At 43.5% G+C, this 130,392-nt stretch overlaps 3 protein-coding genes across 3 annotated transcripts in view; 1 reads left to right on the forward strand and 2 right to left on the reverse strand.

The window, feature by feature from the left end:
* Positions 1-11,156: 11,156 nt before the first annotated feature.
* On the reverse strand, positions 11,157-16,695 carry LOC311231580 (uncharacterized protein; the record flags this gene model as incomplete). Its single annotated transcript, XM_084318208.1, has 2 exons — positions 16,577-16,695; positions 11,157-13,742 (listed from the first exon to the last, which is right to left on the reverse strand). The coding sequence occupies exon 2, from the start codon at positions 13,659-13,661 to the stop codon at positions 11,157-11,159; it is 2,505 nt and encodes an 834-aa protein (XP_084174334.1). The 5' UTR covers positions 13,662-13,742; positions 16,577-16,695.
* Positions 16,696-30,381: 13,686 nt separating this feature from the next.
* On the forward strand, positions 30,382-73,164 carry slc44a1a (solute carrier family 44 member 1a). Its single transcript, XM_084319506.1, has 16 exons — positions 30,382-30,635; positions 31,364-31,450; positions 32,838-32,980; positions 36,652-36,788; positions 40,614-40,707; positions 44,791-44,960; positions 48,774-48,863; positions 49,609-49,751; positions 55,157-55,343; positions 59,342-59,510; positions 60,706-60,862; positions 61,369-61,452; positions 62,051-62,188; positions 71,279-71,515; positions 71,947-72,012; positions 72,143-73,164. Exons 1-16 carry the CDS (start codon positions 30,612-30,614, stop codon positions 72,164-72,166), a joined length of 1,950 nt encoding a protein of 649 aa, XP_084175632.1. The 5' UTR covers positions 30,382-30,611; the 3' UTR covers positions 72,167-73,164.
* A 25,530-nt stretch (positions 73,165-98,694) lies between these two features.
* spock3 (SPARC (osteonectin), cwcv and kazal like domains proteoglycan 3) overlaps positions 98,695-130,392 on the reverse strand; it is a 50,942-nt gene continuing 19,244 nt past the window's right edge. The window contains exons 3-11 of the mRNA XM_084319115.1: positions 123,339-123,378; positions 119,783-119,888; positions 116,955-117,063; positions 116,567-116,675; positions 113,029-113,142; positions 108,415-108,636; positions 106,715-106,777; positions 104,992-105,129; positions 98,695-101,164 (exon numbers count right to left, since the gene is read on the reverse strand). Coding sequence (XP_084175241.1) covers positions 101,001-101,164; positions 104,992-105,129; positions 106,715-106,777; positions 108,415-108,636; positions 113,029-113,142; positions 116,567-116,675; positions 116,955-117,063; positions 119,783-119,888; positions 123,339-123,378 — 1,065 coding nt within the window. The 3' untranslated portion in view covers positions 98,695-101,000. The remainder of the gene's footprint in view (positions 101,165-104,991; positions 105,130-106,714; positions 106,778-108,414; positions 108,637-113,028; positions 113,143-116,566; positions 116,676-116,954; positions 117,064-119,782; positions 119,889-123,338; positions 123,379-130,392) is intronic.

Here is a 130,392-nt window from a genome sequence, read left to right on the forward strand (position 1 = left end):
CCTTTTTTTTTTTTTTGAGTTAAAAGAAGCCAGGTCTCTTTTCTGTGCATCTGCGTGCGTTAGATCGATGGGGTTTGATTTTAGATTTTTGATTTGATTTGATTTGAAGTCTTTATTTCGAACATGCAATGAATACAACAAACAATAACAAAAAAGAAAAAAACTCAATCTGCATGTTCGAAAAGGAGTAGGAAGAAGTATACACTTATTTAATCCTACCCTTTTCCACTACTCAAATGAGTGTACTATTTTAAACATAAAAAAAAAAAAAATATATATATATATATATGCAAAACAAAAAACAAAAACTATATATGTATAAAATAAAATAGAAAACTAAATAAAAATGTAAACACCCTGGTTTAGCTCCTGACCAGATGGACTAGTCTCTTCCGAGTGTTATGTTGTGTTGTGCTGTGTATGTATTTATGTATGTATTGCTGGGAAAGGGGGGGTCAATGTTCCTATCGTATGTATATCCAGAGCTTCAACCACTCTGTGCCGAACACGAATACCACCAATAAAGATATCTTGTATCTTGTAAAATAAAAAAAGGACTATACCGGTGTACTACGTCACTGTCCACTGTCAACATCGGCCACGTAGTTTACATGAACCCCGGCCGTTTCCCCCAAAGATTGCTTTATTTTTTTAGACGTGTTTGTTTACGTTTCTGTCCATACTCAATAAACGCTACAGAATGTACATAAACGCTACAGAATGTACAGGGGAATGTGTGTTGATGTTATAGCTAAAACTCAATGAATCGGTAAAAGCTCAATTTGACACGCAATACTTTTCCCCAAATTGCTAAATTTGGCTCAACGGCTCTGTAACTGAGGGGTACAATTCCCTGACTGTATTACTAGATATGATACTTACTACCACTACCTTTGTACTTAATATTCGGCCACCCAGTACACGGCATAAATATATTATCATGAACACTCTCACGTAGATGAAACGGATCCAACACAAATGTACGAATTAGAAACAGGTCTTTATTTCCTACACAGCGATGGTGTGTAGAATAAGCACTTAATCACTTAATTACATTTATGAATTGAAATGTATGCACTTTTATGGCAAGGAGTATTCGTCGGTATATCAATAGATAATGTCCAATCTCTGAAGGCGCAGGTGGTAAATATACGACCTGGAATAGTTAAGGAATAACAGCAATGATACTTTAATGATTATAGGCTGGATACACTAGAGGGGGTTAATCCGGTCGCTTGTAAGCCGACAGGAGTAGGAGGGGGGGGGGGGTAGAATCCAGCTGCCTCGTCCGGCCAAGGGTATCCCAGGAGAACCCACTGTAGTGCCGTTCAATGCGCCGGCGATCCTTGGACCACAGATGAAAGCAGGTGGACTCTTTGTGGGCCGGCTCTCTCCGGTCCACGGGGGAGAGATGTGGGAGAGACCTCGTCTTGCAGAGCGTCTCCTCACCTTGAGTCCTCTCCAGGGGGGGGTTCCAACACACGGTAGTGTCGGGGGTCTTTATCCATAGAATAATCAAAGTATCCAAAGCATAATCCGTGCCTGGGAAGGCGGGCTGTCGTCGGTAGAATAATCAGGTATACAGGTCCACTCGCTCGTCGGCTCTGGGCTCCTCGGGTGCAGCTTCACATAGGGTCAACCACCCTGGGTAAGCAGCCAGTTCTCTGCCCGAAACGATGGGGTACTGACTACGGTAGTATTCTCACCGCACGAAGCACTATATATTAACAGACTATTATTAGCTTAATAGACTACGTCCAACTCGACGATATAGTGCCAAATATGACTATTCAAATATTAATATACACGATGTCTCAATACCGATGGTAGGCCGAACTTGGCCTTACTCCCACACGTGGCATCGCGGGGAGGCTTTACGTCTGTGACTCTATTGGAGGGTAAGAAACTGGACTGAAAGGAAAGTCCTACTTTAGTAGCGCAGTATATATACGCACTATGAACAAATAGTCCCATTAGTGGTGCGGTAGCCAAATTCCTACGCGGAACTAGGACTTGTTCGTACATGTCGAGCGGTACGTTTGAACTGGGTCTGAGGGGTATGGCAGCCTGGCACCAAGATCTCGACCAATAGTAGAATGGAGACTATTATGGGATGTTCAGTAGGCTAAAATGGATATTCAATGCATATTGTACAAGGAATATACAAGGGATATCAGGGAATATTAGAGAATATACAAATACAATTAAATATATATATATAAATAAATATATATATTCGGTTTAATCTGGCCCTTCACAACAGCCACCCCCTGAATAGGTCCCAGACCTAATCAGTTAAACGGAGACAGATTAATCGCGTTGTCTATTTACACATAAGGGTTTGCTGTAGGGGTCAGTCAACTTCACAAAGTCATAGGGTTGTAGGGTCATGGTCATCATCGATTGTGTCTGGGAGTCGAGGCAGTTCTATGAGCCTTGCCACGGGACGGGTGTAAGTGCGACCCTGGACGAGCACTTCAGCTGCTCGGACCTTGCCGTCGGCACCGGTGATCACTTTGCTTACGCGGCCGGCCGGCCACATAGCTCTGGGCAGTGATTGATCAAGAATCATGACGACTGTTCCTTCTGTCAAATTGTCTCTCTCCTTTACCCACTTCTGGCGGGTCTGTAGAGACGGTAGGTAGTGCAGTAGGAAACTGTTCCAAAACTTGTCGGCTAATACTTGGCTGTACCTCCACATTCGTCGGCCGTTCGCTTCTTCAGGCCGGTACATTGTCTGGGGTAATGTGGGATCTAGCCGCCCCATCAGGAGTGTGTTGGGGGTAACTGGGTCGATATCCGCCACATCACTGGAGACATATCCGAGGGGCTTCGAGTTAAGTACTCCCTCAATCTCCGTGAGGACTGTTTCTGCTCCTGCGTGATGTACATCCTCATCGTATTTCTTTATAATCAGCTCTGTGACCTTGTGTCGGCTGTTCAATACGATCGGGTATTTAATGTCATCCGGTAGATTGGGGGCTCTGCGTAGGCGACCACCCACTCTGATGAGGGTGTGAGCGTCGCTCTCGGGGGCCAGGTGAATTAATCTGCATATCAGCGGGGGACTTGCACTCCGGGTGGTACCGCAGGAATGTTCTTTGTTGTGCACTCTCTATGGACGTGCAATCGTTTATGTTAGGGTCGGTGGAGGCTACGGTGCTCAATCCACAGAACACAGACTTCTTAATTTCCACCTCCTCTGGACTTGCTTCCCTCGGGATAGGCATGGGCCACTGTCCTTCCGGGAGTCTTAGGAATGCGGGGCCGTCACTGTAGACATTGCGACGGGTGAGGTCATCCAGGGGCATCCCCCGGGTGATGACGTCAGCTGGGTTCTGTTTTGTATCAACGTAGCGCCACTCTGTTTCTCCGGTTAACTCTTCGGTTAAGTCTTGAATCTCGGTGACTCTGACTCCCACGAAGACTTTGTACTTGCATGAGTCCGATTTGATCCAGGCGAGTACCGTTGTGGAATCTGACCACAGGATTGTTCTAGACACCAGTATGGTGAGCTCACGTTGGATGAGCGTGGCTAGGTGCGCTCCGGCTAGGGCTGCGCAGAGCTCTAGACGTGGGATAGATTGTTGCTTGCGTGGGGCTATTCTCGAGCGGGCGAGGACAAATGCTGTGTAGATCTCTCCCCCTTGGTCTTGGGCCCGCAAGTAGGCTACTGATCCGTATGCGACCTCTGAGGCGTCACTGAAGACGTGTAAGTCCATTTTACATGTCTCTGGCCTCACCGTGGGTGGGAAGTAGCTTCGGCGCATATTAACGCCTGGGAGTGAGTGGAGCTCCATCTCCCACTCTCTCCAGGTGGATGCAAGGTGTGCGGGAATGGGGTCGTCCCAGCCCTGGTCCTTGTCCCACAATGCTCGTACAATCATTTTTGCCCTGGTGGTGTACGGTAGAATACATCCTAGCGGGTCATATTGTCGGGCGAGTGTTGTGTACACACTCCGTCTGGTGGTCGGCGCCGCCGCCGGCCTTCCCTGCTCCGTAGTCAGGGGCTTGTGTCTGTAGTGAAGCGAATCTGTTTTGAATCGCCACACCAATCCCAGGGTCATCTCCTGGGCTTCTCCCGGGATTGTAGCCATCCAGGTCTCGCTGCTGGCTGCCTTGTCCTCGGAGGAGAGGCTGCGCAGTACTTGCGGATCGCTGCTGGCCCACTGCCTGAGATCAAAGCCGCCTTTGATCAATGAGGCGCGGAGTTTAATCAGGAGAGCCTCGGCTTCTTCCTGGGTTGAAAGGCTTTGTAGACAGTTGTCTACGTAGAAGCTGTTCTTTACGCTGTGTCGGACCTCTTCGTCCGCTGCTGGGTCCTCTGCTACATGTTTCTGTAGTGCAAATGTCGCACAGCAAGGGCTGCACGTCGTTCCGAAGGGGAGGACTTCCCATTGGTAGATGGCTGGGTGCTCATCTCCTGGCTTCTCTCTCCATAGGAACCGTAACAGGGGCTTGTCCGCCTCTACTAATCTCACCTGCAGGAACATTCCTTTAATGTCCCCGCTGATGGCCACCTTTTCCTGGCGGAAGCGGAGTAGAACGCCGAGTAGGGAGGGGCCGAGTGTGGGACCGGGCAGTAACTCTTTATTCAGATTTTGGGATCCGATCTGGTAGCTGCAGTTAAATACTATGCGGTCTTTACCGTTGTGATGGACCTTGTGGTGGGGCACGTACCACGATTCAGTGGTCTGGTCAGCCTCTTTAATGTCCATCTTTGTGACGTGTCCCGCTGTGATGAGCTTCTCAATCTCAGCGCGGTATACACTCTCTTGGGCGGGGTTCTTGGCTAAGCGCCGCTCCGTGTTCAGCAGGTACCGTTCTATGGCGTCTGTCTTGGCGTGGAAAGTAGGCATTCCTTCTCGCCGCAGGAGTGGCGTGGCGTATCTCAACACGCCGTTGACCGGGACTCTCTTGGTCCCTGTCTCGAGGAGGTGAATGGCGTAAATGTCATCTTTAGAGCGAATGTCTTTCTTTCCATTCTTAAAGGGCATTTGTTCCAAGCTCCATAGCCGCTCTACGTGTTGCAGGAGTGCGGTTTCTCCCTCTGTGACTCGGGAGTGGAGACATCTAGTGGCTGTACTTCGGTTGAGAGATTTGGCGAGCGGGCCTTGGAGAGTCCATCCCAAACGGGTCTCGACTGCTGCAGGACAGCCTCGGGGTCCGGTATGAACCCGGTCTATCGGGACAATGAGGTCTGCATGGTCGGAGCCTATCAACAGGGTCGGCATAGCATTGTCTATGAGCGGGATCGGTAACTTGCGCAGATGTGCATATTTCTCCATCAGCTTGGCGACGGGGTATGTGTACCGCGACAGTCCTATTTCTTGGCTGGTGAAAGCGTCTGCAATCTGGTACCGTCGCTCAGGCTGGCCGCTTGCTGCGATAGAGAATGAGACATTCTCGCCCTTTATCGTCTTCAAATCTTGTCTTATTGTCCGAATTGTCATTTGGGTTTCGCTTCCCCGCAGCCCTAGCTGGGCCGCAGCGGAGGCGAGCAGCAGGGTCTTCTCTGACCCGTCATCGAGGACGGCGTAAGTGTCCAGGACTTTATTCTGGTAGCTTAGTGTCACACGCACTACTTTTAGGAGTACTCGGGCTCCATTGCTGCTGGCGGGATCGATGTACATGACGCTCGCTTTGCGGCTGGATGGTGCAGGTGAAGGGCGCCGTCTGTTACTGTCGTGAAGTATGTCCAGATGGGCTCCATCGCACTTGGTGCACCTTTTCTTTAAGCGGCATTCGGCTGCCATGTGTGAGCGCGCACAGCGAAAACAGCGCTTGTTGGACTTTATCCATTGACCTGCTTCCTCCGCGTTCAGCTTGGGGAAGGAGTCACATTGCGCTAGCCAGTGTTCTTTCTCACAGTAGGGGCACACTATCTTCCACTTCTCCGTTCTGGAGGGGGTACTGTGGCTCCTGCTGCTCGGTACTGACTCCGATTGGTGCATCACAGTCACCGATCTTCTTCCATCATTTAGTCGTCTGGTTCCTTCTCTGGAGCCAGGGGTGCTCCGTCCGAATGTATCCAGCCGTAGGCTGCTGACTTCTCTCGCCAGGAAGTCTGCTAGATCGAGGAGGTTCGGTTCGGGGCCATTCGGGTCTCTGTGGTCCCTCTGCCGCCTAAAGCGCTCCTGACGAGCGGGCGGCAGCTTCTCCAGGATCCTTTCCACATCTGAGTTGGCGCAAAGTTCATACTTCCCCTTCTCTCTTTGCGCTCCCAACATCCCCACCAGGGACTGCACTCCGATGGACAGGCCGTCCAGTGCTCGATTGTCTATCGCTGGGGGTAAGCGGTCGATGTGTCGGATCTCCTGGATCACGTAATCCCACATGTGCCCATACCTCTGGTCCAATGCTACCAGCGCTGCCGTGTATGGGGTGGTGGAAGTCGCGTAGGCGAGCGCTATATTATGTGCGCGGGGCACCTTTAAGTGCTGCAGTAGGATGGCGTATCTGTGGCGTTCATCCAATACATCCACCAACATGGTCTCCAGACACATGCGGAGTTCCGTATACTGGGCCCGGTTCTCCTGGGCGAAGTTGGGTACCATAGGCGTGCCAATGTATGACGCTGACTGTGGATACATCGGCGAGCGTTGGGGGAGAGGCCTCCTAGGCGAGTCCCCTCCCGCTCCTCGGTATGGGCCGGTACCGGCAGTGTACCATGGCCCGCTTGTCCAGGTGCTGTTCCTCGGTGCGGGTCGTGCGTCGTGCTCACCCGTGTATAGAGTCGGGGGTCTGTAGCGCAGCTCCGCGGGAGTATAGCCTGGGCTGTACCGGACCTCCTGGTCCGGTAGAGTACTGTGCTGTCTTCGGGCGCGGCTCTCCTCCTCTTCCTCTTCGTCTTCAGTTAGGTCATCTAGTGCTTGTAGTCTCTGGTTTAGCCTCTCCACAGGATATGCTGCTCCTTCCCGGTTGCTAGGTCTCGCTTGGACCGGTGGGGGGAGGTGGTCTGTGGGGGGTATAGACCTCGTCTGTTGGTCAAGTTCAGGGTTGTTTACTCGGCTAGGGGATGCCGCCCTGGAGGTGTGTCTAGACGAGTTCCTGGAGCCTCTGGCGGAGGGAGAGGGTGTTGTCCGTCTGATCAGCTGTTCTATTAGTTGCGCTTGCTGTCTGTCGCGCTCTGCGTCCCGTAGAGCACCAGCAGCTGCTCGCTGGCTGTCTGCTCGGTCTCGGGCCACATTCTCTTCCATCTGAATGCGTCTTATTTCCAGGCGTATGTGCTCTTCTTCGCTCCGTTGCTGTATCTGCAATCGATCGCGTTCACCCTGGAGTCTATCGCGTTCAGTAGAGGCTTTCAGGCTGACGAGGAATGCCTGCTGTAGGGTCCTCTCTGCCTCGCTGGGAGAAGGCGGTTGTATAGGGGAGCCTTCCCTCGGGGTACTCCTTGCGGAGCCTTGGAGCTCTATCTCCACGGTGCTCTCCCCGTCTTCTTCCGTGCCGAGTTCTCTCTCGGTAGCGTTGTATTCCTCCCGGGACTCATCGGGGACTACTTCTTCAGTACTGGCGGGGTGTGAAGTCATGTCTGGTTCCCACTGGTCCCCACCGTGAACTTGGTCAGTTACATTAGAGCCCGTAGGGGCCTCTATGGTCGGGGTAGTCTGGGCGTTGGGGTTAGACATACTTTTACTTTCTAGTTTTACCGCGTTTACTGTTAGTAGAAGACTAGGTTGTTGACTGACAGCGTAAGCCTCTAAGTACTGAGGGAGCCGTCGTTCGCGCTGCGGGCGTTGGTTAGGAGGATCGTTTCGTGGAGTGTTCATCATAGGCCATTTCAATATTAATAACACTATATCAATATTACACTAATTACCCTCCGGCTCGAAGGACCAATTGTAACTGAGGGGTACAATTCCCTGACTGTATTACTAGATATGATACTTACTACCACTACCTTTGTACTTAATATTCGGCCACCCAGTACACGGCATAAATATATTATCATGAACACTCTCACGTAGATGAAACGGATCCAACACAAATGTACGAATTAGAAACAGGTCTTTATTTCCTACACAGCGATGGTGTGTAGAATAAGCACTTAATCACTTAATTACATTTATGAATTGAAATAGTATGCACTTTTATGGCAAGGAGTATTCGTCGGTATATCAATAGATAATGTCCAATCTCTGAAGGCGCAGGTGGTAAATATACGACCTGGAATAGTTAAGGAATAACAGCAATGATACTTTAATGATTATAGGCTGGATACACTAGAGGGGGTTAATCCGGTCGCTTGTAAGCCGACAGGAGTAGGAGGGGGGGGGGGGGTAGAATCCAGCTGCCTCGTCCGGCCAAGGGTATCCCAGGAGAACCCACTGTAGTGCCGTTCAATGCGCCGGCAATCCTTGGACCACAGATGAAAGCAGGTGGACTCTTTGTGGGCCGGCTCTCTCCGGTCCACAGGGGAGAGATGTGGAGAGACCTCGTCTTGCAGAGCGTCTCCTCACCTTGAGTCCTCTCCAGGGGGGGGGGTTCCAACACACGGTAGTGTCGGGGGTCTTTATCCATAGAATAATCAAAGTATCCAAAGCATAATCCGTGCCTGGGAAGGCGGGCTGTCGTCGGTAGAATAATCCGGTATACAGGTCCACTCGCTCGTCGGCTCTGGGGCTCCTCGGGTGCAGCTTCACATAGGGTCAACCACCCTGGGTAAGCAGCCAGTTCTCTGCCCGAAACGATGGGGTACTGACTACGGTAGTATTCTCACCGCACGAAGCACTATATATTAACAGACTATTATTAGCTTAATAGACTACGTCCAACTCGACGATATAGTGCCAAATATGACTATTCAAATATTAATATACACGATGTCTCAATACCGATGGTAGGCCGAACTTGGCCTTACTCCCACACGTGGCATCGCGGGGAGGCTTTACGTCTGTGACTCTATTGGAGGGTAAGAAACTGGACTGAAAGGAAAGTCCTACTTTAGTAGCGCAGTATATATACGCACTATGAACAAATAGTCCCATTAGTGGTGCGGTAGCCAAATTCCTACGCGGAACTAGGACTTGTTCGTACATGTCGAGCGGTACGTTTGAACTGGGTCTGAGGGGTATGGCAGCCTGGCACCAAGATCTCGACCAATAGTAGAATGGAGACTATTATGGGATGTTCAGTAGGCTAGAATGGATATTCAATGCATATTGTACAAGGAATATACAAGGGATATCAGGGAATATTAGAGAATATACAAATACAATTAAATATATATATATAAATAAATATATATATTCGGTTTAATCTGGCCCTTCACAACAGGCTCCCTTGGTTCAGTTGAACAGGCTGCATTTGAGACTGTTGTGATTGATAGCTCGGAGGGTATAGAACACAACGTATTATGGAGGTCAAAGATTGTGAATTTGTAAACAGGAAGGGGAAGTTGGGACTTGCGCTCTGATACTGGAAAGAAGCTCTATGAAGGACAAAATATATGAATCACGCGTTTGCGTGGTTCAAGATTTAGTTATATACAAATCAGGAAAAAGAGAGCAAATACATTTTCACAAGCTTCCCAGTTCGCTCGGACCCCGTCGAGAACTCCCCACTCACAGGACTCTGTAAGTAGAGGTGATTTGATACTAATGCGCAACCTTGAATACAGTAATTTCAGATCAAATAAATGATGTGGTCATTTTCAAAAGTTATACCTATAGCTACTTTCAAGTCTCGTAGAGTGTATTTACACACCTAGCTTAGCACAAATGAATGGAAGCGGATACGGACCACAGGTTAGAAATGCGGGAGAGTTGTTTTTGGCCAACAGCTAGTTAGATGGTCCGTATATCCACTTCCATTAGTTTGTACTAAGCTAGACTAGCTTGCAGCCGGATAGCTTTCTACTGAACGCACAGAGAGGAAATTGGTATCCATCTTCTTGTCTGACTCTGGAGAAGACGGTAAGCACATTCCTCATGATGTCTGCGTCTTCCTTCACATCTTATGGGATCATGCGTCGTAACTTCGCTTTAGAGAACCACCACCAATAACACTAAATGGACGTCAAGGTGTGATTGGTGGTGAAGACGCCGTTGGAGAATTTCTCACTCAGCAACAACAGCAATCAACTAATCTTTATGGTCCACAGCGAGAGCACAATGCATCTGTTCATTACTCACGTCGTTGATATGAAACGGCACAGGGCTTTCAGCGTTAAGCGTCGTATAAGTGTTGCTTTTTTAACAGGTGGATTAACGTCTAAACGACCACAAAGTATTACAAGCACAACATTTGACTCTATATGGCGGTATTAGTTGGAAGTTGGCTTCTGTCCAAACATCACACCTAAAAACGCAATGGGTCCTGGCTTGTAAAGGCACAGGCTTTGTTATTGTCATTCCAAAGGGCTAACACTACAACTAATGATGAATAAACACTGTCATCTCGTTGGCCCTTGCTCTCGTACCAAGAGGCACACACACACCCCTAGTAACCACCCATCAATAGTGTCGGCTTTCTGGCACGCCGCCGTACCCAACGGGTAAGGCAAAGAAATGTGTAAATAGTGTTAGATAACGGGCTCGGCTAGCGGCTTCAACTTTTCACCTCATGGATGCTTTGGCCGTCAAGCACAGTGTCACTCTGTGCTGCGCTCTTTCAAACCCCAAGACGCATGCACACGCACACACACACACACACGCACGCACACGCACACACACACACACACACGCACACACGCACGCACACGCACACAATCCATGCCCTTATAGGACCTTGTTTTGCAACGAGAGGTTGGGAAAGAGTAAAACATTTTACAGATCCCCCCAGTCACAGATCTGTAAGCATGTGAGAGTGAAGTCATTGTTTTCCGAGAGGCGTGCCAGGGAGTGTGAAGAAAGTGATTTGTGGGGCATGTGGAGCCCAGTAACTGTCAGAAAACATATAACAAGGGGACAGCATTTGAAGTGTTGCAGTACCAAGACCGACAAACACAAATACAAACACGTAAACCAATCACAAGCGCAGCACTGCGCCCTCCCTCACCCACGTAACCAATCACGAGCACAGCACTGCGCCCTCCCTCACCCACGGGCTGCCATCACATACGGTGTGTATACAGTAGCCGACACATGCAGACACACATGCACCCACACAGGAACTGCAGCTGGTTGTTTAAACAATAAAGAAAATAACCCGTCTGTCTAATTCCATATTCTTACCTTCCTCAAGCGTACTTTCACAGCACTGTCCTCCTTTTGATCCACGGGTTCCCTCGTCCCTTCTGAACCTTGTTCCCTCGTCCCATCTGAACCTTGTTCCCTCGTCCCGTCTGAACCTTGTTCCCTCGTCCCGTCTGAACCTTCATCTCTCGTCCCATCTGAACCTTGTTCCCTCTTCCCGTCTGAAACTTCATCTCTCGTCCCGTCTGAAAATTCATCTCTCGTCCCTTCTGAACCTTGTTCCCTCGTCCCTTCTGAAACTTCATCTCTCATCCCGTCTGAAACTTCATCTCTCGTCCCGTCTGAAACTTCATCTCTCGTCCCGTCTGAAAATTCATCTCTCGTCCCGTCTGAACCTTGTTCCCTCGTCCCGTCTGAAACTTCATCTCTCGTCCCGTCTGAAACTTCATCTCTCGTCCCGTCTGAAACTTCATCTCTCGTCCCGTCTGAAACTTCATCTCTCGTCCCGTCTGAACCTTGTTCCCTCGTTCCCTCTGAACCTTGTTCCCTCGTCCCATCTGAACCTTGTTCCCTCGTTCCCTCTGAACCTTGATCGGCAAGGTGAGCGTTGCCGCGAGTAACCGTCTGTGATGTGTCCTCCGTGCCCTCCATTATGGAGTGTGTGGCTCCAGGCCTGTAGTGTTCTCTCTGACCATCTGCCACCTCATAACCAGGTGACTCACCTAAGTAACGACCACAGGCTTGGTTACCATGGAGTCCCTCTGGTGAGAGCTCGTCGTTGACCTCTCCAGAACACCGTGTTTGGTTTTCGGTGTGTAGATCAGCAGCACATGCGTTTTCCCGACTAGTTATTTCAGGATCCTGAACCGCTGGAGAGTTGGTAAGATTCAAGGAGTTGTTATTTTGCGTCGGCCTCGCGGAGTCGTCCTCTGCCTCGAGGATGGTGTTCAGTTTTGAACAGCCGTTCTCTAGCGCTCCCTGCTGGCAAGCCACGGTTTGGACCTCAGAAGAAGTCACGTCTTTGGACACTATGCTTACATTATTCATGCTTGGCTGACTCACAGAGCTCACTATTATCACGTACTCGTCCGCACCTCGAATGGCGTCAGTCGTTACCTGCAGGGCACGGTCTATTACTGCCTCTGTATCTATTTCCGAGTGTCCGTCGTCGACTTGTACAGGTGAAATATGACTGCCGATTTCCTCTGTGCAATGCTGAACTCTGACACACACATTGGCTGCTGAAGTTGCCCCATAACCCGATTCGGTTGCACCCTGGTTGTCCCCTCCTTGCGCCCTTTCTTCTCCCTGGCCCTGATCCATCGTTGCCATTTCAACATCTTGCTGTTCCAACACTGTCTGGTGCATGGCTTTTTCACAGTCTTGAGCCTCATCCATTAACTTAAAGCTATCGTGGTGATCTATCTCTACTGGACTACTTGGTCTGCAGGGATCTTGCGAATAGAGGTTTGATCCCCAATTTTCATTTAGTGTCTTTTGGTCATTTAATCCATTGCGGTCATCCGTGGCGTCTGCCTTCTTGTGTCCAGTCCCTCCTTTGTCGTGTTCTCCCTCCACGGCTACCGTTACAATCGGCTGCACAGCCTCGGTAGCGTTCGACAGTACGTCACTATTGTCCTTCGGGTTCAACAAGCGATCCAGTACACGTTCCGGCAAAGTTGCAATTGGGTCAACGTGGCCTTTGATGGAGATTTCGCCTTCTTCGACATCTGGGAGATAAGCCTGTGACTCCAGTTCGGCAGGGGACTGGGTTTGCGTGGCCTGAGAGGGCTCAGGAGATCTGCCCCGGCCATGTGTGTGGCTCTCCATTGTGTCCTGTGTCTTTGGACATGTGCCAGACTGCTCACCAGTGGAACCAGACAGTGGAGGCCCATTGTCCGGAGAGATAGAGATGCATTGTTGCTCCTCACCAGAGACGTATGGACCGCTCATCACGTTATCGTCATCATCGCAGATGTCGTGATTCTCGTTATCGCCCGTACCATCTTCACCTTTACTGTTGAGAGTTCTCTCGTCGCGACCGCCGCCGCCGTCGCCTGTACCGGTGATACTTGGGTGGGAAACCCCACTGTCTACATTACAGTGAGAGACCCCAGTGTCCCCCGTGTCTGTGCTTTGGGAATCCCTAGAGTCAGACGACCTCGGAGGGAGGTCAGCAGCACCCACAGTCTCATGAGAACCATCCAATGGCTCTTTCTGAAAAGCCGAGGGCACATTTCCACCGGTGTGTTCTGGTTCAATGTCATCAGTAACGGCAGCGGTAATGGCAGCGGTCGCGACCCCCGACGTCTGAAGCAGCTCGTTTGAAGGCGGCCGGTGGCAGCACTCGGGCATGGAGGCGCACCTCACCCGTCGGCCCTGTTTGGACCCCCCCGACGCCAGCGGGGGCCCGTCGCCGCCGACCCCGTGGCAGCAGACCAGGTCCAGGTCATCGTAGCTGTACTGTAATCCTGACCTGTGGGTCACGTGATCCTCCCAACTCCTTTTCCGTATGGCTACCGGCATGGCGGACGCCCACTGCTATCCCATAGAGCTCCGTTAAAAACCGGACAAAAAGGGGGAGAACCGTCGTCTGTGCTGTGCTTCCTGTAAGAGAACAGAGGAGAGAGAGAGAGAGAGAGAGAGAGAGAGAGAGAGAGAGAGAGAGAGAGAGAGAGAGAGAGAGAGAGAGAGAGAGAGAGAGAGAGAGAGAGAGAGAGAGAGAGGGGGGGGGGTGGCAAACGGTTACTGATGTTCTTCTCAAAGGATTCCTAGTTATGGGGTTAACTGACTCTGCAGATGATAATCTGGCGAGTAATGTTACAGTTGGAAAATAAACAGCTGGGGGAGAAGTGAGCAGAAGTTTGAGTTTTGGGCGTAATCATGTTCCATTAGTGATCCCCTGGAAAGTGTAAACTCAGCTGGCTCTGTATAATCCAACGTGATCCCCATCTGTACTCAACCTGACACTGAAAACCAGTGACATTTCCAGCTTTTCACATTAGAGAATTATTTGTTTCATTCGAGCTTGAATTATTATAAAAAAAATGTGGGGGGGGGGGGGGGGGGGGGTTTGTTTTTGGTTTAAAATCTTGGGAAAACCTCAAGAGAAAGACAAGGGGTTAGTGTTCTGAAACACAAGGATGATCAACTAAATCTAAATCACGAGTTCAAACCACAAAAATGCTGTAAGCACAAATTAATTTGGTGAATCAGACGCTGATGATGCAGCGGTCCTTAACCCTTTCACTGCCACACGACAGAAGGTTAACCCTTTACTATCACACAAACGGCTGTCGTGTGGCAGTGAAAGGGTTAACCTTCTGTGTATTGTCACAGTGAAAGGGTTAACCGGTTGGTAGTGCGGCAGTGAAAGGGTTAACTAACAGTCCACGAGAACCAATGAGACCCGGTGAGTTGGGTTGCACAAGGATGGTCCTCATTTATATTACTAAATACATTTAAATGGGTAGAAAAATCATTATATCTCAGGTTAGGAGAAGGTATGGGTTCGGTTCGGTTATAAACAGGGGTGTAAAGTACTTGAGTAATTGTACTTAGTTACAATACTTAAGTACTGTTTTTGGGGATTTGTACTATTAGGTTTGTATACTTGTACTTTTACTCAATTACATTTCAGAGAAAAAAAACATACTTTTTACTCCTTGCATTTAAAATGCAGACCTACAAAGTACAAATCTCGCATGTCAAACAATTTTAATTAGTATATTTGTTTCTAATATACTAATTATTAGTATATTTGCCAAACTAACGTTAACGTTATTAATCCTGCGGCCGCACTTTATTTAAAAACAGCCAATCAAATCCCCATCAATGGAAAATAAACCCGCCCATACCCATGCTGATTGGTCCTTGTGCAAGACTAGAAAGCGGGGATCTTTGATTAAACACCTGCTACTGTATCAGAAGAATAGACAGTCAGAGTGACACGCCACAGAAGATGGCCACAAACGATAGTACGAGTGATGAAGAGGACGATACGGAACACTTCATTGCCCCGGAATAAAAAAAAGTTTTTACTTTAACTTTTTAGTACTCAAGTACATTTAAAAGTAGAATTTATTTTACTTTTATGTGTTTAGCCAGATACTCTGACTTTTACTTGACTACGATTTTTTGAGACGGTACCCATACTTTCACTTAAGTATAATTTCTGTGTACTTTTTTACACCCCTGGTTAAAATAACCAATGTGAGTTATAACTAGTTCCAGCTTCGCAGCTTAGCCAACAAGTGACAACAAGCCACAAGGATGAGGTTATCAAAAGGAAAGAGTGCCAGACACATGACCATAACCAAGTTATAGTGGAACTGTCGGGCACTATCCAGCTCTTTAGCCATGCTTGGGAATGTCAGACAAGTGCTAGAAGAGGGACACAGAGACGTCCTATGATGAAGCAGACTGCAGACAGGCAGGCAGGCAATGCATGCATATATATATATATATATATATATATATATATATATATATATATATATATATATATATATATATATATATATATATATATATATATATATATATATATATATATATATATATATATATATATGCTTCTGCCAACAGGGCCTCTGTTATGGTTTAAACAGATCAGCATATAAAACACAAGCGGCCAATAAAATGGAGGGGGGAGGCATGCGTAAGGTCAGCGAGGGCGTGTAATAATGAAGGGATATGGGGGAGAGGAAACACTGTAATTCCTTTCTCATGAAGTATGATTAAGTGGTTGAAAGACGCGGAGGACCCCATCCCAGCGGCCTATTTCTTTTTTCTTTTTTTTTTTGGTTGAAACCATATCAGTTTTGGACTCGTAAAACATCCTACTTAGAAGACGTGGCTTATAGCGACCACTTCACATATGGGGCGCTGAAAGGTTCTGTGACAAACCAACTCCGACAGAACTGACGTTTGAGGTTTTGCGCCGCCGGGAGATGATGATGATCCGCGCTGAACATCTGCGCTGCGGGGAGACTACTCCCCCCCCCCCCCGTCCCCCCCGTCTCCCTTCATCCTTACAAACAACTGGAACATTAGATTAGCATGGTTATCGGGATCGTTCTTTCCATCAACTGCTGGCTACATTAGCAAGCGACCATTATCATGCCAAGAGGCTTATCGTCCGATCAAAAGAAGTGACCTCAGCAGGTCTGGTGAATTGCACCCAGAGAGAGAGAGAGAGAGAGAGAGAGAGAGAGAGAGAGAGAGAGAGAGAGAGAGAGAGAGAGAGAGAGAGAGAGAGAGAGAGAGAGAGAGAGAGTCAGCGACAGAGAAACATTAATTTAATGAAAAGGTTTTAAGAGTCACGAAAAGGCAAATATTTTGTGGGTGTGGATCAACGTTATCTTATTATATCTCTCTGCTCTCTAGCAGCTTCCAAAAGTAAAATGACAATAATTCAGGACAGGTTTTTCAGTCTGCACCTCTTTTGATTCCTCAGGACCAGAGTTGGAGGGTATCCAGTGTTCTGACAACTTCACACGGTGGCGTGTACCGGTACTCCCACCTCGTTATTATTGGACAAGTGAAGCAGGGTACCAAAGATGTTCCAATACAGATGCTCGTCCGGATTACCCTTGATCCAACGGTAAAGGTATCACTTCACAGAATTCAAGATATCTCATGCTTTGGCGTTTGAGTTGACTTGATGGTGAAAAGATCCCACAACTAAGGTAACGTCTTTTACAGTGTGACCCAGGATTATTTTGAATTAAAATAAAAATCCAGACCAACAACGATCCAGAAACAGGTACCGTTCCAGTATTTGCAAAGGGGAAGAAAAAAAAGTACCGTTAGAAAAAAGAAAACACAGATTTGTAATTGAGAGGTTTGAGTCTGAGAAGAAATACGTCTCCTCGTGCGTCTCAAACCAGTCCGCCCACTTTTAGGATATATACATACGAATCGGACGTCTTTAAAAAGGTGACTCGACACTCTCTCTCTCCTTGCATTAGGAGTCCTTATTCCCGGGTATATAAGCGTGAACCTTCCTCTGGATCCGGATCAGCTTGCGGTCGGCGTGTTTGCTGAAGAGCGGACGGGGAGGCTCAGGAGCCCCCAAAGGCAGGCGGAAAGCCGGGCAGCAGTGAGGAGTCCGTATAGGCAGCTTCCATCTTGATCACATTAGGGTTTTTTCGCTGACGCCGAATGCCTGGAGTCGGGGTGGTGTAGAGGGGCAGGGTTTTCTCTCCCCCCACACTCCACCCCTGCTTCTCCTCCTCTATCCTCCTATCCCACTCTCCTCACCTCCCTCCCTGTTGACTTTGACAGGGAGTCTGAGTCACATCCTCAGAGCCCCATCCCCCCGTCACAGAACTCCCAGGCTCACCGAGCACACGGCCCCGCACTCCCGTCCGTCCGTCGCGTTCCCCCGGTCTCCTTCGCTCTCTCTTCCTCTTCACCGCTTTAGATACTCTCTTTGCTAGTTTACTCTCTCAAGTCATTCTACCTCTTTCCCCACTCCAGACTCTTTCTCTCTCTCTCTCCCTCTCTCTCTCCCTTAAGCTCACTATCTCACCAAGCTGGGAAAGTCTCCCTCCAGTTGGTTTTGATTAGTAACAGACAGGCTGCTTTGTAAGAGCTCTGGCGGTGGGCCAAGTGAGATTGCTGTAATGTTTTGGCAGTTATATCTGAGGCGTGCTTTTTTTTTTTTTTTTTTATGTCGTCCTGTAACTCTACAAGCATCCTTATGCAAACACATGGCACTTTGGAGGACAAGAAAATAACACAGGCAGAAAAGTATTTACAGACATTTACTACTGTACATGCTACTCTGGCAGAAGTATACATGTAACCACTTAATTAAGTTATAAGATTTTTTTAAGGATGCAACATGAAAGTGCACAATATCTCCAGGTTTTTTTTAAGGAGTTTCAAATAAAACAAATATCTAGCAAAAACGTGAAAGGCAAAGCTACCGATATCTACTCTCAATGTCATCTGAGAACAATTGAAATGTCCCTTGGCAAATTTGAACCCTTTTTATTAAATGGATCTTTTGGAGAGATCTTATAAACCTACAGAGGAGTTTAGGAGGTTGTAAAACACAGTGAATAATTCCATCCTCCAACTTCCTGCGGCCCCCACAGAGTCTACCCAGACTCCAGGGCCCCATACACTCTTGATTTACAATGCCTGGACTGGAGATACTATATGTTTAAAGCCTCAGAGAAGAGAACACAAATTGCTCTCCTGACCTTTTATTCTCTCTCTCTCTCTCTCTCTCTCTCCGTCGGCCAAATGATGGTTCAGAGATAAGGTGACTTGAACCCGAACTGCGTCAAGCGAGAGGACAGATCGATCTACACTCTCTCAGCGCTCCTGACTTTAGGTCCCTTCGTTTACACAGGATGGGGGGGCTCAGACACACACACACAGAAGAAGAGCAACGGGTTCAAGAAGCGAGTTAAGAGCGAAAGCCTTGAAATGAATCCTCTCTCTCTCTCTCTGGCTGCTTTTCAACACTGCAACCCTGGCCTCCTCCGCCCCTTCGGGTCATCCAGATGTGAGGTGAGGCTCGGGGATGGAGCTTCTCTTTAGGGGCCTCCATGGGATAAAACCCGGCGCTTCGTTGTCAGGATGCCGCCTCTCCGGGGGGACACAGATGGCCCCGGAGGCGCGCGGGGGGATGGAATCCGAGCGAGACAGGACTCTTCTGTAAGCATGTCACATGTGCTCATGCGGTCACGCCGAGGAGTGTAGTGTAACAAAACGCAGAAGTTGTCGGTCACGGTAGCCGCCATGTGGATACGGCTGGTGATTGAAGTGCCGGGGCCTCCGACGCATAGCGCATGACTCAGGCTATCCACTCATTACCTCATTTGGACTTCCAACGCGGCGGGGCCTGTAATTTGAAAGAGGCTCTCTGGCGAAAGCCGCTGCCAATGGGAACATCTTGCACAGCCGCAGGTCGACGTCATGTTAGCATGTCAGCATGTGAGCATGTTAGCATGTGAGCATGTTAGCATGTGAGCATGTTAGCATGTGAGCATGTTCCGTCGACTGGCGGATGACATTGACATTTGTTCAATCAGTGGCACGTGAGGAGGTCAGGCGTCCCCCACCGCCGACAGGGTGGAGTGTCGAGGGAAGCCGGCCAAGAACGCATTTTTTGCATTTTGTACTTTAGTTTTGTATATTTTATATTTTGTATAGAGTTTGGTCTTTAATCTTATGGCCTTTTTTATGGTATGAAGCACAATTTTAGGGGGCTCATACAGAACCAAGCATTTCACTGTAATGTGAACAAATATGTGACAAATAAACAAATAAACCCAAAACTTGAAATTTGAGTGCCGACTTATTGGAACCTGTTGTGAAAACGGTCGAAGCGGACGCGACTGTGATCTGCTCTCGCGATGACTGTCACCGTGGCACTTTATATGAAACTGCCATCCGAGAGACGGAGCGGAGGATGACATTAAACAAACGTTTTCTCTCTCCCCCCCCCCCCCCCACACACACGTCTGTGTTTCTTCATGTGGGCGTGTGAGCGATGGGTGTGGGAATCTGTGGGAATGAGTAAAGGCACATTTAAAGGTTTATGTGTTGAGAGTTTATTTATCCTAGATGAGTCACAGCGGGGAGCCAGACTTTGACCATGAAACGTCGTCCCCGTGACGGATGATGCGAGCGGACATTCTGGTGTATCGTTGGTCACGTGACCGCAGGGGTCACATGGGCGGCGCGGGGGGGGGGGGGGGGTCGAAGAAAGACCCATTCATGATGCTCCCATAATCCCCCACTGTTCCAACCCCTTGGCTTCTTAAGTGGAGCAGAGAGGGCCCAAAGGAAACAGTCTCAAATTCCTCGCTGATATAGTTTATTATTGGAAAAAATTCAGCCTAACTCATGGGCATGGACTGATACAGAGCGTCTACCCTAGTAGGAAAATGTAGGTGATGCTTGTATAAAAAAAATAAAAAAAGCTGTCCCACCCATAACTGAACCGTTTTGAGTTCTTGCCTGTACAAAGAATGCTTTGAGAGCATTTTATTGCACCTTTTTTTAGACTACTTTAAATAGTTATTTTCTAGTGTACTTTGTCAGTAGTTAGTTGAAGCTCTAAAAACACTCCCTGGCTTGATTTACCCTTTAAAGAAATCTCAAAATAACATCAACAAACCACAACAGGATCATTTCAGTCGTTCGCTCTCTCTGTCTCGCAGTGTGCCATGTGGTGAGCTACTCGTTTTTAAAAACCATTTCCTCCCAGGTAAATCACGATGCAAAAGACAAAATTGAGATTGCAAATATTTATTTTAGATGACATTTTAGACAAATGATGATCAAGGGTTGTGTCTCCTCATATGATCATGTTTGGTTTCTGACCATCTCTTTGTATAATTATGTGGGAGATAATGGTGGCGATGGTAATAGTGGTGGTGTTGATGGTAGTGGTGGTGGTGGTGTTGATGGTGGTGATGGTGTATGATGTTTGTGTGTGTGTGTGTGTGGGGGGGGGGGGTCTTGGCTGTTGGTCATGGGTTTTAGTGCGACCGTTACCGTGGGAACAGGAAGTCCGGGTTATTGCAGATACAGACCATAACAATCTCCAGGCTAAAATAATCTAGCTAATCTTCTTTTGAGGGGGTCTGTGCACATAGGACAAGCTGGGAGGACATTGTGCATGTGTGTGTGCGTGTGCGTGTGTGTGTGTGTGTGTGTGTGTGTGTGTGTGTGTGTGTGTGTGTGTGTGTGTGTGTGTGTGTGTGTGTGTGTGTGTGTGTGTGTGTGTGTGTGTGTGTGTGTGTGTGTGTGTGCATTACTGTGCCAATGCCCTATAGTTTGACTTCACTTCTAAAATGAAAAAAGACAGACTGGGTTATTGTGATAATAGATTGCATTCTACTTTTCGCATGCAAACGCACGCACATACACACACAATAACTTTTATAACTTTATATAATTAGAGCCAGCTTCTGACATAAAGGCCTCCTTCCGTGATGCTGGTTGTGTAATGGAGTAGGGTTCTGAATGTTTTAGGCAATTCATTTCTCACAGAGAAAGGTCATTCCATAAAACTTCTGTTGTGAGTGAACATCTGGGCCTTTTTGGCGTTGTGGAAACATTGTATGGTAACCACTGTTCGTGAAGAGCTCAATTTGGATTATATCTGTTTACTGAAAAGGCCTTGCCATTAACGGATCAATTAATTAAGACGTCCATGTAGGTTCTTTATCCACTGTGAACTCTTTCACTACCACACTACAAATGGTTAACCCTTTCACTACCACACTACAGAAGGTTAACCTTCTATAGTGTGGTAGTGAAAGGGTTAATATTGAGTATCTGCCGATACCGATCCGATATTTGTATTTTCCTGGATAATATACTGTAGCAGCACAGTGCACACTTGAATTATATTAGCGTTAGGCTAGTAAAACCATTTCAATGTAGGTAAGATATGCTTGGTCATTGAATAGTTCTGCTTAAAGAAGGAATTAGCCTATACATCACAGCTTTCCCTTAATGTATTTTTTTTTAATGGAATTTTATTGGGCTTAATATACCCGATACGATACCAATGAATACTGATTGATAAAAATATGCCATGATCGGCTCTGGTTCCGATCTGTCCGAACCGATCCCTAGACAGATATTCTGGAAGACATCGTTCGCTTCAGAAAAGCAAACTGCATCATAGGATGAAGGTTATTATTACCGCATGTTATACAACCATTACATTAGCGGTGATTAGCATTTGGATGCTGGTGCCATTGGAATTGCAACCCACAACCGGTAAGGAGCCACCACAAGCCTTTACTGTGGTGGTATGTCTATTATTGATTGATTGATTGATTGCTTAAAGCCTGTATATTTTAAATAAATTATGTTACAGGCAAGAGGACTCGGTGTCCTGTTTGGAAAAAGGTCTTTCATCCCAGACAGTTCCATATGGGTCGGTGCGCGCTGCACGCATGGCTGAGCGGCAACAGCTGGACTCCATTTGTGTTCCCCGCTCAAAACGCAGGCCCAGGGAGACAGCCGTACCTGGGGAGAGCACACGATCAAAACACAGGCCCAGGGAGACAGCCGTACCTGGGGAGAGCACACGATCAAAACACAGGCCCAGGGAGACAGCCGTACCTGGGGAGAGCACACGATCAAAACACAGGCCCAGGGAGACAGCCGTACCTGGGGAGAGCACACGATCAAACACAGGCCCAGGGAGACAGCCGTACCTGGGGAGAGCACACGCTCAAACGCAGGCCCAGGGAGACAGCCGTACCTGGGGAGAGCACACGATCAAAACGCAGGCCCATGAAGACAGCCGTACCTGGGGAGAGCACACGATCAAAACGCAGGCCCAGGGAGACAGCCGTACCTGGGGAGAGCACACGCTCAACACACAGGCCCAGGGAGACAGCCGTACCTGGGGAGAGCACACGATCAAACACAGGCCCAGGGAGACAGCCGTACCTGGGGAGAGCACACGATCAAACACAGGCCCAGGGAGACAGCCGTACCTGGGGAGAGCACACGCTCAATTGCAGTAGAAGTAGAACGCTTTATTGTCATTGCATGAATGAATGAATGAATGAATGAATGAATGAATGAATGAATGAATGAATGAATGAATGAAAACTTTATTTAACAGATTGCAGAATGGGTACAATACAGTACGGCTCAATACACACAATTGTTAAGGGGATGCAGACCAGAGAAAGACTTCCGTCTTGTTTACATCAGGGTCCCCCATTTTCAATTCACAGTGACAATACAGTACAACGAAATTGGTTTGTGCAACACCTAAAACCACACACTAGCACACAACACATCCATGATGTACCCATACTAAACACACTACCATACATAGATTATAGGGGTGTGTAACGATGCATCGATTAATCGAAATGCATCGATTATAATGTGACGATTCAACTGCATCGATTTGAATATGTTAGATATCTAAATTAATCGAAATAAATGTAAAAGAAAAGCATTTTTTTTTTTTTTACCTATAGTCCATTCATGCTGAGTGAATCAGTTCCCCCAGCCACATTTGTGTACATTCAAATTTTTTGGGGGATTAATAGAAAATGTATCAAAAATGTATCGAATCGAATCGAGGTCAAATGAAGAGATTTCATGATGCATTGAATCGTTGCCTGAATAATCGCAATCGAAATTAATCGTTGTGAGGTCGCATCGTTACACCCCTAATAGATTACTGTGCCCATACTCACTATCACACCACACATTCATGTACCCACACACACCCTCTGCTACACGTGCACTTTTTATTTTTTAAGCATTGCAAAGCATCACAGTAGAAAATAAATATTGCACATTGGCGGAAAATATTGCACCTTAGAGAATGCCATTATTATTGCATTATTGCACACGTCCCAACATCTGTCATATTGTAATATATATACAGTATATATTATAGTGAGGTAGATGTAGATGTGGTGGCAATAGGGGGGATGATTGCAGGCGCAGAGAGACAGCCGTACCTGGACGAGCACTAGGGCTGAGCCCCAACGTTAGAACGTTCAGACCTTCGTGCGTTACGTTGGCATTCGAATTCTAAATCAACATTCGAATTTTTTCTTTTTAATAAAAAATAAAATAAAAATGTATGTGTCTATTTATTCTGTTTAAACCAATGCAGGTTTTCTTCACAGTATATAAAGAAAGTTGATTTAATAAAGAAAAAAGACAAATTGTATCAGATTAATGACTTTATAAAAAATGTGGATTTAGTTTGAGGATATTTATGTGAAAAAAAAATTATATATATATTTTGTTTTTAATGTTTTAATTTTCTTTTTTAATTTTATTATTAAAAACGAAGGTTTGAACGTCCGTTCAAAAAACCCGGACGAAGTTCGAAGCCCAAAAACAGGCTTCGGGGACAGCCCTAGCGAGCACATGTTCAAACGCAGGCCCAGAGAAACAGCCGTACCTGGGGAGAGCACACACGCTCACATGCAGGCCCAGAGAAACAGCCGTACCTGGGGAGAGCACACACGCTCACATGCAGGCCCAGAGAAACAGCCGTACCTGGGGAGAGCACACACGCTCACATGCAGGCCCAGAGAAACAGCCGTACCTGGGGAGAGCACACACGCTCAAACGCAGGCCCAGAGAAACAGCCGTACCTGGGGAGAGCACACACCAGGGGCGGATTTAGGATTATAGGAGATCCGGGGCTTATCCCAGATAGGTGCCCTTTTTTTTTTTTTTTTTTTTTTTATATATATATATATATATATATATTTTTTTTATTATTCTTTTTGCAGATTTTTTTTTAATTTAATTAACCTGTACGTGCAATTTCCTGCAATATAGAGCCTTCAATCTTGACCAATAAAGCTGCTCTTTTCACTATAAAACTCAGTTAACCATAACGTAGTTATGGTTAGATTTATATATTGGGGGGGGGGGGTATATCATATTTTTCATATGATCAAAAAGTGGTGGAGCAAGATCATACCTTTGCTCCCCCAAGTTCAATAGTGGGAGAGCAGAGATGCTCCGAATGCTCTTATGGCCAGGCGTCTATGATTCACTGATACAAAGTAAAATAGTGCAGTGCAATAAAATAGTTAGTAAAATAGAATAAAATAATGCAATAGTGCATTGCAATAAAATAGTCATCATCGTATTTTTTCGGGAGGCCGGTAAGGAGTGCATTACAGTAGTCGAGTTGGCTTGAGATAAAGGCATGAATCTGGTTTTCAGCGTCCTTTTGATTTATAAATGGCCGTACTTTAGCTATGTTTCTAAGGTGGAAGAATTAAGTTTTTGTCAACTTGTTGATTGTGATTTAAAGCTTAGGTCTGAGTCTACCATGACACCAAGACTTAACTCACTCAAATACAGTTAGCAGCTGGATAGACCACAGATGGGAATTAGCTTCTGCTAAATCTGGTGCAAACATATTTTCACGTAACAATGATGAATTGTCAAAAAAAATAATTTTTTTTTTTTTTTTTTTTTAAATAGATTCGGGGCTTTTCAGAAAACATTCGGGGCTTGAGCCCAAGTAGCCACCCCCTAGCCCCGCCCCTGGCACACACGCTCACATGCAGGCCCAGAGAAACAGCCATACCTGGGGAGAGCACACGCTCACATGCATGTACGGTATGTCCTTAAAACTGTAAGCATGCTTGTCGACCTACTTGCATTTCTCACATTCAAATACTAGACTCCACATATCTGTTGTTCAGCCACGTTGTGCAATCTTTGATTTCTCACCAGCGCTTTGGGTTTTGGACCATTTGAATATGGAAATTCAGCAGTCTTTTGAAACTCATTCAGATTTGAGATTCCCAGCCAATGGAAACCTACTTGGCTTGAGCCATGCCACATGAATCAGAAAGCTATTGGCATGGTTTGATTTTTTTGGCATCCGCCCCTCCGCCTCATCTTGGGAGACACAGTGTTTGTTTTAACAAAGGTCAACCGACTCACAAAGAACATACTGTACACCTTCAGACTCCCAAGTAGTGCAAAGTAATGAGATATTTTTATTGAGGCCCTTTAACATTTTTCTAAAACGTCAACGCTGGGGTTTGATAGTTAACAAAGGAGGAAGGAGGCGCAGGAAAAAGTTACAAAATGTACTTAGTCCGCCTTAAAAGTCTGCATTCAACTGCTGTCTATGAAATATTGTTGGAAATTGAACTATCTCAAACCCGCTCTCTTTTCTCGATCCTCCAATCACAGCTGAGTGGGCGTGGCTTACAAGCAACATCTGGACCTTGACATCTCGCGACTGCTCAGATTTGTCAGGGCGTTCTTGTCCTTTTGTCCTTTTTGTTTATGAGGAGTGATCGTTGGACTCGGTCTGGCCTCGTGTCTCCGGGCCAGCGGCATGCGGCCCCTCGTCCCGGGACTCTGCTGCTGGACATCAGCTGTGCTGGCACGGCCACCCCATGGGTGGAGGTCCAGACTTGAACTGTTGTCCTTGGACACCGTTTCCACAGCAGCGTCGGCAGGAAATGGTTGAGGAGGAGAGTCCGGGGATGAGGGGCGGTGAGCTGTTTCACTAATGACATGACATGAGATGAGACAGAGCCCCTTGGACTGGACAGTGGTGTTTCTGTTATTGGCCTGGGGCTCACATTATATTCACCAAATGGAATTCTCAAACATCTGCGGAATGGCCTAATTTCTCACAAACATCTGCTGCAGGCTACGTGTGTGTATTTTAGTTTGCCTTCATCTCACTGTCATAGTACTGAGTGTACTACTACTATACACTCAAGACCGTAGCACTCAAGTTCGACACTGTTTGACGAACAATGTTACTTAGCTGCCAGAGTTGTACCTTGGCTTCCTGCTGACCTGTTGTACAGAACTTGTAAGTCGCTTTGGATAAAAGTGTCAGCTAAATGTAAACTGCTTCAAGAGTGTGTGTGTGTGTGTGGTGTGTGTGTGTGTGTGTGTGTGTGTGTGTGTGTGTGTGTGTGTGTGTGTGTGTGTGTGTGTGTGTGCAGGCACGTGCACAGATAGAGGCCAAGGGGTGCTTGAGCACCTGCCTTTTTGAGCCTCATCAAAAAAGTGCCCTTTTTGAAAAAAAAAGAAGAAAAAAGATTTTTTGTTTTTTGTTTGTTTACCGTTACGCATATAGACTGCCCTTCCAACTGAAAAATGTCAGGATAGAATAAAAATATTAGGTAAAGAGAGAGAGATGCCCCATATTCCATTGCAGTTTGCACGGCGGCCTCCTCAGCGTGACCTATATATTTTATGCATAGCGTGGGTGGTGATGATGATGATGATAGAAACCGCTGTGGCGCATACAGTTGAATGCTGGTATTACACTCATTGAGGGACACGAAGAAGTCAAGTCCGATGGGATTTGGAAATCTCAAATACAAATCGGGATTGGAATAAAAAATGCATTTATATTAAACAATACAGAATATACAGCACTTCTTGGGGTCTGTAGGGTAAGCACTTATTCCCTCCCCCCTGAACATTTATGGAGATGTATGGGCCTTTTAAGTCAGTGATAAAAGTGTCTTTCAAGGATAAGTGAGCTCCTGCACTGATTATTATACGCGCGCTCGGTTTATATATACACACACAAGTGTAGTGCCCTTTTCAGCCTTTGAGCACCTGCCCCTCTAAAGTCCTGTGCACGTCCCTGTGTGTGTGTGTGTGTGTGTGTGTGTGTGTGTGTGTGTGTGTGTGTGTGTGTGTGTGTGTGTGTGTGTGTGTGTGTGTGCGCGCGCGCGGCTATGTGTGTGTGATTGCATAGCATCAGGTATATCCAGCATCATTAAACGGGTCTGACCGCCGGAATTCTTACCCAGTCAACCAGGGAGGCATGTTCAAAAAGGTACGAGCGGTAGATTATGCCTTCGTAGAGCTTAAAGTGGATGAGATAACCGCAGCTAAATATTTATCTTGCCCTGAGGTCTCGTGCGCAAAGGCAGGCGGAACATTTATAGAGCAACGAGAGGAGGAGGAGGAGGAAAAGTGAGGCAAAACACCTCTTCTTTAGGAAACCGTTTGACATTCCAACCCACACAGGAAGCGTTACAGGTCAGGAAACCTTCACTGTAGGAAGAAGCCCCCGAGAGAATCATTCCTCACTTAGTTAAAAAGGGACACTGCTCCAAACATCTGAACGACGGTTTGACGCCCCTGAGAAACGTTTTTTTCCGAATCGATATGGCGCAGAAAAGTTGCTCTGAATGACAACAAGCTTTGGGTGTGGTATTTTATAGCGTACAAAGCGTGTGAACCGGGGGAAGTAGGAACAGAAATAACTGCCGTCCCTAATGAAGAGGGAGAGAAAAGGGCGGGAAAAGACGGGACTCCTCTGAAGTCAAGAGGTCGCCTGGAACATCAGAGGGAGTGGGACCCAAATAAAAAGAGCTCATTCCATTCTCTGTTCCCTTGAGACTATAAAGTGGCCTTCAGACGATAAGAAGTGTGCTCTTTGCTCACCGCGAGGGTAGGGCGCGGGTATCTAGTTGATCGTCATTGCGTCTATTTTACGAGTACAAACAACACACACAAAAAAGATCGCGGTCAGCTTTTATGTGGTGTTACACTCCAAAACAAAGATTAATTTCTCCACCATCTCTTAACATGATCAACTCTATAGTTTGGACGTTGCTTTTGCCTACGTCATCCAAGGTAAAAGTTTAAATAATTTGAACAGATTTTGAGCTGTAGCCACCTCAGGCGCTTTTCCACTGCATGGTACCTACTCTATACTCTACTCTACTCTACTCTGTATTTTCGGTTTTCCATTACCAAAGTACCTGGTACCAGGTACTTTTTCTGTACTTTTTGGGTACTTTTTTAGTCCCTGCTCTGTCGTGGTTCCAAGCGCGTGCCAAGCGGGTAGAACTGGTACTAGAAAAGTCACGTGAAACACTGCAGACCACTGATTGGTCAGAAGAGAGACGCGTCACTCGTTGGAGAGTCTGAACCTGGTCTGAACGAAAACAGAAAGCCGCCATCTTTAATGTCTCGCATAGGATTTCATTATGGTTGCAGCAGGCACAAGTTCAATAAACAAACGATACAGTCACTGTGTATTCTGCCTCATTTATTGATTAAACAAAACCGACATCAACACAATTTGCCACCGAGCGGAGAGTTTAGTCTCGCAAAAAGATCGCTGACTTGTTAAGGCTTAAGCTTATGTTGTGCTAATGTTGTGCTAGCGTTTTAGCATGGCTATCGTACATAGCGTGATCAATATAACTCGCTATTGATTGTTTGTATGAGTAACGTTAATGCTAGTAGAATAGACACAACGTGAGGTAATCACCATCCATTTTAAACCGATTACCTAATGCTAACGTTAGCAAATAGACGCGACTGGTAACGTTACAGCTTGTTAGCCTAATGCTAACGTTAACGTTAGCATAGACAGCCTAGCTAACGTTAACGCTTGTAGAATAGACACAATGAGAGGTAACGTTAGCGTTAGCAGAATAGACACAACGAGAGTCTCGTTAATGTTGTTATTGATTGATTGATTGATTGATTGATTGATTGATTGATTGATTGATTGATTGATTGATTGATTGATTGAAAACTGTGTTATACTCTGGCTTGCGCCTACTAGCTCACGGACATAGCTATGCTGGAGCTCTCACAGAGCTATGGAGCTCTCAGCTGTACACCAGCAGCCCCGCCTCCCCACACGGAGACAAACTGAGTACTTTATTTTAGTACCTGCAGTGGAAAAGGAACGAAGTACCAGGTACCTAAAGCGAGTAGAGTAGAGTAGAGTAGAGTAGAGTAGAGTAGGTACCATGCAGTGGAAAAGCGCCACTCGAGGAGGGTCCCACCATGAAAAGGTGCTAGTTGCAATACCACAAGACGGACAGCTGAGGGCGACAAAAGGCAAGGTCTGTGTCTACTGTTTACTGCGAGGAAGTGTGTGTGGCGTGTGTGCGTGTGTGTGCGCGTGCGTGCGTGCGTGTGTGTGTGCGTGTGTGTGTGTGTGTGTGCAATGCATAATATCTAATCGTATTATGTATTATGTGGGCTAGGCTACCGTGGTCCTTGACTAATATTATGCTGTAGTATACCTCTACCAGAGCAAAGGAAGGAGAAAACACCGGAAAGCAAAGCACGTACACAATATTTAATTAATTAAAGTAATTAAAAGTAGTTGTGAAAGCCTCTTTGCTTTTTTCAGAATGACAGATTTGTCTCATGATGTGACACACTGCGAAAAATATCTATGCCGAGAAAGAACATTATGAACAAACAACACTAGAAGTAGAACCAGATACAAAGCCCATACCCTACACACAGAACCACTCACCTTCTATCGACAGTGGTTCAGGGGGTAGAGCAGTCATCTGGTAATCCGGAGGTGTCGAGCAGGTTGACACCTTGCATGCAGGTTGAATGAGTGAATGGGTAAAATGGTAAAGCTTTGGATAAAAGTGCTATATAAATGCACCATTTTATGTCAAGCTCGTGAATGTGAAATAGGTTCCTTTGGAACTGGAAGACATGTGGCTGGTGTTTATTTATCCACCTGCGTTGTTTATTATTCCGTTCGACTACACAGTCAAATCCCAAATCTCCCCTCCTGCGTTACTCCGGAGTTCCACTGAGCGGCGCTAAATCCCCACACGTGGAAGCCTCTTTACTCTGACTCCCTCACAAGCCTCTTATGTGGGGATTTAGCGCCGCTCAGTGGAACTCCGGAGTAACGCAGGAGGGGAGGTTTGGGTTTGACCCACAAAACAAAACAGGGCGAGTCCCGTCTTGACTTGAAACCTGATCTTTCCCGACATTTAAAAGTCTCTACCTGCTCCAATGAAGGGGTGTCCAAAAAACCGGGATTGTTAGATTTAAAACCGCGTACCATTATTGTTTAACTATTGAATTGAACTCCAGAAACAGGCGGAAAGCGAGATGATTATTACAAGTTGGAAAAGTTTATCCTAAACGAGCTACGTGAAGTGAAGTGTGGGAACAGTCGTCGTCGCGAAGTGGCAACAATAATAATAATTCACAATGGGATGTTGCAGCAGCAACGAGGTAAGTCATCCTCAAGCCTCTCCTCCTGTTGAATGAATGTTGCAGTTTTAATGGAACAATGAAACAATGCCGCATATTTTAAAAGTGTGTTCACATTTAATGCCCGAATAGTGAACAACGTTGGAACCAGCGGTACATTTGTCCACTTCCGCTCCTTGGCTTTGTTTATGTTTACAAGTCTGGAATGACACTAGTTGAAAACAATAAGTTTCAAGTTTCTTTATTATAGTTCTCATACAAAAATACAGAATACATTTATATGAAATGCTTCTTTCTGTTTTGCTCCTGAGAGTGTGCTAGATAAAAAAATAGATAACGTATAAAATAGAAAGTCAAGTACTTAGACAAGTGTAAACAAAACAAAAGTGTTCAATATGCAGAGTAGAGAAAAGTAACTGAGTTACAATACACTATACAGTACAATGCAGAAATGGGATCAGGTACGACTTAGGGTAAGGTGCAATGAGGTATATGAGTTGTAGTGCAAATCTCTTTACCAATCAATATAAAGTGTGTTAAAAGTGTCTAAAGTGGGTGCTGCAGTGAGTTGTTTACTTAAAGTGAGTGTGGGTGTGTGTGCTGTGAGTGTATTTGATGGTTTGTTAGTGTTATTGTCATTGAGCAGCTATTGTCGTACTTGAAAACAATAACATTAGAGGAACAAGTGCACCGCCCTAATGAAAACTCGAGCAGTCCTAATAATTCATAATTGTCCTGTGTTTTTGCAGAGTAAACGTGACTGGAAGCCGCTGGAGGAGCGTTCCTGCACTGACATTCCATGGCTCATCATATTTACACTGTTTTGCATTGGAATGGTGAGTTTTTCCAGTTAAATAATAGTTTAGTCGGCCTGTTTCAACTTGTCTGACATGTTCACCAAGGTGGGTACTACATTTACATGTAATAATATTGCAGCGGTAGACCGGTAAGTAAGTAGATGTGTTATGTAGGCTTATGTAATATGTGTGTAGCCTATTGTATATCAATTAGACTAGATTTGATGACGTTCTACTAGTTAGGCTAACCCTGACGTTGAGTGTACTAGAGAGATACGCAAAGGAGGCATATCAAATCACACAGCATATAAAATCACAACAATAAGACAACCAGGGTGAGACAAAAGTAAGGATAACAAATAAATTAAAACTTGTACAACTTGATTAACAATGGTTGGAGATCAAGGTTTTAAATTCTGCAACAGAGGGGAGAATCTCAAGCTTTAAGGACTGTTTGTAGTTCATTCCATGAGCTAGGGACATCAATATACAATGTACAGGTGATTAAGCTGGATATAAGATATATAAATGAGTACTACTGAGTAATAGTGCTCATCATACATACAATACAGAGTTGTAATATTAATATAGGTACAGTGATACAGGTATAAAGACACTGTGGTAGTAAGTCATACTGGCCAGCAGCGTAACTAGTAAGAGTAGCTAAGGGGTATGTACAGATATAGATATATTATCTACAGACATGTAAAAAGGATTATATGCAGGTAATGTACAGACAGGTGTGGATAGATGTAGGCCTATATACGGTAAGAATAAATATACGGTATAGCCTATACAGCATTATTGTACATGTTATCATACGGAGTTGTATGGCTTATATGCAGGTGTATAAATAGGTATATAGTATATGCATGTATATTCAGACAGATATGGATATATATATATGCGATAAATAAGAACACGCCAACATTTTGGGAAATTAGCTTATCGTCTTCTCCAGAGAGACAAGAAGATGGATACCAGTTGTCTATCTGTGCGTTCAGTAGAAAGCTATCTGGCTGCATGTTAGCCGAGCTTAGCACAATGAACTGAAGCGGACATGGCCGGTTACTGGTGGTATCTATCTTCTTGTCTCTCTCTGGAGAAGACGGTAAGCTAATTTCCCAAAATGTTAGCCTGTTCCCTTTTAAGATTTTTATGATTACAGACAGTGTAGGGTAGTTATATACAATATACAGCATTATGCTCTTTCATGTTACCCTGTTTTCAGTAGCCACTTATACACTCACAGGTAATGGTGTGATATACAACATAACATCTCTGGACATGCTCTAATTAAAATATTTCAGACGTTGTGATTTTATTTTAGTTATTTATTTTAGGGCGTTTGTTTTAGTTTTGCCTTTTTGTTATATTTCTCATATTCATATACGATGACGGTGTCTCTCCCGCGTCTCTCCCACAGGGCTGCATCTGTGGCTTCGCCATCGCCACGGGAGCCGCCTCCCGGCTCATCTCCGGCTACGACAGCTACGGCAACACCTGCGGCCAGAGGAACTCCAAGATCGACGGGATAGAACTCAGTGGCCGGGACCAGACGGAAAGGAGGTCAGTAGAACAACGCGTTGATGGGTCGCACTTGGAACAATCTGCGTGACATTGTGTTCCGTTTAGACCTTGTCATTGCAGATATCTTGGTAGGCAAACAGCGGGGTGATTGTAATCAAATAACAGGTGATGCTCGTTAAATAACAACCATGGCAATGTGCTCCGTTTATGGCATTGCAATGCGCCATATTGGTTGGAAAGGCGTCATGGACTGCATTTATAGAGCACTTTTATCCAAAGCGCTTAAATTATGCTTCACATTCACCCGTTCACTCACACACCGACCGACGGTGGAGGCAGCCATGCAAGGTGGCTCAGTGTGAGCAGTTAGGGGTTAAGTGTCTTGCTCAAGGACACTTCAAGACGCTGCCCAGGAGGAGCCGTAATCGAACCGGGAACCTTCTGATTACCAGACGACCGCTTCACCTCCTGACTGAGCCACTGTCGTCATGAGAATGTAATCATTATCAACGAATGCAAACGGTCAAAAAGCGCCAAGATACGTTGATGATCGCAAGCTGTCCTCGTCTGTCTTCCAGTGAGGACAATAATTGCTGATGGGGACACGGGACATAAATAGTTGTGATTCAACAAGCAGGTCCAGACAGGAAGACTTACTAGGGCTGGTGAGTTTCAATGACGATTTTGACTTCCCGCGATCAGTAGTTTCAGCTCGGGGGGAAGAGGGAGCCACGGTGTGTTTCTCCAGTTATTCTGAAACATCTTTGGTAACTTGTAGAAGATGACAGAAAGGCAGCCTTTGGTCGAGAAGAAAGGTAAAACATAGTTGTCATATAATGTTTTCAAATCAATGAGTAATCATGTTTTCAATATCAATCAAAATAAATAAGATTTTTTTTTGCCATAATTGAGCGGCCCTAAGACATACCGTAGTCCTTTCTCACACCCCCCCTGGTTAAGTTGCTGTGACAGAAAGAGTAGCCGTTTAGTATTACCTGTATGGATGCAAGGATGTCGTCATGTGGGTAATCTAATCTCATTCACTGTCCTCATCTGTGTGACTGTGTCACTACCAATAATCCTTTGTTGTCAAGGCAGCCACACTCAAATGGGCTGCTACACAATTTTAAATGATTGTTTTGCCGCACGGCGTGTTGCTCTCATTTTGTCTTGTGTTGTAAATGCAGCACATCCTTCCTTCACAGCGGTGCGCTCCGCCCCCCCCCCCCCTCCAAGCCCACACAGTAGTTTCAGGCAGCTGGTGTTGAGAGGGAGGAAGGTGCCACGGCTCCAGTTATTCTGAAACATCAAATTTATGAGGATTATGTTCTCAAATCAATGAGTAATCATGTTTTAATAATCGTGATTCCAATATCGATCAAAATAAATATGATTTATTTTGCCATAATAGAGCGGCCCTAAGACTTACCGTAGTCATTTCTCACATCCCGTGGTTAAGTTGTTGTGACAAAAAGAGTAGCCGCTCAGTGTTACCTGTGTGGATGCAAGGATGTCGTCATGTGGGTAATCGAATTTACTACCAATAATCCTTTGTTGTCAAGGCAGCCACACTCAAATTGGCTGCTACACAATTGACCTTCCGCTCTCTCCCTTTCTTCTCACACAGCTGATACGATTTTGTTGTTTTAACCATGTAACTATCCACTTGTCTGAACGGTATCACATTGCCCAGGTAGCTTAATTCAATATCCCACAAAGGTAATTTTGTTTTGCCAAGTAAGCCAAATCAAAATAGTTGTTGCAATTTGTGTAGAAATCTCCAGCTCCCATATTTTCATAGATCTAAGGTCTGTGAAAGCCCGATTTACACACAGTTTAGTAGTCTTCAGCAGTGGCGGAAGAAGTACACAGTTACTATAAGTAAAAGTAGAAATACCCAGATAAATGAGTACTCTGGTAAAAGTAAAAGTCTTCCATTCAAATTATACTTTAGTAAAGGCATTTGCTATTGAATGTACTTAAGTATCTAAAGTAAAAGTATGCATTCTACACAACGTTTGTGTATTCCTGTGCTTGGGAACATTCATTCCTTGATCTATTGGCCACTAAAGATTATGTTAAAGTGGTATGTGGTCCAGTTATGCTCCTCTGATTAATGGTTGTGTTAAAGTGGTGTGTGGTCCAGTTATGCTGCTCTGATTACGTCCTCTTGAAGTTGGCAGGCGAATGCGAAAGTATATAATCTTCTTCATACATTTCTGCCATGTTTTCTATGCAAAATATTTTTCTTCAAAGTAACTAGTAGTAACTGATGGGTTCAGGTGAATGTAGTGGAGCAAAAAGTACACTTAAGAGTTTTATTTGTCACGGCATACAAGCATACTGTGAAATACGGGTGGTCATGCCCGCAGCGATTGTGCAATAATACAAGTAATAAGAATAAGACATTTGTGCAATAATACAAGTAATAAGAATAAGACATAACAGGTATAATGTACATAAAGTTTACAAAAAGCATGGTAAAAGACATGCTAAGGTCCTGCGATAGTGCAATACAATGTTAGCTACGGATGAGGCACTGGGTCTTATACTATACTATACAACATTTCCTTTGAAATGTAGTGGAGTAAAAGTATACAGTTCCCTAAAATGAAAATATGTACGTAAAGTACAAGTTACTCGAAAATGTACTTGAATACAGTACTTAAAAAAAATAAAGTCAACAAAGAGCGGCTCCTACTCCTAGTCCTACCACGCGTCTACGGCCATACATTTATTCTGTAATTCGGGGTTATCTGAATGTTTAGGTCAGCGCTAGAATCTCATTTATTGTGTTTATCTCATTAACCCTTTCACTGCCGCACTACCAAACGGTTAACCCTTTCACTGTGACAATACACAGAAGGTTAACCCTTTCACTGCCACACGACAGAAGGTTAACCCTTTACTATCACACAACCGACGCAAGGGTTAAAAGGTTGTCATGATGTGGTGATAAATCTGGAGTTGTCACTAAAATGCCTCCTTGCAGATATAGTGCGTGTACGACGTCTGTGATTGTATGAGTCATTTCGGGACAGTAGCTTTCCATCTATTTCCGTCTGAAGGCACAGTGTCCCTAAAGACAATGGGTCATGCTGCGTTGATGGGCTGATTGCCCATGGGGGCTTTGACTGAAAAGGCGTTTCAGCTACAGAGAAGGATCTGTTCGGCAAGCTGGCAAATGTCACCATGTCAGCCCCCTCCATGCGCATCAAGCCCAACTCTTATAGTAAACAATGATTTAGACTGATGTTTTTTTATGGAAGAAAAATTAAAATGATTGAACGATGGGTTTCGGTTAGGGTTGGGTACCGGACTCTGTACTTTTACTGACTACTACCGAGTGCCGATTCACGCTAGATCAATCAAACCTATTCCACAAATGTATATATTACTGTCACGTCTTTTGGGTCTTTGGAAAGACCAGACGAGGTCAGAGGAGTTTGATAGTATTTACTGAGGATGGCCAGATAATGTTGATATTTAAAAACCAAAAATACACGATCATGCAATTTAGTTTGTGTGGTAACAGTCAATAATAAAATGTTCTAAATTAATAATGTTGAAATTGAGAAGTTTGGACTTATTTTTTACAAGAGAAATATAATATTATTTTTGTTATTACAGAGAGTTAAGTACCGAAAAAAGGTACCCAACCCTACTTACAGTGAACGGTTCAATTGAAATGTATGTTTTCATTCCGCCAGGTATGTCTTCTTTTTGGACCCGTGCAAGATTGACTTGGTAAACAGGAAGATCAAGTCGTTAGCCCTGTGTGTGTCCAAGTGCCCCGACGCAGAGCTGCAGACCTACTACGACTTGAAGAAGTTTGCGCTGAACAATGGTGAGAAGTTTACATGCTTTTTGAGAGAAAACATCCTCTTGCGCGCGCTTACATGTTTTAAAGCGCGAAAATGCATGTTTAACTGCCACAAATATTGTATGGCATTATTTCATGCATTTAGTTTATATATCTTATCCATAATTTACTTTCTTTTAATATTTATTTTGTTTAATAAACAAAATATTTTTAGTTTATTTTAGTTTTTGTTGCACAGGGACATTTTTAGATCTTGCACCTGCACAGCTGCGTGATTTTTTTTTCATAGCCGTAGTTTGCGAAGACGCTCTCTGATTGGCTAGCCCACGTACAGTGAAGATCCTCTCTGATTGGTTTAGCTCCGAAGGGCTCTTCCGCCTTGTACATATATATTCTCTGCTTCGAAGTGGTTATGCTTTGGCCCTCTTTCGAAGTGGGTTATGCTTAGAGTTTATCTTTAAGGTGCTCCCATAGTCGAGCGGACCGTACACGGAGCGGACTCAAAGCGGACCCAAAGCGGACTCAAAGCGGACCCAAAGCGGACCCAAAGCGGTCCCAAAGCGGACTCAAAGCGGACTCAAAGCGGACTCAAAGCGGACTCAAAGTGGACTCAAAGCAGACCCAAAGCGGACTCGAAGTGCGAAGCTCCAATTTTCTAATGCGCGGATGTCCGCGCCGCTCACTTGGTGTCGCATAAAAGGCTGCTCTGCGTTTTGGTTGACATCGACCTGCATTTAATGTGACGCCGATCTGCTTTTTACTCTGACCACTCGCTCCGTGCCAAGTGAGAGTAGGGCTTGAGATGTTTGAATAGCACTTTTAATTTTACGTTTAGACGAGCGTTTTGGGGTGGAATTCTCCGTGCAGACGACGCTGTAACGACGGAGCCTCGCTGTCACACGATTGGCGCATATGTCACATGACGTGCTGTGAAGACCCGCCCTACTCTGCCTCTGATTCGCAGACTGTGGATGGGGAATGTGATTGGACCAAAGCAGAGTCACTCACAGACAGTGGGTCCACTCACGCCGCGGGACAGATTCTTGTGTATTTAACCCTTTCACTGCCACACGACAGCCGGTTGTGTGATAGTAAAGGGTTAACCTTCTGTCGTGTGGCAGTGAAAGGGTTAAAAGTACTGCCAATGTAGCCTTCAGGTGATCTCCGTTGATATAGTCAGACATACTTGCTTTGTTTACGTCTCGGCTACTGGCGCATACCTGCTACCTGTGACGTAAGCAGTACGCGCGACCAGAGCCGTGACAACCCTTTCGTCATCGTTTTAACAGATTTATACGGTTTTGACAGTTTAGACGAGAGCGCAAAGCTTTTGCGTTTCTAGGAATTCCACCCTGGAAGGTAGTCTCACTTTTTTGCGGTTTCACCCCGTAAAAACGCCGTTTCCGTATAAACGAAAGGCACATCCGAAAAAATATTTTTGCGGATTCACCTGCTAGCGTTTCCGTCTAAACGGGGCCTAAATGAAGTGTGTAAAACTGCCAGTTTTATTTCGAAATATTGGAAACGGAGATAACATAGACTATTTATTTTGACATCGGATGACGACGACGACATGACAGTAGTTGAACAGTGTGGGAAAAATTTTGTAAACTGGCACGAGACATGTAGGAAATTGGTCTGCGGAGGTACGCTCGACTATGAAAGCTCAAAGTGTCCGCGTGGACCTCGCAGAGTCCAGTCCGCGTACAGTCCGCTCGACTATGGGAGCACCTTTAGAGCAGGGCAATGGACCACCAGCCCTGATTCCAAACTCTAAGCATAACCAACTTCGAAAGAGGGCCAAAGCATAACCACTTGGAAGCAGAGAATATATATGTACAAGGCGGACATTTCTATCCCAGAGCCCTTCGGAGCTAAACCAATCAGAGAGGTTCTTCGCTGTATGCGGGCTAGCCAATCAGAGAATGTCTTCGCAAACTGCGGCTACGAAAAAAAATCACGCTGCACAGCTGGGGCTCACACTAAAGGCACACACCTGTTGCTAATTTGTTTGGCTCAACTCTGGTCTGAGAGGAAGATGCATGAAGACGTGACACTAATTATGTCATTTGATGATCGTTTTTTATTGTGTTTTTGTGGAGTTCTTGTTTTACTCAAGTGGACTCATAAGCTCATTCCCTCATGGTTATTTGCGGCCAGCGAGTTTGACGTGTGGATTGGAGATTATTGAAGAGAAAAATAAATCCACCAGTATCTGAAGTAGGGCTGGGCGATATGGCCAAAAACGTTATTGCGATAAAATTATTTTCATATAACTCGATATCGATAATTATTGTCGATATAATGTCTGTCAAGTTTAATTAACTTCTTATGCCCGGCACCGATGGACGGGCTATTAATAGACTTGTTTTGCTGCTGCGAATGTCTCGAGTTGATGTCGTCATCAGTCCGCGCACGTTAGCAGTTAGCCAGAGCAAGCGGTGTATCCCATGACAATGTACTAAATATGACCCTAAAATACTCCGTTCCGCCCCAATACATTGCAACGACGTCCACCGCATACCCCACACTACTCTAACCGTTACCCTCAGAATTCACGCCACACACCCACTCGGCACGTAAACTATAAAATAGTGCCGTGCAAGCTAATTATCCTAGCCAGCCTTGTTTCCAAGCAGTGTATCCCATGACAATGTACTAAATATCACCCTAAAATACTCTGTTCCGCCCCAATACATTGCAACGACGTCCACCGTATACCCCACACTACTATAACCGTGGCCTCAGAATTCATGCCACACACCCACTCGGCACGTAAACTATAAAATAGCGCCGTGCAAGCTAATTATCCTAGCCAGCCTTGTTTCCAAGCGGTGTATCCCATGATAATGTACTAAATATGACCCTAAAATACTCTGTTCCGCCCCAATACATTGCAACGACGTCCACCGCATACCCCACACTACTCTAACCATTACCCTCAGAATTCACGCCACACACCCACTCGGCACGTAAACTATAAAATAGCGCCGCGCAAGCTAATTATCCTAGCCAGCCTTGTTTACTACTTGAGTCCTACCTCTCTACGTCTCCTTCCGCTGTCGGCCATCTCCTTCACTGATTGGTTGTTAGTGCGTGTGCTCATATCCAAGCTTGGAAAATCGATATATCGAAACTTTGCGACCACGTTTCATGTTTATTTTGAGGAAATAATTTATCGCGATAGTTATCGTTATCGTTTTATCGCCCAGCCCTAATCTGAAGAACCATGGCGTTGTGTGTTACCCGGAGGGAGTGATAGAATGTGTCACTTGCATACATTGAGTAAATAAAACATTTGCAACACCTGCTCGTTTCCCATGATTTAAACTAAATGAATTCAGTGAAAGCTATGATTATGATTACATCCACTATGATTAGATCCACTCCAGTCACTCCACTCGATATTTGCAAGGTGTTTATAATGTTGTGTACACTCGGTGTATAGCTATTAACAATATCTCTCTGACAATTACATTACATTTAGTCATTTAGCTGAAGCTTTTGTCCAAAGCCACTTTATGAGTTGTGTACAACAAGTCAGCAGGAAGGGTACAACGCTGGCAGCTGAGTAATCAAACCGTGTTGAGTGCATAGTACTAGAGACATATACATTTTACATACATATACATTTTACATTTAGACATATACATTTGACATTTAGACATATACATTTAGACATACATATTACATTTAGACATATACATTTTACATACATTATACATTTTACATTTAGACATACATTTAGACATACATTTTACATTTAGACATATGCATTTTACAATTACGTATGTCTTGCTCTCTTTCGTGGCTTTTAATTCTCTTTTCTCCCTTTCCCCCCCCCCAAAGGTTCTGAGCTTTGTTCCTACGATATTACTCCTACAAGATATCCGAGCTCCCCGGAGAGATTCACTAAATGCCCCAAACTCCCCGTTCCGCCAAGGTAATCAAGCATATCCCTCAGCAGCTGATTAAAGATTATGAACGAGATGAACTTACCCTGAGCTGATTTTAACCATTAATGGGCTGGATCCTTACAGGCTCTTATCTTCTTGAACAGTATCATGCTGCTTATCTTCACAAGGCGGCTTCATGCGATTATAACATGTTATTTTGTTATCTTTGTTAAGGATTAGTTTGAAGTACCAAGTTTTTATTTTATTTAATTGTTATACTCCACAAAGTCTACAAATGAGGCCTAGAACCAAAATATGGTTTGTACTGGGTCAAATAGTATTTGCAATTCGTTTAGCATTTGTTCTACTCTGCTTGGATTAGCAGATGGGTGAGCCCACATGGGACTACGAGGGCCATTTAGACTACCTGTAACTGAGGGGTACAATTCCCTGACTGTATTGATAAGTATGGTATCATTAACACTTTGGTTGCCTAAGGTTAAATTAATGATATACCATAGATTGCCAGCGCTATTTGTCTATGGAGAAAGTCCCCTTCTTTGCAGGGCTATAACTTTTAAAATTCTATTGCTACATTGCCATTATTAGGGCCCATTCAAAGTCCTATATGTATTGTTCATTGTGTAGCAACGTTAAACTTTTTCATTCACATATTCATAGTAAAGTATGGTCTAATGTATAAGTATGTTTTCATCTCTTTCTGCAGCTTTCTCCAGAACGTGATATATAGCCCCAAATGCATTATATTGATGATGAAATACAGTTTGATGGCAATCGGGGCGATATAAAAAATTCCAACTAGACGTACTTCTAGAAGTTACTACACGTCATCTGATGTTGACCGGATGGGCGAGGGGGCGTTTATAATTCCGTGGGCAGCGTTATACCAATCATCTAATGTGGGTCAAATGTTCATCATAGCAGTTAGTGTCGAACACGGTAATATTACACGCTAAAACTCACCCCAGTCTCCGCGGGCCGTTGGGCGATCAGCGTGGGGTAGACAGTTTTCCATTATGGGATGTTGAAATAGTCGGTCCATTTCCAGGTTGTATAATAATATATACGTCCAAATCATGTTGTTTTTTCGAGTTATTTGCAGCGATCGATGTTCACTGTGTGAAGACGGAGTCTCTCTAACATTAGCGAGTGCCCGGACCCCATATGGAGTGAGTCCTACCGGGTTAAAGGTTGACATCCGGTTTCGATCTGCCGATCGGCCACCAGATGGCGGTCTTGAACCGCTAGAGGATTGAGAGGAGATCACACTTGTGTCTCAGGCCAGCGGAGGGACATTATGGATCAGATCGCAGATTTTTGAAATATTGATATAAAGACGACGTAAAGCGTCCCCCGGCAACTTTAGCATCGCCAGCAAAGACGTCTAAAGACGCCCCCTGGCAGTCAAAGTGTTAAACCACTACCGTCTTTATGTACATCCTACTGGCCATACAGTACATAGGTATCTTAATGATGAACACTTCCCCACAATGAAATCGGTTCCACACAAAGTTGTAATTAAGTATTTATTGCAGCAAAAGGTACATAATATACTTTCTTTACTTCATTTTGAATGCGCTTATAAGGCAAAGGAATGTGCGTAGGCAAATCAATAACGAATGTCCATTCTCTGGTTACGCAGGAGGTAATCATACAACCTGAATCTTAGGGAATTATATCTATGGTACACTAGTAATATAGCGGGAGATACTGGAAGGGTCCCCCCGGTTGTAAGCCAGCAAGGGTAGAGGATCTGTCGGTAATAGAGTCTGGGTCAACGATGATAAGGAGACTCCGAGTACGGGAGACGGTGCAATAAGATCTTGATCCACAGACAAATACAGCTGTTCTCCGTAGCCTGTAGCTCCACAGGGAAGAAAGCTAGCCTGCCTCAGGCTTCTGAGGGGCAGACTCGATGTGGCTCCTCACAGGGTAAATCCCACACACTTGTGGGCGTCGGCGATTCTCCGCTCCATTAATTACAGGACCAAAAGCAAATATAATCCAGCCGAAAAGGGCTATGCAGTCGTCGGGTAGATAATCCAGTGTACATGTCCACACGGTCCTCGTCTAGGGCTCCTCGGGTGAAAGCGCCATGAAAGCAGCCCAGCCTGGATAAGCACTCTAGCTGATACGAGGAAAACGTTGGTGATGCTGGTCACTGTAGAACTTTAGCCGCACGATACACTATACACAAATAGACTATTACTGACTTAATAGAATATGTCGCACTCGACGGTATAGCGCCAAACTCTGACACTTCAGTTATTAATTCGCACGCGGTCTCAATGCTCTATTTGGGGCCAAACAGGCCATACTTCACCGCACGTAGTATCGTGGGTGAGGCTTCTACTTTAGTTACTAAGACTTCTGACTAAGTGCTTCTGTATTCACCTGCGCCGTATTTATACGCTTAGATGAATAAACTAGTACCAGCTTTATTCCTGTCTCATATCCTTGCGCAATACCATTCTTGTCCAGGCATGTCCCCGGCGGTGACTTTGAACCTGACTTTGGAGGCATGGCCTTGGCGCCTGTGGACCGCTGTCCAATAGGAGAATGAAATATTATGGTCTGTACTAGGCTAAAGGGATATTCCGTGTATATGTACAAGGAATATACAAGGGATATCAAACGATATACAAATATTATGCAATATATATCAATCAATAAATATATATATTCGGTTTAATCTGATCCTTTGTAACACTACCGGTAGTTGAAACAGGATTTAGACTAGTTGAAACCTGATTTAGACTAGTTGAAAAAACAGGATTTAGGATGCCTTATTGTTTTCTGGTTTATTATTTCAGTCAACCAAGAGCTGCACCTCCCACAATCTACTGGCGTACATTTCTCAGGTCATTGACTTGATGTAGTAAATAAAAAAAACGCTAATAATCATTTGCATACTAGTCAAGTCAATGGTTCTTCTTTATTAATTCAGATCATAGCAGCATGGGGGTACAGGCAGAAGAGGTAATAATGGAATGTAGAACATGGTAATAATAGTGATGATGGTATACATGGTCCATCACGTGTAGTAGCACACTGCACCAGAATCTGTGCCGTGTTTCGTGTTGAGAGTCAGTCCTAACAGTTCTCAAGTTCACCAGCTGTTAGTTCTCCAACTCTTGGCAGCAGTCCATGCCCACGGCTGTGGAGCCTGATGGCTACTCCTGGGGTAGTGGGCTGGGGTGGTGCTGGTGGGTAGGGAGGGGGGGGGGACAGGCTGCTGCTGTCTGGTGTGGGGGAGGGGGAGGACACCGGCGGGGAGGGGCTCATCTGGTCAAACCTGTTGAAAAACGAGTTCCACTCATTTGCACGCTACTTGATCCGGCTCTCGGCGACACGGAGATTAGAAGCAGCCGGGGAGACTTTTAGATGGTATTTGGCCCCACAGAGACGAGTATTTATCTCACTTAAGAGATTAACACTAGAGATTAATGACTAATTCATTACTATTATCACTCGGCTTATTTTTTTAAAACACATCTGCTTCGTGGGCGGTCTGCAGTGGGACAGTGGAAAGAGAGAGAGAGACGAGGGACAGGATGAAACTGGTAACATGACACAAGTCATGAGCTGGACTCGTCTCGAACCCACAACAACGTTGCAAGTAAAGAGCAGGGCTTTCCCTAAACAATGGTATAGGGGCGCAGCACCAATATGACAATGCACCAGCGCCACCATGTATTTATAAAAAAAAAAAAAAAAATATATATATATATATATATATATATATATATATATATATATATATATATATTATTTTTTTTAACTAGGGGCCAGCTTTAAAACTGTTCACTGTGTGTGTGTGTGTTGTTTTCGTGTTCAACGTTAAACTGTTGTGCAAGCATATAAGTTGAAGGTAAACCTACTTGGAATTATTTAGCTATTTTATTGAAATCATGTTTTTAAGCAAATTACAGCAAATGGCTTTCTTTATCGCAAATGTTTTCGCCTCCCGGGTTGAGACTCCACGTTGTTTGTTTGATCCCGGGGACGCCCCTGAAACGGCACCTCCTTCTTCACCGCCCGGAGCCTCCACCCCAAATATCGTCTGAAGAATGTTCACGCCGTTCTCTCTTTTTCCCCCGTCTGTGTAGTAAGTCTCTCCCCGTGTTCCACCGCTGTGTTCCCGTGGACATCGGCTGCTACGCCGAGTTCGCCCAGGCCTTCGTCACCTTCGTCAGTGACAACAGCGTCCTGCACAGGGTCATCGCTGGAGTGATGGCCAGCAAAGAGATCATCATCGGCCTGTGTCTGCTGGCGTTAGGTACAGTGCACTAATATGGGGTAATAATGGGGTAACATCAGGCTAAAAGGGGGGTATTCAGTATCACAGAATCTCCCCAATGCTAAAATCTGGTACCAAGAGCTACGTGTGACAGGTCGGAAATCAAGGCCAGGTTGCTGTGTTACTTTTGACAGACCTAATAATGGTAAATGGCTGCATTTATATAGCGCTTTTATCCAAAGCGCTTTACAATTAGTTCCTCACGTTTCATTCACACACTGACGGCGGAGGCGAGGTGCCGACCTGCTCATCGGGAGCAATTAGGAGTTAAGTGCCTTGCTCAAGGACACTTCGACAAGCTGCCAGGGAGGAGTGGGAATCGAACCAGGAATCTCCGGATTACCTCCTGAGCCACTGTCGCCCCCCAACAGTGAAAAATATGTTCAATAACGCCTGTCGAATTTCACGCCTGAGCAAAGCTGCTTCTGTTCGTCTCTGTTCACATCTTTCCATTGACGTTTTTATGTGTTCTCTATATTTAGTTTTGTGTTCTATTTGAGCGTACTATAATGGAGAAAACTGTATTATTGATTATATCTCAATAATGTTTGGTGGTTTATACTATCGGCACAATAGGTTTCGCACCCGTTGTCGTCCAGTACGTGTAGGACTCAGAATGGGTATTATTGATGTTGTAAAAAGAGGTATCCAGGCATTAAAGCGTTCCGTCTTGAGACGGATTTCCGTCTATTTGATTATATGTATATAATATTTTAATTGATATTAAAAAAAAATAAAAAACGTATTTTTTTTTTTTTTTTTTTTTTTTATATACTTTTTTTTTTTTTTGTATATAAAGTTTGCCAATAGGGATGTTTCAGTAGTATTGGCACTGGTAGTAGTCGTAATAGTAATCCAGTCTATTTTTTTTCTTCTAAAAAATAAACTAGTTCAACACAGGCAACCACGTTTGCTTAATTTCTTTGATGGCTCAAATGTATGTTTTGAGCACAAAGATCATCATAGATCTAGCCTCTTAATTTTGCTCTCAAAGTGCACCAGATTGATGCATTTAACTTTAAAACGTAATAATTTCTTTTTTAAATCCGAGGGGGCATGCCCCCGGACCCCTCTGGAGGGGCAGAGGTTCACCCACCACCACAGTCTCACTAAATCCTGTGGGAAACACTGAGGATTCAAATTTTTTTACGGCTGTGGGTAGGGCGTTCCACGTTGTTGTGGCATAATTGCGAAACGTGTTTAGTCCCTTGTTTGTATGATAACAAGCCTTTTAGTTCATGGTTCAAAGTAATGGGAAAAGGGTGCTAGCTCGCCATCAATCAGAAGCTAGCCACAAGACTTGCATTCACGCTCTCCAGCACACAGCCTCCCTGCCTGGCACAACAACCACAACAGTAGGTCTATAGTCACAGTCAGGACAGTAGGCTCTACAAGTAGGCTCCCTTAAAACGCTAACGCTATTAAAAAAAATACAGTGGAGGTTAAAATAAGAATAGACTTGGCCTGAAAAAAGTTCAGTCAGGAGATATTTTTTTGCTTTAATCCCTGCATTCATCCCTAATTATCTTATCTCAAGTCCGGCCCTCTTCTCTTTGTTCGTGGGAAGCAACAGTTGTGATCGAAGGATCAAGAAAAGAGGGCGGGGTTTGAAATATGTAATGTCCCTATAGATAATGTTTTACATGAGCCCTGTCAGGCTAGAGGTATGAGCCGTCTAGCCCTGAGAAACCGTTTGCTTTTAAGGTTGGATAATATATACGATGTAGACTTCGGGGGCGACAGGGAGGTAGAGCTAATTCGGAGGTTCCCGTTTCGATTCCCGCTCTGCCCGGGCAGCGTGTCGAAGTCACTTAACTCCTAAATGCTCCTGATGAGCAGGTTGGCACCTTACATGGTTGCCTCCGCCGTCGGTGTGTGAATGTGTGAGTGAATGGGTAAAATGTGAGGAACAAATTGTAAAGCACTTTGGATAAAAGCACGATATAAATGCAGCCATTTATATATAGTATATTTGAATTGATGACTAGTCTTGTGATTCCACAAAATTGGGACAAAGAGTTACTTTTAGTAATTTTCACAAACTGATGACAAAGAGCTAGTTTTGCTCTTCTGTTCTTCTTAACTTCCTCTATTTATATAATGCTGTTTGCTCACGAGGCTTCAGCAGGAAGGGAGTTATTTTTGTCAAGAAAAAACAGGAAATGTCTAAGCGATGACGGCGGTCCCTGGACACTGATTTGGGATCTGCTTACTCTCCTCAGTTTTGTAGAACATAAACTTGAAAACTGACTTCAGATCAGCATCAGACTACTTCCTTCATATGCATTGTTGCATGCGGTCATCTCTCTCGCGGCTGGATAGGTCATCAGAGAGATCAGCTACAGTTATATGGATCACATATGTACACACCAGTATATGGGTCACATATATACACACCAGTATATGGGTCACATATATACACACCAGTATATGGGTCACATATATACACCAGTATATGGGTGGGTCACATATTTGTTTTGTCATACAACAATGACAATGTTGTGAGACATTGTCATTCATGCCCTTCAGTTGTACTGTGTAAAGTTAACAACTAGGGATGTCCCAATCAAGCTCTTTTGATCTGATTCGCTTAATATTAATTATCTTTTGATACAGAGTCCTGATCCGATATTTGTAAGTATATATTTATTTTCCCCTAGATAATACACACTTCAAGTGCATTACAGTTAGTAAAAACCAATCCAGTGTAGGTAAGATATGCTGAAGAATTGAATATATCTGCGTTAAGAATTTTGAAGCAGTATGAATTAATTTGAATTTAAGAAAACGATACCCTGCATCACAGCTTTGCCTTAATAGTTTTCATTTATTTTTTAACCAAAAAGAATCATGGGTTGATCTAGCCCCTTTCGTGACTGCGTGTAGCCTGGGGCTGTACCGCAGTCACTCTCACGTAGGCCGCAACCAGTGTCATAATAAGCGTGGACGGGGGCTCGCGGTGGGTCAAAAATATATCAGATATGAATTTCAAAGATACCCAGCGTACAATATGGGTTTAACACATCTTTACAGTGTGGTCTGGAAGCTCGGAGTTGCTAATAAACAGTTTAAAACATTGTTACTCCACGAGTGGTTCTCACAGAGCGAGCCGTGTATTTCCGCCATTGGTGTCACCGCGCATGCGCACCAGGCATTTGGCTGCCTGGTCCAGGCATTATAGGCGGAAATACACGGCTCGCTCTGTGAGTACCACTCGTGGAGTATCAATGTTTTAAACTGTTTATTAGCAACTCCGAGCTTCCAGACCACACTGTAAAGATGTGTTAAACCCATATTGTACGCTGGGTATCTTTGAAATTCATATCTGATATATTTTTGACCCACCGCGAGCCCCCCGTCCACGCTTATTATGACACTGGTTGCGTTCTACGTGAGACTCTCACGCCGTGAGAGTGACTGCGGTACAGCCCCAGGCTACACGCAGTCACGAAAGGGGCTAGGGTTGATCAGGCTTAATATAGCCAATATCGATCAATAAAAAAATATGCGTGATCAGTTCCAATACCGGTCTTCCAGATTGCCTCGGGACATCCCTATTTCCAACGTAGTTCATACCATAATAATTAAATAATAAATCATGAAAAACCATAATTTTCTAAACTTTTATTTGCTGTCAAACATAATAATTAATGTAGACCTGAATCTCCTCGGATCTCTGTTATTTTAGCTGATGAGTACCTGTTGGGTACCTGTGTTGTACAATATTGATTGTATTGATATGTGTCTCACTGAAGCAGTTTTCTATGTGCTCTCTCTCTCTCTCCGGTGCAGTTCTGTCCCTGATACTGATGGTGGTCATCCGGTACATCTCCGCTGTCCTGGTGTATATTCTCACAGCACTCACCGTTATCGGCTCTATAGGTGAATTTCACGTAAAAAAAATCTGGATGCTTCTCAGTCTTGTCAATAGGTTTTGATGCTATCCCTTCTTTATCTTTTTTTTTTACTGATTGACAAGTTATTTATATATATAATATATATACAGTATATAGACACATATTTATTTTATTTATTTATTATTATAGGTGCTTGGCATCAGGTAATGGTAAACTATGTTGTCCGCATACATTTTAGATAATTAAAATAAGTTATTCTATAATTCTTCCTCTCACACCAGGGTTGGGATGAATTTGCTTTCAATTTGATCAGTTCAAGACTTTAACAGAAATTACCCTTTACTTGCTAATGCTAGAACATCCATTCTCATGTACTTGTCAACAGGTTGGATAGTATTTTATATATATTTAAGATTTTAGAATGTAGTGCCAAATTTCCCTCCGGATAAATAAAGGATTTCTACCCTTAGTATAATAGTATAATTTCTTCATGCAACTTCCACCTGAATCCACCGAATTGAAAGTGAATTGATCCAAACCTGCGGTTCCACGGGATGTATGCCAAGATGTTGACTCACTGTATCTGCTGTGTTTCAGGCGGGGTAGCGGTCCTCTGGTGGCTGTATGTTGACTCACTGTATCTGCTGTGTTTCAGGCGGGGTAGCGGTCCTCTGGTGGCTGTATGCTGACTCACTGTATCTGCTGTGTTTCAGGCGGGTAGCGGTCCTCTGGTGGCTGTATGTTGACTCACTGTATCTGCTGTGTTTCAGGCGGGGTAGCGGTCCTCTGGTGGCTGTATGTTGACCACAAAAACGCCCTTGATAACAACACCGCGTCGGTGTTCGGGAAAGAGGTGGCCTCAGACAATGTTAAAACGCTGCTGGTGTTTGCCATCGCTGCTACTATTTTCACGGTACGTATTTGTGCATTACACGAGTGACGAGTGTACCACTTGTGAGGACTGGCCGGTTTTGTTTTCTTCTTTCTTAGAGAATACTTTGATTTAAAGAGCCTAGCGTAAACAACACGGCACATCTCGCAAGCAATAAGTAGTGTTGTGGTGCACTACATACAGGGTTCGAGGTTGAACCTAATTCAGTACACAATGCTTTGACTGAACATTCTGTCCGCATAGCAACAATTGCTAGGTAGCCTGTTTGCAAATGAAGATAAGATGAGATGGATTCTTTATTCATCCCTGTGTGGAAATCCAGGTATCATAGCAGAAGCAGGAGAGGGGAGAGGGGAGTTACAGGCAGGATAATAAGAATAAAAAAATATAGTAAGAAAAATAAAGATAAAGGTCTGATCTCCACTGGATCTCTGTATACTCTATCAATAATATCAGTATGCACATATGTACAGCCCACCCTAGCCAAGTCTACCCTGGTATAAATAAACAGATTATCAATATATGTACATATACAAATATGATTGGGAGTGAGTCTATGGCTGAATGTGCTCCTCATCTTCGCTAGCTCCTCATAGATGGGATGGGGAGGGGTTCTCCAGGATAGCGGCCGGCTTCCTTCTCATTCTCCTCTATGCAGCCAACTCCAGGTTGTCCAGTTCGACTCCCACTATGGAGCTAGCCTTCCTCACCAGCTTGTTCAGTTTGTTTGTGTCTCTTGAGTTGATGTTACCCCCGCAGCAGCATACCACTGTGAAAAAGAGAACACTGGCTACTACAGACTGGTAAAAACGACTGCAGCAGCCTATTGCACATTGTTGAAGGACCTGAGTCTCCTCAGGAAGAACAACCTGCTCTGTCCCTTCCTGTAGAGGGCCTTGTTGCTGTCCGACCAGTCCAGTTTATTATTCATGTGTACTTGGAGGTGTCCACCTCCTCCCCTCGGATAGTGATGGGAGTTGGGGGGCCTCTTCTTGCTTCGCCAGTAATCCACCACCAGCTCCTTGGTCTTGCTGATGTTGAGTTGGAGATGATTGTTGTCGCACCACCCTACGAAGCTCTCCACCAGGACTCCGTACTCTTTCTTGTTGTCATCTGTGATGTAACTGATGATGGAGGAGTCAATAGAGAACCTCTGTAGTTGGCACGTACTTGAGTTGAAGCGGAAGTCGGAGGTGTAGAGGGTGAACAGGAAGGGTGACGGCACAGTTCCTTGGGAGGCGCCGGTGTTGCTCACCTGCACATGACCGGCTGCTCTGCAGTCTGGCGTATTGTGGTCTGTTGGTGAGGTAGTCGGTAATCCAGACCACAATACGCCATGCTCCAGCTGCATCATCACAGAGACCATGATTCTCACTGTGCTGTGTGGCCTCTCCAGGTGTGTCTAGCCTCAGTGGAGCATGTAGATATTGGCATCCTCCACACCAAGGTGTTGCAGGACCAGCCTCTCAAAGGTCTTCATGACATGTGATGTCAGAGTAACTGGCCCCGTAGTCATTGAGGGCACTTGGGCGTCCTTTCCTGGGCACTTGGACAATGCAGGAGGTCTTCCAGAGCTGGGGCACTTCCTTCAGCCTCAGGGAGAGGTTGAAGAGGTACTGGGAATGCTGCAGGTGTTTGTGGTCAAACTGGTTGGAAAATATGTTCAGCTCATTTGCACGCTCCGGGGACCTCTCAGCACGACCTCTCGGCAGGCGTGCCCTGCTGCTTGTAGACCGTTTTCAGTTTTCCTACAAGACTCCCCCCACACCACACACACACATACACACACCTGTCGGGGCTGTTGGCCTGTAGCCTACCTTCCAGTCTGTCCTTGGCTGCTCTTAGTTCCTTTGTGAGCTCCTTTTGGACAGCCTTGGCCCCCTCAGTGTCCCTTGCCATGAAAGCCCTCTTCCTATTCAGTAGGGTCCCCATTAATCCAGGGGTTATTACTGGAAAAGCAGTGTACCTTTTTGGTGGGTACAATGCTCTCCTCACAGAACCTGATGTAGTCTGTAATTACAATGGGAGAGTCCATCGATGTCTTCACCATAAACCCTTTCAAACGGATCCCAGTCCATCGTTCTGAGGCACTCCTTCAGCTCCTCTTTTGTTCTCCGAACACTGTTGGGACATACATGGTGGCCTGTTGCCCCCTGATGGCCTTTATGTGGCCTATATGATGGTACAAGCTTGATTTAGGGTGTGGTCTGATCCACAGAGGGGGAGGCAGGGTTCGCACAAGGTCCTTGAAGCGCTTAAAGTGCTTGATTTTTGAAAAAAATCTAGGCCCGGAATTCCTTAAACAACCCATTTTTTAACAAGGTGAAATTCAAATCAACCATTCGCATTGAAAGTTTTGTTCATCCATGATAAGATTGTTCTGAATCAAGAAATACATTTATTTTATTAAGTGTAACTAATTGTCGGAAATTGGTTTTAAGCCATACATATTGGATCAGATTTCTTTTTTTATTTTTAATAAAACGCATTTAAACGTGAATTGTATCCTTTTTAAATGCCCTTTTTAAAATGAAAAATAGTGCTTGGAAAAGTACTTTAAGTCCTTGAATTTCATTTTGCAATGTCTGTGGGAACCCTGGGGAGGGCAGTGGATCTCTGTGCCTCCTTAACGTTTGCATACAGCAGGACCAGGGTCTTATCCTCTCTTGTAGTTGTACTACTGGTCACATACTGGGTGAAGTTAGTCCATCACTGTTCAAGTTTCAAGTTCAAGTTTCTTTATTAGTTGACATGCAAAGATACAGAATACCTTCACATGGAATGCTTTTTTCTGTTATGCTCCTATGAGGATCATAGGACGCTTGGATCATACACATACAGCTCATTACAGTAATATTCCACAATTATTACATTTTAGATGGTAATAATGCTACAGAGCCTTGAGACAAACATATGCACCACCACATATGCATTTACACCACCTGTAAACGACAACAATGGCGTGTGTGGCCTCAAAGTCACAGCCAGCAGTTCTATCTGCTCTGGAGAAGCACGCTTCCTGTTTTCAGAGTCTCTCTAGTCCGACCACATTAAAGGCAGACACCACTTCATCTGGAATGGAAAAAGTTAACTTTTTTTGTTTTTTTTATTACATTTTCCAAAACAACAGAATGAAATGTTATATTTATTTATATATATATATAAAAAGTATGCTTTGCCACCCTGACATCACACTTAATTCCCATATCACATTATTTCATTACATTAAAGGAAGACGCCAATATTATTGGAGATGCACTTACCGTCTTCTCCAGACGGTAAGGGCGTGGCACAAATGAATGAAAGCGGATACGGACCAGCTAGCCTAGCCGTCGGCCAAAAACACCTCTCCCGGAGTTTTAAGCTAGTCTGGTGGTCCGTATTCCGCTTCCATTCATTTGTGCTAAGCTCGGCTAGCTTGCATATGATCTGGATAGCTTTCTTTCTACTGGTACAGAGGGGCAATTGGTGTCGTCTATCTTCCTGTCTGACTCTGGAGAAGACGTAATGTTGGCGTGTTTCTTTAATGTAGACGGTTTCAATGTGACAAGATCAACATTCTAACGGGACTACATCTGATTTTTTTTAAACGTCTGCTTCTATTGATATTATCAAACACTGAAACAAGAGGTATATACTAGGGATGTCCGATATTATCGGCCGATATTGGCATTAAAATGTATCGGAAAATATCGGTTTTCAATTTTCAATTTAATTTTTTTAACATTTCTATAACCTTTATTTACCCAGGCAAGCAAGTACGAACAAATTCTGATTTTATTTATTGTCAAAAGTATGCATAATGTTATGTTAATTCCACAACAAGACATATGTACCGGTAATATTAATTACCTGAAATGATTCCGTTTTTTGGGGGGGGAAACCCTGCATATATCGGTATCGGTTGATATCGGTATCGGAAATTAAGAGTTGGACAATATCGGTATATCGGTATCGGTAAAAAAGCCAATATCGAGCATCCCTAGTATATACTATAGTCACGCGTCATAAAGACAAGCTTCTACACCCCTCTGTATTACTATTGAATGATGTTTTTGAGTTTGCCGTAAATCCACAGCTAAAGAGATTGGTTTTATCTGGTATCACAGTAGCTAAAAAGCTGATCGCATCACGCTGGTTTCAACCGGAAAAAATTTGCCGGAAAGTTTGGTTTCTTACATATCTCGATGTGATTTATCAAGAAATATCTACAGCAAGAATTCTGGGTCTCAATGAATCCAAAATGTCAATGTGGTTAGAAGTGGTGGAGAGAATAAAAGCTAGCTTATAATGGTAGTGTCTGGTTAGGAGCGAGGGATAATGGAGGTACTATCCAAAGAGGGGTCCGGGAGGGGGGGGTTCGAGCTGGAGCATATGTGTGTAGGTTTTTAGATAACAGGTATTAGGGGTATATCTAGGGCTGGGCGATATAACGATAACGATAAATATCGCGATATATTTTAATAATCTATATCGAATATCGAAATTTTAAAAGAAATCGATTTTTTTTTTTTTTTTTTTTTTTTTTTTATATATATTTTTACCTGCAACAGGGCAGTTTTAAAACCAGAGACAGTGGACAGACTTGTCTTTCTTGCCTGCAACTTAAAGTAATGGCTTTGCTTGTCCAAATGACAATACTGACCAAATTCAGATTTCTTTTTCTCTTGTCCATTTATTTTGTTTGCTTTCTAATTTAAAATACATTTTGAAACCGTCTGTACACAGTAGGCTATGTGTGCTAGCAGAACTAGACTCCAGTCACAAGTCACAGTGCACATGTGTGGTGGTTTGTCCACCAAAAAAGCGCCAAAAGATCGAAAATAAACTAGCAGAGCCAGAACTGTTCAACTCCTCTGGAGCCACAGCCAGCAGAGAAGCCGGTTTACTTTAGCTTTTTTAAACCAGCTGCAGCCTGAGAACTGGAGTGTGAGGGGATGTAACACTAAAGATGGCGGCAATGACAAAGAATTGCTGTAAAATAAACATACATCTGTTGTTAAAAAAAATTTATAAAAAAAATTGAATTTTTTGTATACTTATAACAATTCGATAATTATCGATATCGAGAAATAAAATAAAATTATCATATCGTTATCGCGATATGATTTTTTTCCATATCGCCCAGCCCTAGGTATATCCTATATAAGACAATTAACTAAAATGTGATTTCATTGGATGTGCACTGACAACTAATGCTTGTATATCTTATCGTGTGTTGTCATGTTTGTATATGTGTTTGTTTAAAAAATAATACAAAAAAAAATACAAAAAAAAAAGACAAGCTTCTAATCTAAAGCCACACGGGGAGCAAAGAGCCTGGTAGATGGAAAACGACACTGAATACCGACATATCCCGCGACAGGTTTCCTCTGTAAGCGTCTCTGTAATGTTCCCCCCTCCTGTGCCCCCCCCCCCCCGTGCAGGTGATCCTCCTGCTGCTGATGTTCTTCATGAGGAAGCGCGTGGCCCTCACCATCTCCCTGTTCCACGTGGCCGGCAAGGTGTTCACCCACCTGCCCCTGCTGGCTCTGCAGCCCTTCTGGACCTTCCTGAGCCTCATGCTCTTCTGGGTCTACTGGCTCGCCGTGCTGCTGTTCCTCGGCACCGCAGGTTAGAAAGAGGCCGCTGGCGCGCAGAGCTCCGGTTCCCGTAGCTCCGGTTCTGTTAGCTCCGGTTCTGGTAGCTCCGGTTCTGGTAGCTCCGGTTCTGGTAGCTCCGGGTCTGGAAGCTCCGGTTCTGGAAGCTCCGGTTCTGGTAGCTCCGGTTCTGGTAGCTCCGGTTCTCGTAGCTCCGGTTCCGGTAGCTCCGCTTCCGGCAGCTCCGGTTCTGGTAGCTCCGGTTCTCGTAGCTCCGGTTCTCGTAGCTCCGGTTCTGGTAGCTCCGGTTCTTGTAGCTCCGGTTCTCGTAGCTCCGGTTCTGGTAGCTCCGATTCTGGTAGCTCCGGTTCTCGTAGCTCCGTTTCTCGTAGCTCCGGTTCTGGTAGCTCCGGTTCTGGTAGCTCCGGTTCTGGTAGCTCCGGTTCTTGTAGCTCCGGTTCTCGTAGCTCCGGTTCTGGTAGCTCCGATTCTGGTAGCTCCGGTTCTCGTAGCTCCGGTTCTCGTAGCTTCGGTTCCGGTAGCTCCGGTTCTGGCAGCTCCGGTTCTCGTAGCTCCGGTTCTGGCAGCTCCGGTTCTGGTAGCTCCGGTTCTGGCAGCTCCGGTTCTGGTAGCTCCGGTTCTGGTATCTCCGGTTCTGGCAGCTCCGGTTCTGGTAGCTCCGGTTCTGGCAGCTCCGGTTCTGGTAGCTCCGGTTCTGGTAGCTCCGGTTCTGGTAGCACCGGTTCTGGCAGCACCGGTTCTCGTAGCTCCGGTTCTCGTAGCTCCTAGAACAGCCTGTTTATACTCATCGGACTCTGGGGGGTTTACATTGTTTGAGTTAGTCGTCATCAGAATCAGTCGAGGGTGGCGCAGAGCTCCCGTTGTTTATAACGGCACCGCCGGTGTTTGCTTTTGATTTGTTTATATATACGGAACTCTTTATTCTGGGTTTTTAAGAAGATCAAGTGCAGCACACACACTGGCTCATAGCGTCAGTCCACACGTCAGTGTGTTCCTTCCCCCCCCCCCCCCAAGCGACGACAGTATTAATTTGTTGCTTGTGGTATTTTGGACTCGCTTGTGGTATTTGGTGGCATGACTGCACTCCCTCTCCTCCCTGGAATGCGGTGCCGCTGGTCCCATGCCGTGGGCGGGGGGAGTCGACGCGACCAGCTGACTCTCCCACTCCCAGATGTTTGTCGCTTTTTTTGGAACTCCATCAAAAATAATCCTAATAGGAAAAATATGTTCCATCAAGGGCACACAAAGCATGCCATTTGAATGGATGGAACGACGGGCTGCATTTCTTACATACACACTCGCACACGTTTGAATAATGTTATTATAACGACTGTAGAATGTAGTAGAGAATGTGCGTTTTTGTGTGTGCGAGTGATCCAAAGAAATCGAATTATAATAAAATACAGAGAGCATGAGTGTGGATTGATTTAGGGAAGCAAGCTTGGCTCAGTGGAAGCATCTCGGGAGAGTCTGTGATCACTTCACTAGGCTGTGTGACGAGGCCGTGGGAGCATGGAGGCCTCCAGTGGCTCAGAGACTTAATCCTGGGCAATAGTGAAACATGCTCTTAAAGGTCACTTCCAAAGTTACATTATTTTGCACTTTCACAAACAACTTGAACTCTCCCCCCTCTGAGAATAATTAAAAAAGACATGTTTATGTTTTTTTTTTTATCAATCTTTTATATTCATTTTTTTTACATGAAATATAAAACAAAACATGACGATACAATAATAATAATAATAATAATAATAATAATAATAATAATAATAATAATAATAATAATAATAATAATAATAATAGACATGACTTCACAGGACAATAATAATACTAATAATGACAATAGAATAACAAAAAATGTAAATACAGACGAAAGACATGTTTATTTTTATTTAGGATCCCCATTAGCTTTTGCACTTGACAAAAGCTACTCTTCCTGGGGTCCGACACTACAACAATATTCAAGACATAAGTCATTACATCATTAACAATCTCATCCACTCTTAATATCAGATTCAGTTAAGGATGACGGTGTACAAGATACTTATCAGTATAACATTTTATAAATAGTGCTTCCTGAGCAGCACTCACTGCCATCAACATAAATACAATTAACAAACGGCCAATTGGTTTTCACCACTATGCCATAAGGGCTCAGTGCATGCTTGTTAGTAGATGGTATTTAAATGTTTTCTTGAAAGTAGTTTTGGATTCTATTTCAGCTAAGTAGCTTGGCAATGAGTTCCATTCCATGATAGCTCTGTAAATCACAGAAGATTTGAGAAGATTTGTCCTGGGTTTAGGTGCCAGTAGATGGCCTGACGTAGCTTGTCATATGGTCATGTTCTTCTCTTGTGTAAACTATTTGAACATAAAAATACTGTGGTGTTTTGACAACTTGGAACATTTCTGAGAAAAGTAATAACACATTCTAGTTGGAAGAGGCTGACGTGACAAAACAACTTGACGCCATCCTCTTCCCAGAGCTGGATAATCAGGCTCCTACGAAGAAGATGTTACGTCCAGCCACACAGACATATTTGTATGACCGAATCATGTTCTATCAAATGAGCCAATTGTTGTTTTCGCAATGGCGTTTCCCTTTATACTCTGGCCCAAGGCTGGGCAATTAGTCATCCGATGATTATGAAAACAAGAGAATCAACTTTTAGCCAGGTTGTGTTTTTAAGCCAGGAAAAAAAATCTGTTAATCTATTATATTTAAAGGTGCTGTAAGTGTTGTTTTCTTGTTAAAATATGTGTTAAATAAGTCTACATTCCGACATCCATCACTGATATAGAGTGTCTGGCCAGTAACATGGGTTTCCCCGTCCCTCCATTTTGCAGTAAACACAAAATACTAGGGATGTCCGATATTATCGGCCTACCGATATTATCGGCCGATATCGGCATTAAAATGTGATATCGGAAAATATCGGTATCGCTTTTCAAATTTTTTTTTTTTTTTTTTTTACATTTCTATAACCTTTATTTACCCAGGCAAGCAAGTAAGAACAAATTCAGATTTTATTTATTGTCAAAAGTATGCATACTGTTATGTTAATTCCACAACAAGACATATGTAATGTTAATTACCTGAAATTATTCAGTTTTGGGGGGGGGGGGGGGGGGACCCTGCATATATTGGTTGATATCGGTTGATATCGGTATCGGAAATTAAGAGTTGGACAATATCGGTATATCGGTATCGGTAAAAAAGCCAATATCGAGCATCCCTACAAAATACATGTTCTGGTATCTCTTTCCACTTTATCCAATCAGGAGAGCGAATCCTAAGAAATCTTGCCAAGCCAAATTTGCTCACTCACTGCACTGGTAGATTCAAGGACACATTTACTTAAAGATTTTATTTTTATCATTTCTAAAGTGGCAAACGGGATACCAGAAAATGTATTTTGTGGGACTGGGAGACCTATGTTACTGACCAAACACTCTACATCAGTTATGGCTGTCCGAGTGAAGAGCTATTATTTTAAGTTCAAGTTCAAGTTTCTTTAATAGTTGTCATACAGAAGTACAGAATACTTTCATACAAAATGCTTCTTACTGTTACGCTCCAGAGACTGTGCTAGACAAGATAGTATCAAATAACATAGTATAGCATGTAAATTAGAAGTAGAAAATGAGGTCACAGTGTTCAGTATAGACATATGTACAATGTTCGATGCAGAATAGACGTAACTGAGTTACCATATAATATACAATACTATGCAGTGTACTAATGTATGTAGACTGCTTAATTTAACAAACAAAAAATTACCACTTACAGCAAGCACCCCTTTTAAAGTTCAAGCAAGAATTATGTTTAAACTTTTATTTATTTTTTAAGTTCAATAAATGCATGATGTTTCCAAAGACGATGAGTAATCGTGTTAAATAATTGTGATCTAAAAATGTATTAATTATATGTCAAAATGTACCAAAATAACAGCGATTATGATTTCCGACATTAACGGAGCAGCCCCACCCCGGCCTGTGTCTGTCCCCCAGGGACGGCGATCAAGAACAACGACACCAGCCTGGTGGAGTACCAGATGAAGGGCCCGCTCCAGTACATGGTGTGGTACCACGCTGTGGGCCTCATCTGGATCAGTGAGTTCATACTGGCCTGTCAGCAGATGGTCATCGCTGGAGCTGTGGTCACCTACTACTTCACAAGGTGAGGGGGGGTGGTAGGGTCAATTCTAAATTCAGTCAACTGTGATAATACCTTGTTTTCATATTCAACAGATAACAATTGAGTACCTCAGACACTGAACCGAATAACTACGTTTTAGGTTTTCAGAGGAACAATGTTTTCAAGCTTTGTTAATTAAATATGGCAGGCTAGAGTGTTTTGATCATTCCTGGTTAAAGGCAGTAGAGTAGAGGTGGTTCATTCCTGGTTAAAGGCAGTAGAGTAGAGGTTGTTAATTTGTAGTTAAAGGCAGTAGAGTAGAGGTGGTTCATTCCTAGTTAAAGGCAGTAGAGTAGAGGTGGTCCATTCCTAGTTAAAGGCAGTAGAGTAGAGGTGGTTCATTCGTAGTTAAAGGCAGTAGAGTAGAGGTGGTTCATTCGTAGTTAAAGGCAGTAGAGTAGAGGTGGTTCATTCCTAGTTAAAGGCAGTAGAATAGAGGTGGTTAATTCGTAGTTAAAGGCAGTAGAGTAGAAGTAGTTAAAGACAGTAGAGTAGAGGTGACAGTAGAATAGAGGTGGTTCATTCGTAGTTAAAGGCAGTAGAGTAAAAGTAGTTAAAGACAGTAGAGTAGAGGTCTTCACAGGTTCACCTGGTTCCTATTACCCGGGACCCGACCTGGGATCCGTCTTGTTCTGGAGCCACGGGTCTCGCGTCTACCTCATTTTGTTGTAATGCCCGTTGTACTGTAGTGTACATCTGTTGCCACAAGGTGGCACAAAGTGACTATAGTTAAAGACTTCTGCTCAGAGTCTGCAATCTGAAATATTTTGTAGTAGAAAAGATTACAGTTGTTTCCCAGTGCTTAATGACTTCTGTGAGAAAGGTGTGGTTGTGTGACCCATTCAGTTTTTACATTTTATATTCCTTAATTATTAAACAAGGACACACAATGTCATAGATGCGACGCATTCTTGCAGAGATTGAACCGGTCTTAACACACAAAGTGCCATGCCTGTGAGCCGCCACTAGGGGCAGGGTGTTGACGGGGGGAACACCTGAGTGACGTTGGCGGTTATAGAGGTGTTTTGCATCTAAAAGGGAAAAAAGAATGACCACATTGCAGTCTCCATGATATGGATATTGCACTGTTATTTATCGTGACGTCAGTACTATGAACTCAATGTTATTGTTATTTCAAGAATGGTTTCCTCGTATGCATCTCTGTGGTCGACTTCAGGAACAAATCCCAGCTCTCGCTGACTCCCATCCTGACGTCTGCGTTGCGGCTGATGCGCTACCACCTGGGCACTGTGGCCAAGGGCTCCTTCATCATCACGCTCGTGGAGATCCCCCGCCTCATCCTCACCTACATCCACAACCAGCTGAAGGGAAAGGTGGGTCAACACAGCGATTCAACCAGGGTTTGGAATCCGTTCCCTTCCGATCCAGGCGTTAAGAAGACCTCAAGTCGGTAAACTAAATCAAATCAAATCAAATGTATTTGTAAAGCCCGCAATCACAAGTTAATGTCCCCATGGGCCGGACAAGTCTTCTTTTTAAACAAGTCAAGAAGAAACATCACAATAAATCAAGAACAAAAAAAAACCCACCATGAAATCCAAAACAACACGACCCAGACATACCCCACGCGAAGGTAAGGAAAAACTCACTAAAAACCTAGCAATAGGGAAAAAAGCACCACAGGCAATGTGGAGGAGAGAAACCTTAGAAGGGCCGTTCAAGGGCTTTCAAGCTAGAGAATCAAAGTGTGTCTCGGATTGGGCCTTTTAAGACCTCGACTATAGACACTGATGACATGTATGCGATACTCGTGTATTTCCGATGCAATGGAACGTTTATCCGACTAAGAATAACAACTGTACTTCTCTGTGTATCCCAGGAGAACGCCTGTGCCCGTTGCATGATGAAAGCTTGCATCTGCTGCTTGTGGTGCCTGGAGAGGTGTCTCACGTACCTGAATCAGGTAGGTGATCCCAGTGTGACTACGGAAGACAATAAATACACTGTGTGTCTGTGTGTCTGGGTCTGGCAGAGAGACGTGACTTGCAGTGGCATCTGTTTCTGTATAAGGCCGTTATTGGTGATATCTCCCAGCCTACATCGCCTCGTTGCTGGAGTTTGCACTGAATTAGGAAAATCTGCTTTTAGCTTCTGTGCCCCAGACACGTTTTTTTTGCAAAGCACTTTAAAACTCAATTCATTTAGTACCTATTGGTCAGTTTAAATCTTTTAATAGCAAACCACTTCACTACAGTCTGCAGTTGTTTTAAATTATTTAAAATGTTTGATTGATTGATTTTCAGTTTCTATATTTTCTTTTTTTTTGTACGGTAGTTATTATGTTTTCTATTTCTCAACGTCGTTGTAAATGAGAGCTTGCTCTCAATGATCCTTCGAGATTAAATAAGGAGTGTGTGTTTGTGTGTGTGTGTGTGTGTGTGTGTGTGTGTGTGTGTGTGTGTGTGTGTGTGTGTGTGTGTGTGTGTGTGTGTGTGTGTGTGTGTGTGTGTGTGTGTGTGTGTGTGTGTGTGTGTGTGTGTGTGTGTGTGTGTGTTCTTCAGAACGCCTACGCTGCGACGGCCATCAACAGCACCAACTTCTGCACCTCTGCCCGTGACGCCTTCACCATCCTGGTGGAGAACGCCCTCCGAGTGGCGGCCATTAACACCGTGGGCGACTTCGTTCTCTTCCTGGGCAAGGTACTCATTTACATTTAGTCATTTAGCTCAGTGGTTCCCAAAGTCGGGGTCGCGACCCAAAGGTGGGCCGCGAGCAGCCACGGGTGGGCCGCGAGATGATTAAAAAAAAATAAAAAAAAATAAAAGAATATATCTTTATTTTTTTATTTTTTATTTTTTATTTTTTTATTTAAATTTTTTTTGTCAGGCCACTGAACTTAGAAGCAGGCCAGGACAGTGTTTCTAGTTGTATTCTAAAATTCGATTCTATTGTATTCTAAAATGTGACTATATGGTTTTATATTAACTTAATAAATAAACAAAAACGTAAAATCTACTTATTTCAACGAACATTTCAAACTAAATAACAGATTATGCACATAAAACGCTGAAAACAACCGAAGCAACAATAGTATTTTAATGAGGCTATTATTATTATCATTATTATTTTGCAACAAGTAGGGCTGGGCGATATGACGATATTATATAAATATCGGGTACAGTTCATTAACGATACACTTTTTTAACGTATCGTGGATATCGTGATGTTTTGCCCAAGAGGATTGTGTCGCGTCAATCTGGTCCACCCCGTTCAAACTTTTGAACAACGCCGCTCCCACACACACACTACTGCATCAAAGTTAGTACGTATGATTAACAAAGGCATTCGTTTTGTGGCATCAACATTATATAGTTACACGTTATATAGTTACACATCAGCGTATTTACCCAAACATAGCAACGTCCAATGACGACATAGATAGCAAGCGTTACTGTTCATATCTCAGTCCGTGCCGAGTTGTGCGTGCCCATTCTGCGGTCTGTTAATAAAGTTTTCAATCAGACAGATGTATGGAAAGGCTTTTATTATAACATTTGTTGCAGTAAAATCATTATGCCTCGTTGTCATGCTGCGGTGCGCTAGTAATCACTCGTCGGCTGCGGTGAGCTGTTGTTGTCGTTGAGCTGAGCTCTCGTTAAAATCAAGGAGGGCATTCAGGAAGTAAAAAAAGAATAGCGCTGCCGATTGGTGCTAAGAACAGCAGGGCGGGTACAAGCGGTGTGACGTAATTGGCAGACTCGACTGTCAATCAAAATTATTATTATTGCCGGCTGAATGATTGAACGAATGAACGTTATTAACGATTGCAGAATGGGTACAATACAGTACAGCTCAATACAACAACAGTGGACTGACTGGAGGATGAAGACCAGAAAAAGACTTTCGGCTTTTTTACATAAGGGTCCTCCATTTTCAATTCATCAAAACATTTAGAGACATACAAATATACAGTAGTTTCATAAAAATGCTAAAATCCTATTGATTGATTGATTGATTGATTTAAAACTTTATTAACATATTGCAGAATGGGTACAGTACAGCTCAATACATACAATTGTTAAGGGGATGCAGACCAGCGAAAGACTTTCGTCTTGTTTACATCAGGGTCCCCCATTTTCGATTCATCATATTTCATATCTAAATTATATAATATCTCATTGCTAAATATATGCAATATATAATCTAATAATCCAATAATCTAAATCTAATATATAATATAAAAATGCTAAATGCATGGGTATTTTATTTTGTCTTTAATGTTAGCTTGCAAACTCAAATACTGTCTTGGTAAGCCTCATAATGAATTGTTTGGGGAAAAAAAGAAAAACATCGTGATGCGTATCGTGTATCGCCGAAAGGTCAGAAAATATCGTGATATCATATTTAGGCCATATCGCCCAGCCCTAGCAACAAGTTAGCCCTCTCATAAATAGCACATATAAATGAATAACTAACTTGAACTAACTAGGATTGAAGTGATATTTGGCTTAAAAAATCGGTCGCCTGGCAAAAAAAAAAAAAAAAAAAGCCAGACGATGTGCATTGGGCCGCGGCTCTCTGACGCCTTATTTTCTGGGCCCCGGCCTGAAAAGTTTGGGAACCCCTGATTAGGGCTGGGCGATATGGAAAAAAATCATATCGCGATAACGATATGATAATTTTATTTTATTTCTCGATATCGCTAATTATCGAATTGTTATAAGTATAAAAAAAAAAAAAAAAAAAAAACATTTTTTTTTTTTTTTTTTTTTTTTTTTTAACAACAGATGTATGTTTATTTTGCAGCAATTCTTTGTCATTGCCGCCATCTTTAGTGTTACATCCCCTCACACTCCAGTTCTCAGGCTGCAGCTGGTTTAAAAGCTAAAGTAAACCGGCTTCTCTGCTGGCTGTGGCTCCAGAGGAGTTGAACAGTTCTGGCTCTGCTAGTTTATTTTCGATCTTTTGGCGCTTTTTTGGTGGACAAACCACCGCACATGTGCACTGTGACTCGTGACTGGAGTCTAGTTCTGCTAGCACACATAGCCTACTGTGTACAGACGGTTTCAAAATGTATTTTAAATTAGAAAGCAAACAAAATAAATGGACAAGAGAAAAAGAAATCTGAATTTGGTCAGTATTGTCATTTGGACAAGCAAAGCCATTACTTTAAGTTGCAGGCAAGAAAGACAAGTCTGTCCACTGTCTCTGGTTTTAAAACTGCCCTGTTGCAGGTAAAAAAAAAAACGATTTTTCGATTTTTTTTTTATTTCGATATTCGATATCGATTATTAAAATATATCGCGATATTTATCGTTATATCGCCCAGCCCTACCCCTGATACTTTTAAGCATAGCGACAAACAAAGTGTGTCAGTAAAAGAGGTACATCTCCGGCAGCTAATATCCGAGGCACTTTTGACTGTGAATTAAAAATCCTTCATTCAAACCTGGATTTAGGCGGCTGGGTAGCGCAGTGGAGAATGCACTCTGACCTACCACCGCAGAGACTCTGGGATCGAATCCAGCTCGAGTCAGCGGTACCTCCGGCTTGGCCGGTCGTCCCTACTAACACAATTGGCAGTGTTAGCGGGTGGGAAGCTGGCGGGGTATGTGTGTGTCCTGGTCGTTGTAAACTGCGGTTCCTACTGGTCGGTCGGGGCGCCTGTTCAGCAGGGAGGGGATCGGGGGGAAATAGCGTGTTACATTCCCTCAGTGAGACTCCTCGCTGTCAGGTGAAAAGAAGCGGCTGGCTGACTCCACATGTATCGGAGGAGGCATGTGGTAGTCTTCACCCTCCCTAGGCCGACAGTGGGGCAATGCGCGCAACGACCAGGAAGGGAATTGGCATAACGACTAAATTGGGATGGGAGAAAATACAGAAAAAGTGAGAAAAAATATATATATATATAAAGAAAAAACTGGATTTACGCTCCAATGTGTTTTGACTTCAGAGAGTCTTCATCAGGGAGTAGAATACAAAGAGTTTAAAACCCATCAACTGGACATATAAGTACTGCACAAAAAAACGCACAGATAAGACAAAACACACCTGAGCGTCCAGTTAATGAACATGCATACAGTGATGATTGGACAAATATGATTGGAGAGAGGCAAGATATGAGTCACTATACAATCACTGTTCAATAAAGCATAATGTTGAATACAACCCATCAATGAAATACAAACAATGTGGAGGTCAATAATAATAATAAAAACATTTTTATATACCACCTTTCATACAAGAATTGCAGCCCAAAGTGCTTCAGTAATGTAGACATAAAATAGAGATAGGCATAAATATAGACGGGGGGGGGGAAACTTGCAGAGAATTGACCAAATAAAAGCAATGCATAAAGTGCAGACATACAATGAGTATACAATAGACAGAATAAAAGCAGTGGAATAAAATAGCTCTCATTTACAGTGCAATCATCTTAAAAATAGACATAAATGCATAAAATAGACAGAATGGAATAGAGAAATAGTACAGTGCAATACAATAGCTCCCATTTACAGTACAATACTACTGTCAGTAATTGTGTGGATGTAATGAGTCCAAGCAGCAGAGTGTATTAAAAGGCTACGGTGAAGAGGTACGTTTTTAGCAACTTTTGAACACTCTGTATGGACAATAGGCAGGGTGTTCCATAGCTTTGGTGCATAATTCGCAAAAAGGCTGCATCCCCAATTTTCTTGTGACTGTTGCTGGGAACATTCAATAAACCAGTAGTAGATGACCGTAATGTTCCTGGGGGGCACATAGTTGACAAGAAAATTGGCAATGTAGCTCGGTCCTGTTCCATTTAGTGCTTTGTATATAGCGCTCATAAAGTACAATACATAAATACTCGTAATGGTTGCCCCTCAAAGATACCATTAAAAAGAAAAGGCTGATGTGCAGTAGAGAGGGTGGTGTAATGGTCCCATAAAGAGACCTATACGGTACCATAATAATGCACCATAACGGTAAAGTTATGGCTCCTAATAAAACACAGTCTAGAAACCTCGGTGGGTAAAAACAAAAAGGAGAAGTCCGTCTCCTCGTTAAGGCTGTAGAAAGGAAGTGGCCCTGAGGGTGTCTGTCCAAAAAGTCCCCCTTGCATGTTTTGGGATGACCTGATGACCTGTTTTGCACGTGTGGTCCACGGTCCTACAACACTGTTGTTTACTGTTTACTTTAACTATTTTACTCCTAGTATATTCAGAACTATTAGTAATGTCTGACCACTAAACCACGAAACCTGCACGGACTACAACGTGTGACGTGTATCATGCCAGTGCTTTGTGTATACTGTTTACTTTTACTCTTACTCATAGTATACATTCCGATTCAAATAATCTTCTGCCTGTATTTATTGTAACGTATAATATAACTGATGGGGCATACAGACCCTCATCTGCACCTTTTGTTTACACTGTTTATTTTGTCTCGTATTTTTTTAGATTCAGATCAAATCTTATTGCGTATATTTATGTCTTTCTACTATTACCCTGCCCATACCTGTACCTCCCCTCCCCCCTCCCCCATGCTGCTATGATAAAGGAATATCTCATCTAGGGATGCCCCGATCACGTTTTTTGCCACCGATACCGATCACAGATCGTCGTGAGCCATATCGGCCGATACCGATCCGATACCGATTGTTTTTGATTCAAACGAAATTAAAAATTATTTTATATACATTTTTTTATTTTTTATTTTTTTTTATAAAATATATATATTATATAATTAGACTTGTACTTGTATTATCTGTGAGACATCGCCACCACGCAACAAGTCAAAATGCTCGCTATCTGCAAACAGCTCCACTGTCTGTGTACTCTAGTAGCCTCCAGCTCCAAAAAGGATTCTCCGGCGCTGCAGCTGGACCCTATTGGTAACGTTACGGTTCTTTGGTCATTTCACATTCAACAAGCCCTCAGCTCCAATACGAATTGAATCAATGTTATAAGACATTGATATCAAGAGCTATCTGTAGCTACTGCTAGCCGGCTAGATGACGTTAAGACAGAACTTTAGTTCAATGGGACATTTAGTTTTGAACAGAGAACTAACGTCAGCTAACGCAAGCTAATGCAAGCTAACGGAGGTATGAACATGGACTACTAGACTTTCTGGATCATTTGTTGATATCAGGAGCTATCAGTAGCTAGCCGGCTAAATACCGTTAGACAATGCCTACTAAACGTGAATAGTTGACTGGGTAATTTTGTTTAAACAGTTACGATAGCTAGGTAGCTAACGTTAGCTCAGGTCGAATGCACTACAGACTCGAGCAGGGGAGCCTCCTCTCAGTCCTCAGTGTTTACAAACTCTACACGGGGGCGGGCGGGGCTAGGGAGGAGGAGCAGCGGCAGTTTGCAGGTCGTGTGTGTCTGAGACAGACAGCGAGTGAGACCTTCGCTTGATCGGTTTCCGCGATCGGCGAATATGACTCATTATCGGAATTCACAGATTGCATATTTATACTGAGTATCGGCCTATAACGATCGGTGGCCGATCGATCGGGGCATCCCTAATCTCATCTTGTGCCGTGCCTCAGGGTAATTAGGAAGAATGTGTCTGGCCAGACAGCAGTGTCCAGCATCGAGCCGTGTTTGTGGCCAGACAGCAGTGTCCAGCATCGAGCCGTGTTTGTGGCCAGACAGCAGTGAGCCGTGTTTGTGGCCAGACAGCAGTGAGCCGTGTTTGTGGCCAGACAGCAGTGTGTCCAGCATTGAGCCGTGTTTGTGGCCAGACAGCAGTGAGCCATGTTTGTGGCCAGACAGCAGTGAGCCATGTTTGTGGCCAGACAGCAGTGAGCCGTGTTTGTGGCCAGACAGCAGTGAGCCGTGTTTGTGGCCAGACAGCAGTGAGCCGTGTTTGTGGCCAGACAGCAGTGAGCCGTGTTTGTGGCCAGACAGCAGTGAGCCATGTTTGTGGCCAGACAGCAGTGAGCCGTGTTTGTGGCCAGACAGCAGTGAGCCGTGTTTGTGGCCAGACAGCAGTGAGCCGTGTTTGTGGCTAGACAGCAGTGAGCCGTGTTTGTGGCCAGACAGCAGTGAGCCGTGTTTGTGGCCAGACAGCAGTGAGCCGTGTTTGTGGCCAGACAGCATCGAGCCGTGTTTGTGGCTAGACAGCAGTGAGCCGTGTTTGTGGCCAGACAGCATCGAGCCGCGTTTGGGGCCAGGCAACACCGCGTCGGTAGGAAGCTTGCGAGGCGTCAATAGAACACTACGAACAGATTGTTTAATGTCGTTAAAATAACAATGATTATTCTGGTTTAGAACTTGTATACCGTAATTCCTCTAATAGTAACCGGGTCTCAAATACAAGCCGGGTCTCTATTAATGGCCGGGTGCGCTCTTGAGCTAAGCAATTATAAGCCGGCCTCCTAATACAAGCCGGGTTACTAATATACTGAGCTGCATACTGAGCTAGTTACTTGATTTCACTTTGAAAACGTTGAAATGACCAGTGACCACCTGTAATTGCACTGTTTACTATTTCATACAGTACTTGGTTTCAATAAATGAACCCAGTACATTTTACTGGGTTCAAACTGACACAAAATGTTGATTTATTCATTATGATCCGTTTGAAAATTTGAAATATAGGCCTCCCTCTTATACAGGCCTCCTCCTAATACAAGCCTGGTACCCGCTACAGTTGAAACAAATACAAGCCGGGGTTACTATTAGAGGAATTACGGTATGTATTAATAACATGTGCATTTTATGGAGCTTTTAACAGAATATTTCAATTACCTTTTTGGTAACATTTTTTATTCATCCATCATAACACGATGATGAGGATTATTATCTTTCCAGCTTAGATTTTTACTTTGAAGTTCGTTCGTTGTAAGGCTTAAAAGTCTTTCTTAACCCTTTCACTACCACACTACAGAATGGTTAACCCTTTCACTACCACACTACAGAATGGTTAACCCTTTCACTACCACACTACAGACGGTTAACCCTTTCATAACCACACTACAGAAGGTTAACCCTTTCACTACCACACTACAGAATGGTTAACCCTTTCACTACCACACTACAGATGGTTAACCCTTTCATAACCACACTACAGAAGGTTAACCCTTTCACTACCACACTACAGACGGTTAACCCTTTCATAACCACACTACAGAAGGTTAACCCTTTCACTACCACACTACAGACGGTTAACCCTTTCATAACCACACTACAGAAGGTTAACCCTTTCACTACCACACTACAGACGTTAACCGTCTGTAGTGTGGTAGTGAAAGGTTAACCTGCTGTAGTGAAAGAGTTAAAGATGTTTTTTTTTAATGGATAGGACGGTGAGTCACAGGAAATTGGGGGTGGAGTTTGTTTTTATTGATGTCTTAATGAAGAAGGTTTGAGCAATACAATACAAAGCATATTGATCAAAAGGATAAACACAATAAAGCCCTAGAGCTTGTTTCCATTGTGGTCCTTGTGAAGTGAAGTGAATGTAAGTGTGCATATGTAAGCGTGCGTGTGTGCGCGGGGGGAACATAAAACAATATACAATAATACAAAAACAAAAACAATACTTCACATCACATCACAGAGAAGTGGGGTGATGCGCAATGAAGGTCCTAGGCCGGATTTGAACCTAGTGGATTATATTATGCTACATCGCCGTGAGCCACCAGCACGCCCCGCTTAAAAGTCTTTCTTGTGACAACTCCACAAAAAGGCGTCGCCAGTCAACAACCCCCTCCGTGTTGCCTGACTTCCTTCTCTGCTCACCTCTCCTCCTGCGCCTCCCTCCCCCCCCCCAGGTGCTGATAGTTTCTCTGCTCACCTCTCCTCCCTCCCTCCCCCAGGTGCTGATAGTTTCTCTGCTCACCTCTCCTCCTGCGCCTCCCCCCCCCCTCCCCAGGTGCTGATAGTTTCTCTGCTCACCTCTCCCCCTGCGCCTCCCCCCCTCCCTCCCCCAGGTGCTGATAGTTTCTCTGCTCACCTCTCCTCCCTCCCCCAGGTGCTGATAGTTTCTCTGCTCACCTCTCCTCCCTCCCCCAGGTGCTGATAGTTTCTCTGCTCACCTCTCCTCCCTCCCTCCCCCAGGTGCTGATAGTTTCTCTGCTCACCTCTCCTCCCTCCCCCAGGTGCTGATAGTTTCTCTGCTCACCTCTCCTCCCTCCCCCAGGTGCTGATAGTTTCTCTGCTCACCTCCCTCCCCCCCCCCCTCCCTCCCCCAGGTGCTGATAGTTTCTCTGCTCACCTCTCCTCCCTCCCCCAGGTGCTGATAGTTTCTCTGCTCACCTCCCTCCCCCCCCCCCCCCCCCTCCCCCAGGTGCTGATAGTTTCTCTGCTCACCTCTCCTCCTGCGCCTCCCTCCCTCCCTCCCCCAGGTGCTGATAGTTTCTCTGCTCACCTCTCCTCCTGCGCCTCCCTCCCTCCCTCCCCCAGGTGCTGATAGTTTCTCTGCTCACCTCTCCTCCTGCGCCTCCCTCCCTCCCTCCCCCAGGTGCTGATAGTTTCTCTGCTCACCTCTCCTCCTGCGCCTCCCTCCCTCCCTCCCCCAGGTGCTGATAGTGTCTCTGCTCACCTCTCCTCCTGCGCCTCCCTCCCTCCCTCCCCCAGGTGCTGATAGTTTCTCTGCTCACCTCTCCTCCCTCCCTCCCTCCCCCAGGTGCTGATAGTTTCTCTGCTCACCTCTCCTCCCTCCCTCCCTCCCTCCCTCAGGTGCTGATAGTTTCTCTGCTCACCTCTCCTCCTGTGCCTCCCTCCCTCCCTCAGGTGCTGATAGTTTCTCTGCTCACCTCTCCCCCTGCGCCTCCCTCCCTCCCCCAGGTGCTGATAGTCTCCTCCACGGCCTTCGCGGGGATCCTGGCGCTGAACTACCAGAGGGACTACACCGTGTGGGTCCTCCCGCTGCTCATCGCCTGCCTGTTTGCCTTCCTGGTGGCCCACTGCTTCCTCTCCGTCTTCGAGATGGTGGTGGACGTGCTCTTCCTCTGCTTCGCCGTGGACACCAAGTACAACGACGGCAGCCCCGGGAGAGAGTACTACATGGACAAGGCGCTCATGGTGAGAGAGCGGGGGTCTGTCTGGGTCCGAGAGGGGATACGCTTAACGACTTAATCTGACACGGTGTCCCTGCAGTGCCCTCTTGATACTGTTACGTTTATGTTATTTATGGGTTTTTTTTTACCCAGGGACAGTGCACATTAATCAACATCGGTTTCCACATCAATGTAAATGTGCCAGAATTAGCTAATGAGCTAGTTGTCATCTGTATTCCCTGCCTACCGTGCATGTATTTATGGTGTGGGAGGGTACCTGGAGGAAGCCCACGCGACCACAGGGAGAACATGCAAACTCCACACAGGGGTTCGAACCCAGGACCTTCTTGCCGTGAGGCAGCAGTGCTAGCCACTGTTCCACTGTGCCGTCCAATAACGTTGTTTCCTTTGCGTCTTCTCTGTCTCTTTCTGTCTCCGTCGTTCACAACCCCCCAGGAGTTTGTGGAGAACAGTAAGAAAATGGGACGATACAAACCCGGCGAGGGAGAGCTGAAGCCCATGGTGAGTCGGTGGCTCCTCTGAATCCTGCTGGGGTGCCATCAGTGTCACCCTGAGGACGATTGATGGTCTTCCACAGAGTTTCTGGCGACGTGTGAAGTGAAAATAAAAATGTCTTTGTTCTCTCTTGCAGAATCGCGGCGGGACGCTGGCTTGACCGAACCAAAGGGTGAATGCCAAATGCACTAACATTTTCAAAAACGCTTCAATCAGTGTGGAACATGGTGACCACGATTTCACTGCAGGGACATGAATATTACAAAGTGATGCACTTTATACCTACGCTTCACAAAGGGAAATGTTCCTTTTGGATGTCTCTTTTTTTTATAATATGTTGGTGCTGTTTTTTTCTTTTAACATTGGACGTTTATGGATATTCTGACCCTAATACCACTCTTGTTGTAGCTTTTTTACGTTTTATTTATGTTTTATTTTCTTCTTTGTTTTGTAGAACCTTCATTTGTATTGTATTTTTACTATGGATTAGCGACCACTTACATCTTTTCACTGTCTATTCTGATTCCTAATCATAAACCATCGTCTGATACGACTACTGATCCGATCCATTGCTTTTACCGAGCAGTATAGATTTGGACCGTCAATTGGCCTGTCTCCAGCCCTGCCTTCTTTTCTTGATCCTCCAATCACAACTGTTGCTTTATTTTGAAAAGCAACAGTTGTTATTGGATGATCAAGAAATAGGGCGTTTTGATATATTAAAGTCAATTTAATATAAAAAGAATTCTCCATCAGAGATCTGACATTCTTCCATGTGTCAAACATGCATCAAAAACCAATAATCCGCAATCAGTATATCTGTGCATCCCTAATTTTTTATCTGTTTTCCATTTTTATGACGTTTCCTAACTTTTTTTCCTTTAGTACATTTTACTGTTAACATGTGCACCCTGACAGTGATTGGAACATGTTATGATTTTGTTATTGTTGTTGTTGTTGAAATAATTAGTGTTAACCTGTCATTTGAAAGGTTCAGACATAATTAGTGTTAATCGGTACTCTGAAAATTTCAGTGGTTATTCCAAAACAAATTAGTTAGTATTTTTACGTTTCCACTTAAGGTTGTTAATATTCTTTATTGGGTTCTAGACGGACCAAAAGAAGAGATGGTTTTAAGAATAAAAACGTCAAAACACAGATGCTTGTTGATTAGTTATTTTGTACATATTTGACTCTTTAGAAAACCTGGCTGTGGAGATTGATACCATATTGTCCCCACATGACTGCAGTAATAACATGTTTGTGGTGTGTTTTAATAAGCCCGAGTCCCACACCAAGAAGGAAAAAAACATTGGACCTCATTCTCGAACATGTTCGTAACTATCTTCGTAAAAGATTTGTACTAACAAATTTACGAAAATCCTCCTCCGGATTCCTGAACGCATGAAACGGTCTTCGTAAGGGGCCAAAATCATCGCAGCTGGGTTCAAATGAATGAAGAACATCACTCATTCTTAAACTGGAAGCGCGTTCTCATACACCCTCATTTGCATAAAGAAACACCCCACCAGCTCCCTATAAGGAGAGGCTATCCATTGCATCTGGTTTGTGTTGACCTTTATGGGGGAAATATTACAGGTAGCGTGAAAGCAATTTTCGACTGATCAAAATGTATTGTCATTATACAGCACAAGTACAATACAACGAAAATAAGTTGCAAATGTAACAGTAAAGTGCAATAGTAACATACAATGCACAGGTGATGAAACTGGTAAAAGGCTTCATTTGGGATAAATAGTTGGTGATTGCGTCGATTCTACAGACATCCTCGGAATTAAATAATTATAATAATAAATATGACTATTTGTATCATTACAATTACATTTAACATTTATAGTCATGACTCAATGAGGTATTGTGAGCATTACACACTTCAAATGACTAAATAAATAACTAAACCCAATTGCGTGTATATAGTGGAATAGACTTAACGAATAGATTAACAAATTCCATATAAATCTATAGCTTATTTACATGCAGCAGCTGATAATAATAATAATAATTACTTGCATTTATATAGCGCTTTTCTAGACCATGTAGGGTGGAAATTGCCTGCTTCACCACCACTGGTAGCACCCAACCTTGGGCTACGCTGGCTCAATGGCTACCATACACTGGCACCAGGCACACATCACACTACACAATGGCTGAACGGCTCAGGAGACGGGGATTAATATCAGCCAATTAAGGGGAAGGGATGATTAGGTGGCCTTGATGTCAGAGACCTGATTGGGAATTTGGCCAGGAACGTCGGGGAACCCCCTACTCTTTACGATAGGCGATGCAGGATACTGTGAGGATACTGTACATACACACAAGCGCTCCGTATGTACAGTATCTTTACCAAGCCACCTGCATCAGCTGCTGAATCGTTAAGCTATAGATTTATATGGAATTCATTCATCTATTCCTTAAGTCTATTACACTATATCCTCGCGATTGGGTTTAGTTCTTATTTATTTAGTAATTTGCAGTGTGTGTGTGTGTAATGCTCACAATACCTTATTGATATTGATTTATATGGAATTCGTTAAATCTATTTGTTAGTCTATTCCACTACCACTATATCCGCACAGGTTTAGTTCTTAATTCTATTAGTAATTGTTAATGATACAAATATTGTCGTATTTTATTCCAAGGATGTCTGTAGAATCGAAGTGAAGACAATCCTAAGGATTTCCCCCAAATGAATCCATTAAAAACTTGGGCGCACACCAGTGACTTGTTCCTGTTCGCGGACGACTCAGCCCTGCTGGTCTCTGACAAGAACAAGTTACAGGTTGAAAAAACCCTCAGCTCGGAACTCGGCAAAATCTGCACATGGCTCGCTGACAACAAACTATCATTACACCTGGGTAAAAGAGTCCATTCTCTTCGGTTCAAATAACACTCAGCAAGGCAGACGGCTTCTCAGTTACAGTGGGTGACAATATTGTCACAAGGAAAGATGAAATTACATACCTAGGTTCCATCCTAGAGGCAAATCTTTCCTGTGACAAAATTGCATCCAATGTAATAAAAAAAAATCAACCAACGAACTAGATTCTTGTACCGGATCTCCTCTCTGGTAAACAAGAATACCCTGAAGACTCTGGCAGGAGCACTCATTCAAGGGTACTACGACTATGCTTGCACCTCATGGTACCAAAGCACCTCAAAGGCGCTAAAAACTAAATTACAAACATCTCAAAACAAACTGGTCAGACTACTGCTTGACCTTACTCCTAGAACCCACCTCACCCCTGCCCACTTTGACAACCTATGATGGCTTAGAGTAGACGACAGAGTACAGCAACTTGCAATGGGCCTGGTCTACAAGATACACTACACCACACAGGTACCCATGCACATGTCGAAATACTTCCCAAAGGTCAGTGAATACCACGACCACAACACCAGAGGGAGCTCCACAAATCATGTTAAACCCAGATTTGTCTCAAACAAGGGACTAAACACGTTTCGCAATTATGCCACATCAATATGGAACGCCCTACCCACAGCTGTAAAGAAATGTGAATCACTACCCACTTTTAAAACCACTCTCAAAGAACACCTACGGGAGACTGCAATTCGAAACTGGCCCCTGTAAATGTCCTAACCCAAGCCCCTCCAATGTACAGTAAATGTCCTAACCCAGTAATACACAAGACCCTCTTCATTAATCCAATGTACAGTTATCCCCCCACCCCGCCTACCCATCCCCACCCCAACCACCTCCAATGTACAGTTCCCCCACCTCCTCCAATGTACAGTTTCTTCGTCAAATGTATATACTCTTTTTTTTTACTCTTTTTGTATCACAAACAGTACTGTTTGTAAATCTGGTATGTCATAAATGTATAGATGTAGCAGTACTGTCTATCTGTATGTCATGTATTGTCATATGTTGATGAATTGAAAATGGGGGACCCTGATGTAAACAAGACGAAAGTCTTTCTCTGGTCTGCATCACCTTAACAATTGTGTGTATTGAGCTGTACTGTATTGTACCCATTCTGCAATCTGTTAATACAATTTTCAATCAATCAGTCTGTCCGACTTATACGACTGCCTTTTTGAGTTTGTAAATCCTGTTCGTTGCTACAAATGAATCTAGGAAAAGAAGCCGTTTGAGAATGCCAAAAAAGTTTGTAAATCGAGTTATGAGGACATTTCTTGGTAACTTTTTAAAGTCCGTTCGAGAATGAGGTCGTTTGATTATACAGTATATCACCAAGTACAGTACCAGTACCCACATCTAACCACATGGGGGCAGCAAATAAATTGGTGTTGGTCAAGGCAGTCAAAGGTAAAAATGTAGGCTACTATTGACATCAAAACCGACTCATCAATACTATTATCTTACCCTCTGGGAGTCACAGACTTAGGAGACAATGCAGTAGAATATTCTTCTTTCCAAAGTCATTCACACTCAGAAGGTGAGTTTAAAGGCCAGTGTCGGTGTTTCAGACATGTCGGTTCCATGTCGTTCTCGATACTGCAGACTTTTGCTCTGTATCTTTTTTCATTTAGATGCTATTTATGATGATTTGTCACTATAGCATAGGCTCAGTGTTTCTATAACACATCAAAAGTCCATGATTTATGAAAATGGGCTAAATTGTTGTCAAATTCTTCTGAAAGGATGTTCCATTGTGTCTTACTATGGCATCTGAAGAGGGGGCTCATCTTCATGCTGCTGTATTATGGTCCTGGGCAGCAACGAAGAATTAAATATAGTTATTATAGTTTCAGACATAAGTGCTTAGTGTGGGCATGTCAAACAAACGTAAAGGTGCAGTAAGTGCTATTTAAGTGGTACATGTTTAAATAATAGCTCTACATTCCGACATGCCATCACTGATATAGAGTGTGTGGTTAGTACCGTGGGTCTCCCTGTCCTTCCCCTCTGCAATAAACACAAAATAAATTTTCTAGTATCCCGTTCCTATATCCAATCAGGAGAGAGAACTCCACACTGCAAAAATGGTCTGACAAAAATAAGAAATAAAAACTAGACTCACAGGAATTGTGTAAAGTTGCCCAAATAGTGATAGGAATAGCAGTACATAGCCCCTTGTAGCAAATGTAGTAAGTAAGGAAAGTAATCTGCCAGTGCAGTAAGCACTATGGTTTGGCAAGATTTCTTAAAATAAGGGAAAATATCTAGGGTTCTCTCTCCTGATTGGATAAAGTGGGAAGGGGATACCAGAAAAAGGTATTTTGTGCTTACTGCAGAGTGGAGGGACTGAGAGACCCACTGACCAAACGTTCGATTTTAAGTGATCAGCTGTTGGAATGTAGAGCTATTTAACCCCAAAAATACCACTTAAGCACATTTAATATGGCACTCCTGGCTCCACCAGTAGACCCATAACCCCAAATACTGTAAAGTTGGCCTATAAACCTAGAAGAAGATGCCTAACATGCCACTGCTGGTTCTGTACATATAGGCCTACTCAGCAGGGTCTTTGTTTTCTACAAGAACAAGTAGATTAGATTAGATTCAAATGTATTGTCATCATTCAGCACACGAAAAGAAGTTTGGCATCCAACCAGAGTGCAAATGTAGCAGTAAAGTGCAACAGCAATATACAATGTACAAACTGAGTACAAAATATCTATATAAGTAATATATATATACAATCACATTTACATTTAGTCATTTAGCTGACGCTTTTATCCAAAGCAACTTCCAAGTTCTGTACGACAAGTCATCAGGAAGGGCACAACTCTATCAGCTGAGTAACAATGTTCATCAAAGTGTTGCGTGTTACAGTGTAGATTAGTTTATTAGGACAAGTGCATGACAGTAAGGTTAGTCAGGGTTAGATATTATTATTATTATATATTTCTTTTTATTATTTCAGATAATGGTTTAAGAAGTGCGTCTTTAGTCGACGGCGAAAGATTGGACGGGATTCGGCTGTCCTAACTGGGGTGGGTAGTTCATTCCACCATTGTGGGGCAAGGACTGAGAATAGGCCGCTTCTCTTTGATGACCCTCCCGGAGCTTGGATAGGAGTAGGTCTGAGGCGGCCAGAAGATGCAGAGCGTAGGGGTCTTGAGGGTGTGTAGTTAGAGACCATTGACCGGAGGTAGGCGGGAGCGGTTCCTTTTGCCGCACGGTATGCTAGGTCGAGGGCCTTGAAGCGGATACGTGCAGCAATGGGGAGCCAGTGCAGGTCCCTAAGAAGTGGGGTGACATGGGCCGACATCGGTAGGTTTGAGATCAGGCGGGCCGCTGTGTTTTTACATACCGTAATTCCTCTAATAGTAACCGGTATTCAATTAAAAACCGGGTCTCTATTAATGACCGGGTGCACTGTTGAGCTAAGCAATTATAAGCCGGCCTCCTAATACAAGCCGGGTTTCATGTATATGCTGGCCTGGCTGTGCAGTAAATACCATATAATGGTATGGTGTTAATGTTTACCAAGAGAGTAAGCCTACCTCAGAATTGTATAAAACGAAGTTATTATTATTATTATTATTATTATTATTATTATTATTATTATTATTATTATTATTATTATTATTATTATTATTATTATTATTATTATTATTATTATTATTATTATTATTATAACAGTATTGTGATTGCACTATTTTACTTTATTTTACTTTTTTTGACCACCTGTAATTGCACTGTTTACTACCGTATTTCATACAGTACGTGGTTTCAATAAATGAACCCAGTACATTTTACTGGGTTCAAACTGACACAAAATGTTGATTTATTCATTATGATCTGTTTGAAAATTAGAAATATAGGCCTCTCTCTTATACATGCCTCCTCCTAATACAAGCCTGGTATCAGCTACAGTTGAAACAAATACAAGCCGGGGTTACTATTAGAGGAATTACGGTATATAAATAGAGACAGTATGACTACTACTGGCCAGCAGCATAACTAGTAAGAGCAGGATATACAGATGACCAGTCGATGTGGCCCTATTCCCCGTACCCCGTAGATGTAGCAGTACTGACTATCTGTATGTCATGTATGTCATATATGTCCTGATGAATTGAAAATGGGGGACCCTGATGTAAACAAGACGAAAGTCTTTCTCTGGTCTGCATCCCCTTAACAATTGTGTGTATTGAGCTGTACTGTATTGTACCCATTCTGCAATCTGTTAATAAAGTTATCAATCAATCAATCAAACCTAGTTCAACTAAGTCGATCAAGAGTCCCATTATCCAGATTCAGTTAACCCGATGTTTGAAGCCGGGATTTTCCTGTTCCTGGAACGCTGATTCAGTCTCGTTAACTCGAGCCAGACTTGAGACTCTGGATAAGTGCGCGCAGCCGCTTCAGTTGAAAAGACAGCAGGTGTAGATCGCAGAAATCCTGATCTTCTAACGGCATTGATTGATTGATTGTTTTACAGATTGCAGGCGGCTCAATAGCCTTGCCGACAAGTTAAATGCATAATCTATAGGCTAATTTTAAATCCCTCATTACCCCAATCAATCAGATTATATTTCTTTAAACGTTCCTGCTGGCAGTAGGTTTATGCATTGAATAATCAAATGAGATCTTGCTAGCGAAAATAATTAGTTCAAATGTTTCAGAATAAGGATACGGCTCTCTTATCCATTGATTGATGTATGGTGGATTTTTTATTTATCTGTACTGCGGTGTGACGGTTTGTCCTTTTGACTTTCACGCAGACGACCGGGGTTCGAATCCTAGTCTTTTCCTTCTTTTTGCAATGTAGGAATAATTCAATTTGGTGCATGTTGAGAGCTATATAAAGAATGACATCCTCAATGCATGTAGATTTATAATATTTTAACTTAAAACTAGGCTACCTTTGCGTATAATCATTAATATTATATTCCAAAAAAATTATATTGGAATCGCGGGGTTTCGAACACCGGTCGCCCAGTTGCCAGGATTCAGCACTAGCCGCTGCGCCACTGTGCCAGACGTGATATACTCATTGTTTATGCATTAATGGACGAGAGACCCGTGTTTAGAATATTTTTCTTACCAAAAAATGAAGTTTTATCTCTTTATTCTCAAATGCATTAATGTGACGTCAACGGCTCATTCAATTTCTCAAACCCATCAAACAGCGCATCTCATTAGACATTTTAATCCCAGTTACTTACAATATCACACAAAAACCACAATCCCCGCATAGACACTTCAATTTTATGCTTGAATGAAACACAATCCGGCGCTCCGTTAAGCAAATCTACAGCGGAGATTAATATATGAAACTAATCAGAGCCAAACGGCCGATAGGTTTCATTCATTAAAAATATCCCCGCGGGATTCACATTTGCAATGAGCCGTTATTAAAATAACCACATGCAGCGTGTATCGCGACTCCGAGCGCCGTATATGACGTGCATTATTTTATTTAGGACAAAGTAAATCTATAGGCTCAATATGATTTATTATCAGCATTTAGTTCTATTATTATACATTTCAAAAGCCCCCTCTAGGAAAACGAAGCACAGAAACGTAATTCAGAATGGTATAAATGGGATCTCTAGACTGTGAGAATCATTTCAGGAAACGAGCTGTCACTCCTTTGCGGGGGCGTGGCTATGGTTCATCCGGCTAACTTGAACTTAACCCTGCTCTCGACCAGGCTCAAACTTTTTGATCTGTTGTCATGGTGATTTAGACAATCCAGCTTCGGGGAATGGGAAAGTCCGGCTTAAGTCAGACTTGACCGAAAGTTATCCGGCTAACTCAGTTATCCAGGTACGGGGAACGGGGCCTCATCTCTTGTTCCGAGAGCTCTCGTCCAACAAGTTTGTTCATAGCTTCACTGCCCCTCACTGTTTGTATGTTTGTGTGCCAGAGAAGCCTTGTGGACAGCACTGCCAAACATTATGAGGAAGTGATTTTGTTGTGTTAAGATACAAATCAACATAATATTTCCAGATGCTATGAGTCATTGCATGTGTGTACACAGAAGACTTATGGATGATTATGCGTGTGGTGGTAAAATATTGAAAGACTTTATTTTTACCGTCTAAATAATAGTGGCTGCATATAGCTTCCTACAAGTATTACTCACAATCGGGGTGTGATTTGTGACAGAGGGGTAGTTTTAGTATTACAGTTATATCCATATAAAACTCACATCTTCTAAAACGATGCAATAGAGTGGTTTCGTTTTCTTTGTTGCTTGTTTTCATTTTTTTCTTTTAATCAAGGGATTGGCCCTCAAGCGCCTGCAAAGAGAAGAAATTAATGTATTCTCAAGGGGTTTTAAGAATAACCTTAAGAATAAGGTTTACATAATGTATAACGCTTTTGATCTAAATATAAGCATTTAGATTAATTAATTAATTTCTTAAACACTAAGTAGGTCAAACAGGACAAATGGATGAGCAGCAGAAACACTGCAGAACAGAATATAATTGTAGGCTGGTTATGTTTTTAGATTAGATTAGATTTAAAATATATTGTCATCATACAGCACAAGTACAGTACAATGAAAATAAGTTTAGCATCCAACCATGTGCAAAGTAGCAGTAAAGTGCAACAGAAATATATGATGTACAGGTGGTTAAACTGGGTACAAAATATACAAATTAGTACTACTGAGTGTAGTGCTATTCAGATGTATGTACAGAGTTGTGTTATATACATTTCATTATGTTACTGGGCACTTACAGTACCTCTCCCAAAACACAAATTGGGTAAATCCAAGACCAACCTTTCAGCACCATGGAGAGTGGTGTGTCATATAGGACTTTTGATGCATTTATATTTCTTGGTGGACTGAATGAATGAACACTTTATTTAACAGATTGCAGAATGGGTACAATACAGTACGGTTCAATACACACAATTGTTAAGGGGATGCAGACCAGAGAAAGACGTTTGTCTTGTTTACATCAGGGTCCCTGATTTTCATTTCATTTCATAGACTGGGCTGCTTAGAGCCTTCTGACGATGAGGATGTTTATAAAACTCCTAGCATGTCGGAGAGAAAGTCTCCTGGAGAGATCCATGCTGCCTCAAATACTCGTCCACATGCCAATCCGAGGGGGCGCAACTTCAGCTGCAGAGGCCAGTGAGACTGAAAGTGCCGGGCTGTAGGTACTCAAACCACACATCTCGCAGTAGCTTCTTGACAGGGGTGTAAAGTACTTGAGTAATAGTACTTCGTTACAATACTTAAGTACTGTTTTTGGTGATTTGTACTTTACTCGAGTATTATTAGGTTTGTATACATGTACTTTTTACTCCTTACATTTAAAATGCAGACCTACAAAATACAAAGTACAAATCTCGCAGGTCCAACAATTTTAATTAGTATATTTGTTTCTCTGGCCGAACTAACGTTAGCGTTATTAATCCTGCAGCCGCTCTTTATTTAAAAACAGCCAATCAAATCCCCATCAATGGAAAATGAACCCGCCCATACTCATGCTGATTGGTCCTTGTGCAAGACTAGAAAGCGGGGATCTTTGATTAAACACCTGCTATCAGAAGAACAGTCAGGTGGGCGGTCAGGTGGCGTAGCGGAGATTGCGTTCGTCACCAACACCGGAGACGCTGGATTCGCCTGTTCCGGCGTTGTCACCAGCTTGGCTGGCCGTTCACACTAATACAATTGGCTGTATTAGAGGGTGGGAACTGGGAAAGCTGGCGGGGTGGGTCCGGGTCGTTATAAACAGCGACTCCTACAGTTCGGTCGGGGCGCCTGCTCAGTGCGGATAGGATCTAAGGGGGGTAGTGTGATCCTTCCACACGTTACACCCTCTCAGTGAGAGTCCGCGCTGCCAGGTGAAAAGAAGCGGTTGATTGGCTAGACGTGTGTCGGAGGAAGCACGTGATAGCCTCCACTCTCCCAGACCGACTGTGGGGGGTAAGTGCGCAGCGACCAGGAAGGGGATTGGGAATTGGCATAACGACTAACATTGGGATGGGAGAAAATCGGAGGAAAAAGGAGGGGGAAAAAGATAATAAAAAAAAAGAAAAGAAGAACAGTCAGGAAAAAAAGTTACTTTTTAACTTTTACTCAAGTGTGTTTTTAGCCAGATACTCTGACTTTTACTTTAGTACGATTTTGAGACGGTACCCATACTTTCACTTAAGTATAATTTCTGGGTACTTTTTACACCCCTGCTTCTTGGAGACGGGAGGCACTAGCAAGCGGGGAGTCGCTGGTGTGCAGGCTGCTGGCGTGTCGAGGGATGAAGACCATAAAGACATGCATGCTGGGAAGTGTTGTAGTACTCAAGGGATGAAGACCATGAAGACATGCATGCTGGGAAGTGTTGTAGTACTCAAGGGATGAAGACCATGAAGACATGCATGCTGGGAAGTGTTGTAGTACTCAAGGGATGAAGTCCGGCCGATGCATGCTGGGAAATGTTGTAGTACTCAAGGGATGAAGTCCGGCCGATGCATGCTGGGAAATGTTGTAGTACTCAAGGGGTGAAGACCATAAAGACATGCATCCTGGGAAGTGTTGTAGTACTCAAGGGATGAAGACCATAAAGACATGCATGCTGGGAAATGTTGTAGTACTCAAGGGGTGAAGACCATAAAGACATGCATGCTGGGAAGTGTTGTAGTACTCAAGGGATGAAGACCATAAAGACATGCATGCTGGGAAATGTTGTAGTACTCAAGGGATGAAGACCATAAAGACATGCATGCTGGGAAGTGTTGTAGTACTCAAGGGATGAAGTCCGGCCGATGCATGCTGGGAAGTGTTGTAGTACTCAAGTCCGACAGATTTTCAAGACTCGTGACTCGACTTGGACTTACTTGAAACTTGCCATATTCTCGTATGCTGTATGTGTCATATTGGAAAAACCCTATATTGTTGTGGAGAGGGTGAACAATTAGCTGCTGCAGCTAACTTCCTGAAGATGCTTTGAATCTCAGGACTTCACCTTGTATGACATCAGGGTGAGTGAATAAAATACATAACTAGAAAGGTGCGTAGAGCGCAAATCTCCACCAGGCAGCGGACACCATTCATGAAATATAAAAGGGGGCGGGGCTTATCTCAATGGACAATGGTCAAATCAAATATATTTGTAAAGCCTGCAATCAGACTTTAAGTCCCCATGGGCTGGACAAGTTTTCTTTAAACAATAAATCAAGAACAAAAAACCCATCATGAAATCCAAAATAACACTCCCAGACATACCCCAGGAAAAACTCCTAGCTATTGGAAAAAAGCACCACAGGATGAGAGAAACATAAAACACAAATACAGGTGCAGCTCAATAAATTAGAATATCGTGGAAAAGTCTATATATTTAGCTGTATTGATGCAGTCATTTGTGCAAAAGGAGCCCCAATCAAGTACTGAGTGAACATACATGAACATACTTTTCAGAAGGCCGACATTTCTATATACAAAAGAAAAATACATCTATTTTCTATTTTTTATTGGTGATACAGAATTTTGGGCTTTCATGAGCTGTAAGACATAATCATGAACATTTAAACAAATAAAGGCTTGAAATATTTCACTTTGTGTGTAATGAATCTATAATCTACGAGAGTTTCGCTTTTTGAATTGAATTACTGAAATAAAATAACTTTTCCACGATATTCTAATTTATCGAGCTGCATCTGTATGTACATGCAATAGCAACTGGGGTACATACTTTTTTTTAAAGATTTAAATAGAATAGAGCTAAGAACAACAAAAGAGAAAGCATGGAAATTAATTCATAAATGTTTTTAATGCATATGTAGCAGGGTGGATTATCCCTGCTTCGTGGGAACGGTTGCTGGCAGTCAGGAGGTAGCTGGACACAGCAGAACTCTGTCTGGCTGCACCCTCGTCTTTGGGCCTGGGGCGTCGACTGGAGGCTGGTAGTGTGAGTGGATGGGGCCCGGGATTTACCAACCTGGTCTGGTACTCTGGTCTTCCTTCCCTGTCGCAGGGCGGTCAGCAGTACTCCCCAACACGCTCCCACTCCTCCCAGTCGCTCCTTAGACCCTCCCACACCTCGTGACTGAATTGTAATCAAATACTCTGAGTTCCCCCCGCAAGCACTACCCTCCCTCAATGACCCTAGAAACCTTACAATGAAAAGGGGAGAGTTGGGTAGGAAGGGGTTAACCATATATATACGTTACCCACACCAAAAGAGTTAATGCAGGGCACAGGAATGGACACGCACACAGAACCCCATTCAAGTCTTTATGTTAATTGTACTGTTCAGTTACAATTATTTAATACTAGTGGCCAATTGGGCTGAAGTCCTACTATAGCCCCTGCTGTTCAACTCAATACCTCATAAACACGTATATTATGCACCCACCTCTGGGTTACTATCAGGGATAATATACTTCACTGTGTTTGACTCATCACCCACGTCTGGGTCTTCACCCTGTATAATACCTCAACAGGCTTTAATTATACGGCCAGAATAATACCTCAAAAGGCTTTAATTATAATGCACCAGGTCTGTAACTTCCCCCCCAGGGAAGGGTTAATTGAATGGGAAAATATTAATACACACACATTGTATCACGCTCAAAGAAAAGGAAATAAAACCAAAAGTGTGGGCCCACAATTACCAAAACAAAAGCCCTATGCTAATGCCGGCATGTAATGTAATGTTTGGGGTCTGCAGTTAGCAACGTTAACTTCACCCGCAGGCCGCTCCACACTGTGTAAGGTGCAATAGATCCTGGGCGCCGAAGCCCTAATGTTTACTCTACCAAAATGGCGGCCGCGCCGCTCCACCACCGTCCTGGTGGCAAGATGGCGTCGAACACTCGCGTCGCAGGTGCTAGCAGGCGGAGCTATAGCAGAGAGGCAGTGCTGGCTGAGCTGGTGCTGGGCGACCTCTGCTGGACGGGATGGCTCCCGTGTTGGCTGCTCTCCAGCCGGCGCAGAGTGGTGGTAGAACCGCCGGTGAAGACGGCTGCTGACGGCCAGAGCAGAGTGTTCGCAGGTCCACACCCGTAGCTGCACGCAGTCTATACCGGCACTGTAACTAAGTATAACACGAGCAATACTACTGTGATCCTTAGCCGCACGCTACCTATACCGCTCACTGTAACTAGGTATAACTCGACTGTTAGTGCCTGGCTCTGCACTTATTGTTCATATCATACCACTGGTACTGCTAGGATATCGTATCCACTAGCCAGTACTTCCTATCACCCGTCACTGTTCCACAGGGCACTCCGGCATAAGGTCAGCAACGGGGCTATCCAGAGCCGCCCCCCCCCCCCCTTAGACGTGACTTCTCGTTGTCAAGTTCACTGCCGAAGAGGGCGACTTCCGCTGAGTTCCTCCCTTTATCATCTCTCAGCTCTCTCCGCCACTCTCTGCCTGCTACTGCCCCCTGCTGGTCCCGCCTGCCAGTCACAAGGGGAGACGCACTGTAGAATACGAATCAATACTGTAATTTATAATCCGGGTTCCAATGCTCTTCGGACGGGGACGTTTGTGTCATTGTTCGTGTGAATCAATGACACTAGTTAGAATGTCTTTGTGTACAAAAAGGGATATAAACACAGTCAGCAGTTCTGAATAATATACCATATTTTCCAGACTGCTACACATAGGTTAGGTATAGCAACGACAATAGGTTCACTATGGCATGTTGTAAGCAGGTGCCACAGAGCAGCAAACCTGTGTAGTATCAGTTCAAAAGGTCTAACCTCATACTAATATTATAATATTTCAGTGGACAATGATGGAAATGAATTCCAATATAATACTTGTCATTGACTGATCAGAAAAAATATTCCATAATCCAGGTCCCTGGCCTGTCAGCCTATGTGCAACGTTTCATCCATACAAGCCCTGTAGTTTGCAAGACTTAGCTGCAGACGGAAAGACAGACGCACACAGACAGATGCCGGTTATGTCTGTCTGTGGAGATAATGTCACAGGTCGACAGGACAGGGCTCCCCATATCACCCCTCCCTAATGTATAAACTAGACTGTCCTTTTTAACACCCACCTTTTTTATGCACAACACTATTATATTTGTAGCTAAACTTAAGACTGTACCTGTTGAATGTACCCCCAATTGCATTACCCATACCGTGGAGTAATGTAACTATATGCCTTGGATTAATGCACAACTGAGACGCAACTATGAACCACTTGAACTGTGGGTTGCAGGATGTCTCTTCCACAGCTGTGCCCAGAACATTTAGGACGTTATTGACTAATGGATATAATGTGATTGGGTGCATCTGTGGACAAACGATTGTGTGGGGAAGGGACCTGGGGATTGACAGATGGCCAGCCCCCGGGCCCCTCCCCCAGCTCTCTGCTAATTCTCCATAGATGAGTGATGAGGTCATGAAGACACACCTGTGGGCTTTATAATGGAAGCCCATTGTCAAGATGGCAGACCTTTCCTGGCGGAGGTCTCCGAATGTGAGTGTGCATGCCATACTCCCTTCTGGCTTCAGTTGCATCCTCCAACTTTGTCCTCCACCCATGCATCTCCTCCACTGGGGGCGCAGAGGTCTACTCATCTGGAGGCTCCGCAGCGCACCATCTACCCCCAGTTAAGTGTCTTTTGTTAACTTGCTGTGTGAGGCTGGATGTTAAACTGGAAACAGTAGGGAACTTATAGAAGTTTCCTTTCCATCTGCCTTCTCTTTCAAGGCCATCAAAGAGTGGAACAGGCTTCCTAGAGACATAAAAAATAATATAAACTATGATAACTTTTGCTCCGTCACGAAAAAATGGCTCCCGAGTCACCAATGTTGCCAACACTAGGTGATGCTGTCTGACTTCCTTGTGTATATATTTAACGGTCGTGACATCGTCACCTTAAAATTCGATGCCCCGAGGGAGTTTCGAACCCGGGTCTCCCACGCCGCGGGCAACAGCACATACTGCTATACCAAGAAGTGAACTCACTGCTTTGTAACGTGTCTATGTGTCTTTTTGAGGATGAGAGTGAGTTTAACCCACAGCACCGCTACTCGCCCCAGTCACTTCACAACATCTGAAGTCCATCGTGACTGCCATCCGTTACATATATAGATGATTACCCAAGGGACTCATTTACTTTAACTTTTTACTTTTGAATTCTGTCTTGTATTTTAAGCGTCAAGAATAGATGATTATGTTTGGCACTGTGCTGTGTGTATGCGCATGTTATGTTGCATTTCTCAAAAGGGGTAGCAGCAGTAGCGTGCGCCCCTCTTAATTACCAGCCGCTGAGCAGAGTGTTTGTTGAATGCCATTGTGTAATCAAATCACGGCCATTTTGATTGAGTGCATGTTTAGCCCTGTGATTTCCTCGACCTGTTCCAGTTGAAGGGTCAACAAGAGCATGAGAAGAAACACTGCCTCGAGGCTTCTCTCTCTCTCTCTCTCTCTCTCTCTCTCTCTCTCTCTCTCTCTCTCTCTCTCTCACTCTATTCTTACAGAGCCATACTGGAGCCTACTGCAGAGGGGATAGTGTGACTACTCAGTAGAAGTGTCTCTCAAAATCTTTCCTAATTTATCGTGAATAAGAATATAGGTATGTTATACACTAATGTTTACAAACATGATCATTCAACATATATAAAACAACAATATACAGCAAATACGATTTAAAAACGGGTATGTTTACCTGTTTAGTATCCTTGTGTCAAGAGGACAGTCAATCAAACATGTCTCCATTCCTACAGTATTATTTTTGGTTGCAGGGCCAGCCACTTCTTTACATTAGGATCACTGATCGGGCCTTTAATAATAGGATTTCATATGGATATGTTGTGCTTAGAATAAGATAGATGTATACAATATAGTAGGCTTACAAATCATTGTGCAGTGTGTGTGTGTCTAGTTTTAAACACCTGAGGGCAGCAAATCCTCTGAAACGGATGGCATTTAAATGACGTAGCCTATGCACATCCAAACTGATCAGATTTAAATTGTGTTTAGAGCTCATGCAATAACTTTGGTCATTATTGATTGATTGGCCAATGCTGCTTTGATTTCATTAAATGTATCTTATGTTCATGACTTTGTTGTTACTCTGCAGGTCCATTAAATAAAGAGGTTGCGGGCTTTGAAGCCCTTTGAAGCCCTTTTTTTTATTTATTTTGTACAGAAACTATAAATTTAGCTGTACCTTGCACATTAAAACATAAAACGTAGGCCTGTGATCACTTAGGAGGAGATTCGTGGAACCTTATCAACCATAAATCCGTGCCCCCATTAGCAGATCTAGAATCTAAATCTACTGTATCATCCCGTCCAATCTCATTCCATCCCGTATTGACCCGGGAGGAGAATCAAGCCACTAAGCAGTTAGGGGTTATTGACGGGAAGAGCTCTCCCCGCAACGCAGGGCGTCCACCTTCATAAAACACAAGAATCCGGAGGAAAACAGCTCGATGGCTGGCCGCGGCTCCCTCCTAAGTGATTTCTGTGTACTTACGGAAGCCATTCCTGGAAGCCGTTAGGCTGTATTGTTATTGGGCTGAAAGACAGGAAAACATAGCCTTGTTAGGAACAGCCCTGGAGGGAAGTGGCTGGGCTGGGAGAGCTAGTGAAAAATATTTCCGGAATGAGTAATTCTCTCTTTGAATTGTGACACATTCTTGATACCCCTTTAACCAGTCGTATACCTCGCAAAGCGAATTGACTTGCCAAGTTATTTTGTTACATTTTCATCTAATGTGTAATCTTTGGAGGGAAGGGGCCATCGTGGACATGGACACATCTAAGGGCAGCCTAGGGCCTGTAGAAACGCTGGGGAAATGCTGGGGAAACGTGGGGGTGAATCAGGAGAGAGAATAGGAGGACTAAAGTGCACTATTAGTGAATCAGGAGAGAGAATAGGAGGACTAGTATAGTAATATTAGATAGATTAAACATAGCTGGTGTTACAGTTCATGTTCTTGTCGTTGTGTTGTTGTTGCTGTTATACTGTTGTATGCTTTTTATCTTTGGATTACTTTATTTTCTTGGCTGGCGTTGCTTACTCTGTTGTTTTGTTGTTTTTGTTTCTGTTTTGTTTTGTCTAGTTTTTTGTTGTTTGTTGTTTTTGTTATATATTATTGTCAAATAACTCTGTATTGTCTTTGCGGACCCCCTTGAAAACGAGATGGTTTCATCTCAAGGGGTTATTCCCAATAAAGAAATTTCAACAAACTAGAGTGCACTATTAGTGAATCAGGAGAGAGAATAGGAGGACTAAAGTGCACTATTAGTGAATCAGGAGAGAGAATAGGAGGACTAAAGTGCACTATTAGTGAATCAGGAGAGAGAATAGGAGGACTGGAGTGCACTATTAGTGAATCAGGAGAGAGAATAGGAGGACTAAAGTGCACTATTAGTGAATCAGGAGAGAGAATAGGAGGACTAAAGTGCACTATTAGTGAATCAGGAGAGAGAATAGGAGGACTAAAGTGCACTATTAGTGAATCAGGAGAGAGAATAGGAGAACTAAAGTGCACTATAGTGGATAGGATGACTAAAGTGCACTATTAGTGGATAAGGAGAGAATAGGAGGCCTAAAGTGCACTATTAGTGAATAAGGAGAGAATAGGAGGCCTAAAGTGCACTATTAGTGGATAGGAGGACTAAAGTGCACTATTAGTGGATAGGAGGACTAAAGTGCACTATTAGTGAATACGGAGAGAGAATAGGAGAACTAAAGTGCACTATTAGTGAATACGGAGAGAGAATAGGAGAACTAAAGTGCACTATAGTGGATAGGATGACTAAAGTGCACTATTAGTGGATAAGGAGAGAATAGGAGGCCTAAAGTGCACTATTAGTGAATAAGGAGAGAATAGGAGGCCTAAAGTGCACTATTAGTGGATAGGAGGACTAAAGTGCACTATTAGTGAATAAGGAGAGTGAATAGGAGCACTAAAGTGCACTATTAGTGAATAGGACGACTGAAGTGCACTATTAGTGGATAAGGAGAGAGAATAGGAGCACTAAAGTGCACTATTAGTGAATAGGACGACTGAAGTGCACTATTAGTGTATTCGTGTATTAGTGTGCAGGACTCCGTTTCTTTAAATATTTGTTATTATTATTTTTCTTTTTTTATGTACAGGTAGTGTACAGGGGTGTATATGGGTAGATATTTTTCTAGATGGTTTCTTATTTTTCAATTGTCTTTAGGGTGGGAGGGAGGGCCTTTTTGTTACCTTCATGATTTTAATATCATTCTTCTAAATGTATATGTTGTACGTCTTGTTTAAACAAAAAAAAAGAATCAATAAACTACTGAGGGTGGAAAGAAAGTCATATTTAATTTCATTAGCTAAACAAAAAAAAAAGTGGAGACTTGCTTATTACGTCCTCAGGTACCATTTCCTTGCAGCAGCAATAGCCGACAGTAAGAAGAAATGCATTAGTTGCTTGGCACAGTGGTTCAATGGATGAGTCATTTACAGACACGGTGCTGTCTCACGTCCCTGGATAGCAGTGTGTATTGTGTTACGCCCGTCGCTGACTCAGCCACAGTAGTGTGAGGCCGGTAAGTGTGTGTGTGTGTGTGTCTGTGACAGAGTGTGTATTGACCAACAATGACTTTACCATTAAAGTGGGCAATACTGCCTCCTCAGCAGCTCCCCCATAGGCTCGGGCCTCCCTCCATTAGGCTGCTTTTACTGGGGCGCGATTCAGAGACGGACACCGAAAACACACGACGATATACGCGCCGACGGGGAGGGGGGGGTGGGGGGGTTAAAAAACAGAGAAACGGGTGAGCGAGGACAGGGAGGGGCAGGTAAATGGAGAGCATGAGAAAGCGGAGCCCGGGTCATGTTTAATTCAGCACTTATAATGTGTCTCAAACCACCAGATACATAGCAGCACGCTGACTAGTCACACTATCCCCTCTGCGGTAGGCTCCAGTATGGCTCCATCTTGCCCCGTAAGAATAGAGAGAGAGAGAGAGAGAGAGAGAGAGAGGATCCAACCCATCAACTGGAATATTTGGAAACGAGGAGGCCGAATGTCAATTTTAGGTAGTCGTAGTTGGTGCGACCCCCGACTCCGACCCCTGCACCTACCACTGACCCCTGCCCCTACCACTGGGTTCAATTTGACCCCAGCGTTTGAATCGGGGCGTATTTCTCGTCTGGTAACCGAGGTGCTGTGTGACTTAACCATTGCTTGCATTAGGAAAGGACTTGTACTCACCACAACCCTTGTTATTGGGATTATCTGGGTTCCGGAAACAATTATTTTCACCAGGTATAGCCATGGATTTGCATTGAAATGAAAGATTTGTGGGGGGGGGGGCATGGCTGGGGGGGGAGGGTCCTACAAGTCAATTGTAGTGCACTTCGACTCAGTCACTGCACCAGGAGTGGATCACGGCTGTCGGGAGTCGAGGAATAGACTCTTTTGGAGGCGTCTCGCACCATTAGCTTACTGCGGGGGAGGCTACACGGAGTGGAGATGTGTTGAAAGGGTCAAGGGTCAGATTGCAATCATTTCCACAGCGGGAAACTGTTTAGAAAACATAGCAGCCTATACGGGTACACCTTTTTGACAGCTTGAGGAGACATTTTGAAAAGAGCCGCTGTTCAGTGTGAAATAGCTTCTATTTTCAGCGTCCGTCAGGCTTTTAAAATGCATGTAGTCTCGTCCCAGCTTCAGGAGGCGATGGTTTCACATTGGATTGAAAGAAAAAAAGAAACCTGTATATAGCATTATGAAAACGTCAAAGTCCTGGAGAGATAGACCTGTAACAGCTGATATTATCGGGCGATAAAAGCCTCTCACAGATATACGGCCGAGGGCAGAAGTACCCCTGACAAAGCATCCGGAGGATTTCTCAGGACAAAATAAATGCATCACCCTGTGGTGTTTTGAAACGGCGTTCCGTTTCTACTCATCGTTTTACTTCATTTGAAAGACATGTTCATATCTGACATTGTTCTTAGTTTAAGGCTATTTTTATGTGTGTGGCTATTTTTATGTGTGTGACGGAAGAGGGATAGTGAGAACAGTGGTGGTGGTGACGGTGTTACAGTATAACATCAGGTGCTCTTCAAGAACAGGCCCGGTCGTCTAGAAACAAGAACAACAGTGACCGTCCAGCTCACTTTTGATGGAGGTCCATGGTGGAGGTTGGCAGTCTGGGTGTCTGGTGAAGACAGACTGTCTGAGTCGAAACACACTGGTTTATTCATGAGTGAATAATGGATTTTTAGATGCAAAATCAGAGTGTCTTGGATTGTTCTCAGACTGCCAACCACCACCATGGACCTCCATTAAAACCACCACCATGGACCTCCATTAAAACCATCAACATAGACCTCCATTAAAACCACCACCATGGACCTCCATTAAAACCACCACCATGGACCTCTATTAAAACCATCAACATAGACCTTCATTAAAACCACCACCATGGACCTCCATTAAAACCATCAACATAGACCTCTATTAAAACCATCAACATAGACCTCCATTAAAACCATCAACATAGACCTCCATTAAAACCACCACCATGGACCTCCATTAAAACCATCAACATAGACCTCCATTAAAAGCATCAACATAGACCTCTATTAAAACCACCAACATAGACCTCCATTAAAAGCATCAACATAGACCTCTATTAAAACCATCAACATAGACCTCCATTAAAAGCATCAACATAGACCTCTATTAAAACCATCAACATGGTACCTCTATTAAAACCATCAACATAGACCTCCATTAAAACCATCAACATAGACCTCTATTAAAACCACCACCATGTACCTCTATTAAAACCATCAACATAGACCTCTATTAAAACCATCAACATAGACCTCTATTAAAACCATCAACATAGACCTCTATTAAAACCACCACCATAGACCTCCATTAAAAGCATCAACATAGACCTCTATTAAAACCACCACCATGGACCTCCATTAAAAGCATCAACATAGACCTCTATTAAAACCATCAACATAGACCTCCATTAAAAGCATCAACATAGACCTCTATTAAAACCACCACCATAGACCTCCATTAAAAGCATCAACATAGACCTCTATTAAAACCACCACCATGGACCTCCATTAAAAGCATCAACATAGACCTCTATTAAAACCATCAACATAGACCTCCATTAAAAGCATCAACATAGACCTCTATTAAAACCACCAACATAGACCTCCATTAAAAGCATCAACATAGACCTCTATTAAAACCATCAACATAGACCTCCATTAAAAGCATCAACATAGACCTCTATTAAAACCATCAGCATAGACCTCCATTAAAAGCATCAACATAGACCTCTATTAAAACCATCAGCATAGACCTCCATTAAAAGCATCAACATAGACCTCTATTAAAACCACCAACATAGACCTCCATTAAAAGCATCAACATAGACCTCTATTAAAACCATCAGCATAGACCTCCATTAAAAGCATCAACATAGACCTCTATTAAAACCACCAACATAGACCTCCATTAAAAGCATCAACATAGACCTCTATTAAAACCATCAGCATAGACCTCCATTAAAAGCATCAACATAGACCTCTATTAAAACCACCAACATAGACCTCCATTAAAAGCATCAACATAGACCTCTATTAAAACTACCAACATAGACCTCCATTAAAAGCATCAACATATACCTCTATTAAAACCATCAGCATAGACCTCCATTAAAAGCATCAACATAGACCTCTATTAAAACCACCAACATAGACCTCCATTAAAAGCATCAACATAGACCTCTATTAAAACCATCAGCATAGACCTCCATTAAAAGCATCAACATAGACCTCTATTAAAACCACCAACATAGACCTCCATTAAAAGCATCAACATAGACCTCTATTAAAACCATCAGCATAGACCTCCATTAAAAGCATCAACATAGACCTCTATTAAAACCACCAACATAGACCTCCATTAAAAGCATCAACATAGACCTCTATTAAAACTACCAACATAGACCTCCATTAAAAGCATCAACATAGACCTCTATTAAAACCATCAGCATAGACCTCCATTAAAAGCATCAACATAGACCTCTATTAAAACCACCAACATAGACCTCCATTAAAAGCATCAACATAGACCTCTATTAAAACCATCAACATGGTACCTCTATTAAAACCATCAACATAGACCTCCATTAAAACCATCAACATAGACCTCTATTAAAACCACCACCATGTACCTCTATTAAAACCATCAACATAGACCTCTATTAAAACCATCAACATAGACCTCTATTAAAACCATCAACATAGACCTCTATTAAAACCATCAACATGGACCTCTATTAAAACCACCACCATAGACCTCCATTAAAAGCATCAACATAGACCTCTATTAAAACCACCACCATGGACCTCCATTAAAAGCATCAACATAGACCTCTATTAAAACCATCAACATAGACCTATATTAAAACCATCAACATTGACCTCTATTAAAACCATCAACATAGACCTCTATTAAAACCATCAACATATACCTATATTAAAACCATCAACATAGACCTCTATTAAAACCATCAACATATACCTATATTAAAACCATCAACATAGACCTCTATTAAAACCATCAACATAGACTTATATTAAAACCACTACCATGGACCTCTATTAAAACCATCAACATGGACCTCTATTAAAACCATCAACATAGACCTCTATTAAAACCATCAACATAGACCTCTATTAAAACCATCAACATAGACCTCTATTAAAACCATCAACATAGACCTCCATTAAAAGCATCAACATAGACCTCTATTAAAAGCATCAACATAGACCTCTATTAAAACCATCAACATAGACCTCCATTAAAACCATCAACATATACCTCTATTAAAACCATCAACATAGACCTCCATTAAAAGCATCAACATAGACCTCTATTAAAACCATCAACATAGACCTCTATTAAAACCATCAACACAGATCTCTATTAAAACCATCAACATAGACCTCTATTAAAAGCATCAACATAGACCTCTATTAAAAGCATCAACATAGACCTCTATTAAAGCATCAACATAGACCTCTATTAAAAGCATCAACATAGACCTCTATTAAAACCACCACCATAGACCTCTATTAAAAGCATCAACATAGACCTCCATTAAAACCACCACCATATACCTCTATTAAAAGCATCAACATAGACCTCTATTAAAACCATCAACATAGACCTCTATTAAAACCATCAACATAGACCTCCATTAAAAGTAAGCTGGACAGTCACTGTTTTTATTCCTAATGTTCTTAATTTGTTTGATGTTAAGGCAGTAAGGTATTTTATATACTTTTATTATGTATAACATTTTTTTTACAGTTTTTCATACTGTTTTGCTGTCTTTTATAAATAAATTAATTGATATTGATGGATTAGATTCCTCTGTGGAGAAATCAGACCCCTATCTGATGTTATCTAGATGTTAATTTCAGCGGTCAGCAGATTTCTCTCACAGGGAAACGCTGTGAAAGCGAACATGTTATGATATTTACACAGTGACTTCCCCCTATCTGAGCTGCTGACAGGTTCTGCTGCCAACCACCAACACACACACACACAGAGACACACACACACACAGGCACACACAGACACACAAACACAGAAACACACACACACACACAGAGACACACACACACAAACAGAGACACGCACACACACACAGACACACACAAACATACACACACTCAGACATGCACACGCACACATACAGACATACACACAGACATGCATACACACACACAGACATACACACTCATAGACATGCACACACAGATACACACACACACACACACACATACGCACACACAGACACGCACACACACACGCACACAAGCACAAACAAATACACACATACATACATACACATTGTTTGCGTGCCTCCAGGCTGCAGCTGTAACATGGGGTCCTGTGAAAAGGCTGTTCAGTTCTCACAGGGAAAAAAACCTTTCCTGTTTCCAGGTCACTGGATGTGTGCGTGTGCGTGTGTGCGCTTGTGTGTGTGAGTGAGTGAGTGTGCACGCACACCAGCGTGTGTGCTGTGTGTTGTGTGCACGCTTGTACTCTATAGGGTGGGGGTGAAACGCTCTCATAAAATATTCACCTGCTGTCCTCCTACATAATGCAATAATGCTCCTGTACCCAGGATGCATTGCATACCAACAGGGGAGGGACAGCAGTGAAGTTTTGTATTTAGACGTGAAGCACCTCTGTGACCGGCTCACTGGCTCGCTCGCTCGCTCACTCACTGGCTCGCTCGCTCACTCACTCGGTGACTCGTTCACTTAAAGGCTTCCATGCAGGGCACTTTGCGTGGGACCGGTCCGCATCCATCACTCATTCTGTCTCTGGTCTACAGTGGACCACGTACAGTTACACATCGGTTCATATAACCATAGCTGGTGACTGAAGGGTGGCTGGTATTACATCTACAGTGCCCACCATGTCTGCCTACGTGCCCTTGAGCAAGGCACTAAACCCCCCAAATTCAGCTCCAGGGGCGCTGCACTGCGGGGCAACCCTGCGTTCTGACCTCTCTGATGAAATGCATGTGTGTGTGGGGCAATGCAGGGGCGTAGGTTTGGTTTCGACATTGGGGTTGGATTTAAAGCGGCAATTGAGTATTCTCTTCATTTCCTGTATTCTGGTGTACTTTTTTTTTGTACCATCAATTTATGGTCCTGTAGGGGTATATAAACGTTTTGACCCCCTTGGTTTTTTACCTCTTTTGGCGAGGGGGTTGTCTTTCATATTAGCTAAATATTTTGAGAGGGACACATTTACCTCTTCTCAATATTGAGGGGGACATGTCCCCATGCAACCCCCCCCTAAACCTATGCTTATGGTGTGGGGCACTATGTGTGTGTGTGTGTGTGTGTGTTTGTGTAAGGAGGGATAGGTGAAAAGGCACATTTCAATTGCCTTGTGTGCATTGACAATAAAGTCATCTTCTTGTTCTTCTTCATAAGCATTAACCTGAATCAGATTTCTATTTTGTTGTGCAGTTATTAGATCCCACAGCGCCCCCGGGATAATGGCATTAGTAGACAAATCTATTGTGAACTAATAGCACGAGGACCAGCCTCACACTTCACCCTGGTAACGTCTGGCTGAGACTTGAATTGCATCCCGTTTCACTTTATAATTTAAAGGTAGACTACCGCCAGCAGCTAGTCACACTGGCGTTTTTACTGTTCCTGGTTCCCACACTGCAAAGATCTCCCGGGTGTGTGTGTGTGTGTGCAGGGCCTGCCCCATGGGTCTGTTGGGCCCTAGACGAGAACCTGAAAATGCCCCCCCGCCCCCTAGTAAAAAATAACATCAGAGAGAAACACTGTAACTGGTGAAATTGATTCACCAAACTACATTCGATCATCTTTGCAGACGCCTCATTTCACCAGTGTTTCTCTCAGACGTTGAGCAAAGGGGGGGGGGGGGGGGGCACTCGTAGTATTATATATGCATTTTTTTACTACGAGTGGGACCCCCCCCCTTTCGGGGGCCCTAGGCGACTGCCTGTATGGCATGTAGGACGGGCCAGCCCTGTGTGTGTGGTATGTACAATAGCTGCACAGTAGTCAGTTCTCCTTCTCGTGGCGTCTAGTCACCAACATCTCAGGCTCCGTCAGGATGTCAGCTGCCTAAAAAGTATGTGAAATATGAAATACAGAACTGAAACGTCGTGCATGGAACCAAAACATGGTTATATGGAAGTAACAGGCTGCCTGTGGTCCAACTTCAAAGGTCTAAAGTCACGACTCACTCCAGACAGTCCGGCTGACTTTGGTCAAGAGAGTCTTTATTTCAGCAAATCATACATAACACTGTAAAAAAAAATGCATCTGTATCATAACCTTTTAAACAATATCATATCAGACCTGTCATGAGAGCGTGTGATTGGTTGGTTGCACGTGGCTACAGTGTCAAAGGTTATCAAAATGATGATGTCATCACTGCCAAAGAAACGATACACTCCTTAAGACTATGACCTAAATGTTTTCCCATTATATTTCCACCAGGAAGTGAGTTGAAATTCCAAATAAAGAAAGGGGGTAGGGGGGGGGAATCCTCATTGAAAAAATAGATGGCACTTTTCCAGAGTCTTAACTTGGAATTTCAACGAGATGTCGTATTCAAAATGGAGCCAAACCCAATGACGGAATCCTGATCCTACACAAACATCGGTTTGGCTGGTCCAGGGTCTGCGTGATCGAGCAGACTAACAGAGAATGAACAAATCTGGACAGAGTTTATCGGCCCCTGACACAATTATCTTATCTTACAGAGGATCAAGTAGGCTACGAGTCAAGCTTCTGAAACAAAACGAAAGCTAACACTGTAAGATGATCGCCATTTTGTCGCGACGCTACCTAAACCAAAGCTTTGTCTAGCAACCACTAATATAAAAACACTTTCAACTCCGGCAGAATGTTAAGTATGTGTTTGTATTCCTGTCTGTGCTTCTCTACATTCAAACTAATCTACGTAACAACTCAAAAGACCGAAGAGAACACCTGAAATAAGGCCTATATCATAACACTGTCATAAGAGAGACGAAACATAACACAAACCATGATGCTACTCACCAAGAATACCAAAACTAAAGAATGCTACGTTTTTTTTTTTTTTTTTTTTTAAGATTTGCTTTCATGACATACTACAAATGCTGCTCTTATGAAGTGTATTTGATGGTCTTAAGTCAGGTCTAGTCCAGTACGCATGCTTATCCTCGTATATCAATCCTTACCACTGAAAGGCACGCCGTCCCCCATACACTACAGGGTCCTCGCCAGACACACCCTCAACAAGTCTGTCTCTTGTGTTTTTTGTATTTGTGAGAAAGAGATGGTGATTCATAGTGAGTACTAAAGTATTTTTTTTTCTTACGATTTCAAACATTTAAATACTGTATGCTCTATGCAAACCTGAACATTTAATATACATTAAAACCATCTCTTGAAACTGAGCTAGCATACATTTTTTTATTTTTTTTTTCATCAGCTCACTGACGGACAACAGGTCCATTACACATTTGTCAAAGGATCGTGGCTAAAGCGGTTTTACTCTGTAAGTGTAGGTTTGTTTGTTTGTTTGTTTCACCAGTTCATGCGTCGGGGGAACAACTCCAAGCCGAACTCCCGTTGGGTTTCAAGGCTCGCCTCCTAGTTCTACAGAGTGAAACCACCGACACACAGGAGAGGACATGCTACGGCCAGATTGGCTTCATCTTCTGTATTTTTTACGAAACAATGCCATAGAAAAATAGATCACTTTTTTTTCCTCTCTTCTCTCTTCTCGATATCGCAACCCCCCCCCCCCCTCCCCTCCCCCTCGTAATAATTTGGCATTTCCCCCGTAGCGAGTCCATGGAGATGAATGTTGTGATTGTTATCTAGTTCACGCTGCATGTTTTGACTTAAATCTTCTAATGAAGCATGTCTATCTCTTTATCTTGCTTTTTTTGCACAGTTATAGTTGGCAAATCAGGATAAAAAAGAAACCTAGAGAGTGCAATAATCTCTTATCTACATCATCAACACCTCACCTATACACAGGATCATTAGATTGAGGGATGAAGGGAGGGGGGAGGGGGAGGGGGGAGAGGGGAGGGGGGCGGAAGGGGGAAAAGAAATCTCTTTAACATTGTGCCTCAGGCATCAGCACGCCATGTGCTGCACAAGGACAGGACACACTAGAAGACATGGACTGTCCAATGAAGGGAGAGGTCATTGCACATGTGATCGTATCCAAAGCGTCGGATTGGCGGTTGATAAAAGCTTTAGGGCTATATTAGTCCTCGTCGTGTTCTCTCATTGGTCGCTACAGGTACTCGAGTGACAAGCTCCGCTAGCCAACCGCGTGTTAGAATAAGACGGGAAGAGAAATCATAAACGCTTACCAGGAATATCGGTATTGACTTATTAACAAACGATACACAGAGAGTAGTCCATAGGCTGTTAGTACGAGTAAGTATCTGATCTGCTTGGGGAGTCACCTAGAAACGTGCAGTTTGATCAAACAAACAGTTTTCTCTTTTTCTTTAGTTTTGTTTCTCTCTCTCTCGCTCTCTCTCTCTCTGTAAGATTATGACAGATATTCATCATCATCCTCATCATCATCCTCATCTTCGTCATCCTCGTCATCCATCCCGGCCTGGTCAGTGAGGACGAAGGAGTCTTCGTCGTCGTCGTCGTCGGAGAACAGAGAGTCTCCGCTGCCGAGGTCGCCGGACGACTCCAGGACCACACCTGCCCAGGCGGGAAACAGGAAGGAGGCCCAATTAAGCTCAGCCAATCGAGGGGTGGGAAAACAAAAACAGCACTCGGCGGATACATGTTTTGATCGTGGCAACTTAGAAATAGGACAGTATGTCAATGGAACATTCTATTTGACGATTCTCAAATGGTAAATGGCATTTATATATCTCTTTTATCCAAAGCGCTTTACACTTTTGTTCTTCACATTTTACCCATACACTCACACTGAAGGCGAAGGTGACCATGCAAGGTGCCAACCTGCTCATCGGGAGCAATTAGGGGTTAACTGTCTTGCTCAAGGACACTTCGACTCACTGCCCGGGAGGAGCGGGAATCGAACCGGGAACCTTCCGATTACCGGACGACGCTCTACTTCCTGAGCCACTGTATGTCAATGGAACATTCTATTTCACGATTTCAATGATGTTGCATATTGTATAAAGCTGCTGTCGAATGGAAATCTCAGAACTCCAGTTTGAGCTGTTTGTTTGTCTGTTTGCTAGATATTGAAAAGAGCACCTGTATAATCCCCATTAGCTGCCAGTGAGTCTCTAGGTGCTGACTTGATTTTCGATTGATTCTGTATTAGTCCTACGGGGGACAACTCTAATAATTAGTGTAATTGTTTTAACCGATTATTCCTTTTTGGTCTCGTGTTTTGTCTCCTTTACTGTGATCATCTGTCTGTGTATCTTGTGACGTTGTTGCGAGCGAGGGACCAGAGTGATCTCATCGAGACTCAAATACAGGACTGAGTAATCATTGCGCTGGTTCGTTAGTTTGCTGGTTGGTTGGTTAATGGGAGCATGCATGCGTGCCGCTCGCGACTCTATGCTCAGCCGCTTCCTCTGTCGCTTAGATTTATTTTTAATTTATTTGTTTATTTAGACGGGACAGAGCATATTACTGGACACTACAAATAAATGCAGTGTAAATACACCGGATTTAGCAAGGATGCTCATTTTCATCCGCAGTCCCCACACAAAGCATAAAAACGAAACATGCAGGCAGTGAAGTATAACATGCTATGAGACAAGGCATAAAAACATACATACAGGTATAAAGGGTGCACTACAATACTATTTGACTACATGGTCAGAGGTTTGGTTGTCGAGTAACAATTTTTTTTAGATTGAATTTAAAAGATGGAAATTATGTACAATCTCGTATGGTCAGTGGTAGATCATTCCAGATTAAACAGCCCTGGGCCCTCATTTATCAACGTTGCGTACGCACAGATATGTGCGTAACCCCTGCGTACGATCATTTCTAAGCAAAGTGTGGGACTTATCAATTTGAACTTGTGCTTGACTTTGTGCTTGACTTTGTGTGTATATCTACGCACAGCTCGGAGCATGCGTACCGGTAGAATATGAAGACTACAACGCGGAAATAAGCTTCCCATTAGTTTCAACACTGGCGTGTTCTGTATGAACCGTAATTCATTATAGTTCATTGTAAAATAGCAACAGTAGTGTAATTATGGTCAAAACCCTATAAATAGCATTTGGAATAATAGGTCTTTCTCTCCGAATGAATGCAGCATGGTTTATATAGCGTTATCGGAATATACGGGGTGTACTGACTGACTGCGCTCCGCGTAACTCAACTCGTTATTATTTTGCGCACAGACCGCAGAAACACGGGAACGTTTTGATTATATTTAAAAGGCTTTGCCATAACATTAAACGAAACAAGTGGAATTTCGAAGCTGTAAGCAGAATATAAGTCATATGAACACCCACGATATAGTGTTCTTCCCCCTTCCTACTGTAGGAAAAAACGCATTGCAACGAGAACAGAGGTTATTTGTTGAGTTTGTGTATTACAAAACCCTTGCAATAAATGAATGAAAAGCATACATGCTCTGGATACAGACTAGAGCATATATCGTGTGGGTGATATGACTTGTATTCTGCTTACAGAATTCCACATATTTAGTTTTACAATGGCAAAGCCTTTTAATATAAATCAAAACGTTCCCGTATTTCTGCAATCTATGCGCAAAATAATAACGAGTTGAGTTCTAACAAAGAACGTATTACATGCTGGGTAGGCTGATAGAGTAAACTATTATATGAATATGAATATGATATGATATAAGGTATACTGGTCCGTCCGCGAGGATAGCGAGGAGTCGGATAGCCATTAAATGCCATTTGAGAATATAGGCTATTAATGCAAAGCGACGGCCTATAGCCTATACATATTATTTAATGTTTTCATAAGCGTAAAGATACAACAGCTAGATTAATGATCAAGTTAGTTTACTGTGCAGGGTTCGCAGGGCTGTGCCATGTGCTATTATATATGCGCAAGTTACTGTTGCATAATGTAGGCTATGGCTGCTATTATATGTAATTCATATAGGCTACCTAATACCGACAACAAAATAGATGCCTCTACATATCATATTATTATAGCCAATCGAACACAACTAATAAAGGCATTCATATTCCAGCATGGTTATAATGACACACCAACGCCAAACAGTGGTCAACGAACGGTCTTTATTAGTATTTTGAGCTGTCCAGGCAGAATTGCAGCAATGGTCTTAGGGAGCCGTTGATATCTGACATCACCATGTACAAGTCAGCCTTTTATTTATCCCATAACACGGGTTGTGTCTTCTTGGTTCGGCAGCGCCTCCGCTCCGTGAACAATCTCTCGTGAAGTTTCTCATAGTTCGCTCGGGTCAGTCCATTATTTCACATCCCATGGGGGGTGTTTCATTACCATATATGGATAATCATGCACGAACATTGACGGTAGAACAAAGAGGTATTTATCAACACGGATAAATCCCAATATTTCTGTGCGTACACACATTCTAAATTCTGTGCTTACGTATGAAAATAGAACACTTTCTAAGAATTGTTGATAAATGAGGGCCCTGGACTCAGAGGGTGTTTTTAGCAAAGGCGGTTTGCCGGCCTAGATCGCCGGGACGCTCAATTGCACAGCCTCCCGAGCACCAGTCTGTACCTGAGTCCAGGGGTGTAAAAAGTACCCAGAAATTATACAAGTGAAAGTATGGGTACCGTCTCAAAATCGTACTCAAGTAAAAGTCAGAGTATCTGGCTAAAAACACACTTGAGTAAAAGTAAAAAAGGTTCTACTTTTAAATGTACTTAAGTACTAAAAAGTTAAAGTAAAAACTTTTTTTTATTCCGGGGCAATGAAGTGTTCCGTATCGTCCTCTTCATCACTCGTACTATCGTTTGTGGCCATCTTCTGTAGCTTGTCACTCTGACTGTCTATTCTTCTGATAGCAGGTGTTTAATCAAAGATCCCCGCTTTCTGGTCTGGCAGAAGGACCAATCAGCATGGGTATGGGCGGGTTCATTTTCCATTGATGGGGATTTGATTGGCTGTTTTTAAATAAAGTGCGGCCGCAGGATTAATAACGTTAACGTTAGTTCGGCCAGAGAAACAAATATACGAATTAGAATGGTTGGACCTGCGAGATTTGTACTTTGTAGGTCTGCATTTTCAAATGTAAGGAGTAAAAAGTATGTTTTTTTTTCTCTGAAATGTAATTGAGTAAAAGTACAAGTATACAAACCTAATAATACTTGAGTAAAGTACAAATCCCCCAAAAACAGTACTTAAGTATTGTAACGAAGTACAATTACTCAAGTAATTTACACCCCTGCCTGAGTGTAACTGCTGCGTGTTCTATATGCTGATCAAGTCGCATGGCCGTATGAAAGCCAATGAAACCCCTTCCAATGGTTTTCTTTCGTTTTGGAGATGCAAGGCTTTTATCCGACAACAACAGTATGATACGTCTGATGATGATGATGTCATTCACCCACCACAGTCCGCGGGGCCATGGGTACGTGAGCTGGCCACCTCGTTGCCATAGTGATCCACACACCAGCACTGGCCACTGCTGCTGTGGCACTGGTGGGACCTGTAGTAGCCGTCCTCGTCACACGACGGCAGGTACTGACCTGCAGACACACACACACACACACACACACACACACACACACACACACACACACACACACACACACACACACACACACACACACACACACACACACACACACACACACACACACACACACACACACACACACACACACACACACACACACACACACACACACACACACACACACACACACACACACACACACACACACAGAGGATGGGTCAGGATAAATGTGTGGGTTGATGTAGTCTTTCAGGGCCCCGTTCCCCGTACCTGGTTCAACTAAGTCGATCAAGAGTCACATTATCCAGATTCAGTTAACCCGATGTTCGAAGCCGGGATTTTCCTGTTCCTCGAAGGTGGATTCAGTCTCGTTAACTCGATTCAGACTTGAGACCCAGGATAAGTGCGCGCGGCCGCTTCATTTGAAAAGCCAGCACGTATCGATAGCAGAGATCCTGATTCTCCAGCGGCATTGATTGATTAATTGATTTAAAACTTTATTAACATATTGCAGTACGGCTCAATCGCCTCGCCGACAAGTTAAATGCGTTATCTATAGGCTAATTTTAAGTCCCTCATTACCTCAATCAATCAGATTATATTTCTTTAAACTTGCCTGCTGGATTGAATAATCAAATGAGATCTTGCTAGCGAAAATAATTAGTAAAACTGTTATACAGAATAACGATACGGCTCCCTTACCCATTGATTGATGTATGGTCGATCTTTTACTTATCTTCTCTGTGGTGTAACGGGTTCTTCTTTTGACTTTCACGCAGACGACCGGGGTTCGAAACCCAGTCGTCTCCTTCTTTTTGCAATATAGGAATAATTCAATTTGGTGCACGTTGAGAGCTATATAAAGAATGACATCCTCAATGCATGTAGACTTATAATATTTTAACTTAAAACCAGGCTACCTTTGCGTATAATCATTAATATTATATTCCAAAAAATTATATTGGAAACACGGGGTTTCGAACCCCGGTCGCCGGGTTGCCAGGATTGAGCACTACCGCTGAGCCACTGTGCCAGAACAGATAAATTCATTGTTTATACATTAATGAATGAGAGACCCGTGTTTAGAATATTCTTTATTTTGTTGTTGTTGCACCGAGCGAGCGCCACGGTATATAACGTGCATTATTTAGGACAAAGTGAATTTAGTATCAGCATTTTGGGTCTATTTTACATTTCAAAAGACCCCTCTGGAAGAATGGAGCACAAAAACGTAATTCAGAATGGTATAACGCAGATCCTAGACTGTGGGAATAATTTCAGGAAACGCGCTGTCACTCCTTTGCGGGGGCGTGGCGATGGTTGATCCGGCTAACTTGAACTTAAACCCTGCTTTCGACCAGGCTCAAACTTTTGGATCTGTTGTCATGGTGATTTGGAAAATCCAGGTACGGGGAACCGGAAAGTCCGGCTTAAGTCAGACTTAACTGAAAGTTATCCGGCTAACTCAGTTATCCAGGTACGGGGAACGGGGCCCAGGAGAATGATAATGATAACAACAAAAGACAACACAATATGGTACAAACGTGTGTGTGTGTGTATGTGTGTGCATGTGTGCATGCATGTGTATGACTCACCAAGCAGTTTCTTCCCCGCCTGTTTCTTGTTGATGTTGGACAGCTCTGCTTTACAGGGGGAGTCTGGTGGGGGGCAGGAAAACAGTGTAATAATGGAACCTTGTTTTTTTCATTTGTTTTTGTCATGATGTTATCCTACCCCGTTGTTTCTGCCTGTCTTTCATTGTTTTGAGAACACATTTTTAACCCTGGTTGAGCAATATCTGTATTGTGTTCTCTTGCATTGTCCTGGGTTGTACTGTAGTGGATTGACTTTATTTAAATAATATATATGAGACAGAATAAAAGTAGTAACACAACAAGATAAAAACTAAGCAAAAAACTGTGGAAATCACCTAAAATACAAGATTAAAAACAAAGCTAAAAACTGTGGAAATCACCTAAAATACCATAAAAGATAAAAAAAAAAAATATATATATCTGGTGGGTAGTGATCATATGGCTTTGGACTGTGTATAGGTTAGTATAGGAGTATTGATCTTTAAAGTGGGTTGAAGGATGTTCCAATGAGTCGGGAGCGTCAACAGAAAAGACAGACCTTCCAAGCTCAGAACGAGCACGAGGAACATGAACAAGTCAGATAGGGTCCAAAATTACAATCCAGCAACATTGTGATGTAAATTAGCAGCTTACCAATAAGGGTTTTGTATATAGACAAATGGCAATGATTATTGCGCCTCTCTGCAAGAGAGGACCAACCAACCAACCGTATCATATAGGAGATCTTATTATCATAGCTCAGGTGGTTTAAGAGTGGAAGCAGCAGCATGTCTATAAATTACATCAACATAATCCAAAACAGCTTCAACAATTATTTTCCTACTGAATGCTGGTTCTGTTTCTGTAAAATAAGAACATTTTCTGTCACAACCTGCTGGCGAAGTTGTCTATATGGTATTTAAAGGTAAAGACGGTAGTGAGGTAGTGAAAGGGTTAACCTTCTATAGTGTGGTAGTGAAAGGGTTAAAGGAAAAGTAAAGGTTCTCAATGGCCAGTTGTACAGAATCAGCAATACTATACACAATAGTGTCATCAGCATAAAGATGGGCTTGACAACCATTCAAGGAAGAGACAATATCATTGTTATAAATGGTGAAGAGGATGGCCCCCAAAATTGAACCTTGTGGCACACCTTTTGTTTTTCTGACTTCTATTGTAAACCTGTTCTGACTTATATTCTAAACTTGTTCTGACTTCAATTGATAAAAATTCAGACAGGGCATTTCCCGATTTCACACACTGTCGCCTCTCAAACATAATTCTGAAACTAATCACAACGCCTTTCTACCAAAACCAATACTAGATCATCTTTGTGAGAGTAAGGGATGTATCAAATGCTTTAGTTAGATCTACAAAATGGGCAGCGCAATGTTTCTTCCTATCTAATGCCGGTATTATATCATTTGTAACTAATGTAATAGCTGAAATTATGCTGTGATTAGCTCCAAATCCAGATTGGTGTCTACTGAGCGACTTGAAAGAAAATATTTAAATTGATTGTTTAACAAAGATTCCAGGATTTTTGTCTGCCTCTATCAGCTCCTTATGTAAAGGAATCACATTTTTCAAAGATTAAATATATGCATTAATTAACTGGTCAGTGATTTGTTTTTAGAAAGAAATAATACAATGAATCCTCTCCTGTTGAATTCCTGGTATGCGTGTGTGCTAGTGTGCGTGTGCATGCATATTGTGTTTACCTGTGTGCCTCTGGAAGCATGTGCACCACTCAGAGCTGGTGATGACTTCATCAGTGTGTGTGTCACAAGATCTGAAGAAAGCATCAGAGCAAGGCTCGTTCCTGTCTAGGTAGAGGCTCCTGATCTCCGATTGGTCCAGCTGGAGGTCAAAGTTTGTATCCAGGCGGGAGAACATCCAACCCAGAGGATCTTTACAGATGGGAGACGCGCCATTTTCAAACCCTGGGGGTGAAGGAAGGAAGTAGTATACAAATTTAATAAGGTAGCATTAAGGAATGACGCAGTAGTATAAAGGAAGTAGTATGTCTAATTTAATAAGGTAGCATTAAGGAAGGATATAGTATACTAATTTAATAAGGTAGCATTAAGGAATGACGCAGTAGTATAAAGGAAGTAGTATGTCTAATTTAATAAGGTAGCATTAAGGAAGGATATAGTATACTAATTTAATAAGGTAGCATTAAGGAAGGATGTAGTATACTAATTTAATAAGGTAGCATTAAGGAAGGATGTAGTAGTAGGCTATAAAGGAAGTAGTATATCTAATTTAATAAGGTAGCATTAAGGAATGACGCAGTAGTATAAAGGAAGTAGTATACTAATTTTATAAGATATCATTAAGGAAGGATGTAGTAGTATAAAGGAAGTAGTATACTAATTTAATAAGATATCATTAAGGAAGGATGTAGTAGTATAAAGGAAGTAGTATACTAATTTAATAAGATATCATTAACACTTTGAGTGCCACGCCGGGTTTTCCTTTTTACCCCCTGAATGCCACCATCGGCGCCAATGTTAACCTTAATATCGCCTAATCTATGTTTTAAATTATGGCTATGTGTCTAATCTGCCCATCGCATTATCAAAGACTATTTTCCAGTCAGTGCTGTCAAGGCAGATTGGTTTTTTATCGCGTCATTTCCGTTTCAGAGCATTTAGAAAAGCACCCGTTTTGAGATAAAAAACAGCCCATTCTGGACCATTCTATGAAAATCGTCTTTTACTGGAATATTCCACAACGTTGATATTCGTCTGCCTTTTTATGAATCGTTTTCAAATAAACGCTAGATGATCAATATTATACGTGCACGCAAGCACATTCGGGCCGCGCACGGATAATCGCTGCATTGATTTCCTCTTGGACTTTTACAGTGAAACCGAAAGAGCCCATTTCACAAAACAGCTTATAACTTCATCAAAATTAGTCTGATTATCCTAACACTGATAACATAGAGTCCTTACCTGACATCAGATGGTATCCAACTGGTATATTCCAATTCCTGATCACCATTCGAAAAAATCGATAAGTGTATAGATCCAACGCGATACAGTAGAACTCCATGATCAGCGGGGCTCAGAGGCTCCAGAATGAACTGTGGTAACCCCGGCTGGATCAGTGGACTGGAAAATGTGGAGTACCGGATTTTTTTCCCCATCCATTTTCATTGAGTCCATTCCAAAATCCCTTATGTCATCTGAAAGACGATAGGGGGCGCTTTTTTCCACATATGATCTCCGGCGGTGCTCGTGTATACTCGGGTAGGCTCGCGTGATGCAATATGATTTCAGATCGCTAAAAAAAATTAATTAAAAAATTAAATCTCGTGAGTGGCTTTCAACCACATAAAAATAAACCCGAGATATCTTGTGTGCGGCACGCAAAGTGTTAAGGAAGGATGTAGTAGTATAAAGGAAGTAGTATACTAATTTAATAAGGTAGCATTAAGGAAGGATGTAGTAGGATAAAGGAAGTAATATGTCTAATTTAATACGGTAGTATTAAATAATTAGTATGCCTAATTGAATAAGGTAGTATTAAACAATGAATATGGCTAATTCAAGTAGTAACTGTAGTATTAAATAATTAGTATGTCTAATTGAATAAGGTAGTATTAAATAATGAATATTAATAATAATAATATACTTACTACATATATCTATTCTATTCACATAATATGCTTACCACTTGTATCTATTGTTATGTCCGCCCATTACAATCACGTGAACTGTCTAACGCCTATCCCGTCTCTCTGTCTCCCTGTGAGTGGCTGTCTCGGAGTTATGACCGGAGTGTTGGACGTCCCGTGATGATGACCGGGAGGATGCAACCCTCTCTGCGCCGCCCCCTTGCCTCAAATAGATCCGCCATCAGCTCTATTTTTAATCTTTCAAAATGTTCAGTTGCTATCGCATGCACTTATCTGTGTTTCATTACACATAATGAGTGCATGCTTACCAACTGTTCACCTGTTTTATTGCAACACTACTATCACCGACATCTAAGAAGGGAGATCCCCCCTTGAATGGCCCTTCTAAGGTTTCTCTCCACCACATTGCCTGTGGTGCATTTTTTCCTATTGCTAGGTTTTAGTGAGTTTTTCCTTACCTTCGTGTGGGGTATGTCTGGGAGTGTTGCATTTATTTATTTTACATTTTTTGGACATTATGGTGTTTTTGTTTTGTTCTTGATTTATTGTGATGTTTCTTCTTGACTTGTTTAAAGAAGACGTGTCCGGCCCATCGGGACATTAACGTGTGTTGTCGGGCCTTACAAATACATTTGATTTGAATATGGCTAATTTTATTTTATTTTATTACGGATCCCCATTAGTTGGTGCCATAGCAACCAGCTAGTCTTCCAGGGCCCTGTTTCTTGTACGTGGTTCAACTAAGTCGATCAAGATGTCATTATCCAGCTTCAGTTAACCCGATGTTTGAAGCCGGGATTTTCCTGTTCCAAGAAGGTGGATTCAGTCTCGTTAACTCAAGCCAGACTTGATTCTCAGGATCAGTGCGCGCGCCCGCCTCAGCTGAGAAGACAGCAGGTGTCGATCGCAGAAATCCTGATTCTCTAGCGGCATTGATTGATTAATTGATTTAAAACTTTATTAACATATTGCAGTACGGCTCAATCGCCTCGCCGACAAGTTAAATGCGTTATCTATAGGCTAATTTTAAGTCCCTCATTACCTCAATCAATCAGATTATATTTCTTTAAACTTGCCTGCTGGATTGAATAATCAAATGAGATCTTGCTAGCGAAAATAATTAGTTAACTGTTATACAGAATTACGATACGGCTCTCTTACCCATTGATTAATGTATAGTCAATCTTTAACTTATCTCCAATGTGGTCTAACGGGTTGTTCTTTTGACTTTCACACAGACGACCGGGGTTCAAGACCCTAGTCGTCTCCTTCTTTTTGCAATATAGGAATAATTCAATTTGGTGCACGTTGAGAGCTATATAAAGAATGACATCCTCAATGCATGTAGATTTATAATATTTTAACTTAAAACCAGGCTACTTTGGCGTATAATCATTAATATTATATTCAAAAAAATCATATTGGAAAGACCGGGTTTGGAACCCCGGTCGCTGGGTTGGCAGGCTTGAGCACTACCGCTGGACCACTGTGCCAGATGGGATAAATTCATTGTTTATACATTAATGAACGAGAGACCCGTGTTTAGAATATCCTTTGTTATGAATGAAGTTTATCTCTTTATCCTCATTCATTAATGTGACGTCAACGGCTCATTCAATTTCTCAAATCCGTCAAACAGCGCATCTCATCAGACATCTTAATCCCAGTTACAATTGAAATAACCACATAATGTGTACATCGCACGAGCGAGCGCCACCGTCGCCACGGTATATATAACGTGCATTATTTAGGACAAAGTGAATTTAGTATCAGCATTTTGGGTCTATTTTACATTTCAAAAGCCCCCTCTGGAAGAATGGAGCACAAGAACGTAATTCAGAATGGTATAATGCAGATCGTAGACTGTGGGAATAGTTTCAGGAAACGGGCCGTCACTTCTTTGCGGGGGCGTGGCGATGGTTCAGGCTAAGTTGAACTTGAACTCTGCTTTCGACCAGGCTCAAACTTTTGGATATGTTGTGATGGTGATTTGGAAAATCCACGTACATGAAACCGGAAAGTCCGGCTAACCCAGTTATCCAGTTAAAGTTATCCGGCTAACTCAGTTATCCAGGTACAAGAAACAGGGCCCTGGGGTCCACACAAAAATAAACATACAAAAACAATTATTATTGCAAAACAAAATTATTAAAAGTCAGTACTCAACACACAATGCATAATGAAACAAATCATTAAGATGGCTAAAATTACATGCAAGCTAAGAAACAGAAAACTAAACAAAATACTGTGTTAAATACAATTTAAGTTTATTTTTAAAAGTGAATCTACTGTAAATGCAGCAGAGGTTTTGAGGCAGGTTATTCCAAAGAGTTAATGCTCTAAAAATAAAATATCTCCTTAAAGCGTTGGTTTTTGGACCTGGCAATTCAAGCTGCCCACTACTGGAACCTCTAGTGTAATGATCATGCACTATAAACAATCTATAAACAATCTGTTCAATTCAAGTAGGTACTGTAGTCTTAAATAATTCGTATGTCTACTTTAATAAGGTAGTATTAAATAATGAATGTGTAATTCAATAGGGTAGTCTTAAAGAATTAGTATGTCTAATTTAATAAGGTAGTATTAAATAATGAATGTGTAATTCAATAGGGTAGTATTAAAGAAGTAGTGTGTGTAATTGAATGAGGTCTTGGTGCATTTCTCTAGCTGCCAGATGACTTACTGTTCTTGTCAGGTTTCTGGATCTTGACTCTCTTGTTGCTGCCGTTCTCATGCAGCACTCTGAACCAGTCCCTCAGGTGACCCACCACCTCCTTCAGATCGCCCTCACTGCACACTGCAGCACGCACACACACACACACACGCACACACACACGCACGCACGCACACACACAGGGGACTGTATGAGTACTTGTGATGACTAAGGAGAACTTAGGGCTCATTCACATCTAATCAGACAATGCAGCACCTCGCCGCAGGGTGGTGCGTTGGTGCTGATGGGCCATTTGTGTGACATCATGCTGTGAGTTTTTTAACCGTCCGTTCCCCCCCCCCCCCCCCCCCCAATCCCTCATCTTCCACTGTGATGCGATCGGCCACCTGCAGCGTGGGGAGAGCTTGCGTCGAGCCCTACTTTCTCGCTGAACGCCGCTCTGTTTTTCTTTTTTTGGGCGACCCCGTGTGGTAACGACTGAACTACCCAAAAGAAGCAACTACCCTGTTCAAAAGAAGCAATTACCCTGTTCAAAAGAAGCAACTACCCTGTTCAAAAGAAGCAACTATACCTGTTCAAAAGAAGCAACTACGCCGTTCAAAAGAAGCAACTACCCCGTTCAAAAGAAGCAACTATACCCCGTTCAAAAGAAGCAACTACCCCGTTCAAAAGAAGCAACTACCCTGTTCAAAAGAAGCAACTACCCCATTCGAAAGAAGCAACTACCCCGTTCAAAAGAAGCAACTACCCTGTTCAAAAGAAGCAACTACCCTGTTCAAAAGAAGCAACTACCCCGTTCAAAAGAAGCAACTACCCTGTTCAAAAGAAGCAACTACCCCGTTCAAAAGAAGCAACTACCCTGTTCAAAAGAAGCAACTACCCTGTTCAAAAGAAGCAACTACCCCGTTCAAAAGAAGCAATTACCCTGTTCAAAAGAAGCAACTACCCCGTTCAAAAGAAGCAATTACCCCGTTCAAAAGAAGCAACTACCCCGTTCAAAAGAAGCAACTACCCCATTCGAAAGAAGCAACTACCCCGTTCAAAAGAAGCAACTACACCGTTCAAAAGAAGCAACTACCCTGTTCAAAAGAAGCAATTACCCCGTTCAAAAGAAGCAACTACACCCTGTTAAAAAGAAGCAACTACCCTGTTCAAAAGAAGCAATTACCCCGTTCAAAAGAAGCAATTACCCTGTTCAAAAGAAGCAATTACTCTGTTCAAAAGAAGCAACTACCCCGTTCAAAAGAAGCAATTACCCCGTTCAAAAGAAGCAACTACCCTGTTCAAAAGAAGCAACTACCCTGTTCAAAAGAAGCAACTACCCCGTTCAAAAGAAGCAACTACCCTGTTCAAAAGAAGCAACTACCCCGTTCAAAAGAAGCAACTACCCTGTTCAAAAGAAGCAACTACCCTGTTCAAAAGAAGCAACTACCCCGTTCAAAAGAAGCAATTACCCCGTTCAAAAGAAGCAACTACCCCGTTCAAAAGAAGCAACTACCCCGTTCAAAAGAAGCAACTACACCGTTCAAAAGAAGCAACTACCCTGTTCAAAAGAAGCAATTACCCCGTTCAAAAGAAGCAACTACACCCTGTTAAAAAGAAGCAACTACCCTGTTCAAAAGAAGCAATTACCCCGTTCAAAAGAAGCAATTACCCTGTTCAAAAGAAGCAATTACCCTGTTCAAAAGAAGCAACTACCCCGTTCAAAAGAAGCAATTACCCTGTTCGAAAGAAGCAACTACACTGTTCAAAAGAAGCAACTGCACCGTTCAAAAGAAGCAATTACCCCGTTCGAAAGAAGCAACTACACTGTTCAAAAGAAGCAACTGCACCGTTCGAAAGAAGCAACTACACCGTTTAAAAGAAGCAACTACACCGTTCAAAAGAAGCAACTACCCCGTTCAAAAGAAGCAACTACCCTGTTCAAAAGAAGCAATTACCCCGTTCAAAAGAAGCAACTACACCCTGTTAAAAAGAAGCAACTACCCTGTTCAAAAGAAGCAATTACCCCGTTCAAAAGAAGCAATTACCCTGTTCAAAAGAAGCAATTACCCTGTTCAAAAGAAGCAATTACCCTGTTCAAAAGAAGCAACTACCCTGTTCAAAAGAAACAATTACCCTGTTCAAAAGAAGCAACTACTCCGTTCAAAAGAAGCAATTACCCCGTTAAAAAGAAGCAACTACCCTGTTCAAAATAAGCAACTGCACCGTTCGAAAGAAGCAACTACCCCGTTCAAAAGAAGCAACTACCCTGTTCAAAAGAAGCAACTACCCCGTTCAAAAGAAGCAACTACCCTGTTCAAAAGAAGCAACTACCCTGTTCAAAAGAAGCAACTACCCTGTTCAAAAGAAGCAATTACCCCGTTCAAAAGAAGCAACTACCCCGTTCAAAAGAAGCAACTACCCCGTTCAAAAGAAGCAACTACACCGTTCAAAAGAAGCAACTACCCTGTTCAAAAGAAGCAATTACCCCGTTCAAAAGAAGCAACTACACCCTGTTAAAAAGAAGCAACTACCCTGTTCAAAAGAAGCAATTACCCCGTTCAAAAGAAGCAATTACCCTGTTCAAAAGAAGCAATTACCCTGTTCAAAAGAAGCAACTACCCCGTTCAAAAGAAGCAATTACCCTGTTCGAAAGAAGCAACTACACTGTTCAAAAGAAGCAACTGCACCGTTCAAAAGAAGCAATTACCCTGTTCGAAAGAAGCAACTACCCTGTTCAAAAGAAGCAATTACCCCGTTCAAAAGAAGCAATTACCCTGTTCGAAAGAAGCAACTACACTGTTCAAAAGAAGCAACTGCACCGTTCGAAAGAAGCAACTACACCGTTTAAAAGAAGCAACTACACCGTTCAAAAGAAGCAACTACCCCGTTCAAAAGAAGCAACTACCCTGTTCAAAAGAAGCAATTACCCCGTTCAAAAGAAGCAACTACACCCTGTTAAAAAGAAGCAACTACCCTGTTCAAAAGAAGCAATTACCCCGTTCAAAAGAAGCAATTACCCTGTTCAAAAGAAGCAATTACCCTGTTCAAAAGAAGCAATTACCCTGTTCAAAAGAAGCAACTACCCTGTTCAAAAGAAACAATTACCCTGTTCAAAAGAAGCAACTACTCCGTTCAAAAGAAGCAATTACCCCGTTAAAAAGAAGCAACTACCCCGTTCAAAATAAGCAACTGCACCGTTCGAAAGAAGCAACTATACCTGTTCGAAAGAAGCAACTACACCGTTCAAAAGAAGCAACTGCACCGTTCGAAAGAAGCAACTACACCGTTTAAAAGAAGCAACTACACCGTTCAAAAGAAGCAACTACCCCGTTCAAAAGAAGCAACTACCCTGTTCGAAAGAAGCAACTACACAGTTCAAAAGAAGCAACTATATACACGTTCAAAAGAAGCAACTATACCCCGTTCAAAAGAAGATGAAACAGGAGAGGAGCTGAGAGCTTGGCTGATTAGATGTAAATTAGCCCTTAGTAAAGATTGCAGAGGGTGTGTGTGTGTGTGTGTGTGTGTGTGTATGTGTGTGTGTGTGTGTGTGTGTGCACACCTTTCTTCTCTGCGCTGCTCCCTTCAGACCCAGCAGTGCAGGGACACATGCCGGAGCACTTCACAGCAATCTTCTTCCCAGTAAGGCACGCCTGGTAGTCCAACTTACACTGTGGGTGGGGGGGAAGTCATCAGGATGCGTCATTCACGAGAAAGTGAAAATTGCTTTGGTGCGTATACACCGGTTCTGGTTTAATTTGGGGGGAGTGTGTGTGTTGTGCTTGCTTGTGTAAATATATGTACAGTATATGTGTGTCTGAGTGAGTGTTGATTGTTTTTGCACCTTGTGCACCTTGTGCACCTTGTGAAGCGCTTGGTAAGTGCTCCCTAAGTTGCCACACAATAAAAAGTATTTTTTTGTATTTTTAAAATGTCATTCTAACTCTTACCTTGGTGGAGTAAGTGTGTCCGTCAGTACCACACACAGGGTAGGGGTGAACCACGGGGCAGGGCTTGCACTTTGACCCCGGACTCTGGTACAGACTTGCATCTTTAAAACTAGAATGCAGACAACGGGAAAAACACTTCACCTACACGCCAAACATCGTACTCTTTACAGATTTCACAATCTTTCGAGGCTAATGCGTGCGGTCAGACTGGTGACACCAAGTTTCCTCGCATGGCGGTGCGAAAATGGGTGACTAAATTGACTGCATTTATATAACGTTGGCACTTTTATCCAAATCGCTTTACAACTAATGCCTCACTAATTCGCTCACACATTCACACGCCGTTCGATCACATCCGCCGCTCATCAGCACATGTTCTCAGCTGCTCCCACACCGGTTAAATTTATTGGTGCATTGAGCGATTCTGCACCAAGCAAGCGAGGTGGCATTTCTTCACAATGGAGGCCTAACGGCGCCTGCCACGATTTTGTGTGGTTTTTCGAATTGGCGGCGAATGACGGTGCAGACGAGGACTCGGACTTGTTAATTGATAAATACAGTTATTTTATTTGTAATTGCTTTTGTAATAGGCCCTAATCATTTGGCATAAGATATTGATGGCTAGTGCATTTGTTTGGCTATTGGGTCACAAAGTAAAAACACCCTTTGAAATGATGACCGCTGTGTCATTTATGTTTAATGTAGACCTTTGTTTATTTGTATTTGTATGTCAGCTCTTTGACTGCCAGAGTGGAGTGGACTCAACCTTGATGACTCGGACTAGGGTAATGGGGACTCGACTCAGACTCGACTCTGTCTCTTCTTTGGTGACTCGGACTTGGACTGGAACACTGGGGACTCGACTGATTTTGTGTGGTTTTTCGAAAATGAAATTGCGTAAATGTGACTGCGGCACATGGATCAGTCGAAGCCAAAGAAGGAACTGTCCCTCGCTGTTCCGTGACGTTAATATCGTGCTATAATTTGATCCTTTACCGGCCTTAACACATCCACCGCCGGAAACGGCTTACGACGTGTTTCAAGTTCATGCGAATTCTGCCATTCCACGGCGTACGACGTTATTGAGATCATATTTCATTTTTTCGCCATGTTATTCATAATTCCCTCACGGAGCTTGGTCTGATGCAGTGGGAGCCTGCACAACTCTGCAACGCTTCAATACTGCCGCCTGGTGGATGATCGGCGAGTTGCAACCGGAAGTGGATCTCTGGAGATCTCCGGTGCATCTGGCAAATGTGTCCGGCACTCGCATATTGTTGCGGGACTGTAGACACACGTCCGTGTGTAGCGATCGCTGCCATAACGCAATAATCGATACGATTTGGGCGTTTATTATGATTATACAAACCGGAAATGGATTTAGGAGATCGCCGTCAAATAAGTGGGATCTTTTTACTCCAATCTCATCGGCTAACGGTAAGAGGACGCTGACGTCATTTTCAGCGCGTTTGTTTATTATTATCCATGCAAACTGCTCTGATCAATATATCACCCATACTACATAAAGCATTTACTGACGATCACGGAATTATAAACGACCCCCTCGTTCATCCGCGCATGATCAGTCATAACGTTTAGGATCAAGTACAGTTGAAATTTTTTATATAGCGTGTATCGCCAACAAACGGCAGTTGATCATCTATATATGCGTGTACGCCTATATCTCACATTCTAGGAATGACTGCAGAAAACGATCGAAACATATTTATATTCTAGACGGTATTTTCGTATGAATCTATGAATGAAAAAGTTAAACGTTCCTACATCCTGAACGATAGATAATCGATGTTGAATGGGCCATAGTAATGTCAATTTAGCAATACAATTTAAAAGGTTATAGCCCTACAAAGGAGGTAAACATCTCCATAGGCTTAGACTGGTGGCAGTGATCATACATTGATGGATAGAAGCGTGGCAGTTAATGTGTTAAAGGCACCGCAGGGAGATTGAGTTCCTATAATTTGCCTAAAATAGCCACCTTGACCCGTTAACCTTGATTACAAAGAGTTACATCTCTCACTCCGCCTCTCTGCTTTATTCGGAGAGAGAGAGGAAATGATTGACTGCCGGGAAGGTCGTCAGTCCGCCTACCGAGCTCAATGTGAACAGTGCTCTCAGACAAAAGACATGTGTTTAAGATAATTTGTCGCTGTGCTGTTGGTAAGAACTGGGAGAACGAGGTCAGTGTGGTGTGGCTGTCCTCTGCCGAGGCTGCGATCGCACACGCACACACGCACACGCGCACACGCGTGGTCCATTCATATCGTTTGGCAGGACGGGGTGTCTATTGTGGGCAGTGCCAGGGCTGTGGGGTAATTGGACTTAACAGCGATGTTACACACCAGTCACCAGAGAACTGCGAGTCCAATGGAACCAGCTGGGGGGGGGGGGAATCATAAAAGCTCATCATCCCTGTGGTGTTACTTATCATGCTATCTTTATCTCTCGCTCTCTCTCTCTTTTTCACTCTCTCGCTCTCTCGCTGTCTCTCTTTGTCTCTCTCCCTTTTTCTTTGTTTGTTCGTTTGTTTGTCCTTGTCTATGACTGGAGATACCACTGGGAATGAGAGAGAGATAGAGAGAGAGAGAGAGAGAGAGAAGATTTGCTCCTAAGCCTTGAGGCAGTGTTTCTTCTGATGCTCTTGTTATATTTCTGGCTTCATCACGCAAGCATCTGAAGGGAAATGACATAGTGATGATAGAAAAAATGTGTGTGTATGTGCATCTATATGTGCGTGTGTGTGTGTGTGTGTGTGTACGTGTGTGTGTGTGTGTGTGCGTGCGCGCGAGCGTGTGTATGTTACCCACCTGACTCTCCTCTGGCTGACGCAGCTAGCGGCATCATCCTCCGCCACACACACCTTGTGACGACCGCATTTGATCTTCAGACACGGGTCCTTGGCTGGATCAAGGGCTGCAGGACAAGGAAGAGTGTGAACACGGAGAGTACTGTGTGTGTGTGTGTGTGTGTGTGTGTGTGTGTGTGTGTGTGTGTGTGTGTGTGTGTGTGTGTGTGTGTGTGTGTGTGCGCGTGTGCATGGCTTGTGAGTGTGCATGTGTGCCGCGTGTGACAGAAACGCAGCCACTCTATTTAAAGTCCTTCAGAGGAGAAGTCAGCGGCGCGGCAACATAGAAACACAACGGCGAGAACACACAGCTCAGGAGGAAGCAGACACTCGAAGAAAGCCGACGATCTATTGAACGTCTCCTCTACTATAGTGTCAATTCTAGATGAACGACTCATGAGACCTACACATACAATCGCTTTGCCGCTTTGAAAGATCTGAAGGAATGTGTGTTTAACAGGTGTTTGACAACAGTGGGTTCTTTTTCAGCCAGTGGGACCCAAACGGAGTGAACATAATGGCACCCCAGGAGCCAAGCCCATTACAAGACTATAACACTCTGTATACATCGTAATACTAGGATCTGGCCTGCAACCCTTTTACTACAGTCCTCCTAAGCACTGGCGTTAACGATACTCCCTGGGGTACAATATTGGTAAATTGCCAACCCCTGTGTGTGTGTGTGTGTGTGTGTGCGCGTGTGTGTGTGTGTGTGTGTGTGTGTGTGCGTGTGTGTGCGTGTGTGTGTGTGTAGGCTGTACCTTTGGTCTGTACATGGACCAGGCCTTCTGGGACAAGTATATTAAAAACCAACCACTGCTCAGTGTGATGGCCGACCTTGGGTATTATAGGTGTAGATATAGTGTACTTGTGTTCGGAAGTCTTGGTCATGTATACAAATGCACCATGACCGGTCTGAGAATTGCTGCAATGTCTAAAAGAAAAGCCAAACAAATTGCCAAATATTGCTCTGTCTCGCTCTATTATTTGCAGCTTAGCCGCGTGGAGAAGGAGGTGCTATGTGTAAGTGTTCAGTGCTGCTTGGCCCCGATACATTTGATTCCCTGTTTATGTAATATAATTTGTGGAACCAAATAAAGTATTCATGTGTGTGTGTGTATGTGTGTGTGTGTGTGTGTGTGTGTGTGTGTGTGTGTGTGTGTGTATGTGTGTGTGTGTGTGTGTTATATATATATATACAACACATGGTGCAACAGTACATTGCAGCATTTCATTTTCCAGTACAAATTACAATGTAATATGACATATTTTGACCTTTTATCTTGTAATACAACATGTCATGGTACAGTATCATTCAGAATTGTCTGTTTTTAATAGGACTTTTTAATACTTTTTGACTAACTTCAAGTGATATAGTTGTTGTTTTTTTGTACAATATGTAATGTCATGGACGGCGGTATAGTAAAAAAAATCAATACCGTTGCATGGATCCATGATGGTATACCTTCATATTCTGTATATATATTCTGTATACCCCCCAGTGCTAGTTCTATGCTGCGTTGCTCTATGTGGCCACTGCCTCTCTCCGTACTCACAGCAGTAATACTGTTAAGGTTCTTTACAGCTAAAAACAGATGGAACCATTTAGAGGAGCTGGAACTGACCCTAGATCCGGCAGCTTTCAGTCTCCCGTGCTGGGTGTGCTGTGCTCCATCTCCAAAGATCTCTTAACTGATCAGGGATCAGATTGTACTGCATGTTTCTGTCTTCCCAGGTGAGAGCTGATTTTAGACCGTTTAAGTGTGGATGTGATCTCTGCCGGTCACAACGAGTTAGCCGCCGTATCTGATCCCTGATCAGTGTTCGATGTAGCGCTGGTGTCCAGGGGCCCAGGCTTTGGCTGACCCCAGAACAGTCTGGGAGTGACCTTTGGTTTAAAGATCCTTACTGTAATCCCAGAGGAGCTTTGCCAGATTATCCTGCTGCCTCCATCCTCCAACACGCTCTCTAATGCTATTGTTTCCCTGACATAACTGACTGTGTGTGTGTGTGTGTGTGTGTGTGTGTGTGTGTGTGTGTGTGTGTGTGTGTGTGTGTGTGTGTGTGTGTGTGTGTGTGTGTGTGTGTGTGTGTGTGTGTGTGTGTGTGTGTGTGTGTGTGTGTGTGTGTGTGTGTGACAGCTCCTTCTGTCAGATCAAGTGAAATGAAAAATAAAATGACAGCTAGAAAAACCATCCTACTATTAGGGACATCCTAGAATTGGGGACAGACGCGTCAAGCATGTACTGTAATGGACGTGCACTCTTCACGGACACACACACACACATACACACACAAACACACAGATTAGGAAAAACAACAAGGCATACACACATACATATCTAAGTGCACGTGCACATGAACACAAACATACGCACGCACACACAGCACACTCTGAAATAGACACCCACAGAAATGTGCAAAATGTTTGCAAACTCTTGCTTTTACCTCATAAGAAAATCACCATACTAAGGCAGCATGTGAAGCTTGAGTGTGTGTGTGTGTGTGTGTGTGTGTGTTTGTGCGTGTGTGTGCGCACACGAATGTGTGTATTTATGCGTGTATTTCTCTGAGAGCGGCAGATCTAGTGCCCTGTGCCCTTGCAGTCAGAGCCACCCTGTCCTCCTCACAGCGGTCTGAGCGATGAGACGAGACAAGAAGACAGCAGCACACTGTTTATCCTGCAGAGGTGGAGCACAACGTGGCCCCTGGGACCCGGAGTGAACCCTGGTGGTCCCTGGTGGCCCCGCCCCCCCCCCCCGGGTCCCCACAGGAGAAGATAGACAATCCATCCAACCAATGAGCAGAGAGACAAACCATCTGGTGGATCCCACGCTGAATATGTTTTAAAACCTGTGTTACTGAACCAACAATAAAGGCTCTTATCAGGTTTATGTCTGTGTTACTGAACCAACAATAAAGGCTCTTATCAGGTTTATGTCTGTGTTACTGAACCAACAATAAAGGCTCTTATCAGGTTTATGTCTGTGTTACTGAACCAACAATAAAGGCTCTTATCAGGTTTATGTCTGTGTTACTGAACCAACAATAAAGGCTCTTATCAGGTTTATGTCTGTGTTACTGAACCAACAATAAAGGCTCAATCAGGTTTATGTTTGTGTTACTGAATGAACAATAAAGGCTCAATCAGGTTTATGTCTGTGTTACTGAACCAACAATAAAGGCTCTTATCAGGTTTATATCTGTGTTACTGAACCAACAATAAAGGCTCTATCAGGCATGAGGTTTTGAGGAAGGTCTTTTTAATCTAATATGCATTTATGCTTTGAGCTATGGCATTAATTCCTTTGATTTCCATTATTCAACCTCCAATTTTACTCTCACACCCACCTTGTGCTCTCTCTCTCTCTCACACCCACCTTGTGCTCGCTCTCTCTCTCTCTCTCTCTCTCTCTCTCTCTCTCTCTCTCTCTCTCTCTCTCTCTCTCTCTCTCTCTCTCTCTCTCAATTCAATTAAATTCAAATGGGCTTTATTGACATGTGGCTCACACACCCACCTTGATCGAAGGGTTTTGTTGGGGTCCATGTTCCAGGTTCCTGAAAAGAAGACATTTAAAAATTATTAAAAATAAAATAAAATAAAAGCAACAATAAGCAATATATATATAAATATATATATATATGACGGTGATAGATGCTCATACAAACCTCCACTTCCTTCACGAGAACGCATTAAAGAGAGAGAGAGAGAGAGAGAGAGAGAGAGAGAGAGAGAGAGAGAGAGAGAGAGAGAGAGAGAGAGAGAGAGAGAGAGAGAGAGAGGAAATAGAAGCCATTCAGACAAGAATTACATTGAACAATTTGGATTTGTGGAAACACCTGCTTACATGAAGATGAATAATGGAGTGTAGGAAATTGGAAACACACACATACACACACACACACACAGACTGTCCTTGGGTAAAAAATAAATAAACGTAAAACTTAAACACACACACACATATACACACACACACACACATACATACATACACACACACACACACACACACACACACACACTTACATTTACACATACACATGCACACACAAACATACATACATTCACATGCAAACAGATGGAACAATTATTAATTCAGTTGGGAGAGCGTGGGTTTGACTTTGTGTCAGCAGAAGCCTTTTAAATATGGTAATGTATTATGTGTGAGATGACAGCCACAAGTGGTGTGTGTGGCACTGTATTGTGTGTATTTCCTATCACATTCTTGAGGCACCATATGGGTATTTGAGAGAAAACATAAGCTACCTTGTCACACACACACACACTTGACACTGAAGACAAGTATCTGGCTTGCCTGAGCAGAAGGCCATTGAAATTGACGTAGAAATGTAAATTCGAAAGTAAAAAATCTACATATGAAATGCATTTGAACGGTGCATATAGGATTGTTATGGAACATGATTTTGAATTATGATAAGCATCACCGCCCCAGGCGTTGTATTGTATCTAAAAATGTACTTTAAAAATAAGTCATTTCTTATGTGTCTTTGAATTAGTTACTTCCTAAACACATTTGTGATGCTTACTTTTATTATTATTATTATATTTTTTTCCCCCAAGGAGCGCATGTGCTCCTAAATAAAATAAATACAAATTAAGACACAAAAAGATTTCAGGAGCACCGTGAAAACCTGATGAGCACTATAGTTTAAAGGAAGCTATAGGCTAACGTGCAGCCAGATAGCTTTCTACTGAACGCACAGAGAGGAAACTGGTATCTATCTTCTTGTCTCTCTCTGGAAAAGACGGTAAGCCAATTTCCCAAAATGTTGGCCTGTTCTTTTATAGTGAAACAAAGCGGGGCTCGCAAGTCACTTTTGATGCTCCAATGTGTTTTAATTGTGACAAAAAATAGCAGATACAACGTTTCGACCCTTCCGGTCTTTTTCAAGTACTTCATGAAGATGAATAATGGAGTGTAGGAAATTGGAAACACACACACACACACTTCATACTTGAAAAAGACCGGAAGGTGAGTTGCGAGCCCCGCTTTGTTTCATGTACTACTGTTTTTACAGTTTGGCTCAGCACCAAGGAACGGAGGATGTGCGTTATTTATTTATTTTTCTGACTGTTCTTTTACAGTAACACGCACTCCTACATGATTGCATATGGGAAACTCGATTTTACAGATTTGTTGATTAATTAATCAACTAATCGATTACTCGACAACATCTACAGTATTAGTCAAGTATTTCTTTAGTCCCTAACGCTTCCTAAAAAACGCTGCATGGATAAAGGAGGAAACAGCAGAACATCCAGGGTGCGAATCATGGGGGAGCTCGGTGAGCCATGGCTCCCTTAGATCAGACATCAGCTCCCCTGAAAACATGATTTGTGAATTTTTGGGGGGTCTCTGAAAGCGCGCACCAAAGCATACAACGACGGCCTGGTGGCAGGCAACATGAATGACCACAAGGTGGCGCGATACAACGTAAGGAGGACAGTGACAGAGGCCAAACGGCGCTACAGGGATAAAATGGAATGGAACAGGCCGACTCCAGAGCTATGTGGCAGGGGCTCAAAACGATGACGGACTACAAAGGCACCTCCCTCAAACTGAACAGTGACATCTCCTTAGCAAATGACCTCAATACCTTCTATGCGAGGTTTGATGCTGGTAATAACAACACCAGCCCACAAGCCACGGCAATGGGGGGGGGGGGGGGGGGGGGTCTGCTGCTGATGGAGACTCAGTGTTCAGGGTAACAGAGCATGAGGTGAGGCGGACCTTTAAAAAAGTGAATATCAGGAAGGCAGCAGGACCGGACGGCATCCCCGGCCGCGTCCTAAAAGTCTGTGCCGACCAACTGGCCCCGGTATTCACTGTCATATTTAACCTGTCCTTAGAACAGGCTGTCATCCCCACCTGCCTGAAGAAGTCCACTATTATCCCTGTACCCAATAAATCCAAGCCTGCTTGCCTCAACGACTACCGCCCTGTAGCTCTCACCTCCATAGCCATGAAGTGCTTTGAGAAGCTAGTAAAGGGCTACATCTGCTCCTCCCTCCCCATCAACATGGACCCCCTGCAATTTGCATACCGCCCCAACAGGTCCACGGAGGATGCCATAGCCCATGTGCTGCACATAGCAGCATCACACCTGGACAAGAGGAAGGGGAACTATGTGAGAATGCTATTCATCGACTACAGCTCGGCATTCAATACCATAGTCCCCTCCAAACTCATAGCCAAGCTCATGGACCTGGGCTTGAACTATGACCTCTGCCAGTGGGTCTTGGACTTCCTGACGGGCAGACCCCAGGTGGTGAGAGCAGGCAACTGCACCTCCTCATCCATCACCCTCAACATAGGGGCCCCCCCCATCCATCACCCTCAACATAGGGGCCCCCCAGGGCTGTGTTCTGAGTCCCCTCCTCTACTCCCTGTACACACACGACTGTGTGGCTCAGCGGAGTAGCAACACAATCATCAAATTTGCTGACGACACAGTGGTGGTGGGCCTGATCTCTGCAAACGACGAGAGGGCCTACCTGGATGAGGTCAAGGTCCTGGCGGGATGGTGCCAGGAAAACAGCCTCTCCCTGAACGTCAGCAAAACAAAAGAGATGATTGTGGACTTCAGAAGGTCGGGGGTCAAGGACTACAGCCCCCTCAGCATCGATGGGGCACCGGTTGAGAGAGTGAACAGCTTTAAGTACCTCGGAGCCTACATATCCGAGGACTTGACATGGACCACACACATTGACAAATTTGACAGTGTTGTGAAGAAGGCACGACAACGCCTCTACTTCCTCAGGCGCCTAAGGAAGTTCCAAGTCAGTCAGAAGATCCTTAAGAACTTCTACTCATGTACAATAGAGAGCATACTGACTGGCAACATCACCTCCTGGTTTGGGAATAGCACTGCACAAGACCGAAGCAGACTACAAAGAGTGACGCGTTCAGCCGAACGCACAATTGGAGGGGGGCTCCCCACCCTCCAGAACATTTACAACAAGCGGTGCAGGGGCAAGGCTAAGAGAATCATTAAGGACTCCAGTCACCCGAACAACTGCCTCTTTGAACTGCTGCGGTCAGGCAAGCGATACCGGAGTCTCAAGGCGAGCACAGAAAGACTCAGAAGAAGCTTCTATCCCCAGGCCATCAGGCTGCTCAACGAACAATGAACACTACACAACAACCATCAAACGCACATAGCACACATATCCACACGCACACACTCACTTTAAACAAACACACTGTAGCACCCACTCCCCACACTTTATAGCACACACTCACTTTAAACAAACACACTGTAGCACCCACTCCCCACACTTTATATTTATTGATAAAGGATTGCACTACAACTCGTACACCTTACTGTAAATTGTACCTAAATTGTACCTCATCCCATTTCTGCTTTGCACTATATAGTATTGTATATTAGTACACTGCATAGTATTGTATATTATATGGTAACTCAGTTACGTCTATTCTGCATCGAACATTGTACATATGTCTATACTGAACACTGTGACCTCATTTTCTACTTCTAATTTACATGCTATACTATGTTATTGATACTTATCTTGTCTAGCACAGTATCTGGAGCGTAACAGTAAGAAGCATTTTGTATAAAAGTATTCTGTACTTCTGTATGACAACTATTAAAAAAACTTGAAACTTGAACTCTAAAATACTGACAATAAATGCTATTTTTGCCATGCATTTCAAATTTTTCTGTAATTTTCTGTATCGTCATCATCGTGTATAATAATAAAATTTGGCTATTTTGATGTATTAATGATTTGCGCACAAATTCACCGTAATAGACAATAGCATAAATCTATGGGGTTGCGGCACTGCAGATATACCCTACTCGTAATACGCATGCAACATGCATGCTATTCTTGCGTTTACCATTCGGAGCGTGGCGGCGCTGCACTGCAGTCTGCACTCTGCAGGCACAAATAGACGCATCCAGGATAATGTCGAAAGTTAAACGGAATATCAAAGAAGTAAGCCTTCTAACCAATTTTGATTTTACAAAGAAGGCGAAGCAACTTGCTGCGGGGACTACTTCTGTGACATGCAGATTTTGAGAATTGGGCAGACCATCAGGACAGGTGGGTGGCGATAATGTTGAATTTTTTTGCCTACTGGAGATGAGGAGTGACTTTTAATAAAACTGCAAGAAAAACAAATGTAATTCTCTCCGCGGCAGTGAGCTGGAGTCTCTCTCTCTCTCTCCGCGGCAGTGCAGTGAGCTGGAGTCTCTCTCTCTCTCTCTCTCTCTCTCTCTCTCTCTCTCTCTCTCTCTCTCGCGGACGTCTCTCTCTCCGCGGGCGTCTCTCTCTCTCTCATGCGACAGGCGCGCTCCTTTTCCCAGCGCCGCGCCTCGGCGGCAGCGTTTGGGGCATAAAGTTGAAACTAGTTCAACTTTTGGAGAGGGGCGGGCTCATCAAGGTAACTCTTTTCGACCGACTAATCAACATTGAGGAAGTGGCAGAGCCGCGGCAGTTGCGAGACTCAGTTGCGAGACTCACGCTCTGAGATTTTTTTTTCCCGGTATGGTTCGCACACTGAGAACATCTATCACCACCTGTGGGGTAAACATGGTGTTCTATCAGATGTGATGATTTGAGGGTTTTTATGGTGTCATTTTCAGCTCTCCTCTCTGTCTCCTCTCCTCCCTCTACTCTCTCCTCTCCCTCTCTCTTGCTCTCTCTTCCCATCACAGTGATAACCTGTCCTCCGTTCTGCTGGCTTCTGTTTAACACAAACACACACACACACACACGCACGCACGCACGCACGCACGCACGCACACACACACACACACACACACACACACACACACACACACACACACACACACACACACACACACACACACACACACACACACACACACACACACACACACACACACACACACACACACACACACACACACACACACACACACACACACACACACACACACACACACTTCATATCACAGCAACTACTGTTCTCAGTATTCGATCTCAGACATCTTGGTTGCAAAGCAAGGTGATAGGGCTGTCACCCCCCCCCCCCCCTCTCCCACCCATAACGATGTGATTGGAATTCAAAGTGTATATGAATGAATTATTATTCAGGCGCCTTGGTGTCTACATATATCTGTCTCTCTGTCTCTCTGTCTCTCTGTCTCTCCTCCCCGCCTCACAGGGTTGGAGCTGTGGACCGGAGTGGCTGTGGACCGGAGTGGCTGTGGACCGGAGTGGCTGTGGACCGGAGTGGCTGTGGACCGGAGCTGCTGTGGACCGGAGCAGCTGTGGCCTGGAGTGGCTGTGGACCGGAGTGGCTGTGGACCGGAGCGGCTGTGGACCGGAGTGGCTGTGGACCGGAGCGGCTGTGGACCGGAGTGGCTGTGGACCGGAGTGGCTGTGGACCGGAGTGGCTGTGGACCGGAGTGGCTGTGGACCGGAGTGGCTGTGGACCGGAGTGGCTGTGGACCGGAGCGGCTGTGGACCGGAGCTGCTGCGTAAGTTCATCCATACTGATCAAATCACATAAACACTCTACAGGAGCTTATCCACCATTAGCAATGATGTCTGTCATCTCATCAATCATGAAGCGTTCTCGGCTCGCCACGCTCTCTCTCTCTCTTTCTCTCTCTCTCTCTCTCTCTCTCTGCATCTCTCTGTATCTCTCTCACTCACTGTCTGCATCTCTCTGTCTCTCTCACTCACTCTGCATCTCTTTGTCTCTCTCTCTCTCTCTATCTCTCTCTCTCTCTCTCACTCACTCTCTGCATCGCTCTGTCTTTCTCTCTCTCACACTCACTCTGCATCTCTGTCTTTCTTTCTCAACTCTCTCTCTCTCTCTCTCTCTCTCTCTCTCTCTCTCTCTCTCTCTCTCTCTCTCTCTCTCTCTCTCTCTCTCTCTCTCTCCTCTCTCTCTCACTCACTCTCTCGCATCTGTCTTTCTTTCTCTCTATCTGTGTATCTCTGTCTCTCTTACTCACTCTGCATCTCTGTCTTTCTCTCCCTCTCTCTCTCTCTCTCTCCTCACTCTCTGCATCTATGTCTTTCTTTCTCTCTCTCTCTCTCTCTGTCTTTCTCTCTTTCTCTCTCTCACACACTCTTTGCATCTCTCTCACACTCTCTGCATCTCTCTGTCTTTCTCTCTCTCACTCTCTGCATCTCTCTGTCTGTCTCTCTCTCTTGGGTGTGTGCTGTCCACAAGCAATAGCAATTTCAACTGTCCAAACTGATGACAATAATTGTTTAGGGTTTGCTTGCAATTATGAAAAAGCATGGTGTGTATGTGTGTGTGTGAGTGTGTGTGTGTGTATAATAGATTCTGTTCTAATAACTTCAACAAAATGTACTTTGTATTTGTTTGTACTTGATTTGAGGAAAAGGTGAATATCATTAAATATCACGTGGCCAATGAGCATCTAATGGGGCCAACGGAAAAACACATCGTGAGAATATTATGAACAGCTCTCTCATACAACAGCTGCTCACTGCTCACCTATAGGCTGTACACCATAATATATACTCTACCTTATGCAGTGTAGCAGAGTAGCAGTAACACAAACCGCCAAGCCTGAATT

Source organism: Notolepis coatsorum (assembly GCF_963971535.1).
Source record: "Notolepis coatsorum genome assembly, chromosome: 7".
NCBI lineage: Eukaryota > Metazoa > Chordata > Actinopteri > Aulopiformes > Paralepididae > Notolepis > Notolepis coatsorum.

Coding starts and splice junctions, on each gene's coding strand:
- slc44a1a (XM_084319506.1), top strand. CDS start 30,612: ATGGGATGTTGCAGCAGCAACGAG. Junction 48,864..49,608: donor CACCGTTATCGGCTCTATAG/GTGAATTTCACG, acceptor GCTGTGTTTCAG/GCGGGGTAGCGGTCCTCTGG. Junction 59,511..60,705: donor GTCACCTACTACTTCACAAG/GTGAGGGGGGGT, acceptor GGTCGACTTCAG/GAACAAATCCCAGCTCTCGC.